At 29.5% G+C, this 112,187-nt stretch overlaps 15 protein-coding genes, 1 long non-coding RNA gene and 1 pseudogene across 30 annotated transcripts; 7 read left to right on the forward strand and 10 right to left on the reverse strand.

The window, feature by feature from the left end:
• The first annotated feature begins 1,131 nt into the window (after nt 1–1,131).
• LOC122528996 lies at nt 1,132–1,545 on the forward strand (annotated as a pseudogene).
• Nucleotides 1,546–41,086: 39,541 nt separating this feature from the next.
• On the forward strand, nt 41,087–44,314 carry LOC122528999 (anaphase-promoting complex subunit 7). Of its 2 annotated transcripts, none has more exons than XM_043654706.1 (7): nt 41,087–41,453; nt 41,554–41,686; nt 41,908–42,231; nt 42,294–42,703; nt 42,866–43,280; nt 43,394–43,668; nt 44,086–44,314. In XM_043654706.1, the coding sequence occupies exons 2-7, from the start codon at nt 41,618–41,620 to the stop codon at nt 44,306–44,308; spliced, it is 1,716 nt and encodes a 571-aa protein (XP_043510641.1). In that variant the 5' UTR covers nt 41,087–41,453; nt 41,554–41,617; the 3' UTR covers nt 44,309–44,314. The 2 variants fall into 2 exon arrangements, with proteins under 2 accessions (XP_043510641.1, XP_043510642.1); XM_043654707.1 differs by having other exon boundaries at nt 41,087–41,430.
• Nucleotides 44,315–46,877: 2,563 nt separating this feature from the next.
• Nucleotides 46,878–49,595, reverse strand: LOC122529000 (putative protein TPRXL). Its single transcript, XM_043654708.1, has 6 exons — nt 49,359–49,595; nt 48,688–49,125; nt 48,515–48,578; nt 47,967–48,367; nt 47,738–47,878; nt 46,878–47,651 (listed from the first exon to the last, which is right to left on the reverse strand). Exons 2-6 carry the CDS (start codon nt 48,801–48,803, stop codon nt 47,258–47,260), a joined length of 1,116 nt encoding a protein of 371 aa, XP_043510643.1. The 5' UTR covers nt 48,804–49,125; nt 49,359–49,595; the 3' UTR covers nt 46,878–47,257.
• A 1,059-nt stretch (nt 49,596–50,654) lies between these two features.
• On the reverse strand, nt 50,655–52,013 carry LOC122529005 (thioredoxin reductase-like selenoprotein T homolog CG3887). Its single transcript, XM_043654715.1, has 4 exons — nt 51,602–52,013; nt 51,342–51,471; nt 51,057–51,240; nt 50,655–50,962 (listed from the first exon to the last, which is right to left on the reverse strand). Exons 1-4 carry the CDS (start codon nt 51,733–51,735, stop codon nt 50,850–50,852), a joined length of 561 nt encoding a protein of 186 aa, XP_043510650.1. The 5' UTR covers nt 51,736–52,013; the 3' UTR covers nt 50,655–50,849.
• A 1,071-nt stretch (nt 52,014–53,084) lies between these two features.
• LOC122528997 (ankyrin repeat domain-containing protein 13C) lies at nt 53,085–57,533 on the reverse strand. The gene is made up of 9 exons (XM_043654704.1): nt 56,790–57,533; nt 56,672–56,713; nt 55,911–56,015; nt 55,714–55,845; nt 54,870–55,081; nt 54,657–54,788; nt 54,396–54,557; nt 53,935–54,335; nt 53,085–53,852 (listed from the first exon to the last, which is right to left on the reverse strand). Exons 1-9 carry the CDS (start codon nt 56,911–56,913, stop codon nt 53,837–53,839), a joined length of 1,326 nt encoding a protein of 441 aa, XP_043510639.1. The 5' UTR covers nt 56,914–57,533; the 3' UTR covers nt 53,085–53,836.
• A 557-nt stretch (nt 57,534–58,090) lies between these two features.
• LOC122528998 (BTB/POZ domain-containing protein 9) lies at nt 58,091–61,260 on the reverse strand. Its single transcript, XM_043654705.1, has 10 exons — nt 60,483–61,260; nt 60,272–60,424; nt 60,013–60,202; nt 59,660–59,915; nt 59,468–59,600; nt 59,252–59,389; nt 59,047–59,177; nt 58,856–58,984; nt 58,598–58,787; nt 58,091–58,469 (listed from the first exon to the last, which is right to left on the reverse strand). Exons 1-10 carry the CDS (start codon nt 60,810–60,812, stop codon nt 58,272–58,274), a joined length of 1,848 nt encoding a protein of 615 aa, XP_043510640.1. The 5' UTR covers nt 60,813–61,260; the 3' UTR covers nt 58,091–58,271.
• A 1,342-nt stretch (nt 61,261–62,602) lies between these two features.
• On the forward strand, nt 62,603–66,879 carry LOC122529027 (cyclin-dependent kinase 10). 2 transcript variants are annotated; one of them, XR_006306727.1, is made up of 7 exons: nt 62,603–62,769; nt 63,273–63,427; nt 63,507–64,107; nt 64,211–64,507; nt 64,592–64,725; nt 64,795–64,968; nt 66,699–66,879. XR_006306727.1 is itself a non-coding variant. In XM_043654752.1 (6 exons), the coding sequence occupies exons 1-6, from the start codon at nt 62,760–62,762 to the stop codon at nt 64,828–64,830; spliced, it is 1,233 nt and encodes a 410-aa protein (XP_043510687.1). In that variant the 5' UTR covers nt 62,603–62,759; the 3' UTR covers nt 64,831–64,980. The 2 variants fall into 2 exon arrangements, 1 of the variants encoding a protein (XP_043510687.1); XM_043654752.1 differs by lacking the exon at nt 66,699–66,879 and having other exon boundaries at nt 64,795–64,980.
• LOC122529008 (ejaculatory bulb-specific protein 3-like) lies at nt 65,358–72,326 on the reverse strand. Its single transcript, XM_043654721.1, has 4 exons — nt 72,149–72,326; nt 70,663–70,806; nt 67,541–67,732; nt 65,358–65,607 (listed from the first exon to the last, which is right to left on the reverse strand). Exons 1-4 carry the CDS (start codon nt 72,309–72,311, stop codon nt 65,414–65,416), a joined length of 693 nt encoding a protein of 230 aa, XP_043510656.1. The 5' UTR covers nt 72,312–72,326; the 3' UTR covers nt 65,358–65,413.
• Nucleotides 72,327–73,842: 1,516 nt separating this feature from the next.
• LOC122529026 (GON-4-like protein) lies at nt 73,843–80,238 on the forward strand. 9 transcript variants are annotated; one of them, XM_043654746.1, is made up of 15 exons: nt 73,843–73,898; nt 73,971–74,156; nt 74,253–74,441; nt 74,550–74,821; nt 74,922–75,097; nt 75,397–75,596; nt 75,657–75,965; nt 76,041–76,233; nt 76,310–76,435; nt 76,748–77,584; nt 77,655–77,811; nt 77,896–78,442; nt 78,512–78,740; nt 78,945–79,670; nt 79,815–80,238. In XM_043654746.1, the coding sequence occupies exons 2-15, from the start codon at nt 74,077–74,079 to the stop codon at nt 79,863–79,865; spliced, it is 4,092 nt and encodes a 1,363-aa protein (XP_043510681.1). In that variant the 5' UTR covers nt 73,843–73,898; nt 73,971–74,076; the 3' UTR covers nt 79,866–80,238. The 9 variants fall into 9 exon arrangements, 6 of the variants coding, with proteins under 6 accessions (XP_043510681.1, XP_043510683.1, XP_043510684.1 ...); XR_006306725.1 differs by having other exon boundaries at nt 73,854–74,156; nt 79,815–80,124; nt 80,213–80,238; XR_006306724.1 differs by having other exon boundaries at nt 73,854–74,156; nt 79,815–79,916; nt 80,003–80,238.
• A 1,356-nt stretch (nt 80,239–81,594) lies between these two features.
• Nucleotides 81,595–83,648, reverse strand: LOC122529028 (phosphorylated adapter RNA export protein). The gene is made up of 5 exons (XM_043654753.1): nt 83,518–83,648; nt 83,371–83,445; nt 82,517–83,132; nt 82,170–82,445; nt 81,595–82,117 (listed from the first exon to the last, which is right to left on the reverse strand). The coding sequence occupies exons 2-5, from the start codon at nt 83,419–83,421 to the stop codon at nt 81,861–81,863; spliced, it is 1,200 nt and encodes a 399-aa protein (XP_043510688.1). The 5' UTR covers nt 83,422–83,445; nt 83,518–83,648; the 3' UTR covers nt 81,595–81,860.
• Nucleotides 83,649–84,098: 450 nt separating this feature from the next.
• LOC122529029 (oligoribonuclease-like) lies at nt 84,099–88,390 on the forward strand. Of its 2 annotated transcripts, none has more exons than XM_043654754.1 (7): nt 84,099–84,237; nt 84,529–84,599; nt 84,669–84,830; nt 84,912–85,132; nt 87,508–87,775; nt 87,839–87,940; nt 88,188–88,390. In XM_043654754.1, the coding sequence occupies exons 1-7, from the start codon at nt 84,165–84,167 to the stop codon at nt 88,320–88,322; spliced, it is 1,032 nt and encodes a 343-aa protein (XP_043510689.1). In that variant the 5' UTR covers nt 84,099–84,164; the 3' UTR covers nt 88,323–88,390. The 2 variants fall into 2 exon arrangements, with proteins under 2 accessions (XP_043510689.1, XP_043510690.1); XM_043654755.1 differs by having other exon boundaries at nt 84,101–84,237; nt 84,669–84,683.
• Nucleotides 88,391–88,588: 198 nt separating this feature from the next.
• Nucleotides 88,589–90,699, reverse strand: LOC122529007 (exosome complex component RRP42). 3 transcript variants are annotated; one of them, XM_043654718.1, is made up of 6 exons: nt 90,524–90,699; nt 90,248–90,444; nt 89,839–90,004; nt 89,575–89,769; nt 89,266–89,417; nt 88,589–88,712 (listed from the first exon to the last, which is right to left on the reverse strand). In XM_043654718.1, the coding sequence occupies exons 1-6, from the start codon at nt 90,578–90,580 to the stop codon at nt 88,697–88,699; spliced, it is 783 nt and encodes a 260-aa protein (XP_043510653.1). In that variant the 5' UTR covers nt 90,581–90,699; the 3' UTR covers nt 88,589–88,696. The 3 variants fall into 3 exon arrangements, with proteins under 3 accessions (XP_043510653.1, XP_043510652.1, XP_043510654.1); XM_043654717.1 differs by having other exon boundaries at nt 89,262–89,417; nt 90,524–90,694; XM_043654719.1 differs by having other exon boundaries at nt 89,262–89,417; nt 90,248–90,440; nt 90,524–90,668.
• Nucleotides 90,700–91,877: 1,178 nt separating this feature from the next.
• Nucleotides 91,878–97,014, reverse strand: LOC122529002 (outer dynein arm-docking complex subunit 4). Of its 2 annotated transcripts, XM_043654712.1 has the most exons (3): nt 96,700–97,014; nt 95,916–96,060; nt 91,878–92,242 (listed from the first exon to the last, which is right to left on the reverse strand). In XM_043654712.1, the coding sequence occupies exons 2-3, from the start codon at nt 96,045–96,047 to the stop codon at nt 91,940–91,942; spliced, it is 435 nt and encodes a 144-aa protein (XP_043510647.1). In that variant the 5' UTR covers nt 96,048–96,060; nt 96,700–97,014; the 3' UTR covers nt 91,878–91,939. The 2 variants fall into 2 exon arrangements, with proteins under 2 accessions (XP_043510647.1, XP_043510646.1); XM_043654711.1 differs by lacking the exons at nt 95,916–96,060; nt 96,700–97,014 and adding an exon at nt 93,319–93,477.
• On the reverse strand, nt 93,550–93,944 carry LOC122529004. Its single transcript, XM_043654714.1, has one exon. The coding sequence runs from the start codon at nt 93,895–93,897 to the stop codon at nt 93,550–93,552; it is 348 nt and encodes a 115-aa protein (XP_043510649.1). The 5' UTR covers nt 93,898–93,944.
• An 883-nt stretch (nt 97,015–97,897) lies between the features above and the next one.
• LOC122529003 (probable NADH dehydrogenase [ubiquinone] 1 alpha subcomplex subunit 12) lies at nt 97,898–100,508 on the reverse strand. The gene is made up of 3 exons (XM_043654713.1): nt 100,363–100,508; nt 100,090–100,172; nt 97,898–98,219 (listed from the first exon to the last, which is right to left on the reverse strand). Exons 1-3 carry the CDS (start codon nt 100,455–100,457, stop codon nt 97,978–97,980), a joined length of 420 nt encoding a protein of 139 aa, XP_043510648.1. The 5' UTR covers nt 100,458–100,508; the 3' UTR covers nt 97,898–97,977.
• A 1,087-nt stretch (nt 100,509–101,595) lies between these two features.
• Nucleotides 101,596–102,438, forward strand: LOC122529001. The gene is made up of 2 exons (XM_043654710.1): nt 101,596–101,903; nt 102,147–102,438. Exons 1-2 carry the CDS (start codon nt 101,659–101,661, stop codon nt 102,400–102,402), a joined length of 501 nt encoding a protein of 166 aa, XP_043510645.1. The 5' UTR covers nt 101,596–101,658; the 3' UTR covers nt 102,403–102,438.
• A 4,995-nt stretch (nt 102,439–107,433) lies between these two features.
• Nucleotides 107,434–108,706, forward strand: LOC122529024. Its single transcript, XR_006306722.1, has 2 exons — nt 107,434–107,624; nt 107,736–108,706. It is a non-coding gene; the product is annotated as an uncharacterized LOC122529024 (long non-coding RNA).
• The last annotated feature ends 3,481 nt before the right edge of the window (nt 108,707–112,187 follow it).

The following is a 112,187-nucleotide window of genomic DNA, read 5'->3' on the forward strand; positions in this document are numbered from 1 at the left end:
AGATCAGAAAAGCTAAGACAGAGAAGGAAATATGGAGATATATTAATAAAGGGAGGAAACAAAGGACACCAACAGGTGAAGCAATCGGACTGAAGGAGTGGCGGAGACACTTTATGGAACTCCTAAACGGTACAGACAGAAAGGGAGAAAACAAGTGGAAGAAGGTAGTAGAAAACAAAGAAGAAACACCCGTACAGGACATTTACACGGAAACCAAAAGTAAGGTGAGAATAAAAGACGAAACATCTGAAGAATTTTGGACCCAAGAGGAAGTAAGGCAAGAGTGCCCACTGAGTCCCACCTTGTTCACAATCCTAATTGCGGACATGGAGGAGGAGATGAGAATGGGGCAAGCGGGTGGTGTGGTGATGGGCAAAAAGAAGTTCTGGACACTAGCCTATGCGGATGACATCGTCTTACTAGCGTACGAGGAAAAAGAAATGAAGGAGATAATGAAAAGAGTAGAAAAGTATCTGGACAAGAAGAAGCTGCAACTGAACGAGGAAAAGTCAAAGATAATGGTGTTTAGGAGAGGAGGGAGGAAGAGAAGGAAAACGGAGTGGAGCTGGAAAGGAAAGTAGATTGAGGAAGTGAGAGAGTTTACGTACCTAGACTATGTGCTGAAAAGCAACGGTAAGAGCAGCGAGCATATAAGACATCTCGCAAAGAAGGCGAATGTGACGATGAGGCTCACCTGGGGAATAGGGGAGAGAATTTTCAAAGACGACTTCATAAGGAGAATGAAAATTTTTGACAGCCTGGTCACAGGAGTGATGGTGTATGGTATAGAAGTCTGAGGATGGAAAGAGATCGAAGAACTCGAAAGAATACACAAAAAGTACATAAAATGGACGCTAGGACTAGACAGAGGAACACCTGATTATATAGTATTGGAAGAAGCGAACAGAACGAAAATGAAAGTAATGCAGGCAAAGAGAGCGATGGAGTATAAAAAATTGAGAGGGATAGAGAAGAAAGCATTGTCAAGGAGTGTTTGAACGAAAGAAAAACAGGGAAGGGGATTAAGGAAAACCTTAAAGACAGGCTGGACCATTTTAAAAAATGCGGCTTCAGCCAGGAAGGCGTAGATTTATTATGGAGAGAAGGAAAAAAGGCAGGCGAAGTTTTACGAAACAGAGAGATAGAAGTGGAGAAACAATGCACTGGACCAGAATTAGGAAAACCAAATACAATAGAAGATATAGATACCTGACACCCGGAACTTTGCCAAAATATTTAAGAGAGAGGAGAAAGAACGGAGAGCAGAGAATACTAGACGGCTAGAGCAAGATGCGGTTCTACCGAAAATGCCAACAAATTTTGGGCTAAGGAAGCAGAGAGGGAATGTCCACTGTGTGAAAAGGAGGAAGGAACGTTCGAGCACTGGAGACATGCAGGGAATTGGGAGAAACCGGTCTCAACATAGAAAGGATCCTAGCAGAAGAGGGTGATGCGGAAGCCGTGGCCTGGCTCAGAAAAATTGAGAAGGAAAAGGAGAGAAAAAGAAACAGAAAGCTAAATATAGAGACACAGATAAAGTAAAGTACCAAAGAGAAATATTGTAGAGGCAGTGTGCAAATATCATTCGCTATTAGTCTAATTAGTCTACGTATAGTATAAGGATAGGTTAAAGCATGCAATACTAGATGTAAGGGATTAAAACGGAAAACAAAATGTAAAGAATAATGTAAGGCACTGAGGTCTATTTCTAGGCCGAAAGGCTGAAATAAAGATTCATTCATTCATTCATATTTTGTCTCCCTGACGCATTCACGATCTTCAAAAGTATTTTTAAATACACAAGATCTCCAAAAATATTTAATCAACGCGACAATAAAATCATGGGACGAAGAATTTCTTCACGTTGACATTTAGAGCACTGGGTAAAAATCGTATTACGTCAACACCCTTGTGGGCCATCGCAATGCTTTGTTTTAATTAAACAACCCGTAGGAATGTATTTAACGTGCCAGCACCTAGCATAACACGGCCCTATCTAACACGGCTCCCATGGGCGCGGGGCTGGGATACGCCCAGCGCATTACCACGTAACTTCCAAATAGCCACAGTGTGCAAGCATCTGTGACACCCTTGGTGAGGGACGGGACCCTTCTAAAACCCTGCCGGCTCTGCCAGGCCGGCGCATAAGCTGTAATTGATGCAGCTCACCCGTCGAGATGTTGACGCCTCTAGCCCGCGATGTAGGCTGTCAACCACTGCACCCGAGAGTCCAATCTTAATGGCTGGCCGGAGGCTAAGCCTCTTGGGCTGACGCCAGCCCCCTCGGTACCGATGATTAAGGTATGACTGTCGCAGGTTACCCTGCTCCCCTTTGAGACGCTTGCACGAAACCACCAGGGTGAGGTGGACCTTTTAGTCGGCTTACGACACGCAGGTCTTATGTCTGGCGTATTCTTTCGCCTCTACCCCGAAGAGTGAGGGGCCCCCTATCAGCAGGGGCCTGTTTTAATTAAACAGTCGGATCCCCCTAGTTCGTGCTAGTTCTGAGCTGAGCGCTGAATGGCGGCCGAAGAAACAGGCAGAGCCGCCACGAAGTCCCACAGCTTAATTCTGCGCCTTAATTCTGCGTTTGGTCCACCCCACAGCGCCAATTCTGCTTACCAAATTGGCCCCCTTGTCACTTTGATCCAAAATATCATGGCTTCATGTTTCAAGCAAGCCAGAGATCTCGCCCATTTAAAGTTTGAGAATAGGTTGAGAATTTGCTCTACCAGATGAAACTCGCAGACGTTTCGCTGAGAAACGGCCGAGTGCCAGCTATACTGAGGGAAACTTCGGAGGGAACCAGTTACGATGGTTCGATTAATCTTTCGCTTCTACACCTAATTCTGACGATTGATTTGTACGTCAGAATCGCTACAAACTTCCATCAGGGTTTCGTATGGCTTCGTCCAGTTCACCTTCTTTCGGGTCCTAACATGTACGCCTCTTGAGAACGCTGAGTTACGCGACCCATCCTCCCTCGATCGGCGTGACTTTCACTTTCATTTCGCTTTTAGGTTTATGCATCCCAATGACTCGCGCATATATTAGACTTTTTAGTCCGTGTTTCAAGACAGGTCCTGAGAGTATCCGAAGCAATAGCATCGCCGACCGATTTGGCCAGTCCGAGGACACCGCCTGGTAACAGCCGGCCAGGTCCGGAGACGGCACCGGGTCCGTACCTTACCTCCGGGTAAGAACTGACCGGCCTTGCGGCGGGATGGACGTACACACATTCTAGAATGGATTGGATTGGTTGTGGCCCGATACAGTAAGTGTACTGTCGTGCAGCCGGCCGGACGACCGAAGGTTTGTTGCGTGCGCCGAAACGACGCGACAGGCGCTTACTCGGACCGTAGACCGACACACAACGGATAGCGACGTTCTACTAGGGGAGAAGTGCACGACTACGACGCCGGAACGTTCGATCCCAAGGTGGTGTGCTCTCGCTAATGGAACCACAAGGGCCCATCCGGAGCATCGCGCACCAACGGTAGCCAGTCGATGAATCTCCTCATTCGATCATTTGGGTTTCTCAAGTTTACCTCTGAACGGTTTTACGTACTCTTGAACTCTCTTTTCAAAGTTTTTTTCAACTTTCCCTCACGGTACCTGTTAGCTATCGATACGGTCTCGTGGTCGTGGTTAGCCTTAGATGGAATTTACCACCCACTCCCAAGCAACCCGATTCTAAGGAGAGATTTCCTGAAATGCGTACTGGTCGTCTGGCACACTCTGTGGGTAAATGGCCCCATTAAGATGGACTTGGACATCCTTGTAGAAGATTTAACGTGCCTGTACCTGGCATGAAGTCCTACCAGACACGGCCCTCATGAGTGCGAGACTGAGATACGCGGAACTACCAATTAGTCCCAGAGTGCAAGCTCATGGGACCAACCTTGGGTAAGGCCGGGACCTTTCTAAATCCCTGCCGGTTAAGCTGGCTGATCGCAAGCTGATTCGACGCAGCTCACTCGCCAAGATGTTGTCGCGTCTAGCCCGCGATGTAGACTATCAACCACTACTTGAGAGTTCAACTCAAATGGCTGGCAACAGAGGGTAAAATCTCCTTGGACTTAACAACACCGACTCCTTCGATACCAGTGCTTGGGCCATACTGATCGTACCCTTCGCATAATCAATCTGCTCCCCAATGAAATACTTGCACACCTCGACTTGGGTGGGGCCAACTCGGATATGTGGGGTCGTTACTCCTCAAAGGTCTCCTGGTTACAGCCCGGCAGCACTCCTGCTACCACAGGACACTCTACACACACATTCGTCTCACATTCATCCTTCTCCTCGCAAACACATTCATATTTACAAAAACACTCATACGTTTCCTTTCATTCCAATATTCACGTTCCCATCCTCAGACAAACGTACTCCGCATCCACTCAGGGCTCTCAGGTGCCCTCATACATACTGCATTCAACCAACACATGCTTCCAGTCTTCGTTTTCAACCCCACATGCACATCTCGCACTCTCAAATTTCTTTCAAACAAAAACGCATTCATACTACCATGTCCAGTCATCAAGAAACACGTATATACACTTGGATCAAACCAGGCTTTCACTAAACCGTACATTTTTTATATATTCATACGTCATTCTTCCATTAACGCTCTCATTCCACCTGGTCTGCCATCGGGTATACGCTCTTTCATTCACCAGATTCACACTCTCTTCTATGCTTCTCCCATTCAAATCGTCGTCAATCACATTTCATGTATTCACGCCACAACTCGTTCTCGCAGATTCTCCACCCATTTATGATCATACTTATCAGTCCAACCCTCATACACTTCAGGTCCTAAGACATCACACCCATCAGAACCTGCATTCCATCCGTTGACACAGTTTTACACACATTCAGACAGGCATACAACACAATCCTCTGACATCTGTTCATAACCCGATTTCATGTATTCACACCACACGCTCGAACCATACATTACACACGCAACAAACAAATCCTTGTACACCATCTTCGCACGCTTTCTCATGCCCTATTCACTCTTCAACACGCCTCATCTGCCCCACAACATTCGTTATTTTCATTCTCATTCGCTCAAAATGTACCTTAAAATACATTCACTCATACTTACTCCTATGGAACTTCACACACTCTGCGTACCTAATAAGTTTCCCATTCATTCGCACTCATGGTCTCCGACTCGCAGCCATACCACCTTTCAGCAACAATGTCACCATTTTTTTGTCTTTGGACACACACATACACCAACATTCTCTCACTATATTCATCCATTCAGTTCTCTTTCACTCAATCTCCACTCGGCTCTGTCCTTCAACAAGCAGCAACAAATCATCCTCATAAGCCACACACTTACATCCACAATCATTCAGCTTCTATAGGACCCCATCCATCATGAGGTTCCATATAAATGGACCACAGATGGACCCCTGCGTCTTGCGTCTCAAGCGTCTTGCCCAGCACAGGCAACAAACTTATCGGTCTATATGACGTGGGGTCCAACCGCGGCTTTTCTGGGAACTTTGGGAGAATAATAACTCTCGCTTTCTTCCATGCGTTCGGAAAAAAACCAGCACTCAAGCACGCATCAAACGCAGTCATCAGCCATCCCGGAATCGTTCTCCACATGCACGCAACATTTCCGCATTCATACCATCCAAGCCGGGTACCTTTCTCAGCTTCGCTCTCGCAATCGCTTCCTCAACTTCGCTCCATTCAAAACTTCTCACAGTCGTCCCTTCACATTCATCCGCAAAACATCCCTTCTCACCCAAATATGTAAGGAAGGATATGTCCAACATCACACTCGCACACTTCTTCTACGTCACATATTCAACGCCATTCACACTCAACGAAGTCAAACATTCCTTCACATTCTTACCTCTACACACTTTGTACACCACTCCCCATGGATCCACATACTCTCAAACTGTTTCCAGCTCTCCTCTTTCACCTTCCTCAGTAGAGATCCATCAGAGATACTTATATTCATTCAAAATTCTCTTGTACTCACTTAGTCTCGCATCCACATTTTCACTTCTTACCCTTCTCGCTTTCTGCCATTTCTTCCTGCTCTTTCGCACCTGACTCTTAAGGTCATTCAATTCTTTTGTCTCCCACCTCATTCTCTCCGTTCATCTTGACACGCGCTGTTTCATGTGTCTACCATTCACTTCCTGGATCCACCCTGTCACACTCTCAACCATTCTTTCAACATTCGTCTCGCGATCATTCATCAATAACATTCATACCTTTCGCACTAACCACTTCACTCAGGTTACTCTCATACACTTCTCAGCTAACATCCTTACACACCCATCGCTTCTACACACTCAGCCTTCGTCTCTCACTCGTCATCTATATAAGGATCGCGTTGTGATCACTTATACACCATTCATTCATCACCTGTCATTTAAAAAGGCACCCCGCCATGTTCCCATGCATCAACGTCACATCAATATCACTCTCTCCTCTCACTCCCGAGTAAAGTATAAAACTCAGTCGGCTCATTCAGCACAATCATTCCATTCTCTATCACCCATTCTTCCAAAATCCTTCCATGCATTTCATTCTCCCTACTGCGACCCCCATCCTTGCTGAACCGCATTAGCATCCATACCAAAAATCACTCGTTCATCTTTCACACAATCTCTCTCTGTCCATGTACGCCAAGTATGGCTCGATATCGTAGCCGATGGTACATGGATACCAGATACATCTCTCCAATATCCCCTTCCACACACACACACACACACAATACTCATCCGTACACTCATTCACACACATCGCTTCCACGCTCTCATCACACACGCCCAGACGTATGTCCGCCAAGTACTCGGCAGTTCACACACATACAATTCCTGCAATAACGCAACGTTCAGTCTTTCATCCACTAACACAAGACTCAGATCGTTCATAACCGCGCAAGATCTTTGACAGTTCAGCTGAAACATCCTTAGAGACATCCTAATCCTCACTCACTCTGGCTTTCTCACGCTCAAGCATTCTGACATAGTCCGAGCACTCAGTGGATAGAACCGTGTGGTCACATTTCCGTCCTTTCAATTTACAGTTTCTGCAAAACACACGCATTCTTATACTTATCTTTTAGATGGCCACTCTCACCACACCTCTCACACAATCTACCATCCACACTGCACTCTTTCATTGTATGTCCGAAAGCAAAACACCTGTGACACCTCAACACATAAAAAAATTTTTTACCTTGTACGCACGCCATTTTACATACACACAACCTTCACTCACCAACACGTCACGCATTCGTTTCGAAACTTCCAAAACTACATTCCCCACATACCTTTTCTATTCGTTCTGCTGATAATTCTCACTCTGTCTTTGAAATCCTACTCACTCACACCGGCAGTCTTCAGATTCTTCACATACACCTCTTTCGCTAATTCCTCGTTTGTCATCTCATTCTCCACACCAAATACCACAACCTTGGAACCCACCTTCTTTGGTGTCTCCACTTTGAAAGCTTCGAACTTTTTACATTCACGCAACTTTTGTACATCACTCTCACTAGCAGCCTCGATGGCTAGGCCGCCACTTCTTGACTGCTCTCTTCCTGACTGCTCTCACACGTATGTTTAGATCACCATTCACGTTCTTCGTAACCTTATCTTTCACTTCATCACTCGTCATTTTCACGGACTCATCCTTGGCTTTCGCCACTACAGCATATTTTTCTCTTTCACTCGCTCACACACACTCGCCTGCTTCGATCCAACCGCAACTTTAGAAACACCCATTTCGGTCACTTTTCACTGGGTTTTCAAAAACTTTTCACAGTTCTCAATCCTTCCATTCAACCTTTCGTTCTTCACAATCATCTTCGCATCATTTATTCTTCGTATTCAGACACGGAAGGCAACAGGAATTCACTCGCTACCTTCGTTATTTTATCCATAAAGATAAATTTCCACACTTTATTCCCAATCGCACTCATTAAATTCAAATCATCCACATACACACCAGCATCCGTCGCCGCATCACCCGTTTTATAGGGCTAAGAGAAGTTTTATAGGGCTTACATTCCTCGACAACCCAGACATACTACGCCCCTTAGGGGCCTTTTACATGTCGACCTCCTGCAGACTATCTTCAAAATCACTTCCGTCGTCGTCGTCGTCGCCCCTCCCCCCTCCCCAAGTATATCCCTAAGTTTAATAGATTTTTCCGCCATAACTGTTCCCACGAGTTGGGACAAACTACACGTGGCCCCCGTTTCGGGGGGAAGGCTGCTTACTCTCAGAAGGTCGTCAAGTGTCCTAACCGACGGAAAGTTCCAACAAGCAGATGAATGTGCTCTCTCTCTCTCTCTCTTTCTCTCTATTTAATTTCTTTTGAAATGTAAACGATGAAGGTAGAAAACGGAAGAAAGAATGGAAAAATTCGCCTAGCGTCTTCTGCACCGCGCCAAAGTGCCTCTTCTTCCTCTGTAAGAAGAGAAAAAACTTTTCGCATGTCATACCATGTTCGAGCCGAGACGCATACAAGACATCTAACTGTAAAATATTAACATCTGTCCTCTGTTATGTCCTCTGAATGACAAACTCTACGGTTCCTCGCGATTTTCGAGAATGGCAAGGGAGTGGGCCATTCGTTCGGGGACTGGACGACCGGCTTAGGATGCACAGTTTAGTGATAGGCAACAAAAAGAGAAGGCATGTCCGACACTTGTGCTCCTCGGAATAAAGTTGCCATGGTAATCGAGTCTCGCCAAAGAAGATCGTATTCATCCTCTTCTACACTCTTTCTTCGTAAAGTGTTTATAGTTCGATCTCCGGATGCTTTTACGGACGAACGTGCACAGCGTGGGTGCATGAAACGTTGCCACACCATTCGTCGGACACGCGCTGGTTCACATACGCTTTGCTGTAGTTTGCAGCAACGAACGTAGATTGGGATCGGACGAGCGGGAAAAGAAACACGCAGAGCGGGGTAATGATTCATCCTGACAGCAATAAACGTTTCTCTCAGATCTCTGCAGCGTTCACGATCACCAGCATTCGAAGACTTCGCGTGAGCGTTCCCAGATCGACGAACTGTCTAGACATAGTGGGCAGTCTCGATCCATCGATGTGACGATGTGATGCCAAGGGTGGTGATCTTTTTTCCATCTTTTTTCAGTCCCGCTTTCGTTTCAAACGACGTGAAGAACGCGTTTGGAAATCGTACATGAAACGTACAGTTCTAGCGCGACCGTGTACTATTCCGACGAGCGTCCAACAATTGGTCGTACGCGTATCGCTCTCTAGGCGGATCATATTCTTGTGCTCGACTCAGAAACGCTCTTCACTAACGTCGGCTTGAATTTCAAGAAGTGTGATCGAGACTTTTGAAAAGCAATGAAACGCAAACGCAAGCAGTATTTAGTTTACTTGAACAACTCTCAATTAGGCATGGTCCAGGAATCATATCCGTTGGCCTCAATGTGCGTTCGAAATATCTATGTTCATGTGTCCTACAGTTCACACGTTGACGCGCAATTAGCTTCATTGACCCACGAACCAAGTGATCCACTGTTCAGGGTAATCGTATATGTATTATTATTTGTATAAATTCCTAATTACTTAAATACTCGGTTCGAAAGGAGCCGAGACTCAACAATTTCGACCGACGGGGAAAGGAAGATGCGTTGCCACACACACACCACAGATGCGGTTGCAATTGACGGTACAATGTTCGAGACGAAATCCGACGACGGCCGGGCGTAGAGTTCATTTAAAGTAACAAAAATCGTGAAACAAAAGCGGGTAGTGGTTCATCCGATACAGATTCCTACGCACAATATCGCGAACTATTGCACCGTGATTGGCCCATGCGCCATTCATTCAGACAAAAGTTCGATCGAAGACGCATGGCCAGTCACGAAGAGGTCTTTCTAGAAATCAATTCAACACCGGACCTCTTCCTCTGAAGGAATTCCTACCAAATCTAGACTGGAAGCGACGAAACTGGCGCACATTCCACTCGGTGCAATATTGTTCTAGATTACCCGGAACTACGTATTGAACATGGTTTCGACCGTTCGAGCATTTCTATTAAGAAAGATTAAGAACACACGCCCAATGAGTAGGCAGTTATTACGCCGGCAGTTCGATTCCAAAGAGTAGATCCTCGATATCCTGTTGTTCTCGGAAAGACAAACGCATTCAGATCATATGAAAACAAAGACATTCAAGTCAGTCTTGTGGGTTTTTTCGGATGTATTCGATGTCCCAGTCTACATTTGGACGTACTTCATATTTATCTATTCGTTTGAACATATTTCATATTTATTTATTTGTTCGTTTGGACATATGCATTTTCATCCAGATCATCGATAGAGCAAGAAAAGTATACCTTATTTTCGTACTTCGATGGCTGGAAATTACTGCCCTCTCCATTTGTGGATGGAAGGTCTCGCTCTTCCACGCGTAAGCCGTCGATTCTGTGATCTTTGACTAATCGATATGTTCTACTTACTTATTTGACAATGTCCCTTTTAATTATGGACATTTTAGTTCATTAATTCGTTAATGATCCTTCTGCCTGTTCACTTACGGAAATCTTGTTATGACTTTTACTTCCTCTAAATGATCAAGTTTGGTCATCTTCCTGATTGGCAATGCCGAGACATTGGCCGCGCACCAGTCCGAAGACTTCACTAAATCATTCAATCGATAGTAGCGACGGGCGGTGTGTACACAAGGGAGGACATAATCAACGCGAGTTTATGACTCGCGCTTACTGGGAATTCCTCGTTCATGGAGAATAATCGCAAGCTCCAAAGCATGATGGTGGTTCAACGGATTATCTCGGCATTTCTGCCAGAGACTACTTCCTTTCTATATGCTGCTTCCTTCAGTGTGGCACGCGTGCGGCCCAGAATATCTAAAGGTATTACAAACCTGTTACTGCTTAATCGTGCGGCTAGAAGCCGCCTGTTCCTCTAAGAAGATTTGTCTGTACGTTGATAGTAAAATTCCACCGACCGAAGCCGTGGATCTTCGAGATACCGTATATTACGTCTATTTAGCAGGCTAAAGTCTCTTTCGTTATTAGAACCAGACAAATTGCCCACCAATTAAAAATGACCATACACCACTACCCAATGAATCAAGAAGGAGCTATCAATTTGTCAATCCTTCCGGTGTCCGAGCCTGGTGAGGTTTCCCGTGTTGAGTCAAATTAAGTCGCAGGCTCCACTTCTGATGTTGTCCGTTCGTCAATTCCATACTTCTCCCAGAACCCGAAAGCTTTGGTTTCCATGAAGCTGCTCGCCGTGTGAACTAAAGAACTTCTCCGGATCGCTGGTGAGCATCGTTTATAGTAAAACTAGGGCGGTATCTAATTGCCTTCGAATGTCTAATTTTCGTTTGAAAATTGTAATTCTAATGTAATGTAAATTGCAATTCTAATAAAAACATTTTTGGCACATGCTTTCGCTTATATTTGTCTTGCGACGATTTAAGAATTTCACCGCAATACGAATGCCCCCATTTGTCCCTAATCATTACCTCGGAGTTTCGAAAACCAACAAAATAGAAACGAGGTCCTATTCCATTATTCCATGCATACAATATTCAGGCGGACATGGCCTGCTTTAAGCACTCTAATTTGTTCAAAGTAAACGTATAGATCCACCAGGACACTCAGTGAAGAGCACCGCGATGGGAGAATAGTGGGATCGCCCACATGGAGCTAAACTCCCAGATAGGACGTATCAAATAATGCCAGTTAAACACCGCAAGTGGTGAATCGACACTGTGACACACAGATTCAACTAACTTTTTGCCGTAACAACTTTAATATACGCTATTGGAGCTGGAATTACCGCGGCTGCTAACACCAGACTTGTCCTCAAATTGGTCCAAAAGTTAAAGGATTTATAGTGAACTCATTCCGATTACGGAGCCTCAGATGTGTACGTATCTTTCGTCACTACCTCCTAGTGTCGGGAGTGGGTAATTTGCGCGCCTGCTGCCTTGGATGTAGCTGTTTCTCAGGCTCCTTCTCCGGAATTGAATCCTGATTCCCCATTAGCCGTTCCAAACATGGTAGGTAGGCACAGAACCTACCATCGACAGTTGATAAGGCAGACATTTAAAAAATGCGTTGCCGGTGTTAGATGACCATGCGATCGGCATAAAGTTATTCAGAGTCACCAAACTAGACGGACAAGCCATCCGCTACCATTACCATTATTGGTTTTGACCTAATAAAAGCATTCCTCCCATCTCTGAAACGAATTTCGTTTGCATGTATTAACTCTAGAATTACCACAGTTATTTACTTAAATGTGGGTACAATCTAAGAAATCATAACTGATTTAATGAGCCATTTGCAGTTTCACTTTAATTCAGCCTGTACTGAGATCTGCATGGCTTAATCTTTGAGACAAGCATATGACTACTGGTAGGTTAAATCAGGGATCTTTGTCACATTTTAAAGTACTTTTTCATATTTCTTCTCCGTCGTACGTGTGCCACCAAAAACAACAACGAGACAATACTTTTACAGTCTTCTCCAATGCGTTTGCTCCCAATTAAATGTCTTAAAACACAGGAGGTAATTCTGACAGCACTTTTCAATCGCCACTTATTTGTTAACATAACTTCAATTTCAATTTCAATCGGCAGACCTCGAGTTGGTAAGGCACGTATCACCTAGACAACCAATCGGTGAAGCACGTATCAGGGTGCGCGCCAGGCATACCAAACAAATGTCTGTCGTTTTACAATTTCTACCTCCGATCACATTCATGGAGCTGACAAGTTGATGCTCTGTTAGTACAAGTGCGTTGCGTTTAGAGTACATACAAGTCACCAGCTTCCCGACTCAAGAGGAAGCTTAGCCGCAATAGAGTCATTCGGTCTTATGATACCGACACGTGGTCGTCGCAATTTAGAGAAAATACAAAACGATGAAAGAACAGAATAATCGAAAAGTGTTTCTCGTGGAGCGGTGGACTGCTTTTCAACCGAGTAGAATAGCCACTGATTCGTCCGTTCGGACTGTCGTGTCTCTTATAGATACTAAACGGCCGACTGGCACGACGGCACCCAATGGCTCAGCACCCGGGCGCATACTGCCGCAACCATCTAAATAAAAGGGACGCAAGAACATAGACGAAAACGACTACACATTACTGCACGAGGGAAAATGTAAAAAGCATCGAAACTGATGCAACGGCACACTACAGGCATACATACAAGAAAAGAGAAAAGAATACAGAGGAGAAAAAATCAGACATGAAAAGGAGAAAAAAGAGAAAAGGGAATGAAGTAGAACAGAACAGTAAAAAAGACAAAAATAACAAATAAAGAAAAAATTTCAAAGTAAATGATTTAAGAAATCGGAAATAAGTGTCATGTCACTGTTGAATCCAGTCGTGTCACTCCAGGTCCATTCATGTCATTCGTTTAACTTTCGGCCAGTCGTGTCACAACTTTAAGTGTCGGCCAGTCGTGTAACTCCGGATCAAGTCGTGTCACTCTTAACTTTCAGCCAGTCGTGTCACTCTATCAAATATCGGCCACTTTTTAAGTTCCGACCAATCGTGTCTCTCCAGGTCCAGGCTTGTCACTCTTTCAATTTTCAGCCATTCGTATCACGGAATTGCTCAGTCAGGGACTAAGTCCCACTGTCGTATAAAGTTACCCAGCGACTGTGTCAGAGCAGCGAATAGAAATACTCGTGTGGCAAATCACAGGGACGTATGGAATTGTTATTTGTAAGGTGCAGCGACGCTTGGAATTACTTGCATAGAAAATTCTAGCAACGTATGAAATTGCTACTGGAAATCATAGATTCGCTTGAAATTTCTTACAATTTCAATACATGAGGCACACGTATTTCGATAGATTATAGAACGCAGCAACGTATTGAATTGCTTAATTGCTGGGTTGCAGCAAATGAGTGAAACTGCTCAGAGAATATATATAAATGGCATACGGAATTATTCAAGGACAAATTGTAAGGGGAATATGGAATCATGGAATGTGTCCAAACGGCGAATGGAAAAATTCAAAGATTAAGATTAAGAACGCCTTATACAGTTGCTTCGGTGCAAAAGTCCTTTTGTCCCAAAGTCTTTTTGTCTTAAATCACAGGCATATAAAGATTTTTTTTCTCACAGAATGAGATCCAGGCTTATGTTCCCGCACAGAGGCTCCGTCCAAGTGACATTGAATTGTTCGTGGACTAAGTGTTAACAGCACATGGAGTTGCTCAGGCTGTGTCCCTGCAGCGAACGGAATTGCTCACATAAAATGTCTCAGCGTTGGGTTTAATTGCATTGGACTAAGTCCCAACCGTGTAGGGGATTGCTAAATAATAAGACTGGGCGGCGTATGCCCGTTGGGGAAAAGCCCCTACGGCGTAAGGAATTGATTATGTTCTTAGTTCAAACGACGAATGGAATTACTTTTGTAAGTTTTCCCAGCTGCGAATGGAATTGCTTAGAGAATATGTCCCACTGCATACGTAATTGCTCAGAGAATGTGTCTCAACGACGTATGAAATTACTCAAGATCTATGTCTCAGAAGCATATGGAATTGTACGGGGACTAAGTATAATCGCAATATTAATGTGCTCAGGAAAAAAGTACCAGCGGCGTGCGAAATTGTACAGATTCTACCAGCGGTAGATTTAATTTCTTAGGTTCCAAGTACCAGAGGTAATATGAATTTCCCATGGAATGTGTTCCATTGTTGTACAGAATTGCTAAGGGAATAAGTTCTAGCGGCATATGCAATATCTCAAGTACAACCTACAGTGGCTTATGAAACTACACAAGTACTAATTTCTGGGGTGGGGAGAGGGACGAAATTGTTCACGTAACATAACCCTAGCTTCTTTATTACCACTTATAAACAACGCCAACGCTGCGTTTGTAATTTTCTCAGAGACTAATTCCTAGCGGCGTATGAAATTGCACTGGAGCTGTGTCCCAGCATGTGGAATTACGCAACTAATAAGTCCCAAAGGTATATGGAACTGATCAGGGAATAAGTTACTGCGGCTTATTGAATTGTGCAATAGCTAAATCTCTGCGATATATAGAATTGTTCGGGGAATACATCTTAGAAGCTATGACTATGCTTCTGCGGATAACAGAAAATCTCAAGTACTAAGTCACAATGCCATGTGGAATTTGTGTAAGACAATAATCTAGGGACATATGGAATTAAGTAGGAAATAAGTTAAAACGGCATATGGTATTGCATGTCCTAGTTATGTTTAAAATTACTCAGGTAATAATTCACAACTGCGAATGGAATTTCTATGAGAATATGTCGTAGGTGCGTATGTACATAATTGCTCAGCGAATAAGTTCCAGCGGCGTTTGAAATTGTCCAGACGTATTTGTAATACGTCTTAGAGGCGTGAATAATTGCTCATTGACAATGTCTCTGTCTAGTTTTCTCAGGTGCTAAGTCGGAAAACATATGGAATTTTTCTCGGAATTAGTGCATATAAAATTCGTTAGGTATTAAGCACCAGCGCCGTATGGAATTACTTACGTAAAATGTCGATATGCGACGTATGAAATATCTTGTGGTCTTAATCACAGGTGCTCATGGAATCTCTGACGGTATATGCGACTGAATCTGCTCTGATAATATTTCAAATCTGCGTAAGGAATTTCTAAGGTAATATGTCCTAGCTGCGGATGTAATTGCTTGCCGAAAAAGTTCCAGCGGCGTATGGAATATCTCAGGTATAATGTCCAGTGGCTTACAATATATGTCTAATACTAACTTCCAGAGACGTAGACAACATCCGTTGTCCATCCTGAAAAAGGTCAAACCTACATATGTAATTTCTCAAGGATTAACGCGCAGCGGCAATAGAATTGTATTGTAGGCACGAAATCCCAGCTGCAAATGGATTTGGTCAGGTTAAATCAAAGCGGCATATGGAATATTTCAGTAATTTAGTCTCAGCGGCGAAAATAGTTGCCGGTGCTATATGATAATTTTCAGAACGTAAGTCCAAGAGGCAAATGGAAAAACCAATGTAAATTGATCTGGCGTCATATGGAATTGCCTTAGTAGATATTACAGCGGCACATGGAACTGCTAACGTGAAAAAGTCACAACTGCATGTGGAATGGTACAGAGAATCTATACCAGAGATGTATGAAATTGCTCAGGATATATGTCATAGCTGAGTGTGGAATAACCCAGGCGCAATGTTTCAGGGATATATAGAACTGATCAGGGTCCCGAACTGATTAAGATCCCGCGGCACGTGGAAACAGTCAGGGTATAAGCCCCAGAAACATATAAATTTGATCAAGGACTACATCACAGAGGTGACTGCAAAAGTACAAAAATATATTAAATGGATAATAGCATAAATCTCAGCAGCATTGTATTTGCTCAGAGATTACGTCCCAGGTAATACATAATGAATAAATAGAGTATAACACAAACCATAGAAAATAATATATCATGTAATACACCATAAAATATAACATATTATATAACATATATAAGATAACATATAATATAACAAACAGTATAACATAATAATACAATATAGCATATAATATAACATATAATAGAGCATATAATATTGCATATTATATAGCATACAGCACAAATTACATACAATATGACATATAGAATAACATATAATATAAAATATAATGTAACTTAGAATATGGCATAATATGACATATATTATGACAAATAACTTAATATATAGTATAACATATAATACATAATATATGGTGACAAAGAACATACAATATATCTTATGATATAACACGCAGTATAGCACATTATATAGCACATTATATTATATTTGTCATAATATAACACATAATATAACACATTGTATAACACATAATATAACATATAGTAACACATAATATAACATAACCTGACGTCTTCCGACGTGTTGGACCAGTTCCTACGTCACTGCGTTCAAATCTCCCTACTCACTTCAATTCCATTTCAAACTCTATTCTCAAAAAAATTTCCTTCGGCCGGCAACCAGGATGAGTTTGCCTCATCTGGTGTTGAGTCCTCGCAGTATTTGTCCTTAAAATATATAAATTCCATAAGATATAAGGTCACAAACCGCTGGTGAATGTAACTTATCTACAGATTGATAGCGATCACAGCTTGAGCGCACACCGTGCGAACTAGCAATAAGATGGGTGATAGTTTCCATATCCAACCTAGAGGCCCCTAACCCGGGATTACCCACGTGGGGGTCTAGTCGCCGGGATGTACCTGCGCTAGACCCCCAGGTAGGTAATCCCGGGCTAACAATCAAGTGTCTAGTGTAGGGGTCGCCGCAATCAGTCTCACTGATAATGAGTTTGGTGGCGACTCCGATACGACGGTTTTCCTTTTTCCGTTATTACCAACACAATCCCAAAACTTCACGTTCCTAGGATGCGGAATCCGGGATAAATTTTTCGTTTTTCATTAGAAACCCACCTCTTGGACATGATAATAGCATGAAATATATAACGTAACACAAAATATAACAAATAATATAACATATAGTACAACATAAAACATGACATATGAGATAATATATATTACATCATATTATAACATAATATAAAGTATATAATATAACATTTCACATAATATAATATATATTACGACATATAAAAGCATATAAGATATCGTATAATATAACATATAGTATAACACTAATTTAATAAACAGTATTTCACATAATATAGCATACAATATGGCATGTAATACGACATATTATAATAAGGTATAATATAGACATATAGTATGACATTTAGCATAGCACATAACATTATTTATATTACAACGTATAACATAACATATAATACAACATAATATAACAAATAGTACAACATACTTCGACATATAGTATAGCATATAATATGACATATAGAATAACATATCGAATGACATATAATACAAATACTAATACATAATATATCCTATAGCAGTATAGCAAATAATATAACATACAGCACAAACAGGTAATATGACACACTGTATAACTTATAAAGCAACATATTGTATAACGTAAAATATGGCGACTATTATAACGTATAGTATATTTATAACAAACATATAACATATATTTTATCTTATAATATGGCGTAAAATGTAGTATATAATACAACAAATAATATGACATATAACATATATTATGACGTATAATGTAACATATATTATATATTATATTATATGCTATATTATATGTCATATTATATAAAATACTTTATATAATATACCATATTATATGCTACACTATGTGTTATATTATATGTTATATATGTTATATCATATATTATAGCATATTATATATTACATAATATAACGTGCAATATGATTATATAATATGCTACATTATATGTTACACTATATGTAATATTATATTACACAACATGCCATACTATATGTTATACTGTTTTTTATATTGTACGTAATTGTACGTATCGTACGGAATGTATCGTACTATGTTACATTTTTCGCCATATTGTAAGCCAAATTGTGTATTATATTAATTGCAATGTTATGTGCTATATTATATGTAGTATATATATGCTATATATGCTATGTTATATTTGGTGTCATATTATATGATATATTCCGTACTATTTAAATATGCCATATTATATGTTATACTATATTTCCCAGAATGTTGTACTGTATTTTAAATTATATGTCATATCATATGCTATATAATATACATTTTATATTATGTGTTATTCTACATGTCCTGTTAGATGCTATATGTCATATTATACGTCATACAATATGTTATAACATATGTCCTATTATATAATATATTATATGCAATTGAGACGTTTTCCAACTTCTTGGGTTAGTTCGTAAGTCATTGCATGTAATTTCGCGCGTTCAAGTTCTTCAATATCAATTCAAATTCCAATTCTGATTCTTCCGATCTTCGGCCGGCAACCAGGGTGGGGACAATGGCCTTATATGGTGTCGAGTCCCCGCTGTGAATGCTTAAAAAATACAAGATCGACACATACATAATCACCAGCAGCAAATGGACGCAGCTAATCTACGTATCAATGGGAATTATCAGGTAGCGCACACCTTACGGACCTGCCCTAGAATGGGTGACCGTTCCAAACCAAGCAAGAGACACCTAACAACTGGGGTAGAGGTCGCTGTTACCAATGATAAGTCTGCTGACGAATCCGTGAAACGCTTCTTTTTCCATTTTTACACCCACAGTACCAACATGACGCCAATCCTTCGCATTCTTGGGGTGAGGTATCTAGAAAATAAGTTTCCAGGAACGCCCTTTTTATAGGGACGCCCACGATATGTGACACTATATTATGTGCTATATTATATGTTATAATATATTTTATATTATAAATTAAATCATATGTTATAATATATTTTATATTATAAGTTAAACCATATGTTATAATATATTTTATATTACAAGATAAATCATATGTTATATTGTATACTATATTGTAATTAATATTATACGCCCTACTGTATGTTATAATATATTATATATATTATATATATACGTGTTATATTATATGTATTGTTGTATGTTTTGTAAAATGTTATATTGTATATTATTTTATATATTATGTTATATGTTATACTATATGTTATTTTATATGTCATATATTGCGTTATATTATATCCTATATTATATGATAAATTACACGTTATACAATTTGTGATATAATATGCCATATTATATGAAATATCATATGCCTTATTATATGTTATATTATATGATATACAATATGTTATATTGTATGTTATGCTATATATTACATTATATGCTGTACTATGTATTATAATATGCATCAGGTTATTTGTTATATTATATGCTATATTATATTCCATATTGTATGCTATAATATATGTCACATTATATATTGTATTATATGTTAAATTATATGTTATAGTATATATATAATTATATGTTATATTACATATATTATATAGCATTATATGTTATATTATACATATATTATTCTGTTTTATATGCATTAATTATATATTATACTATAAGTTATACTATATTTTATATTGTGTGCCATGTTATATGTTATATTATATGACATATTATATGCTATAATATATGATACACTGTTTTATATTTCTTATCAAATTTTATATTGTGTGCCATGTTATATGTTATATTATATGACACATTATATGCTATAATATATGATACACTGTATTTTATAAAATATGCTATATTATATGTTAAATTATATGAAACATTATGCCATATTTAATGCTATATATGTATGTTATGCTATATGTTACATTATACGTTATATTATATGGCATGTTATATGATATAATATATGATATAATATATGATTAATATGTGACATAATGAGTCATGTTATGATATCATATATGCTATATACTCCCCTCTTGGAGAATGGGGGCTCCCGCCACTGGCCAACCTCGCGGATGTTACCACCGTCGATGTGACCGTACCCAGGATGCTGAACGCAAATGACCCAGTAGTCGCATATATTGCGAGGTCAGCGCTGGAAAAAACGGTGCGCGAAAAAATCCGGCGATCGACAACGGAGGACGACATCGGATTACCTCTCGGGCTCGCTCGAGGAGGACCTAGCCCGCTCCTCCACTAGTCGCGTGACCTATGGGTCGAAAGTTAGATCCGCCGCGTTGAGATCTGCACGACGGCTGGGGTTCCGCTGGCGTTGGGACCCTGACCGATGCGAACTCGGACTGGAGTGCTCAGCTTGCGGCGGCCGGAGTGTGATCAATCCCCCCCCAGCCAAAGAGCGGCATGTCATCAGCCGAATGAAGGCCGCACTGGCAGAGCACTATATGACAATCGTGTTGTCCAAACGCGACCAGAGCAAGGTCATCGACGCGACTTCCTGTCATGGAGTGAGCAATCACTTCATGCGGACAGGTTGTTATATTCGCTTCGCCGACTAGTGCTTTGTTCACCGCGCGCGTCTCAACGTGCCTCCTTTAAATGGAGCGCGTCGATGAGGCGACGGTGACCGGCGTTGTCGGCGTTGCGGTGGAATCCTTGCCCCACGTGCTCTGCCACTGTGGACCCCACGCGACACAACCGTATTGTCGAGCGATTTGCCGCGGCCTCCCAAGCGATCTTCGGGTGAACCAGCATGTCCCAGGCGTGGACGAAGAGCTCGCGGCTCTGTCATCGTGACGCACAAGCCTTCGAAAACCGTCGAGGCGCTCGAGAAGGCGAGGTTGAAAAAGATATTAAAGTATCAGCCGCCCCGCCGACTCGATGCGCAGGCGCGATTACACCGTCCATGTCAACGACTTCGTTGTAAGCGCCCTGCTTGCCTGGCACCCGTATAATGATCCTGACTGCAGATCTCATCAGATTACGCTGGCCTGATGAAACGATTGATCGTCTTTGAAACCGTCGCCTAGCCCCGGGACATGTACGTCGAACATGTCACCGGAACCAGACAATACCGCGTGCCAGGAGACCAGAAAGCCACGAGGCCCTCGTCGCGCGCGAAGACCCAGTCTCGAGCGAATGCAATGACGTCGGCGTATGCGCTAGCAACGCCGAATCATTTTAACAATTCTTATTTGACTTTAGCCCATGAGGGCTAATCTTAATCAATTTTATCGTCTTTTTGTTCTTTTAATTTTAAAGTTCCAATTTTACTTAGCATTCGCTCAAGACTGGACACCTTAATAATCTTTTAGCCGCGTTTTTTTTATCGTCTTAATTTATTATTTTTTATTGTTTTATTTTATCGTTTTTCTTCTATAATAATTCACGGATGCTGGCGCCAATGTGTGCAAGTGCACCAACTCCGTGTCAGCCGTGTACTCGTTACGCCTACAGTGGCGATTGCTACTGCAACATACACACGTACAGTTTCAACTGTGCTCTTTTTCATTTATTTTATTATTAATTACTATTTTATCCTATTTATTTATTTATTTATAATTGTTTTAATCACGCGCTTGGACCGCCCTCTCCTAAATGTAAAAAATATAAAGTAGGCCAAGAAGCCTCTCTTTCGAGAAAATTGTATCATCCTGCGACAGGATTATCCCCGTGGGAAACATGGCTTGAAAGTTTAATTAATATTTGTAATTACTTTACGGTCATACATTTACCCAGCGTTGCATATTACGTCCATTATATTACGTTTTATACATAATGACATTCGCTGTAGAGCCAAGGCTAGAAAGGCCCCTCCATATATACACCCTTGCCTTAACAAGTATACATATACATAAAAAAAATATATATATATAGAATATAAATGAATGTATACAAATATATATATAAAATTATAAATAAATGTATGCAAATATATATATAATTATAAATAAATGTATATAAATATATACATACAAATATAAATAAATATACATATACAAATAAATATAACAAATATACAAAAACATAAGCATATATATGAATATAAATATATATATAAATAAATATATATATATACTAGGTTATTAATTAACAAATTAGAAAAAATTAAATATTAATATATAAATATATATTTACATACAGGTATATCAATTTAAAAATCAACATCCAATATATTTGATAATATATACATGTTATAATATACAATGGAAAACATTAAAATATATAATATCTATGAGTTAAATGTTATATATTTCATACCAAAATATATTACAGCATAGATATCAAATAATTCATATATATATACATGCATATATATATATATATATATATATATATACATATACATAATCTTATATAGAAGTATATACTAAAATATAAATAAACTTATGTATATATATATATATTTATAAATTTCTAAATAAAAAAAAAATTAAATTGTAAAATATATATTTGCTTACAAATATATTAATTTATTTGTACACATCTAGTATGTGTGATAAATATGTTCATGTTGAAATATATAATGGGAAACATAAAAATATATGATATCTATATATATAAATACAATACATATATATGATATTAAAATATATTACAATATAAATATATAATAACATACATATACAGGGTGTACCACGTAACACTTTTCACGATTTTTTAAGGACTTGCGATAATCTGACAAAAAAATGTTTTCAACAGAAATTGATCAGTTTTTGATTGGCTACAATAGTACAATAAAAAAAATTTCAAAACAATTTTTTTTCGATAATTGTCAAGGTCACTTCCATTTTTTAAATGGCGCTTTGTATTTTTGACTTATTTATAAAGTATTGTGGATTGTATCTAGACAAATTCAACGACTTAGCATACAATGATCTTCAAATGATCTTGAAGGCAAAGAAATGAAAATTTTAACAACAAATGACAATCAGCATGAATGGGTGACAATAACTTGTGTTTATTATTAAAAGTCGAAATTACATTCAATTCAAGAACCTTGAGTAATTGGACGGAAACGATTTCGTGAAAAATTCACAACAAATTTTCGAATTAAAATTTCCAACCGTCTTGTTGGAAATATGCTTGCTGCTGAATATCATCTGAATGCTCTTGCATCAATGTTTGAAGTTGCGTGGAAAGAAAATTTAAATAAGTTTGAGATGTTAAATTAAAAAAAAAATAAATAATAATAAACATAAGTTATTGTCACCCATTCATGCCGATTGTCATTTTTTGTTGAAATTTTCATTTCTTTGCCTTCAAAATCATCCGAAGGTCATAGTATGCTAGGTCGTTGAATTCATCGAAATACAAGCTACAATACTATTAAGTAAAAAATATAAAGCGCCATTTAAAAAAACAAAGGTGACCTTGACAATTATCAAAAAGAAATTTTTTGAAATTTTACACTGTATAGTCAATCGAAAACTGATCAATTTCTGTTTAAAACATTTTTTTGTCAAAAGTACTTGAAAAAAAAAAAAAATATATATATATATATTAATGAACATAAGTATATATAAATATGTAAATTTATTAATTGACAAATTTATAAAAATTAAATATTAATATATAAATGTATATTTATATACAAAGTTATTAATTTAAATATACACATCTAATACATATGATAAGTATATTCATGTTTTAATATTTAGTGAGAATCACTAAAATATATGATACCTATGTCTTTAAATACTATATATATCATATTAATATGTATAAGAATATAAATATATAATTATTTGTGTGTGCGTGCGTGCGTGCGCGTGTGTAAATATATATGTATGTATTATTTATATTTATAAGTATATATATATATATATATATATATAAGATTATATACATATATAAATATATTAATAGATAAACTTAAAATCATTAAATATTAATATATAATCACATAAATACATACAAAAATATTAATTTAAATGTACACATCTGATACATCTGATAAATATATTCATGTAATATATAATGGGAAACATGGTAATATATAATATCAATGTATTTAAATACTATATATATCACATTGAAATATATTAGCAAAAATATTAAATAGTTTATATATTTATAAATAAATATAAGTATGTATATTTATATACATGTACATATAAATATATACATTTATATAAGTATATATATAAATAAATTTGTATAAATATTTAAATTTATTAATTGATGAATTAAAAGAATTAAATATTAATATAAAGATGTATATTTACATACAAATTAATTTAAGTATAATTTAAGTATAGTACGTCTAATACATTTGATAAATATAGTCATATTGCAATATTATTGCAATATTAATGGGAAACATTTAATTATATTAAATTATATATATGTGACGATCGGGCATTCGATGTTTGCGCGTGTTTTGGATTAAAATCACCACCGCTGATTGAAAAAAAAAAAATGGAGACTTTTTGTCTGCATAAAGAATCTATTATTGTATTTTAATTTTAACGAGCTAAGGATAACGGCTCTGTCTTCATGCTGACAAGAAGTCCTAATGTCTGCCACGCGCTAATAACCGCATTGTTGTGGTTATTGTTTTCGTTCCTCGGCCGATAACCCACGAGTCTGTTCGGTGCTCTCCGGAACGGTTGGCACCTATTGCTCGGTCAAAATCTCAAAATTCATAACTAACCTATGCCAAGACAACCAACCGAATATTGGTTTGAAACGATTGACTAGCATTCGCAAACAAATAGGAATAAAACAGGCTGACATCGGCGCCATTGTTATCTTGATTATTGTTCGTTTATTGGATTGAGGCGCTACCGACAGCGTTATCTCTTCTCAAATTATCCGTCTTGAACGATTCTATCGTTATAAACGTTTCTACGTCCTATAAGCGTATTTCTCTGTCTTTTTTATCTGTATCTTATAATCATCGTTTATAAAATATACTGTCATATTTCCGTGAGTGTTTATTTCTTATAAATCGAGCTGAGTGCTGAACATTGCAAACGCGCCGCGACGAAATATCTCTGTACTAGGGGTGTGTGGGTACCCGAAATTTCGGGTTCAGGTCGGGCTCACACAAAGTTGGGCGGGCTAACCGAAATCGTCAGGCTACCCGAAATTGTCGGGCTACCCGAAATTTTCGGGCTACCCTCACGAGCCAGCCTAACTTTGTATAAGCCCGACTCGGACAGTCGGGTACCCGTAATTTCGACCCGCACACCTTTACTCTGTGCGCAATCAACAACGCAATCTTGAAGGCGCACCGGTCTGGAAGGAGCAGTAAATACCGCGGACCCAGTTAAAACCGCCGCATGCGCCGATTGGACAACAGGTTGCAGCAGATTACGCTCCTTGGCGAGCCGGGACGTAATAATATGAATTTAAATGCTATGTACATCATATCAAAATATATTATTGTGTAAATATATAATTTATATATATGTATATAGATATATATGTTTAATTATAAGTATATATGCATACACACTAGGGGTGTGCGGGTACCCGAAATCCTAGTTTAAGTGCTAATTTCAGAAGTATATTTATTAATGCGAAATACATTGGATAATATTGGGAGACAGTTGGATATGTCCTCCTTGAACTTTATCCAACCCGATCGGAAATCATCGGGCTACCCGCCCGAGCTCGCCCGACTTTGTGTGACCCCGACCCGAACCCGAAATTTCGGGTACCGGCACACCCCTACTGCATCCAATATGTTAAACAGTAAAAATTTTCTAAGACCATCTTAAATCTCATCCGTACAACAAATTACGGTGGTTGCTAGCCTTCTCTTTTATATATATATATAAATTTATTAATGGATAAGTTAAAAAAAAATTTAATATTAATATATAAATATATATTTACATACAAATATATTAATTTATATATTCACATCATTTACATTTAACAAATATGTTCATGTTGTAATATATAATGTGAAATATCAAAACATATGATATTGATATATTTATAATGCTGGATATATCAGGTTAATACATATTATAGTATAAATATATAATAATTTATATATATAATATACATATATATACATGATATATGTATAATATATATACGTATATTTATATATATAAATAAATATAAATATGTATATATATATATTTATATGTAAGTATAAATATATGTGATAAATATTCATGTCGTAATATATAATGGGAAACATTAAAATATATATCTATATATTTAAATGCTTTGTATATCATATTAAAATATATTACATTATAAATATATAATAAATTATATATATTTATATATATATGTACTATCACCAAACCGGGATAATGACCAAGATCAACATTTTGATTCAACGCGTCCGGATTGGTACGAAATGTTGGTTCAATGTACATATAGTACATTCGGTTCTAGCCGGGTGGAGTTCTCTATTTTGTGCTATTAGGATATCCGAATGAGGTAGCATAGATCGCTAGGAGTTTAAACAATAACAATAATTACTTCCACTTTAAAATGATCTTGAAAATAATTCTTTCAACTTTTAATGTAAAAGTGCAACTTAAAATAGTGCAACTTTGTCTCGAACATTTTCTTCTTAGAAACAAAAATACAGCATATATATTTTCATTTAAAAGCCGCATTCTGTATGAAATTTGAACCATTTTAAGAAATATTAATTTCTTTTTAACATTATGCTCTAATTATTTTTAGTTCAGAATGACATGTAGAAAAAATTTAATCATAGAAAAAAAATTGCATAGATCCATTAAAAAACAATACACTTTTTTGAAAAATCATACTATACGATGATAGAGCTTTTTTAAACAATTTCAACTAAATTATGATTATTGTATATACATACATATGTATGTTTGCTAGTAATAAAGTGTCATCGGATTTAATTCAATAAATAATTTTTGTTGCGCAAACGGCAACATTGTCCAACACTTAGCACAGACAAGGTATATGAATAGACCTAGCACTTTATAGATTTTCGTGGCTGCAGATCTGAAATACCGACATAGTAAAAAAATCACTGGTTGTTTAGCGCACTCTACGTTTAAAGAACGATAAATTGAGGAATTACATCAAGTAAAACGATCGAGGTTGGTTAAGTAATGAATGCGTCAGTTTGAAACCCATTACAGTGTTGTCAACTTTCAATACCGAAATGTGAAGCTAGTAACTAACCGAATTCATCTTACTATATACATATATGTCAAAAAGTGCTCTATCCATGTTTCACAGATTTATCACGACTTTTAAATATGTAGTAAATTAAAATTTTTAAATTTTAGGTATAAATGATTTATATTTTATTAAATATTCTTAAAAACAACTTTTAACTAACTAAATTTTCAAATATTTTGAATTATTATTAATATTAGATTACCAAATTTATGTTAAATTTGTAACAATTTTATTATAATTATGCAATGCAGTATGGTTGACAATAATATAATTATTATTGATTATGTTCAAATCGACTAAAGAAATATTTATATTTTTACAAATTTGGTACGAAGGGGTACATTATATGGTGCAAATTATATTTTATATTTTCGAGTGATGGAATAAATTTCAAATGAAATGGAAGTTTATATTTTTTTTCATGGCAGTTAAGACAAACTCAACGACTCACGTATGATATCATTTATTGTTGAAACATATCTGAAATTGTGTTATATATATATTATTGCGCAAGTGACGTTAATAATTAGTTAACTAAATTTAAATCTGAATTGAGTTTAACGGCTATAATATTTGTAATAGAATGACACATAATAAACTGAGATCTGATTTCTTGAAATTGAAATCCTCACGAAAAATGACAAATAAAAACGTTGTTATGTTGTAAGGATATAATTAAGAATTTATACTTTATAGTTTACAAAATTTTATTTCAACGAAATAAGATTTTTCATTCGGTGGCTTCTTGATGTAAAACTGTTATGTGTGGACTTTTTTCATTGCGGTTATATATCTTTTTCTGATTTATATTTTAGTCATAGTATAAGACTCATAGCGTGACGAATTCCAAAAAGTTTTTAAAAGGAAATAAGTTTCAAATTTCTTATTCAAAACATACTTGCTGAAGTGCATTTTAAGAGGATTTTGTCATGTCTAGTACTATTCTATTTGTCAGAAAGCGAAAATATAGAAAACATAATATTGTAGAGATATAATATAAATAATGTTTATTTAATAGGAGTAATAATAATAAAACAACAAATAATTAAACAAGATAAATAACATTCAATCAACGAATTAACAACTCAAATAAACTCTTTCAACAACACAATTAACATTTTTAACAGCTCTTTCTGAATGCTCTCTCGCGACTCTTTTGATTTCTTTCTTTCTTTTTTTAAAAGACTCTAGTCTTTTAAAAAAAGAAAGAAAAGAAAAGGTCCATGCTTACTTTTCGCATCACATTCATATTTTATCGTATTTTTATGATCAACAAATAGGCCATCTGTTATATTTAAACATAACTAAAACTATAACTAAGACAGATTAATTATTGTTACGGCGCAGTGTGACGATGAACGGTAGTTCCTACCCGCTTCGCTGGTCGTTCTCTCGTCGTGCCTTTTACAACAGCCGAAGAGATGTTTTTATGAATGTGGATATGTTATGAGTCGGGAGAGTGCACACTAGCTCTCCTCGGGACTGATGCGGTGTGACTGTTCTGACCGCTTGTGACTGACTGCTTATTGTATAATTGCTGTATGATATGAGCTGTCGTTTCTTTTTTTATTTATTTAATTAGTCAGGATGTCTTGTCTGCAGTACCTTGGGCTTGGAGTGTCCTTTAACCTGCATGAAGATTGATATTAGTTTGTGGATACTTGTGTGGTTTGTTTGCATGATGAGGTGAGGTTAGACTTGCAGGAAAAGTTTGAAATAACTTGCAGGTTCCTTGATATGGTTTGAATCTGAAGGTTTTGGTTCAGGTTGTTCATTAGGTTACTGCGTGTTTAGGTAATTTGACCTTGACTTTGAGTGGTATGTTTTCGACTTGATAGTTGCCTGTTTACCTGATGAGGGAGTTTCGATGGTTGTTGTTGTAGGCTCCAGATAGTGAGTTTTGAATATACTGCTTGATCGTGGGGATGTTGGCTAATTGATGGAGTTGTGCGGTTGTGTACCTCTGTTTATTGAGAATAATTCTAAGGAATTTGTTCTGTATGATTTATATTTTGTTGATGTGTGCTTTGACAGCAGAGGCCCAGACTTGATATCCATAAGTAATTATTGGTCTTACGCATGTTAGGTACAGTAAGATTTTGATGTTTTTCTTGAGTTTGCTATTTCGGACTATGAGAGGGTATATCCTGGATATTGCTGGGTAGGCGAGAATAGTTCTTTTTTCTATGGCTTTAGCCCATATGAGTTTATTGTCTAGTGTTATTCCTAGGTAATTGGCCGTATTGGTCCATGGGATGAAGTGTTCATCGATCAGCACTTTAGTTGTGACTTGCAGGGATCTGCGGGAGAATGTGATGGCCTGAGTCTTTTTTGGGTTAATTTCTAGTAATTTTTTCGTGTATTCAAGTATAGCGTTGATGTGGGTTTGTAAATACTTCGTTGCCTGTGTCGGGTTGCATAATGACACATATATGGCAGTATCATCCGCATATATAGCGATTTGGGTGTTAGTGGTGGTGGGAATGTCGTTAATGTATATACAGAAAAGCATTGGTCCGAGTATGGAGCCCTGCGGTACTCCGGCCTTGATGGTGCGTGTCTCTGATTTGGTTCCTTGTACTGATACATAGAATTGTCTGTCTTGTAAATAGTTTTCGATGATGTTGATGATTGGGACAGGAGTTCTGATTTTTCGTAGTTTGTACAGTAGAGCCTCATGCCAGACTGTGTCGAACGCTTTCTCGAGGTCGAGTAGTATCAGTTGTGTTATCCTATTTTTGTTTAGTTCTATTGTGGCGTACTCCGTAACTCTTTGTAGTTGATTAATACACGAGTGCTTTTTACGGAATCCAAATTGCTGTGGTATAATTATGTTGTTGTTGTTAAGATGCTTAAGGAGATGATGGTGAATGATTTTTTCTAGTATTTTACTTAGTGTGTTTAACAGGCTGATGGGCCTATAGCTGGTGGCTTCTGTGGTTGGTTTACCAGGTTTGGGGACCGGATGAATTTTGGCTAGCTTCCAAGTTTTGGGGAAGTATGATAGTTGGAGACATTCTTTGAGGATATAATATATTTGCACCATGATTTTTTTAGGAAGATTTTTTAGTTCGACGTTTGAGATCTTGTCTGGACCAGGGGCTTTACTGTTTGGTAGTTTTGTGATTATTTATTATTTTGTGTATGATGTGGGGTATTATCGTGATGTGCGTTGTGGAGAGTGGAAGTGTTTCCCTTGTGGTAGTGGTCTGTGGGGAGGGCTGGTTAATCGGATTGTTTGATCGGATTGTGTTGAGTTGTAACTCGTCGTTGTGTGTTTTGGCGAAGTATGCGGCAAGGGCATTTGCTTTATCTAGGTCCGTGTAGTGTGTGGAGTTATCTGCAGGTTCATTTAGCGGAGGCATGGGGGTTTTTTCTGTCCTGTCATCTTGTACGTCTGCCATAGTGTGTAATCTGGTTTCTCTATTTTTTCTAGGCGGTTTTGCCAGATGTTGTTTCAGGTGGTTTTAATTCTTTTTTGTATGAGTGTTATTAAGATGTTTCTCTGTAGCTTGTGTAGCAGGTGCCCTGTCTTCTGGTATTTTCTTCTGTGTCTGTTGCGATTCGTTATTAGGGTTTGCCAATGTGGATCAGTGTACCCTGTTTTGACTGTGGTTTTGGTGAGTCGAGAAGCATTGTAGTGGGCATGGTGTATGTTCTTCTGGAGCGTGTTGATCTACTTGTCTATGTCCTCTTGACTGCTGATGTGTTGGTTTAACGGAAACGTGTTGCAGATTTTTCTGTATAGTTTCCAGTCTGTGTGTTGTGTGTTCCGTTTTTTCTTCAGATTTTGATTGGTGTGAATGATTAGAATTACTGGGAGGTGATTCGAGGATAGGTCGTATTGTTTTGATGGAGTATTCTAGTTGTATGTTGGATAAGAAGATGTCTAGGTTTGAGGGTTTGCAGTTGGGTTGTCTGTATGTATAAGTGGGGGAGTGAAGGATTTGATATTGGCCTGCGAGAAGGTGATTTTTTAGAGCGACTCTGGTGTTCCTGGTAGAGTTATTCCAGTCCTGGTGTTTAGCGTTGAAGTCGCCCTCAGTGATATATCTTACATGTTTATTTTGATGAGTAACCTGCGGTGATCTTGTGTCTGGAAGGAACACTGCGGTGATAACCAGGAGAAGTATTGTTTTGGTTTTAATTGTAATGGTTTCCACAGGAGAGGTTGTGATCTGGGTATAGTCCTCGGAGTGGATGTTTTTGTGGGTGGCTATCAGGACTCCTCCTCGCCGATGCTCACCTGGGGCGGAAGTCCAATCTTTTCTTCGTACGTTGTATTGAGGAAGGTGGAGTTTGTCGTTGAGTCCAAGCCAAGTTTCGGTGATGATGGCAATGTCTAGTTTTTGTTCGAAGAGAAATCTTTGCAATTTGTGTTTTTTGTTTTGTATGCTTGTAGCATTCCATAGCATGAGGTTGAGTGTATGATTAGTAGCCAGCTTCCAATTCCTTGACAATAAGGATTGTAGCCTTGACTCTTTCGATGTTAGAGGTGCATTTGGTGTAGTGCTTTTGTATCAGTTTTAGGATTTTAAGAAAGGTGTCTAAATCTGAGTGTTTGACTTCATCAAGGGCGTTTTCTATGGGGCTTTTGAGATTTGTGTTTGTGCTTGGATGATCTTGTGGAGGTATTTGCCTCGTTAGTGCGTTAGCGTAGGAGTGTGGTCTGTTTCGTGTGTCCGGTGGCAGCGGAGTGTTTATGAGGCTGGGAGTTTTTGAGACAGTTTTGGCGGTGTTAGGTAAGGAGGAATATGATTGCGGGGGAGATTGGTTGCGGAAATAGGTATTTGGGAGTTGCTGGTTCTTGTAAGAGTTTTTCTTGGCCAAATAGGCTAGGAGTGCTGGGCATTTGGAGTAATTTGCTATATAGTTTCCTTGGCAGTTTGTGTAGGTTGGCGGGGCTTCTGGCTTTTTGGTGCATTCTTTAGTATTGTGTGGATCGGCGCACACATACAGCATTTTTGTTGCAGTTAGTGGAGGAGTGTCCGTGCGCCTGGCAGCGGTAACATTGGATTGTGGGTTTCTTGGACTCATACTTCTTCCAATAGATTTTTATGTTCCCTATGAATCGGACGTGGTTAACATTGGCTAGTGTAGTACCTGGTGCGAAGGTGATCCTGTAGACGGATATTTGGTATGTGTTGGTAATTCTGTGCAGTTTAGTGCTTTGAGCCCTTGGGCTTTCAGGTTATTTATTATTATTTTTTCATTTAACTTAATCAGGCCCTTCAGAACTACTGTTAGGATTTTTTCGGTGGAGACTATGAAGGTGTAAAACTGAATGTTTTGTTTTCGGCATACCTCTTTGAAATCGTTGTAGTCTGTTAGGTTATGGAACATGATTTTAAGTTTTTGAGAGACATATTTTATGTAGTATCTGTTGTTGTAGCTGGTTTTTAGTGCTTCTAATAATTTTGCGTGATTAATGTTTCCATGTAAGTAGATAGTTGGTAGGTTTCTGAGGAATTTCCGGTTGAGTGTTAAGATCTTCGTTTGTTTGTTCTGTGTTGGCTCGGTCGGTATCTTGCAATATGCAGTCAGCGAATATACTGAATCTATTTTGTTATGGTTTTGTTTCCATACCTATGTTTGTTATTTCGATTGGCCCTGTTTTTGATGGTGAGGGTGATCTCTTCCTTAGTGTTATGGGACGGAGCACATATTCCGTGGCCTTTCTTTTGGCCGCAGACCGTGTATCTGTTTTTTCCACGTCTGTTTTAGGTTTGTGTTTTTCTTTTTCCTCGTTATGTGTTGAAGGGAACTAGGACTGGCTCTGCAGCACTTCACTATTATCACTCACTCTGACTCTAACTCAACTGAATTCGTGATGTAACTCTTGAACTAACTCAGCTCCTGTCTGCTATACTGACTCGACTGTCTCGACTCACTCTAACTGAGCTATATCGTAACTGTGTGTCAGTGCTTATATAGGCGGCAGTACCAGACTCCCTCCATCCCTTGGGCAAAGGTGTCTCTTTGGCTCTTTTTTATGTTTTGCTCATGCCGATCCTTTCCATGTCCCAGTCCCCTCTTCAATGCAGGAGAAGGTGCAATTAGAAGGGACGACAGGGAAATTGGGAAAGTCGGCATGGTTATTGCCTTGGCCGTCAATAAAATCCCTTGCCAAATGTTGGAGTGAGTTATGGCTGTCGTAACTGTCGTCTATCTGTCCGACTAGCATGTTCTGTTATACAATTATAATAACCGATACTACAATATTTTAAATTTAAAATTAGGATTTTTAATCAATAATTATTTTTAATTCTCTTTAATTATTTTTATTATTATTTTTAATAAAACTTATTTTCTTGAAATGTACATTTATTTATTTTTTATCAAACAATATACAATATAGATAAAGTAAAATTTTCATGAATTATTATTTTAAAACTATATTAATAAAACCATATTATTCTTACTCTGTCATGAGACGTGAACAAATTTTAATAAACAGAATAGGAAAGTGATACTATATTATATTTACACGTATCATGCCTTCCTTTCATCTTAGTTCTTCTATTATTTCACAATACAGCGATAATGAATAAAATAATAAAAATAATAGCACTAACAATGAATGAAATAATAGAATTAACAGGATCACCACCGTGAAGGTGTGAAAGAAGATCTTATCCATCCCGAGGTATATTAAATATTTATTAAAACTGGTATTTTCATTGGCATCAAAATAATACATCAGCACAATTAAGCTGCTTAATAACATATTTTAGACAAAATAAATGAACATTGAATGTATTCCGAATCGTGTTAGAATACATTTAATATATATATATATTGACACTATATATTAGACTTTATATACACTATATGCACTATGTATACAATCTATACACACACATACACATTTACATTATATAATATTAATTGCAATATATTTCAAAATCATTGCTAAAAATACATATTCAAATATAACATCAAGAAAATTTTTAATTTTTTGAATAATTTTTTTTAATACTTCAATTTTTGTCCGAGCCACACTGTATCTTTATGAACTTTAACGATTAATGTAAAATTAAATTCTTGCGATGCGTAACGCATTTATCTTGAATAAACCAATTTGGATATCTTTCTTCGACAGAGCGTGAAATTATCGCAAATAGTTTATCCAATATGAATGCCTCACTACGTAATTGCGGATAATATCAAACACAAAATTAATAATTCTAAAAATATCTAAAAATTCCTGATTTGGAACATGTAAATTTCCAAATTCAACAACGCCTTTGGCACTGATATAACCTCTAAAAGACACAAAGTTGGGCATATTTTATTCGAACAACGAATAATGAATAAATCTGTCAAGTTTATTCGTAAATAACGAATAACAAAGAAAAATTATTCGTTATTTATGAATAACGATTTTATTTGAGGACAAATTCTTCGTTATTTACGAATAACAATTTTATTCGAACACACAGTTGGACATTATTCGAATAAAATTTTATTCGTAATATTTCGAATAAATTCTTCAAATAAAATTTTATTTATTTTATTTATTTATTTATTTATTTATTTATTTACTTGTGTACAGGAATACTCTATTACAAGTGACCGTGAGATTTTTCACGACCAAACTCCATACATATGACTCACAATACATGCTAGACATCTAATGTGTAATTGCACGGTGGATCTTTGGTCTCTAGTTTAGATTTGTGAGAGGGGCTGGGTCATTAGAGTCCGCACCCAAGGTTGTTGCTCACTCGCAGATTAGAAATGAACGTAATTTTAGTAAAAAGTACAATATATAGTATAATTTTTTTGCTTCTTCCGCATTAGAAATGATTAGGATCTCAGGGAAAGGAGCACTCTCAAGGTAGTGGCGCCTAATGCTCGAATACTGGGGACACTCATATAAGAGATGTTGAAGTGATTCATTCATTTGTAAGTTGTAGACTGTGCAGGTTACATTTTCCGCGATCTTGTACCCTTTGAATCCGCAGTTTATTTCCTTTCGTCCTGACAATCTTAGTTGGGCGATTACTTTTATAATGGTCATAGGTAGTGACATGGTTAGGTATTTTTCGGATTCCCGGGTCTCTAGATTTGCGATTTCCCTATATAATGGATTGTAGGTTGAATTTCCAACTCTGCGACAATCCTCCAACGTTCTATTGATAAAATAAGTCTCAATTAGAGGCATGTTGTCCCGAATTGTTTTAGGATTCTGCTGTTCCCACATATTTTCGAGATCCAATTCGTTTGTTGTCCCCCTCAGTAGGGTCACTTATATTTGTGTCCTTATGGTAGCCTCCCGTCTGCTTCCAGCAGTTTAGAGTAGAATATCCACGGGTAGCGGTCGGCTTCCATGCCTAGGATTTTAATCCAGTAGCTTATCGCTCCTTTGACTATCTCGACGTTGATTTTGCTGGTGCCAGTTTCTATTCTAATCATATATCCTGGCGTAGATATAGGGAGGCTCAGTAGTCGCTTGTAGTAGTTGGTCTGAATTTTATTTAGTTGCTCAGCGTATGAGATGCTGGTGGCATAAAGGGTGGTTGAAGCTACTATTGCGTCAAACAGTTTCCTATTTGCTTTCCAGCTATCGTTTTTTCCTTTCGACAGAACTTTCCAAACAGCACTCACGGCTGTGTTTCGCGTGATTTATTGCGAGGCCAAATATCCTTGAGGACGAGAAAGGAGATAGGTGTAATTCTTGATCACCTCGATCACCCTTCCTTGAAATCTCACAGATCTTTCGATTTTTGGTCTTCTCGACTTTTTGAACTTAATTATTTTCGTCTTATTTAAGTTGACCTTCAAACCCTTTTTTGGCAGAATCTCTCTAGCGTATCGATTTTTTCTTGAAGGTCAATTATGCTACTTGCCAGAACGATCAGATCATCCGCAAACAATAATAAATCTGTTCTAGATACGATGTCTGTAAAGCCTTCTTCCCTAAAAAAATCGATGATATCATATAGTAAGAAAGCAAATAGAATAGGGCTAAGTGAATCCCTTTGCAGGACTCTTAGAGTCACTTCAACCGGTTTAGTGATGTAATTTTTTGTATTCACTTTGACAGAAGCCTGCTGATAAAGGTTCCTCATTACTTGTATAATTTGGACACTCACTCCAGACTCGTATGCCATAGGATGTCGTGGACTACAGAGACGAAAGCTCTTTCTAAATCTATAAAAGACGCGTATAATTCGATAACGATTCTGGCATTCAGCGTGAAAAGATTGTCATAACTAGACCTTCCTGGTCTAAAACTCCACTGACATTCCGGGATAATCTTGTGCGTTTCTATCCAGCATGTGAGTATAGCCGTGAAAATTTTGGCTATAGTGTTGGCCAAGACAATGCCGCGGTAGTTTGCCGGGTCTTGGGTATCTCCTTTTTTATATAGTAGAACAATCTCAGAGTTGCACTAACTTTTTGGAACTTCGCTTGAGTTGAATACCTTGTTGAATAGTTTTAGGGTCTGCCAGTTTGCCGGCAGATTCACCAGAAACGGATTGAAAATTCCGTCTGGCCTCGGCCTTGCCTGGCTTAAGCCTCCGTAAGACCCCAAGCAGTTCGCTCAGATGGATTGGCTAATCCAGGTAGAGGTGTCTGCCATCCAGAAATGTCTCTAAGATTGTCATCCGGGGCGGATAGATAGAGTCGTAAAATTCCTCCATTTTATCACAGGGGATATCACACGTCCGAGACTTCCTCCCCTAAGCTTTCTGACCGCATTCCAGAATGTCTTGATGTCACGCGTGTTGGCCAGATCAGCTCTTAGCGAGTTCGCGTAATCCTTCTTTTTTGCTTTGATTAAGACGACATATTCTCTCCTCGTGCGAATATACTCAAGTCTTGTACCTTCATTATCAACCCTTTTCCATGATCTGCAGCATCGTTTCACGTTTTTTCTGGACTGGCGACATTCACGGTCAAACCAGGGCTTGTTGGTATCCCTCTGCCTTGCTTGTCCAGCAATTGATACCATGCCCAGGTCAATTACTGATGTTTTAATCGCTGAGGCGATTTCATTGTTTAAAATGTCTACTTCGTCACAAAAGGGTGTTAGTTTCTGCAGTAGACTTTCGTAGTACTCTTGTGCTAGTTCGCTTACCGATCGTTCCGTAGTCCGACTGGTATGAGCTACTTGCCTTCCATCAGAAGCGGTATGCTCAAGTTCGATTGCAATAGGGGGATGATCCGATGTGCCCAAGTTGAGAACTGAAAAATCGATCACCCACTTCATCGCTCCATGGTTGGCCCAGGCATAGTCGATCACGCTTGTGCCTTTGCTTCCCAAAAGGGGGAAATCTCCCCTCGCGTCCGAGGGAGATCTACCGTTCAACACAACCAGCCCCAGGAATTCCAAGTAATCAAGAATTAAATGACCCCTCTTATCTACTATGGCGTCCAAAGAGCTTCATGTAGCTAGTAGGTTGGTTTCTTCCACATACTCTCCCAATTCTACTATTGAAGTCTTCTTCTACCAAGAGGGGGATCTCCGCAGAATCCAAGATTTATTCAACCTGCCTCCCCAGCAAACTCAATCTCTCCTGGTAGTTTTCTTGCCTTAAGTATGTATTAACAATTGCGAGCTCCCTCCTATTGATTTTCCCTCTCAATGCTATAATTACTATTTATTTCAATAATATTTGCCTCCTCGACTACTTCAGGTTTATAGAAGATGAGCAGGCCTCCGCTTGCTCTGCCTAGCGACTTTTCTTTTACTGCTAAGTTCTCGATGTATTCAAACTCCGACAATAGACCAGGGATCCATGTGATGGTGCCATATTTCGCAGATACAGAAAATGACGCAGCTTTTTAGGTATTCTTCCCAGTCTTCGCCAGTTAGGTTGTACAGATTGCTGAGCCCGTACATTCCAAAATATAACTCTTGTATTGCACTTACTTGTCTCTCCGTAACTTAGGTATAGGTTTGTTCCATTACTGATTGGTATCTTCTCTACTGTTTTTCGCCTAAGTACGGTTTCTCCGGCTTTAACCACTAAGTCTTTGGGTGGTTTTTCTACGAAAGAGGGAGGGTCTCTGTCGAGCTGGAACTCTGAGTCCCTTTGCCTGTTGTCAGTTTCATGAGCCTCACCGGGGGGAGTTCTGTAATTGCTGGTTAAACATTCCTCGATCTCGTCCCAAATGTAGGGCACGCCTTCGACTATCAACTTTTTATACCGACAGTTACCCTTTTCATCTTCCGTCTTTCTTCGTGTGCTCTATTGATAATTTGTTGCTGCATGTAGCGTTCTTTGGTTGTGCGATCGTGTGGAATGTAGTACTTCGTGCTTTAAGTTTGTTCTTGTTGGTCATTATGGCAATCTTGTCTTCTTTTTCCAGCTTAGCTATGTGTGCCAGATTTTCTTTTTATGACCTTGACTTCCTTCACTTGTATTTGGGCTCCAATTTTGTTCCTTAGAAAATCCTCCTCGTTTCCTTTTTTGCAGCACCGATATTTGCATCAAGGCCGTTGATGACAATATTGTTTCATTCCACTTCCCTTTCTCTCCTATTTTCTTTGTTTTCTAGTATTTGTATTCTCTTCAATAGTGCCTTTCTCTCAACTTCCCACTTATTAATCTGCTTGTCGATTTCTTCTTTTGCTATGTCCCGCATTGTTCCCTTGATTTCTGCTAGTTCTTCGAATAAAATTTTATTCGAAATATTTACTGAAATAATGTAAAGAAAAAGAGTCAGGAATCCTTTCTTCACAATTCTGGTTTATTTAATAAATTTGCTTTTAGTACAATTTTTTGTTCGTACATTTTGTCGGTTAATTTGTTTGCTTTAGGCGAGTTTGTTATCGTTGCAAATGAAAAAAGTGTGAAAGAAAGACTCCAGACTCTTTTTATTTACATTATTTCAGTAAATATTTCGAATAAAATTTTATTCGAAGAATTTATTCGAAATGTTATACGAATAAAATTTTATTCGAAGAATTTATTCGAAATGTCATTCGAATAATGCCCAACTCTGGAAAGTTGCTCGTCTCAAGTAAAAAATTTATTACTATCTAAAAATGTATCGCAACAGCTATGACATTGCGATTTATCAATACATTTCTTAGCAACCTGTAAACTATTCTAATGCACACGCTTCTAATGAACATGGCGATGTTGGCACTTCCTCGATATTATCCATTTCTATATCATTCTTATCGAAACTGTCATCATCCTTCTCTTTCAATGAAGTATTCAATTTCAACGCAGCTGATTTTTGTGAAATATCTCCCGACACTAACAATAAGTCATTATCTGACATACAATTTCCATGATATAAACTATTTTTTAAATTTAATAACATATTTTTTCTAACTGAAAGTTGTATCACTTTTGCCGAGGGATTTCGGGGTTGTAACTGCCACCGGGCATGCGGAGAACTGAAAATGACGAATGAGACAGACTCATTTGTCAATAAAGCAATTGAGTAAATATGTAAACTGATTACTCTTTCATTAATTTCGATGATTTTTGAATATGTTGTGGAAATCGACATGTAAATAATATTTAGGAATCGTCGAAATCGATGATTAATCTCAATGGTAATGAAACAATTAGAAGAAAATACGAATGAGCAATGTTTTGAACTTGTAAAATCTTATTCCTACATATCATTAAGTCATTTATATTTTGTATCATTTTTATTAACTATTTATGACAAATGATATAAATAATGTAATAATAAATAATTTCGGTTGTTCCAAATGCAACTCAGTAAATTCGTCTTAATAAATAACATCGTACTATATAAAAGAAAATATGTGTATCGTTTAAGAAAATAAATTTGAACTCGAAATTTCGAAACGAACGATTTATAAAAAGTAATTTATAGTACACAATATGTATTTTTATTCCAAACAATATTTGTAAAAACATTTTGATAAGTCCAATCTTTTACAAAATCAAGTTTGCGAAATAAAGACAAAATTAATTTAGACTGTGAATTTACATATTTTTAAATAAAAATCTAACTATGTTATTCATAAAAATATCATATTTCAATCAATTTTTTGTAATTTTCTACATTTAATCTTCTATTTATAGTAGGTATAAATATCTTAATCTTACATCTTAATCTATATCTTAATAATAATCTTCTATTTTTAATAAATACAAATAATTTTTTAAATAAATATAAATAATCAGATATATAATTTAAATAAATAAATATAAATTTTTTATTCCAATTTTCATCAGTCGTTGTTTATATTCCTTCATTGATGAAGGAATGCATCGCCACGTTCAATTCAATAAATAAATAATTCTCGAAGCAGATGTGGCAATACTGTCCATATTTTTTAATTTTAATTTTCACTAGTAGTCCTGCAGTGCAAAACTTGCCTGAATCGATACGATAGGATGTGACACGAAAATGGTAAAGGGGTTTTGAAACTCCTCCATCGTGGACCGAAAGAATACATTATATGCAAGGTTTATTTATATCTGTGGCATTGGATGTCCAGTCTATCCTATTGGCCAATGCTGACACTATCCTATCAGTTAATGCTAGTAGTCAATAATATTAAAAAAGTATTCTAACTTTTAAAAAATCTTCGCCAAAAATCTTTCTCACAAAATTTATTTTTATTTAAAATATTATTACATATTTTTAAAATTTCATCTGATTCAAAACTTGGAGTTTTTCAGAAATTTAGCCTTTAATTTACCAATGATTCAATGATAATCGTATTTATTGTCTTAGATAATGGAGAACATTGAATGGAACAGAATATTCACCTATCCGTATAAATCACCCACCAGTTGTATCACACTTTGCACATGTCTGTTTTCGTTGCAACAAATTAGATATTAAATATCCTTACATCTAAGTTCGTTGTTTTTGTTCAATTTTAAAGCGATACATGTGCACTTGTAGATTTTGTATTTAAATGTCACCTGCTGAGTCGAGGATTTGTGTGTAAAAATTTTACATAGAGGCAATTTTTATGCATTTTATAACTTGTGCCAAGTTTAATTATATTATATTTAGTATATTATTAATTGTATCATTTCTTGATTATATCATATCTTTTATAGGTTAAGAGCAATCTGATGACAGAAAACTTTAACTACTTATAATTTAGAAGAATATTTTAGAGAAATGTCAACTTTGTACGATCAAATAAAACTACTTTATGAACAGTCTTTATATTCAAATGTTATTTCACTTGTAAGTAAATTTAATAAATGATTGAAAACATGTTTTTTTTTAAATTAAATGAAATTATTAAATTACACTGTAAGAATTTTGTAAAAAATACAATTGACGTTACTATTATAATTTAATATAATTTTTAATTTATTTAAATTTAAATATAATTTATGTTAATATTTTATAAAATAATAAATTAATATTAATAACTAATAAATTCGTATTTGTCCATATTACAGGCAAATTTAGTGTTATCACTAAGTGAACATAATTCAGATTTATTGCCAATACATGGAAAATTCCATATCTACGTTTATTATGCAGATGCTCATTTTCATTTAGGAAAGTATAAAAGGGCAGAAGCATTGTATAAAAAGTCGTTGCAATTTCGTAAATGCTTATTGAAATCTAAAGGTGCTACGAAACCTTTAGAAGGACAAAAGGATTTACCAACTGACGTTGATATAAAATTTCAAATTCATTTATGTTTAATAAAATTGAAAAATCCTCAAGAAGCACTTCAAGTGTTGCAAAGCATTCCTGGCAAACAAAGAACTCCGAAGGTAATTTAAATGACATGAGTTTTAATGTTATCAATGAGTATACATAATTTTTTATCTTGAAGGTAAACATGGTCCTTGCAAAAATGTTTCAAGAACAAGGGATGGAACGTTCTGCAATTACTACTTATAAAGAAGTTTTAAGAGAATGTCCATTAGCGTTAGAAGCTGCAGAAGGTCTTCTTTCCCTTGGAGTGAAAGGAATTGAAGTGAATTCACTAATTGTAGGTTGTGCATCCAATCTGTCAAACTTAGACTGGTTGAATACATGGATAAAAGCTCATGCACATATACATAATAGAGAATATACACCTGCAATATCAACGTTAAGATCATTAGATAATGTTACTCTATTAAGAGATAATTTTAATTTATTGACAACAATGGGAGAATGTTATTATTATGCTGGAGATGATAAAAATGCTTTATTGTGCTTGCGAAGAGCCAGAATTATAGAACCAGATATCATAAAAGGGTAATAAGATCTATATAAGTATATCCTGTCCATTATAATTTATATTTTAGAAAATTTTATAACTAATTACATTTATTTAAATACTAATTACATTTATCTAATTACGTTTATAATATTAAAAATAAATAAATTTTCTTTTGTATTTTCGTTGTTTATAAATAGGGTTGATATTTATGCAGCTGTATTACATAAAACACACAGTATTAAAGAACTTGAAAGACTGATTCCAATAATAACAACAAGCAACGAGTGCAGTGGAGAAATATATGTTGCTATGGCATATTCTCTTTATGCTACTAGAAAATTTGGTAGAGCAAACTCATTTACAGCACTAGCTTTAAATTTAAATCCAAATGATATAGAAGCTACAATTCTCCGAGGAAACATTTTCGTAGAACAGAAAAAATACCAAGATGCATTGTTCTTCTTCAGGCATGCAGTACAATTGAAACCATATCGTTATGAACCACATAAGGGTTTGGTAGATTGTCTTGTAGGAATGCACAGATTACGGGAAGCTATCAATATCGCTAGTGGATCTTGTAAACAACTTGGACATACTACGAGAGTTCTCACGGTAATTATATTAATCACGTCGATTTAATTTGTTAATATGTAACATTTGAAATTAGAAATAATATTTGGTTTAATGTATCAAATAACTAAATTTTAAAAACTCAATTTGTTTAGCTTTATGCCTCTGTACTCATGAAAGATCCAGTTTCTGTTGGAAAAGCAAAGAATCTTTTGGAAAAGGCATTATATCAAGATGAAGCTTATCTACCTGCTGTATATTTGTTAGCCGAAATATATGAACAAGAAATGAATTTGGAAGCTGCAATTGCATTACTTGAAAAACAGGTAGAAATACAAACAGCTTGTAAATTACATCAGATGCTTGGGGATTTATGGGCGAGAGTTCACAATGAAGAGAAAGCTTTGGATCATTATGCAATTGCTATAAAGTAGGTCCTTTATATTTATTTATTTATAATATATATAATGCAGGGTGTTAGATTTAAATGCGAATAATAAAATATCTTTCGAAAGATGTAAGTTTAAAATTATCAAAAAAATGTTTCTACAAAAATTGTTTGTTGTAAAAGACATTATACGACATAAGTATTTTGTATTGTATCATTCAAGCAAGGAACATTTTAAGGTCAAGTTAATTTTTTAAACGAGATTATTTTTTTATTCATATTGCAGCAGTTATTGAGACGAATTTAACAATCTGTTGTATCTTATCAGTTCATGCATTACAGTCAGAAATATATTTATTATACTTAACTATATACAAATGTATGAGAAATAATTCTATTTGAAAATTTCTAGTATATATATTTGTAGTAAATATTAATTAACATAATGTTCAAAATTAGTCTAGATCCAAATAATCGAAGAGCATTGGAAGGCATGCACAGATTAGATAACTCTTCAAATAAATTGGATTCAGCTTATTACATGACTGTAGGTGAAGAACAAACAGATACAACCTATGATGTTGGTGATGGTTTACCAGATACTGATAATGATGAAGCACCTGATGAAAGTGAGACTGAAGCTGTATGGTCAGATATGGATCTTGAAGCAAATAGCCAATAACAAAAAGAAACTTATTATAAAATTAAATGCATTCAGTATAATTAAGTTAAGAGCTGTAACTAGCTTACTATTACTATTAAATTTCCTTAATTTACTTCCTTGTAAATAAGTTCATAATCATTTATGTAATTTTTTGTTTTTAATTTCTAATTCATCAACTGTCTGAATGATTAAAATATACAAAAATATTATTTTCATTACAAGAATTTTATATATAAATTATTCCTATTCCTTTCCAGTACAAAAAGTTTATTACAAATTATTTCTTAAATTTTGTTTTCAAGAAGTAATACTAATGTTTTTATAACTTTTATTCATCTTGTATCAATATAAAATTTTATATCGAAAATGTTATCAATGTTTTCAACTCATAATATCATTTAATTCGGAATAACAATAACATACATTTAATAAAAATTTGTTATCTCTTTACAAATACGTAAAGGGGCAAAAAATTGAAAAAAGTATTCTTTTTATAAATATACAATGTTTATAATATACAAAGATATTGAAAATAATGTACAAATGCATAATTATGTTAAAATATATTATAGTTGATGTGTTAAATAAATATATTTTATTAATATATTTAATTGTTTGCAACAACTACCACCTGTTTTAGAATCAAAATAATTAGTAGTAAATGAATAAAACCGTTTACAACCATGTAAATGAAAATGAATTATTGAAAAGATGTTTAAGGAGGAAATAATATTTTAAATAGTAATGAGAGTTTAAATTCTTAAAATTTTAAAAATTGCTTCAAAGACTATTTTAAAGAATGAAAATTATGTAAATTGTGCTGCTATTTCGGAAAATATAAAAAATTTATAATATTTATGTTCCTATCAATGATTTTCATGTTAGGCGTGAAAATAAAAAAATATGATTACTTAACGTATGTAAAAAATCATAAAAAAGAAGCAAAAATGAAAATAATTAAACATTAATAAATTGTCCTCAGAAAGCAATAATAAAAGCAGCAAGTAGCAAATTATAATTTTAAATACATTTTCCTCAAAGTAGAATTTTCTAAAACTGTAAAATGTATATTGTAATTATAAAGCAATTTATTCGATTAATTTTAGGTTGAATACAAATATCTTGTAATATTTTGTTGCACATCATGGAAGATTTTTAAAACTTTTAGTTATATTTATTTAATAAAATAACCAATTGATTTAACGGAATTAAATTTTAAATTATTAATTTATTATTTTTAAATAAGACACAAAGTGGCTGCATAAAATGAGAATTGAGATCAATATCAGTTTCATACAGCATTTTAGATAAGAGCAACAATATCAATGAAAATATATATATGAATAGAGCAGTATTAATTTTTAATATTTATAAACATATGAATGCGACCAACAGTACATGCAAATATTCATTTAATATTATTCAATATAAATTATTATTTACAAATAAAATTATTTTACAGTTTGCAATTTAAATATTTCAAAAATGACCATGTTCATATTCCTTTAAATTTTAGGTCACTGAATATTTATTACATATTCTTTTGTAAAAACCTTGCAAATCATATTTCCTAAAAGCAACTACAAATATAAATAAAAATATTTTATTTTAAAGTACAGTATTGAATGTAATATTTAAATATTTCTGCTTAATTATCTTTCAATAATCAATTACAAATTATTGAAAATAATCTTAAGGAAACACTAATCATGTTTGTTTTTATTATTTTTATATTTTTCTTATATTTTTATTTGATCTTTCGCATTTATTTGTCTAAAAAGTATTATTTAGTCTTGTACATCATTAATTCTCAGAAATATTGTATACACAGAATAAAAGTACATACTATAGGTAGTTTATTTACACACTATACAGAATTGGAGATTCATAGAATCAATAATAATATTAATGCGCGTATTAATCAATCGATGTACATCATATTATTTTTGTTGACTTATTCTGAAAAGGAGAATCACACAAAGGATATATTAGCGCGAAAGTCGCAATGTAGTGATGTATGCTTAATTATCATATAAAATTAGAATAGCCAATGTCACATATATGTATCTTCCCTAAGCAAAAGAGAATTCGATTCGATGTATTTAAAAAACGCAGAATTCAGTCTTAAAGATAGGAAGCACGCATATTTCACTAAATAATTCACTTTGGTCTTAGAACTGCGTTCATAGTACATATATACAGGGTATTCTGTAACATGTGGAAAGTAAAAATTCCTCATGAAATGATAAAGCGGAAACATAGAATAAAATTTTTTCATTTAAGATCTCGTTTTCGAAAATTTATCAATTAGTTATAGCTAATTAGCAAAAGATGCAGAATAATATTTTTTCATTTAAAGCTATTTTCAAAAAAATAAACTGAATGTTTCGCTACAAATTGCCTTGGTACACGTACACTTGATAAATTTTTAAATTCAATTTTCTCCAAAAAACAAGAAGTATCTTACAAAAAAACTTATTTTTTTAACTTATTATTTCATATAGAATAATTTTCTGTTAATTATTTTCTTCTCTCACATCCAGAATCAGCTAAATTCAAATATACTTGACAAATTTTCGAACTCGATTTTCTCGGAAACAAAGATCTGGATGAAGAAATTTCAACATTTTCAACTTACTTTTTTTTACAAAAAATTATTCCTTGCTCTACATTCCACATACTACAAAACATCCTGTATATGTATGTATTTCACTGTTTCAACTTCGTCTGACGATATGATAACATTAATAAGCATCTTAAGAAAAATGAAAGCATCGTTTGCGATGCAATTAATATACATTTGAACAATTTGCACGGCGTGAAAATAAATAGATATGACCAGAATATAGATACACATCAATTAAAAGAATGATCTATAAATAAATTTAGTACATGAAACTGGTCGCAAAAATAAATTTGTCGCAATGATGCATTTTCTTCATTCAGAATGTTTTCAAATGCTTCCTTTTATTCATTATTTTCTCGTGTAATCTGTTTATGTTGTATTTCTTTAAAGGTTTTGATCTGTACGCACGATCTTTCTGATAAAGTAGTGGTAGAAGAAGAGGTAATGGAAGAAGATGAGGAAGACGAAGAAGATGAAGATGTAGAAGAAGAAGACGAAGAAGAAGATGAAGAAAAAGATGAAGAAGAAGACGAAGATGAAGATGAAGATGAAGACGAAGACGAAGACGAAGACGAAGACGGATCGTCGTTAACAATTGAAGGAGCACCTAGACCAGGAGATGGACTATGCACAGGTCGAAAAGAAAAGCCAAGGGTATCAAGACTGGAACAAGATTCTGGAGTTCCAATTGAACTAATAGTTCCTGGATGTAGACTAGATATTGCCACATCCAATCTGCATTGAAAGAAAAAGACAAAGCATTGTAACGATTCTGTAGCATCAATTTAATATTTTTGTAATATTAGAAGTAATAAAATTACCTAGATGCGGCTGAAGTTAGTAAACCAGAAATACGTTTTGCAGGAGGTTGTAACTGATCCATTCCAGAGTCATCTAATTCAAATTTTCTCTTAACTGATGTTAAACAACTTGGTCGTATCGCAATAGGACTTAGGCTCCGTCTAAATACACAAATTGTTAATTAATAAAACTGTATTAATAAACTGCATCTTGCCATATAAAAATATAATAGACATGACAAGAAATAACCTTGTTGCAAATGCTTTTCTAGTAGGACTAGGTGATAAATTACTTTTCCATGTAGCTGGATGAACACCAGGTGAATAACACTGTCTCTGACCAAAACCAGTTCTTGTTGGTGATGGTGAGGAATATGTAGTTGGGCCACTTACAGATAAGTTAATATTTAGTGGATCAAGAATTCGTTTAGCAATTGGCTGTGATTCTATTTTAAACTGCAATGAAGTTGATTCTGAGTCTTTAAAGGACAATCCTTCTGCTTCTATTGTGAGGTCTTCCCAAGATTGAGAGATCTGCATGGCACTGTGTATTTCTTTTTCATGTGCTGCTTCACGACCAGCAACATCAATACATTCTTCTTGCCTCAATTGACTTACACGTGGTGTTAGCCTAGGAACAGTTCCAGAATTCTAAAACAAAAGATATTTCATAATTGAAGCTAGAGTCAATAGTGTAAAATTCTAATTATTATACAATCACTACATTTATGTTTAATTTTGAGTATAGCATGCAATAGACATTGCTACTGCATATTTATAAAAGAAATTTGTTCTTACACTTGTGCTGAAGCGTCTTGTACAAGGTGAATTTGAGAATATGTTAAAATTTGATGGAACATCCCTGCAAATAATTGAATTATTAGTTTGTAACAATACAATTACACCAATTAATTGAGTATAACTAAACTTAACATTTAGATTACATTAATTATAAACTTAACATAAAATACCTGGGCGCAGAAGCCGAAGGTGATGTTACAGACATTGTTGCAGTGATCTTATTGATCATGGGTGCACTATTAGATCGTTTCAAACTGACTACAGTGTAGTCAACATCCATGATCATTCAGACTAAGTAGTTCTTGATACATCTGTCTAAAGACAGATTCTCTTCAGAAACTCGAGATACATTGAAAATATATAATAATGTAATTCATGAAGTAAATCAACAAACGATTCTTAGTACAAAACAAACGTATATTGCACTTTCCTCTGTCGCTGTTATTCGATAGTTTAGTAGTAGCAAACTATGTTTTTTAGCACAAGAACTGAGAAGATGCCGCATTTGAGCTTTCATTTAAACTCTGCCGCTCCGATTTTCGTTTCACGTTTTATCGCGCTGTTAGCGCAAAATATTTATAATCGACTTCTTGATTCGTAAAGATGAACTGGTAGAATAAAAAAACTATTAAAATACAGGCTTTGTTCAATTGAAAATACAGATAACAAAAGTATAAGGTATTGAGGTACAGGGATGAATTCGGATATCTCCGACTTTTCGTTTTTACTTGCACCACCGTGTCGAAACCGAGTTACGAATTATACTCTGATTCAATTTCGTAAGCCTCGATTTTTCAACAATATCACTAACAATAAATAAATTGCAATTTCTTCGACTGACCATCGGACACCTATCGTTTCTTATCATGAAGCACGCGTATGTCAGACTTGGCTATGATCCCTTTGTTTCCTTATGAAAAATCTTTCGTGATTGAGAAGTATACTGAATTTGTTAATAGCCTTGGGTTTTTGTTAAATCTACAAGTCTAAGAATACATGATCGTATTATAAAACTAACTGCTATATAAATTATTAGTAAGGGGAAAAAGGAAGGAGGATTATGCTATCTTTAATGATCCTTCTCTAAAATCTCTTTCTCTCTCTTTCTTTCAAAAGAGCGCAACATTTAAGTATTTTCAATACTTAAATAACTTTCAATAACACCTACATGTTGAAACGATTTTAAATTTTTATTGCAAATAAGAATGAAATAATTCGAATGTAATAATATATATTTCTTAAATAATTTCGAACAATTACTGTATGTACAATCGTATCTTAAGTATATAATTTTCCTGTTAGTATGAATTTATGTATGAAACAAAAGGATTGTTCAATTCTTTCGAAAGAAAGAACTGTTCAAAATTTATATATTAGTTGTAATATTTTTTACAAAATGATAGATTTATTACGAACATATTTTAAATATTTTTATAATTTCTATGATAAAATAACCTTTCTCAAAAATGTAAAATTTTTGAAAATTTTAGTTAATTTTACTTAATGATATAACATTATATAATTATATCATTGTAAAATAATTTATAATATTATAAATATAATATTATAATTATTAATAGTTGTCAACTATTTTGTTTATGTTGGTTTAAATAATTGATTGGTCGAAATATTATGAATAAAATTAGTAACATATTTTGTTATATCTGTAATATATTATTATATTATACATATACATAAACCATAATCTAATACAATCTTTCTATTTATATGTATTATATTTATTTTCATTAATGAAATAATAATTACGTTTTTATACATTTGTTTTATTTCAATTTATACTATCAATATATGGTTTTCCAAGAATGTAAATTCCACGATTTAATAAAAATTTAATATTATTTATAAAAACAAAAATATTTAATTGCTACAAATTCTACACTTGGTAATCGAAGTTTATTATCTTTGTTTCAAAAGAACAATTTTTTCTTTATTTCTAATTGTAACAGAGTATGAACAATAATGACAACTAAACAAATTTAAAATAATTTTTTTATATAAAAAAATAAATAATTTTAAATAAAAATTTTAAATATATCACAATTAACAGAATTTTTAAATATTAATGAATAGCATTTATTTTTCTAATTTCTAAATTAAGATGGAAAATGAAAAATTGTTTTGAGCAATATTAAAAGGATTTATTTTTGCTCCCCTCATGCAAACTTTATCTGTTTTGAATGTATTGTCTCACAACTGAGATAGCAATTGTTCTTAATAATTATGGGGTTGCAGAAACGGAAGCTCCATAACTTCATTCTTAACATTTGGTACAAATAAAAAATGCCACATTAGATTTTTTATTAAAATTAATCTATTCTATATCTACATCTGCATATTGCATATTTAAATGATTATCTATTATTTGAAATAGTTCTAATGGTTGGGGTATTCTGCCAGTTTCCAGTTTGGACCATACAGGAACATCTAGAACATAAATAAATAATATAAAAACCTAAAAACATACTTAAAAGCACTATATACTTATATATATAAATATAATTTATAAAATATTGTTTACCATTGAAATGAATTTCAAAAGCTCCTGATGATATGAAATGTCCTTCTATGGCATTAAAAATAAAAAATATCATTATACAAGAATAAAATCGATTATCTAAACACCATTGCCACAGTGATGTTGGTGGTTGTCCGAAATCAAGTCCACTTACTATTAAAACTATTAGTGAAATTTTTGCAAAACTCTAAATAAAAGAAAAAAGTGTTACATTAATGAATAATAATTATTACTATAAAAAGAAAATAATTATTAATATAAAATTACTATAAAAAGAATATTAATTACCAATAATTTAGCGATGAGCATCTTATTATGAGAGGGAATATAGTTTTCTCCATTAATTTGTAATTCTGGATATTTTTGCTGAAGAATACTGACATATTCCTCAAAAACTTTCCTATATCCACATGAATAGCTGAAAAAAAGAACAGACAAGAAATTATTCTACTGATAGAATTATAAGCAAACAAATAATAAAAATTGTATATATTAAGATATGTCAAATTAAAAAAATAAAAAAATAAAGTTAATTTTATAAATCTCACCAATAGAAAAATTTTAAAGTCGGTCCTGTTTTTGTACCAAGTTTGGTTAATGAAACTTGATTGTCATCAGCTTTATTGTCTAATGCGCACAAAAGGACGCAAAAACACACAACTAATTTCATACGACGCAGCATTCTTTAAGTCATTGAAAACGTATCGATTATTTAAATTTTTATTGAAACGAATATATTTTTATCTTGTAAAAGACTCCAACTAATTCTAGTAAGTAATACTCTTCTACACCCGTCTATACTGATTAGTCACTCTGTTATTAAGCTGTGCACTCCCGAATCAAACCGAGTTAAACCGAATCGAAAAAAACTCAATTTATAATTACTCCTCGCACTTTTTCGCATTCATTGAATTCAGTTAATCGAAATAACACCAAATTATAAACTTAATTTAAATATCATCACGCATTTCTATGATTTTCTTTGTTAGACCATTATAACAAAAATAAAAATATTTATTTACTTTCTGTTCAAATTACTTTTACATAAATTTATTTAGCGTATCGATATATTAGATTTCAAGAAGAGAGTAAAAAATATAATAATTAAATAATTTCTAACAATAAATTTATGATTAAATTTATTTATTTGGTGATTTTGATAAATTTCTAGTTTAACTGCTTTTAGCTACATATTTCGCTACACTCTTCCTTTTTTTTCCGTTTTCTTTCAGATGCATATGTGTTCTTCCGATTTCTTATATTGAGGAATACGAAATCTAGCATTTCTATATTTTATTAAAAAACATAAAATATTAAAAGCCAAAATTGGAAGAAGTGTGTAAATTAAAAATTTACAATAATTTTTAGTGAATGATATTCTTATAAGTTATTTAATAATACATGTACATATATAAATATTGGGTTCTAAATTCATATACTTGAAAATAGATTCAAAAGCTTGAAATAATAGGAAAATCAAAATTACGTGAAAGATTTCATTTAAAATCTTATCAATTTTGTATAGGAATCTATTTAATTTCTAATAATAGTAAACTATTAAAAAAAAGCAAAAATACTGAAGATATAGAAAGATTTTTTTTACTTATTTTAGATAAAATAAAATTTAAATAAGTGAAATTGGTCTGGTATATGTATATCTTTTTAAATTCGATTTTCTTAAATACAAAACAAGAGAATTTTATTCCAAATTTTCAACTAATTTTCTCATATAAGTTTCAAATCTCAGATTTGTTTTTCTTGAAAGAGGATTGTTCAATATAATTTTAGTTAATAATTTTTTAATTATTTTAATTTATAATTTTAACTGATTCTTGATTTTTATCTTCAATTGGCCAGTATATAAAATAAAATAAAATCTCTCAGTAAATTTCTATTAGTAATAAGAAATTTATTATTTTTTTTTTTCAGAAATTTCCATTGTCCAGTAATATTAATATATTAATGATAAATTAAATTTAAAATAACTATTTTCAATGAAAATAATTCAAAATTAAAATAACATATACAATATTATGATTTACTAGAATCTTTATTTAAAAATTTTTGAACTCAACACATGTACTATATAGTATTACAATTCTAGATTAATGGCAAAATACTAAGTGTGTGCAGAATGCCCCATTTAAAGTAATACCACTAAATTCCTTTGTTTCATTTTAGCAGGGATTAGTGGTAATGACAAAGTAGTCCATGTAAAGAAATGAAATTAGAGGCATCGTTTGGCCGTCATATTTAGAAAGAATTTATTCGCTTCAAATATATTTTACTAATTAAAAATACAAGAGAGAGATAAAAATTCTCTCTGTAAATAAATACTGTGTACTGTTTCATGAATAAAATATTCTTCTAAATATTAATTGCTAAATATGGAAAAAGGTTCAAAACTGAAGCTAAGAAAAAGCGAGATGTATAAGTTGTTTTTTATGCACTTTGTGATGTATAGTGTATATCTTAGTAATGTGCATAAGTTTATTATGTTGTTTCCATGTTGTAGCATACAAATTTGTGAATAAAGTATGCTATCTTTCAAATTTACTATGCAGTTTTATCAACAAAAATACTCATTGTATCTCATATTCAAAAGAACAATCTTTCTTTAAAGTGTATTTTATAACTTTTTAGGAGGCCTTTCTGGCAGCAATATGTTTGACAAAATTTTTGTTTAATAAACAAATAATTCTCTTCAAATTGCTCTTTGAAAAAAAAAAGATTTCTTCTTTAATATGATAATTGACTTGAGTTATCTTCAATATGCAGAGCTGTCATAAATCTGGAAATCTAATTAAATTAATAAAATTTATTAATAAATATTTCTTATAAATAAATATAATAATAATAACATTAAAATTTTGAAATTTACCTCATAGGATCTTCAAGGTAATCTGGTGGTATTTGAAATAGCTTTGGATCTATATCATTCCGAAAGGCAAATTCTTGAAAAGTGATTTTTGCTGTTACCGTAGGTAAAATAGGTATATCAATTTTTACGGGGAAACCAGGTGGTAATTTCATTAGGACAAATTCCCGTAATTTACTAAAATGTTTGAATGGTGCTATTACTTCCAAAACATTGAGTAACATATCAACAGTTAGTGGGAAATCTGGACTCATGGCAACTGTTGCTTTAAATGATTTACTACTTTCCTTGTAAACAAGATTTCTTCCAAGAAGTGGACATTGACCAGGTGGAGCCGTAACATATTCTTCCCAAGTAATATTTGACTTTGGTGGTGGGTTTAAAGAAGCTCTTCGAACTTGAGGCTAAAAATTGTGAAGTTAACATGTTTAAGTAAACTAAAATGATTCTATTACTTCTTTTACCTTTCCATTAGCAAATCCTTGTGAACTTCCTTTTGTTAATGATTCCATAATAGCCTTATTCTTTTGTAAGTCTTCCTCGCTTAAATGTTCTCGTCGTTTTCTACTTTCCAAAACCATTCCGTTGATTTGGTAAAAGTCCGCGTGGAAAGGCCCTACCATCTCCTTTATTAAATATTTGAGATATATCTCAAAAAAATTTTAAGAAAAGAGCAGGAGAAGGAGGAGAAGAATCATAGGTAAAACCAACAATGCTGGCCTTACCCTTTTGTCTTCACGAAATATCCAGCCTGTCTGAGCTTTTGAAAGTGTAATACTTTTTGTGGACATTTGTGCTGCCATGATATCACTTGACATAAGAATATCAACTTCATCTTGTATCTCTAATTCTGTTTCCTAAAAAATGAATTGGCAATAATAAATTTATTATTACAATAGATAATGAAAAATATTAATTATATTAATGAGAAATTTCACCTCATATCCAACTCTCTGATAACGTTTAGCTTTATTATCAAGTACTGCCAATGATTCACTTGGCTTTTGATCACCATTAAAAATAAATGATATGTCACCTCTTTCCCATCTCATATCATTGAAATCTACCAAAGTAGTATCCATTCTAATGGATGCTCCACTTTTATGTATTTTACAAACATCAGAAGGAAGCACTCGAGACACAAGTGGTACTGAAAAAGATATTTATAAATTGATACAATTACAATAGAACCTCTAATTTCCAAAGATTTAGTATTCTAGTATCTGGACTTTCCACTATTTAAACATTATATTTTCTTATTTGTCCTCTACTATCTCATTAATGATGTAGCACGACTCAATCTGACCAAAATATCGTAAGTTTCATAGCTAATAACACTATCAGTACTGTTTTAAATTCTTACGATATAAGCAACGATAAAAATAATATGCCTTTACATTTATGGTATTAGAGAAATAATTGAAATGTTTTGAGAAATAAATAGAATGTAATTTAACACAATTCAATAATTTATGTAATCTTAAATGGTCTTAAATGAAAAAAAATTTTGTTTCAACTTATTTTTTCATGTAGAATCATTCCACTGTCAGTTCAGAAACTAGTAAAAAAATTGAGAAAAGACAATTATTCAAGTCCTTTAATCAAAGTTATGTCTCTCTGTTATTTTGGATATTAGAGATTAATCAAAAATGTTTATGTGTTTATGTAGGAAATATTTTCATCTATTTCTTTAACATATCCATAAAAACACGAATTTGCATAAACATTTTCAATTTGATTATAAAACTTTAAATAACCTAGTTTAAACATAAAATTAAATACCCCAACTTTGAAAATCCCATTTTAATTCCATATAAAAGTCTCCCATTTGACGTAATGTTGCAACTAAATTTGGTCTTCTTTCTTCCATCTGTTCTCTAGCTTGTTGTTTTAATTTTCTCACTAACGACGATACTGTAAAGAATTTACAGTTTTTAATGTCAAAAATAGATGAGTAATCTGTTATTATTTTTACTAACTGGTTTGTCTGTCTCCATAACTAATTGCTTCTGCAAGTGGACTCCATCCAGCTAAGTTCTTCACTTTTACAGGTGCACCATGTGCAAGTAATAGTTGAACTGATCCTGAAATTTTATTTAAAACTTTATATAGAATGTTTCAAACTTCATCTGCTAAACTTTGCCAACATGTTTGAGAGCCAAAAATATTGTATGTACCATGGTATATGTCTTTGTTTTTGAGATATGAAAGAAAATATAGTATAACCCATAAATAGTCAGATATACTAAAGCTATTTAACTTTTAATGATTATCATTTATTGTCATATCTTATCATGTCATATTTATTATCATATCTTATCATTTATTATTTTAAATTAATCTAAATTATTATCTTAATTTAGATTAATTTATACAAACTATTCCAATTTTTTAAATCTTTTATCCCTAGTTAAGCATGCTTACATGGGATGCATTCAGAACATAGCAAAACCATTATTGATACTACTAACAGCCTCTTTGATTTTTTCTATTAAATTTTGCACTGAGGTACTCCTTAATTATTAAAAATTAAATAGCTTCAATATATCTGATTATTTATGGCTTGTACTACATTTTCATTCATATCTCAAAAACAAAGACTTATTGATTCATGGTATTGAAATGATACTCAAAATGATTTCCCAAATATGCTGGCAAAATTTGATGATTAAGATTTGCATCATTATGTATATATTAATAATATACATTGTTAATAAATATAAATACATAATACAAATACCTTTTCTTCCTAACATAACAGCTAAATGTAAAGGAGTATTTCCTGTAGAAAAAAATGAAATTATTCTATAAACTATACTCAAATATAATTAATTATTAATAAATCTATTTATGTTAACCTTGTTTGTCTTTCTCAGCAATATTATAAGTTCTGATTAAAGAACTTAAAGTTTTAACATCACCTTGAAATATGCATTTGTGTAAAGGGTACTTTTCATTTTCTGAATTCTCAGCCATGGCCATTTGCTAGGAAAACGATAGCCAGAATAACAATAATTCTTTTCTTTATCTAATCGAATCCCTTTTGATATAATAATAATTTCCTTGTATTCCATTTCCAAAATATGGCATACTATATTGAATAATCATATCAAAACATTCATTATATTATATGGGAATTATGAACAAAAGTTCACTATTTGACGTTGTATGTTTAATAATTAATAAAAATCAATGAATGATTTGTATATTCAATTGAATATCTTTGCAGTTTACATTTAAACATCGATACTTTTATATGCTTTTTATGGCACGGTATCTAAGATATTTATGTGTATATTTTTAAAGAACTTTAAAATCACGTTGTATTATCGTTGTTTTTACCGATGTTATTACTTTACCGCTGTTTTTAATTATCTGTGTTGTTCGTTTATTATGCTAGGTGATCGTGCTTGTAATCAAAGTAAATCAATCACCTCGTTACTTTTATTATTTAATATCTCTTTTACAATAACCGTTAAAAAGTGTTTGTTATCAAAATGAATTTTATCAAAATTCAATGTGTTTTACTACTACTTATTCTAACTTGTACAAATACACTGTGTTAATATCACCACTATATTAAAAAACTCACACGTTACTCACACTAATACTATTTATATACTATACCGTGTATGTATCTAGTTATATGTTAATCATGTACGAATGTAAACTTAGGTTTACGAAAATATAATTGATAAATCGAGATTTAAAAATTAGCAATTAAGAATCACAAAATTGTATTTTGTAATTTATATAGTGCTGTATAAATATTATACTGTAAAGTAATAAAGACGAGATTGCTAGGGACATTTTCAAAATTTTAATATAATAATCGAATACATGTTTCAATTATACAATTTATATAAGTTAATTATGTAAAAATAAATTCCAATTTCTGTATGTATTCATCTGTTTTTTTTCCTATTCTTATCTATCAATTTCATGGAAGTATCTATGTATCATTATGTAAATTAGTAATTATTCAAATAAATCGTTTATCCTATATCTATTCATTACTTGTATTCTTCTAATTTTTATTATCACTTTGGATAAATTTCAATAAATATCAAACATCTTTCGTTTTCTTTTATTTATTTATTTATTTATTTTTTTTTTTTTTTTTTTTTTGGTTATACGCAAATGAATTGAGACTAATGAATTCATTAAATTAAGAATTTATTTTACAATTATGTCATTATATATGTAAATTTATATTCCTATACTATACAAGCATTTAAATTCCTAAATTAGAAAATTACAATGAAAAAACAGAAATAAAATACTTAAATCATAATATTAATGAAATTTTGCACAATGATTTGTTCCTAAATGGTTGTATCCTAAAAAATATTGCTATCTGTAGAATTTATTTCTTCTTGATCAATATTCACTGTTTCTGTAGCTGTTTCCGGAGGCAATGACACTGACCAGAGTATAGAATCATGATTGTTTGATTGCTTTTCTTTGTGTATTAAAGACTTACTTACAACTTTATCATCTATTTGAGCAGGACATTCAAAATGAACACAATGAAAAACCTGGAAAGCGAAGTTTGAATAATTTTTATATATATACAATAATTATTTTGTCTAATATTACTACATAAAATGAACATATACATAGAAGGTATTTATAAATATTTGTATTTTTTATACAAAATGATTACCTCATTTGCTGTATTGTGTGTTCCAACAATACGTATAAAGACAACAGGACGAGCAGGTTCAAAGTGTATTGTTTGCCATGAGCGACAAGCTTCCCTGGTTTTATCAGCAACTAGAACCCAACTCCAAGAATTACCAGACACTTCTATATAGTAAGAATACGAACGATCATCGCAATCCCAAAGTAATAATCTAAACGTAAATCAATATTTATTAGAACATATATATTTTCTTATTTGTTACATATATAATAATAATACCGCATAGAGTCTATAATATATGGTTGTCCAAGTTGTACTAATATAGAACCAGATCCAACTTGATGACATGTGTAACCACTATCCCAATCATAGTTTGATGTATCTCCATTTAATAGAGCATTCCGAGATCTGAATTTAAATAATTTGTTACAACTGAATATATAAAACATAATACATAATAACTTACATACCTACAAACACCTTCTGTAACAGTTGCACTTTGATCCATAGTAGCAACATTCCGTGTTGGAATAACAAAACCATTATAGAGTTTTTCTGTATGATTTGTATAATATGCTTCAAAGCTCACAAGATGAAAAACCTTTAAAAATTAAAGTTATAAAATACGAACGTGAAAGAGAAAGATATTTAATGTAACTTTAATAATGATTTTACTTTGTTTACAGTATTATTTGTTCCAACAATACGAATATACAGAACTATTCTTGGTTCAAAATATAAGTATTGCCAACTGCGACAGAAGTATTCTGTATAATCAATAACTCGAACCCAATTTTTTTGATCCATAGATACCTATAAAGAAATGAGAAACAATTTATTATAAAAAATCAAACATAAATATTAATTATCCAATCTTTATTTTGATCTTACTTCTAAATAGTAAGAATATGAACGCATATCTTTATCCCAAAGCAGCATTTTAACATGATTGATGATGCACTGAGTTCCTAATTTAACTAAAATACCATGTTCTCGTGATTCGGTAATGGTGTGCCTGGTATACCTGATAAAAGAATAATATTATTTAAACGAATAACTTGCAAAATGAATTTAACAATTTACCCTCGTTCCATGTCGTAATTAATTGTATCACCATCTAAGAGATAGCTACGCATTTCGCCCTGTAAAACTTGAGCACCATACATAGGATGGGCAACATTTACATCGATAAGTAATCGACCGCGATAATTGAGATCTGAATCACGTATTTGTGTTCTTGCAGCTATTGCATCTAAGATTGCTTCTGGAGAAATTAATCCAGTTGGTCGAACAACATTTAAAAGATCCGTAATTGAAACTAAGTTTAATCGTACCTTATCTACAAAATTTGTCTAATCAATCGATAGTATTATATAAATATTATTTTGAAAATATATTCAAAATAGGTTTTTTACTTCTAATGCATTTATATGTACCTAAAACACTTTTACCCTCTGCATCAGGATTTGCGTTCACCCAAGCTCGTACAGCTAAAAAGATGTCAATTTCTGGTGCGTAAAAAGAATCTCTTGACACAAGTTCATTCAAAGCATCTGTGCTTAATTGCAAAAAGCTCTCATGTTGAATTACTTCGCACGCATGTTCATCCATGTATTCATGACAAACCTAGAATAGATTAATTTTACTGGATATTTTCAAATATATTTTTAGATGTTTTTGATGTGATAATCATACTTTAGTAAGAAATTCTAATCGATAAAGAAGTGCTGCACCAAATATAAGGCAAACATTTTTTATGTTTAATATTTCTCTAAGATAATCTGATATAGACGTTTCTAATTCCGAAAATCCATAAAGATGTGCTAGTCCAAGAATATCCAATACTACCTAAAAACAATAAATTTATCAAATAAAGAAAATAATGAAAGTATTTCAGAATCAATACCTCCTCGCGTCGGTCTGTAAGACACATTCGTCCTGTATATATATATTCAAGCAAGCCTTTAAATCCAGTCAGATTAGCATCTTTCAATTCAATTTCATGTTGCGTAGATTCTTTCAAACCTCCGAACAAAAGAGCTCTGAAATACTGACTACGTGCAGCTAAAATAATTTTATGGCTGTTGAATCTTTGTCCACCAACAATTAAAGTTACATCTGAATAATCATCTGAGAGATAAAGAGCACCAATATCCTCAGAAAGTGTGCTAATGTGATCTATATCACCAGAAGTTGGATGTTCAATTGATATGTTCAATTCATGGTGAGAACTCATTTTAAATACAAAATTGTAATTCTTTTTCACTTCAGTTATTTTTCTTCTTTTTCTAGAAACTTTTTCTTACTGGTAAATACAATGTTCAAAAGATACTGACAGCATAATACTCCAGTATATTTAATATTTTTTTCAATATTCATTCATAAACTAATCAAAAGACAGAAAGTAAAATTAATTTTACAAAAACTTTGTAATCACTAGATACATGTAATAAAGGTAAGATTAATGTCCAACTTTTAACTTTTATTTGTATTTACATGCTTGAAATATACTAAGATCTCACGTTAAAATTGTGCACTTAATTTTATGGGCAAATAATTTATACATATGTAAATAAATCTCTATAACGTAAAAATAAAGCCAGGTACATCTCACAAATGTATATTATATTTTACATTGAATTTTGTACTATTTGTTTCTCATTAACAGTACACATCATAATATAAATATCATAAACTTACAAATATTAAAGATAGACAAATACTATAGTTAGAATGCAATACACAATATATATGAAGGTGATATATAAATACATCAAAAGACTAAAAATTTTTAAAATTAATAACTAATAATAAAGATAATGACATAAAATATGTACATAATATAATATAAGATATATATATGTTATGTATTTTTAGATTAAAGGTTATTAAAAATTATCGAGTTTATCTAAGAATACTTAGAAAACGCTAATCGCTTTGTTTGATGAAATGCGCGAAAATTGAATTTGAAAATATTTTTTTACAAAACACTTTACTTGAAAATATGTACAAATATTCAAGGTACAAAAAGTTAATAAATTGAAAATTTTTTTAAATAGTTTGTACTTGATTCTTGAATTTTTTTCTTAATTTTGAAATTATTCTTTTAGATTTCCATGATCTAACAGTAGTTAGATTTTACTTCACGTTGAAGATAAAAAAATTTGGTCATCATACTCAACAACGGAACTACATGCAAAGAAAAAATGCACAGAATTCAAAAGAAAATGCTTTTAACAAAATTTATAATTATTTAAATGGAGGGAATCTAGAATAAATTTTTAATCATTAAAATTTTTTTCCCAATTTTGACTATTTCGCTCTGGTTTATAATTTTTTTAATGTAATGTTTTTTTTAAAATAACAAAAACTATCATCACTTTTTCGTTCTCATTTGATTTCTTCTTTTAGTAATAAAATAAATCTATTATTGAAGAAATGCCAGCAAAATAGCCGAAATTAGAAAAAGCTATCAAATTAAAAATTTACCTTATCTAGAATCAAGTATCCTTTAAAAGAAACAAATCATCTTTTAAAGATCGTGTACGATCAAAACTTTTAACTTACTACAATTTTTTACAACTAAATTTAGAGTTTTCTAATTTCCTTGAATTTAATTCTTTAATTCTACATTGAGAATGTTCTACATTGTTTTTGAATAACATATGTAAATGTGTTTTGCATTTCCAATATAAAGCCATGTTCACGCAGTAGCATATTACATGTTAAATATAAATTATAATATGCATAAACAAATTATGTCCTAATATATAAGATATATTTTAAAATATTATAGTATTTGTAAATTTATCGTAAGAAAATTAAGAACATCATATGATTATAAATGTTCTAATGGAAAAATTATTATTAGTATTGTTTTTATTTAGCATTGTTTAGTATTGTTTCTATTCCTGTATATTTCTGATAATATAAATATTAATTTTTAATTTATTCTGTTTCGAAGATATAATATAAGATAACGCATATGATTAGGTTTAGGTTAGGTCTTAATAATATTTATGCACTCGTCGAATCTGTAGTTTATATTTCTAATGGTGTAAACGAATTACATAAAAATTACCCGGTCAAGCAATTGTTGGGGATTGATAGTTTTTGTAAAACACGAATGCTAAAAAGAAAAACAGATATAGTTACAAAAATATTCTTTTAAGAAAATTCCATAATGACAAAAGGTAGCATCTTATTCGATTACAAGTATTATATAAACATTATTTCGCTAGGTTAAGCAATTTAATTGTTTATGTTATTATATATTAATTGAAATTATCTAATATTTATATATTAAATTAATTGTATCTTTTAGCGATTTTTATAATGATACGATTGAATCTGGCATAATGTTATTTAAATATTAGATTGAAATGAAATATTTATAAAATAAATAATGCAACTCAAATTTAGAATGTTTTAAATATAAATTTGTTCATGAAAATAGCAACTTTTGAGCACCAAAATGTCTCAAAGTAATCAAAGTAATTTTTTTATTAATTTATAATATAATATAATTTTAATTTATTTTAATATTTTAAGTGATATTAATAAATATATAGATATGTATTGTTATAAAAGTATGAATGTAATGTATATTTGATAAAACTTGGTTTGATTAATTTTATATCAAATAGTAAATAAAAACTATTATGTCCAATCAAGTGAAACTTTGATCATTTTTTAGACGAAACATTGGAGAAAAAATCAGTAGAAAATAATGATACTGATAAAAAGACTGCATCTGACTCTGGTCCTGATCCATCAGCACCAATAACTAGAAGAGGAGTGTTAACGTCATTCTTGACTGGCAAGCCGATGGAAATACCAGAACAAGATATTGTAACGATTTAATTTATGATTTTCATATTTGTTATATTCATTAGAGTATAATACATTATTCTATTGTTTTTTTTGATAGTTGGGTAAATGCAGATTTGTGTCAGAATTTGAAAAATTAAATCGTATAGGAGAAGGTACCTATGGTATTGTTTATAGAGCAAGAGATACTAAAAATGATAAAGTTGTAGCTTTGAAAAAGGTCCGAATGGAACATGAGAAGGATGGCCTCCCGGTCAGTGGTTTAAGAGAAATATCTGTTCTTTTGTCTTGTCGTCATGAAAATATTGTACATTTGAGGGAAGTGGTAGTAGGAAGAAGTTTAGAAAGCATATTTCTTGCCATGGAATATTGCGAACAAGATTTAGCAAGTTTATTAGATAATATGCAAGCACCATTTTCAGAAAGTCAAGTCAAATGTATTGTATTACAAGTATTAAAGGGTTTACGTTATTTGCATCATAATTTTATTGTACATAGAGATTTGAAAGTTTCAAATCTTCTTATGACGGATAAAGGATGCGTAAAAATTGCTGATTTTGGATTGGCAAGATGGTTTGGTTTGCCTTTAAAACCAATGACACCAAGAGTAGTAACATTATGGTATAGAGCACCAGAGTTGTTATTACAGGCAAAAACTCAAACAACTTCTGTTGATATGTGGGCTGCAGGTTGCATTTTAGGTATAGTGTTTTCGCATGTTTTTATTTATAAGTGTATTAATTTATATAAATACAAAATAGTAATATAATAATTTAAGTTTCATCACATACATGTTTTTATTAGGGGAACTTCTTGGACATCGGCCTTTATTGCCTGGACGATCAGAAATTGCGCAGTTAGAATTAATTGTTGACTTATTAGGCACACCAAGTGAAGCAATTTGGCCAGAGTTTAATACACTTCCGGCATTGCAAAATTTTACATTAAAACAGCAACCATATAATAATTTAAAACAAAGATTTCCATGGTTGAGTGCTGCTGGTTTGAGATTATTAAATTTTTTATTCATGTATGATCCAAAAAAAAGAGCCACTGCAGAAGAATGTTTACAAAGTAGCTATTTTAAAGAAGCTCCTTTACGTAAGTAATAGAAATAATATACGTATTATTCTAAAATAAATAATATTTAAATTACCAATTATCATTGAGTTTAATCTTTTTTAGCATGCGATCCCAAACTTATGCCTACTTTTCCACAACATAGAAATATGAAAAAAACTGCACCTCCAAAGGAGACTAGAGAACCAGAGACAAATGTTACAGACCAAACTAATAATTTGCCTGCAATTTCAGATCTTGTAAGATTATTATACATTTCATCATGTTTAAAAAAATCGTCTTAAAATTAAAATTAATATTTTTTTCAGCTTGGTTCACTTGTTAAGAAAAGGCGAGTAGAATAAGCAAGATTTTACTTATTCTCAGAATTTTTATATCTTTCATTCTCAATGTATGAATTCATTCATAAACTTTCAAATAAAACAACTTTATTAATAAATACGAGAAAAATAGTTCAAAGAACATGTTTTTGTTAATGAAAAGTGAGTATATATTTTTATTTTAAATTCATTTAATAATATTTGTAATACGAAATATTTTATGAATATCATAACTTATTAGCATTTTGTGGTCGTCAGTATGGTATTGTCATATTTATATTGGTAGTTCGATCTGTCGATGGCACAGTGTTATCAATCGTTTGGCAATATTGAAAAAGTTGAATTTTATTGTAATAAATGTTCGAATGTTTTAGCTTGAGTTCTTTTAAATATCAAAAATTGTATAATCAAGAACGTATTGTGCTACGGATCGCAAAATGTTAACATAAAATAATAACAAAATTATTATCAACTATACATATACATATATACATATATATATATATATATATATATATATATATATATATATATATGTTTACGTTTATTATTTTTATTATATTTTTATTATAAACTTTATAAATTTATTCTTTACGTATATAGAAATTCAATTGTTTTTGGTAGGATGTAATACATTTTCGTAACGTTTTTTGTATTCACCACTTGAATCATATTTTGCGGAAAGTCGTTCCCAATCTTTCGGTCTTTTAGTTCTCAGATAATTTACTACTTTATTCGCTGTGCGTTTCTGTTTTTCATTGCATTTACTGCAATCTGTAGACAAAGCGTCGGGTAAAATTTCTGAAACAATAAACAAATGAATCATTTATTAATCATATTTCATTCATGAATCATATTTTTGCAATTCCATCATGAAATTTTGATATAATACTATAATGCTATAATAAATTTTAATTTAATTTGATATAATACTATAATACTATAATAAATTTTAATTTAATACACAACATAATTTTTTATAGCATAATACATAATCTTTTATTGTTTATTGATAATTGATAATTTATTATAAATATTAATTATTTCTTATATGAAAATTAATAGTCAATGCCACAAATTATTAAAATAGATCGTGGCTGGAAAGTAATTCTAATTTTGAAAAAAAAAAACGTTTTTTATTTGAAACTAGACTTATTTTTCAAACTTGGTTTTCTCGAAAATGAAGTCTTAAATAAAAAAGTATTTCTTTTTTCTTCTGACTTATTTCTGCATCATAGTTTTTATATCGATCACACCACGATTTTACAGACACTCTGTGCATATATAAATTTATATATTGAAAAAAATTTTTTTGCTGTTGTCTCTATTTGAAATCAATATGAAGTAAGTTATAGAAACTTTTTTATGTTCTTCTAGTGTTTTTCAATATTATTTTTATGATATTTAAAAAATACAAATGTATACAATTATAATATATGTAAAATCATTTTTTTATATCATTTTTTACTTGAACACATATTTACAGTATATTAAGTACATGAGCATTACTATTTCTCTAATTATTGAAGATTCGAAAAAATATTTTAAAGTAAATTAAAATTATAATAAATTAAAATAAATTTAACAGTAAATTAATGTTATTATATAAATATTTTTATTATATTGTTAAATTCGTATTGACATGTGTAATAAAATGATAAAAAAAATTTCACCAATCTTATATAATCTCTGTAAATAACAGGTCAAATTAAGTTTTGCATTAAATATTAAATTAAATTGCATTAAGTTTTCTCTGTGAAATAAAAAAAAAAACTTATGTAAAATATTTTTTCATATTTTCAATAGTTGCAAACAGAATATATACAATATGTCCGCATTTAACCGGACATATTGTATATATGTATAATAACAACTTTGACGTTGCTTAACAGAATTCGATGTAATCCAAACGAGAAAGTTCAAAGCAACTTACGTAATAAAGAGAGGGAGAGCGAAAATTGAATTCTGTCGTAATCGTTTCAGATATACGTAGAAACTTCGAAAAGAAATCGGTGTAACTTTTGGTCATATTGAATAAAAAAATAAAATTGCTTCCTCAGTTATAAAAATAAATATCTATTCATAAATGTATTTTAATTTATATATTTTTCTTTTTATTTCTAGAAGAAACCAATTATGAAAGTTAAAAAAGATAAAAAATAATAAAATATTAAAAAAAAAGATACATATTATATTTTAAATCAAATTCCAGATAAATATTTTTTTGCCAATGTTAAGATAATTATATTTAAAACATAAAAATATTAAAAATAATATATTGTTTCTTCTTTAATAATATATTTTGTTTCTCCTACTTTTATACAGTAATATTTACATGAATTAACATCATATATGTGTTTCTTATTAATAATTCATCTGTTTAACAGAACTTGAACATTTATCAAGTAATTTATCAATATTTTTAAGTAACATTTTTACTTACAAACAAGTACTTATAACAAGTATTCTGGGTGCAATAAATTATATTCCAATATAAACAATTGTACGCATACTTTTATATTGCTTATATTTTTTTTAATTCATCGACAAATTTTGAAAACTATTCATGCATATTTATGCTTTATATTATATATTTTAAATGTGCGATCTGTTATAAAAGTTATCCTAAATTATTTAAAAACATTAGCGAAGTTATATTATCAAGCAAATTAGAAACAAGTGGAAAAATTAAATTTGAATAATTAAATGTTAATTTTATAAAAATAACACTTACTTTTTAATTCTCTGCCTTCGTTAGTACAGGGTCCTTCATCCAGCATACATTTAATATAATTGGTGAGGATGCGACCATTTTGTAGAATTCTATCTACATCTACATCGTCGTATTTGGTAGTATAATCTTCTGCTATTACACAAACGATCGCGGTTAAGGCGAATAATAGAAGATAAATCTTCATATTGTAATTTTAAAAAGTAAAATTTTATGATGATTATACCAATAGAAATAACACTAAAATGAACGAAATAATACAAATTACGTTATTTAGTTTAACGAATAAAGTCAGTAATAGATGGTAATTTAAAAAGAAACATTTGAATTTGAAAGCTACCCTATGCGGCTGAAAGTAAAACGCTCTTTGTAACAGGTGAAGCCAGCTGTCGAATTATATAGCTGAAGACAGAGGACAATGGAGGGAGTGGATAAACGCGTTAGTCGAGTATTTTACATGCACCTTCATCAGATGTATACTATTGTACAGCATTAATCGAATATATATATATATATATACATACGAGGAGTAGACAATAATTTATCAAAAATAAATAAAATTATATTTATGCGAATTATTAAATATTATTCTGATTGTCATACGTTCTGCGTCTATTTAAATTTTTCAAATTAATTATTAATTTCATATATATATATATATATTTATATATTTATATATATTTATATATTTATATATATTTATATATTATTTAAAATTGTACGAAATACAACTAGTGCTGTAAAAATACATACATAGTCAACATATGTAGCTACAACTGCGTGCTATCTAGAATAATGAAGAGATCCTTCGGCGTGTTTAGAGAATAATCATCAGATATTTACGTTGCATACCTTGTCAAGGACGATTCAACAATAATACGATATTGAAGTTACATCTGAAAACTTCTGCAATTATTTTTTTCAAAGGTCCTCAGAAAATTGGATAGGTATTTGCATATTCATCATCAAATATTATACATTAATAAAATGGTAAAAAAGATAAAATCGTTCAATTTAATCAATTAATATTAGAATTGTAAAAGTGGTGGCTCCTAATTTTTTATAAAAATTTTATAATAATGAATTTTTTGAGATTCGACTCGTTTTTTCGTAAAATACATAAATAAAGATTTGTATCCTCTATTATATTATTATTTTTCCTTATACTTTAATTTTTTTTATGTAAGTTTTATATTCAAATTGTCGATAGTTCTAGTTTTAATATGATTTTGTGTGATATGACAATATATTTAAAAAAATAAAAAAATAAAATTTTACGAATAAAATTCAATATTAATTATAAATTATAAATTTTACTATAAATTATAATTAATTATAAATTTTATTAAACAAGTTTTATTAAACAAAATTGAAATTGTTTAAAAATATCAGTTATATAAGTTTGAAAAGTAATTTATTCTTTTAAATATACATATATATGTATGTTTTTATTATCAAACTCAAAACTAGCTGAAATTGTATCGTGTATTATTATTATTATTATTATTATTATTATTATTATTATGTTCTTATTATTTTCTTTATCTAGCGTTTTTAGTTCGTGGAATTTTCTATTACTGTTTATACGTTTCGACATTACAATCATCATATTAATTAAAATGCAGATCGTATCATAATTTCAACACATTTTATCATTTGATTGTATTGTAGCTGACTGCATAAACTTTCTATTTCATTTTTTAGATTTTGTTTTACGTAAATATACCTTTTACTTTAATAAAATACGTGCACAATTATTTTACGGTCATTATTAACATATACTTGTGTTTTTTAATAACACAATATTTATTTATCTTTTAAATAAATCTGAAATATCATACGAAAATCTTTAGACAACAAGAAATTCACTATATTGAATATATGTAATATTTATACAGAAGGTAATGAAAGGAGATGATGTTACATTAAAAAGTAAGTAAAAAAGAAATTGTTTTATTTGAGGCTCTATTTTCGAGAAAATCAAATCATTGCGAATTTATGAAGTATAATTAAATTTAGTTAATTTTGGACCGGTCAAAAATGAATAATGAGTAGAAGATTATTTTATTTGTGAAAATTAGTTAAAAGGATAAAACACAATTTTTCATAATATTCTCCATTTTCAAGAAAATTCAATTTCAAATATAAGTCAATTCTTAGCTAAACATGTTCGAAGTCTATCTTCTTGAAGATAAAATTTTAAAAGGAAAAATATTGTTTTGCATTTTTGATTTACTTTCGCAGGTAGAATAACTAAATTCAAATATACTTAATAAATTTTTAAACTTGATGTTTTTTAAAAATGAACTCTTAAACGAAAAAATTTTATTATTTCTTTTCAACATATTTTTTTCATATAGAATCACCTTCTTTCCGATTGTATTATCGAATCGGAAACACACATATTATATTTGTCATATATGCAAAAGTCTGTTGACCATTTATAAGAAACAATAATATAACGTGTTGCATTATACAATTTTAAATTTTACTTACAATTAATACATTAATTTTTCTTAATTTACTTACTTAATTTTTAATTCATATTATTGTAAGAACATGCATTACTAATTGTATCTTTATACATTGAATTTTATAAGATTGTCAAAATTATACTAATTTGATACGAAAATTTAGTAACGAATCAGAATAGATGTGAAATATAACATGTATATGATTATTCATAATTTATCAATAAATACTAATACTAAAAATATAATATATTTTGACATTAGCGGGTAAAGAATAAGCGGGTAATCCAATATTACAAATAGAATATAATAAAAGTTGTATTCAAATTTAATATAAAATGTTACAATAAAAGTTATATATTCAAAGTTTTTAATAGTAATATTATTAAGATTAATAATATTCAAAGTTTTTAATATTGAAGATATTAAAATTAATATTAAGATTATTAATATTGAAAGTTAGTTATTGTTATGAAAAATTTCTTCAACAATTTCTTTAAAAATTTCTCCAGTCTTTTTAGAATTTTCTCAGGAATATCCTCTTAATTGTTCCATTGTCAAATATTGTTTTCCTCCAGTCTTTTTAAAATTTTCTCAGGAATCCCTTCTTTGTTGTTCCATTGTCAAATATTGTTTTTCTATGGTATCTTTATTATTTCGTCGTTTTATAACGTTGTAGAATCAATTGCCATTCATTGGGATAATTTTGTTCCATAAAGATTATCAACTTGATTGCAAGTGCAGCTTGTCGAGATGTACACTGTCTACAATGATTGTTCACTGCTTCTGGCAACAATGCTGCAACAATTGTAATGATATTTTATATATAACATGAACGAATTATTAAATGTAAATACGACCTTCTAAATTTGCATGCTAAGAAGAAAAATTGTTGATTTTGCTCAATTTATCTTTTACCTGATAAACATTATTGATTAATCATAACAATACAGATTGTAATAAGATATACTTGTTGTGACGACAAAGCAAAACTCCCGAAAGTAAACCTTGATGATTCTTATTTACATTTCTTGATTTGTTTATTATACTTTTCAAAAGTATAAACGTTACATATTTTCAACATAGAATTATTTGATATTTATTCTTTAATTAATAAATTATTACACAAGGAAAATATTGTTAATGAATCAATATTCTTCTTTTAACGTATATTTATTATTTGTTATAATATATGTACATATGTTGATTAAATGTTTACTGTTTACATACATAAATTTTTAACGAAATAGTTATAGTAAATTATAAGATAAGAAATAATTACAGAATGCGGAAAAGATTAGAAATAATTATAGTAAACCATGCTAAATTACTTAAAGATATTACCTATATCTATAGAGACAATCACGAAATTATGTTAATTTTTTCGAATTTTCAATAATCTAAAATTTATTGATTTTAAAATCGCGGGATAACTTTTCATGAATTCGTTTTGATCCATTGTTGATGAATTTGTGATTTGTATTTGTACTGTGAAACAAATATGTATATATACGTAGAAAGAACATTTTCTTTTTGACTGTTATTTTTTTCTAATATTGTATACTATATAACAAAGATTAATTAATTTGACCTATTTAATTTATTGAGTTTCAGTATATGTATAAAATTAGGTACATATGTATATATGTATGTATGTATGTATGTATAGTAAAATGAAACAAGGACAAAAAATAATATTTTTTATTTATTGAATATATTTAACTATTAGTGTGTATTTAACTTTTTCATTAAACTGATTTTTATAATCAATGATTCTGTGATAATGATATAAATATAGTAATACATATGATATAAGTACATTCGCTGTTACTCTCCATTATTCGTTTGAATTGATAAAACCGAATTTGAACTCTGTTTCAAGAGAGTATGTTAAACAGTTTAAGAATTTTTCAATTCGAATTCATCCAAAAATTTAAAAATATTATACAATTTATGATAAATATAAATATATGATACACTTATTATAAATATAAGTACTGAACGCAATTGACATGAATTATTTTCACTATGTTTTTACTGTGACGTTTCATTATTTTCCTTACTCGAATTAAACAAAAAAATGTACAAACAAAGTACGCCGAAAGTTTAATAAACAACATAAACATATTTCGTATCTTACCTATAATTTTTTTCCCAATCGCGTCACATTCTTTTATGTTTAAGATACAATTCACTTGTTTTAGTATGTATGATCTGTCCATTAATAAATTTGGAGTTGTATCTTTATGCGCTTCAGTAAAGCTCGTCAATATGAAAATGATGAAAAGAAGAAGTACTTTCATTCTTAATCTGAATATTAAAATAGATTAGAAAGAACGGAACAAATAGATTATTACTCTGATTCGTCGTGTTTGTCGTGTATTATTGAAGACAAAACAGATTATATGTATTAATATATGTATTTCAAACATCAAAATTTGACCTTATATTCTATTCTATGTTTGAGGGTGATAATTGTATGTAAACAAATAAAGAGAAAATTCGAGTTTATAAACTGCTTTTTAAATATAAATACAACGGGTAAGGAATGATTTCTCGTGAAAAATAAGTCGGAAATGTAGAATAAAATTTAAAATTTTGTTTTCGAGAAAACCCAGTGAAAATTTGAAAATTTATCAAGGATTCTTGAATTTCTAAACGTAACAGAGAATAATTAAATTATTCTACACAAATAGGTCAAAAACGTATAATAAAATTTATTTAATTTAGGTATTTAATATTTATTTATTTATTTATATCAAAACAGCAGGCTTTTAATATGTTTCGTTAAAAATTGCCACGTATACTTGATAAATTTTCAAATTTGATTTTCTCAAAAATGGAACCTTAAGTAAAAAAAATTTAGTCTTTTTTTTGGAATTATTTTTTTGTATAGGATCATCCTCTCCTCGATTGTATATATTGTATAAGATACTCTATATATTTATAGAAACAATTTTGAAAATGCTCTATATTAATATTTATGCAATTTTGTAATTCTAAATATCAAATATTACATATATATTACTGAGTATCTTTTTGGATCGACAAACATGTATACCTCCATTCAAATCTTAGATCACTTTTACTTTTAATATTTAATACACTTATCGCCGATTATTGTGTATACATATTTTATAATACATTTTGCAATACTATAATAATGATATATAATATAATATATTAATACATTAACAGAGTCTTCATCATATAAAGTATGTTTTACATTTATTGTATTTAATTATGTATTATATATTATAGTTATATTTTAATTATATTTTAATTATATATTATATTTATTGTAAATACAACAATTTATATTGTATATTGCATATTGTGTATATAATTTATATTTTTATACTGCGTAATTTATATTGTAAATATTGTATTTATTGTAATTTATAATTTATATTTAATGCATTATTTTCATTATACAAATGTAGTACTAACTTGTCCTAAGATTTCAGAGATGCATAATAAGATATGTACAAACTGTGATGTAAAAAAATAATAAATTTGTTAATTGTGTTATAATTAAAGACTGCAGATTTTTATGTATTTATGCGAAATTTAAAATGGACAAAATACATATGATATATATATAATATGAAAAATATATAAAGTATCCAAATATATAAAGTTGTTAAAATATCTAATGAATGAAATATAATTCTTGTTTCTTCAATATTAATTTTAAGAATTTTAATTTTAATATCCGCTATGTAATTATAATGTTACTTCATATAATAATTGTTATTTCTATAAAAGAAACGAAAATCATATTTTCATATCATCTACTGTAACGTCATTTGAATTTTCCGCGGAAATTGGCGGAGAAAGAGAAAGTAGCCATAGTTGACGCTTCAAGCGAAATTTAGCAATCCAGATATGTATGTACATCAAATAAAGACTGTAATTGATAATTCTGTTATAAACTTGTACAAAGAAAGAATGTATTTTAGAACGCAGTAGAAATATAAATTAAAAGGACAGATAAGAAATAGTTCTCTATTGAAACGAAATTGTCAATCGTTTTACATATATTTATAGAAACATAACAAAGATATAATGGCAATGACTAAAAATCGTCTCCATAATACAGAAGATGATATATCTTTCGAACCAAAACTAACAAGAGCAAAGGCCAAGTATAGTTTGATAAAATATATTATACATTTATACAATAATAGTGCGATAATTGTACAATAATTTCATCGAATAAAAATATTGTATAATTAATGTAGGGAATTAGCAGCAGCTCAAGTTAATATACCATGGCCAATTACTCCGGTGAAGAAGACTTCATCAGAAGTACAAGTGTTAATCGAAGAAGAATTACCAGAAGATTCATCTGATGAAGAATATAATCCAGAGCAAGAATCACCTGACCCTCAGGATCAGACTGATCCTGAAGGAATTTTTAAGATTCCTGGGTAGATTAACATACTTAAGAAATTTTTAAATAATATATATAATATTTATATATACTCATATAAATTATATTGATAGAATCCTAATTTCTTTAATATAATTTTTTTTAGGATTCCTTATGTTCCAACAGAGGAAGAAAGTATTGGTCAAAGAACTCGTTCAAAAGTTTGTTTAAGTGAAACACCTTTGGAACAAATTGAACAAGCATTCATACCACCAGATATAACCACTGACATGTATGACTTGGATTGCGAACTAGATGAAGATTGGGACAATTTCTTAAAAGAATTTACTCAACCATTAACTCAAGAAACAATAGTGGAAGATGATTCGGAAGCAGATCCAGAATATAATATTTTAGAAGATGAGGAAACAGAGTTTTGTATGTATAATAAAAAAAGATATGATTGCATACTATAAATTTCTTCAATAGACCATTATATTTAAATTATTATATTTATATAATTTAAATATATTTACAGTGGATAAAGAAGAATTGAGAGCTGACAAAGCTGTAAAAATTACTCGTAAAGAATTAAATAACTTGATTGCAGAATTATTTGAGTTTACAGACATGTTTTCAAAACAAGAGCAAGAGATTTCAAAAAAAAGAAAATCTCCAGAAAATACAAATTTTTCAAGCGAAAACAATATTATGGTAAGATGATAGCGTAATTACTATATTTAACATTCGGACGGTGTCCAGGTTCATTCGCACTCCGCTCTAGACATATGATATTTGAGAATCGGTGCGAATCATTGTTTATTTATGTTAAAACGATAACAAAGTTACTATTTCTTAAAAGATGTATTTTTAATTAAGTCAAAAATGAAAAAAAAGCATATATTGGATTCGAACGGACTCGAGCACCGTCACTTACATAGTTGCTCGATGGATTTCCGTCCGAGTGTTAATTAAAAATACAATTTTATTACAATTTTAATTGTGGAATTTAGAATTGTTCTGTAACAGATTTATTACTTACTTACAAAGAACCCGAACTTCCCAATTTAATGAATCCAAATCAACAAGAATTGTTGGCAGTTCAATTTCGACAACATGTACAATTAATGGTGCAACATTTTGCTATGACATATATGCATCCGGACTTACATTCGCAGTCAAAAACTTGCAAACAAAATCTGAATAGTATAAAGTAAGTTTACAACCAATTTGTAAATAAATATGTATTAAATATATATTGAATTTGTACTAGATACTTGAGCAATGGACCTAATTCTGCATTCAATGTGGCAAATTTATCAGATGCTTTAACATTAGTATCTGATTGGGAAAATAAATTTTTGGATAATAAATTTTCTGAGGATTTCAAAAAAACTATGACAGATGAAGAAGTAGTAAAGAAAATAAATAAATGTAAATATATTCCTAAATTTCATCCAGAATTAAAAAAAATATTTATGGAAAGTAAAGCTTTGATGTATCCACAACTCTTGCCTGAAATGCCATTCAGAAGTGAACTGAATAAGTTTATGCGTTCTCCATATTTAAGATCAGAAGAAAAGTAAGTGAATAGTATATAATGTAAAAAAAAGAAATACTTGGGGTATAGGTATAATATAATGGTTTGCTTTTTTAGTTTAATTGCATTGGGTTTGGAACAGTTTCTTCCTTTTGTTGCATCTAAATCAAGAAAATTTAAGGGTAAAAATATTCAATTAGCAGATGCAGTAAAACTAATTATTCAGTATTTAGTGCCATGTAGAGAACCTGAAGGATTATTGTATCACATCAAAAAATGTCGAAGTGCAAAAGATGCAAATCCGATAAAAGTAAATAATATATTTATAAGCAATATAATATATATTTTCAGTTTAATAAAATTTGATTAAACAAATGTTTCCACAGCATTATTTTGAAAAGAATTGTGCTCCTAGAACAATACATTATATAACATTGGAATGTGATCTGAAGGCACCCAAGGATCAATCAATAAATCTGTTACCTTTAATTTGGCAAACTTATCTTAATAATGTAAGTAATTAATATGATTAATTTATAAATGTTTATATACATATTCGATGTTTTATATCACATTTTCTTTTTATTTAATATTTTAGTTATTTTAGTTATTTTTTATATAAGATGTGGCATTTAATTATCTTGATTTCCATCATTATTATTATGAAAGAAACTCAAAGTTCAAAGATAAATATTCTATAAAACATCGAATGTATCTCCTTGAAAATATTTTTTGCTACAGTAATATTGATATAAATTACGACAATATCAAGTGTCTCATCTTATAGTTACGTGTTGTTTGTAATGTTATATTTGTTTGTATAGACAAAACAGAAAATTGATATGATGAAGCGAAAACATAATCTTAATTTGTACAATGATATAAATAAAGATTGTCTTACAAATGGAAATGGAAATAGAAACCAAATTACTATTTCTAAAGCTCACTTTCTTTGTGCACAAAACCAGCCTGTTAATACATTACCAAAAATATTACCTGCAAATAATACATTACCAAAAATATTACCTGCAAATAATACATTACCAAAAATATTACCTGCAAATAATACATTACCAAAAATATTACCTGCAAATAATACATTACCAAAAATATTACCTGCAAATAATACATTACCAAAAATATTACCTGCAAATAATACATTACCAAAAATATTACCTGCAAATAATCAGAAAACAACTAGAAATACATCAAAAGATAATTTGTGCACAAATGCAAATGCTAATTTTGAAGTCTTTAGAAATATATCAAACAATGGAGATAATATTAAATCACATAATATATATACATTAAATAAAGAATGTTCATTGCATCATAGCAATTCTTTAAAAATTATAACTACACAAGAAGAAAAAGGGAAGCAAAAAGATACGAATGAATTAAAAGAAGTTGAAAATGATATATCCACAAATTCAATTACCTTAAAACATTCGAAATTTTCAAAAAAATCTGAAATAGTACAAGAATTACCTCAATTACGAAAGACTACTCCTAGATTAGCAAAAACAAAAAGTGCTCAAAATATGAAATTAATGGCTCAAGTATTAGGACCAAAAGGTTTATCCAATTGTAATGCCTTAAAATCCAGAGAAAAAAATGATGTAAATAAAAATGTAGAAAAATCAGCAGATTCGTCTATGCTTGTAAGTAAAATTATCATTGATTTCAAGATTAATGTTTAATAAAATTAACATTTTTAATATTTTATCATAGGACAATGAAGATGAAATAGCAGAACTAATGTTAGCTAGCACAACTATTAAAAAAGATTCTATTAGTAGAAAGAAAGCTAAAGAAGCTAGAGAATTAGAAAACATTAAAAGACTTTTAGAATCAGAAAATCCATTAAATGAAGAAGAAAGAGGTTCAAGTACGTGCTTATTCAATAACTTTAATACATTTTATTTAACTTATTTTAGTTTAATGTAACATTAATTTGTATTATTTCATGTAGAGTTTGCAGCATCATACTTTCAGAAATTGCACTTGACATTAGAATCTAATAATCCAGCAATATTACGGTCCGTAATAAAATTATATTTAGATTATTATGAAAAATTAGATAATATTAATCAGATCGATGAATTATCATTTTCGAACTCAGCAAATTCTTTGCATACTGAACGAATTATGGGAAAAGCTGCAAAAGATACAATAACTATTAATTTGTATCATGATATATGTAAAAAATTATGGGAATATCCTGAGCTTTGTACAGATTTTTTATTGTTTTTGAAACCACATCAAGCTGCAATGCTGGATAAATCAGTAGAGTATATAATGCTTCAAAAAATGAATGAATTTGTTAATGTAGCTCAAATATATTTTGCTAAACAACCTTCTCGGATAGCAAAAATGATGCAAGCTATTACACAACTTTCATCCAATCCACAAACAACATTAGAGCATATTCATGCAACTATGAGTTCTATACTCAAAGGACATCCTTTGATTATGGATTTATTTTTACAAATATTACCAACTGCTAAACCTCCAGAAAGGTAATACAAGTAATAATATTATTATATATATTAATGAGAAGAAAATTGTAGATATTTATTACGTTATAGTTTGTTTGCATCGCACATGTTTGAAAACTTAACATGTCCAGTGGGTCCATATGATAAAAGTAAAATTTATTCTGAAGATGCACCTGAATTATATGAAAATATAGAACTGTCTGTATTATCATTTCAAGAAGATCCTTATGGTGGAGAAAACTGCAAATGCAGTTGTCACAGTAGTGATGAATCCACTTATAAAAATATTTCTGAACATTGTGTGTCTTGTGGCACAAGGGTACGTAAAATTTTTTATTATTTATTTGTTAATAGTTTTTAGAACAATTTGAAATCTGCAAGTAAAGCGGAATATAAGAGTGAATTATAATTAATTATAATAAATGTACATTAAATGTTTATTAATAATTTTTTTAAATAAAAATTAATGTTTCATGTTTTATTATTTAAAACTGTTTAACACATTTTTAATAAAAAAATACAGTTCCTCAACGGGAAAATTTACCTTCAAACATCTGAAGGTTTAAGACCTGCAAAAATTATTTTTCCTGGAGCTGAAGAAGAAAAATTGGAAAATATTGCACGTGTATCTTTAAAAACTACTGATAAATTTGCTTTATCCATTTCATCCAAACAAAGAAAGAAGTCTTCGAAGAATGAATTTCATGCTGATGAACAATATCAAAAATCTTGCATAGCAAAAAATTCACCTGTCAAAGAAAATGAAGAAGGGGAAAAATTAATTATAAAAACTAAAAAGACTATAAAATCGCCGTCAAAAGATCAGAAAAAAGACTTAAAAAGATCTAGGAATGAATTGAATTATTTAAATAGAAATACGAAAAAAATGCGTATATCTCAGTGTAAAACTAAAAGTGAAAAAAAAATTGACAAACACGAAGTAAAATTGGAATGTGTAGATTCAAATGTCAGTCCTGATGGGAAATCGGATGAATGTTTGTTTATCAATTATAAAAACTCTAAAGAAATAATGGTAAATAATATGTCAGATGTGAAAATGTCGAATAATAATGTAAGCAAGATCTCATCTCATGAAATAAACAATGCTACTGATTTAAATACCAATGTAAACACTAAATCGTGGACACGACAGGAAGATATGATTCTATTGCAAACTATTAAAAAGGAATATTCTGAAAATTCACTTGTCCTGGTCAGTAAAACATTAGGAAATCGTACAATTGATCAAGTAAGTATATATTCTTTTTGAATATATTATATTCTTGAATATGTATATTATATATATTCTTTATTTTGAATATATTATATTTTATATATTTAATATCTTAATAATGTAAATTATATATATTATGTATTTAATATCTTTCTATAGGTTAAAGAAAGATGCGAAATGCTACTCTCTTTATTAAAAAAAATGATGTAATTATTTGAAAAAGATGTAATATTATTAAATCTTACTTCAAAATTTCACTGAGTAAGTATATGCCAAATAAATATGTAATGTTAAACTATTAAAATGTCACGATCTAAAAAATCATCAGCTTTTATTTTAAATTATAGACTTGTTTTCATCAATTATATAAATGACTTTATGTTACAAAACTATCTCATAATAAGAAATCCAATATGTAAATAGAAATAAGCAAGTGCGAAGCAATATTCAACTAAAAATAGCAGTACATGTGTGTATGGAAATAGGATATGAAATTAGATTATTTATAGTTCTTATAACTTATTCTAAAAATTAACAATATATTTAAATTTTTGCAGCACGAAAAAGCAGTAATTGAATATTAGAAAATATAAAGGAAATATATTTCATTATTTATTTGATTGTAATTTTAAAACATGTTACAAGAAGAATAATTATAAATTATGAAAAGTATATGCTATAAGAAAAAAGATCATAAATTATATATTATGTATAAAAATATGCATTATATTCCTTTCAATTGTATAAAATCTTATAGAAATAAATAAAATGAGTTTATGGAAAAAACTACGTTTTTAAAATATTAAATTTATTTGATGTGTATTTCATAAAACATTTATATAATATATTATATATCCATTCTATTTCACAAATTATACTCATACAAATTATAATCACACATTGTATATTTATGTATATAACATACAGACACAGCATAAATATGTATATAAAATTTATTTACAAAATGCTATGACTTACAAGTTTTTTAATTGTATTTATTAATGTATAAAATATTACTTCAATATAAAACAAAATAAATATTCATTAAATAAAATCAAAAATTATTTTTTTATACGTATATTATGATATTTATCATATATTTAAAAATATATAAAAGAATAAATATATTAAATAATATTAATGTTTTATTTTGTATAATTATATATAAAACTATTATTTATGAGTTTTTGTTTCAAGAAACAAAAATTTGAAAAGTTATTTGAATAAATTCATTTATTTATCTCCCCAAAGTTAAATATAAGTTTATAATTTATATAAATTTTCGTTTTCCTTATGCTGTATGATACATAAGGAAATTAAATTTTCATATTAATCCATAAAATTCCACAAGATTAGCATGTTTAAAATTATGACTTTTATGCTAAATTTAATACAAATTGGAATTTTAAAAATTCAACTACATAAAAATTTAAAATAATTCAGTCTTATTTTATTCAATTTTAAGAATTATAAGAGTATAAGAGTTATTTATTTTTGTAATAAAATAATTAAATAGCTATTTATTTTAAGTATATAATTATGTTAATACATTTAAGAAACTTAACCAAAATCAAAATATTTTAATTGAATCTAAAATTTATGTCATATAACATTGTTAATTAAAAACTAAATTGTACTTTTACATAAGTAAAAGTTATATACTTTTACATAAAAAGTAAAATCTTATATATGAGACATTGTTCAATATATTATACAAAGTACAAATAGTCCAGTATTTATTATCATAATGACTTTTATATACATGAAACAATCTTCAACAACGAAAATTTCATAAAAATGACGTAACACAAATTATAATTATTTATGTTACGTTATTAATTTTCATGAAACTTCATTTTTGTCTCTTACATTTTTTTTTTACATCTATCTTAATAATAAATATAAATGTGTTAAATGAAACATAAAAAAAAGAGTATACAAATATTTTTTTGCTTTCCAAAGTCTGAGAAAATTACAATATTACCATATGTACATTTGATAAATTATTTTATCACAATGTGGAACGTCGTTGCAATAGATTTGATCTATAATTTTTATTTGTATATATTGTAGGCAAACGTACAAATTACGTAGACTGTATTCACATAATATATGTGTATAGATATTTTGTAAAGATTAAAATTTTTTTTGAGTTTTGTACAAATTATTTTCGCAATACATCTATTAAAAAGAAATTATAATATTTTAAAGAACTTCCATACTGTCTATGTCTATTCCAATGTCAAGGAAATCGTCTTCATAACTTTGAACATGCCTCTGATGTTCTGAATGATCTGGATCATCAGTTACAGGACTAGGAGGCGGATTAGTCATTGTCCGATCAGAATCGACTGGCATTCTATCCATTCCCTCTCCACGTCTTAATCTTGCTTCTTCTGCTATTTCTCTTGTAGAAAGTTCTGCCTTTGTTAATAAGGCGGGAAGATCTTTTTCTGAACCATCTAAAATTATTTTTATTAAGAAAAAATTCTTATCATGTAACAGATGACTTACTTTCGAGACCCTTTATCAGTTCTTGTGATTTCTGTCTTTTTGCAGCAGCATTGGCTTTCCTCTGTTCGGCGTGTTCTTTTTTGTCATAATCAAAAATCTCTCTTATTTTTTCTCGTGGTATATGTTCGTCGTTTTTCACTAACCACAAATATACACCTCCTGCAGTTCTTCTTCTAGATCCGTTCATTATTAACATGCCACCTCCTTCTTCAATCTTTTTGGTTTTTTGAAAAAATTCAATTGCTTTCTCTCTACCAATAATATCTACAATTCTCCCTACAAAATACACAAGTTTAAATAACTATACATGGGTATCATTTAGTTCAAGATAACAATAAATTCCTTACTTATAAGAAGATCTTTTTTCTCATTAAGTTTTGACGTTATATCAGTTGCCACATCTGCGTCAGTTGATTCAATCGTTGTATTTAAATCTGCTATCTTTCGTGCAGTTCCCTTTTGGTTATCTATCTCCATTAGATTACGTTTTTTTCCTAATCTCAACCTAACATTATTTCTGTCTGAATTTGTTCTTTTATTTGTTAGCCTTTTGTCCCCATCTTTTTCATCTTCTGAACTATTATTGTTACGATGCTCTGTATTCCATTTACCTTTGAAAGAATAACGATGCGGAATGTTATAACTTTCAACGCTGCGTTCTTGATTCTGTTTTTTCGTTACACCACATAATATTAAATTTTCTGTTAAAGATTCCTCTTGCAACTGCGTACACCATATTTTATATTTGTCACTTTTGTCCATGCAATTTTTTGTCATACTTCGAGATCTTTTTAGTTTTAATTTAGGTCTTTTGCTTCTGATATGTTCAGAATCTGAATCAGAATCACTTTCAGAATCCGCAGAATCATCAGATTCGTCGCTATAGCCCATTTTTATAAACTCTTCTTTATTCGGAATTGCATGAGGTCTCTTCAAAACATTATATGTTTCAATATCGCTTGCCTAAATAAAAATATATTATAACAATTAACAAATATACTTTATCATTGTAAAAATAATATTTACATTTAGCATCTAAAAACATGGTTTTAATAAATGCAATGTTACAACTGCAAAGTACAGAAAAATTGAATAAATTCGAATGATTTTAATTCAACTATGAATTTTAACGTTGGAATACAGTCTTTGTGGTTACAATAGGTTAGATTTTTGTAAAATGTAAAATTGTACGATATTTCACCTCATCATCTATAACTTCACCATCTTCGAGTTCTAAAGGTTCTGCTTCCATATTTCTCTCCTCAAGGATTATAACCTATTTAATAAAATAAAATTGTGATCATCCAATAACTGCAGATTTTTTTTTTATATGCAATCTTAGTGATACTTTTTTCACAAGTCTGTCATTGTTGCCACCACCGCTGTGTATATTCTCTGCTTTTCTGTTGAATGGTTTCTACGGTTTAATATAATTCTTCTTTGCAGTTCAAAATGTTCTAATAAGAGAATATATTTAAATGACTGAAAATCTGTATTCAGCAATGTAGAATTTTGAAAATTTATATCTTGTTACTACAAATTTTGTACATTGTTGAAATAATTAAGTAATGGGTTAGGTTAAGAAAAATAATTTAGTAATATTTATTTTTAGAAGCATTGTTAAAAAATAAATCATAAATATATAGTTATATAAATTATGGTTGTTAATAAATGAGATATTTTCATAATTTTTCAAAAAACTATTCGAATATTTCATATTTAAATTTTTTTATACTATGAATTTATAAATATTTTGTTTTATATTTTCAATTGAAAAGGTAAGTCGAAGATAAATAATTATAATAAGTAACAACTAATATTATTTTATTATGTACGATTAATAGCAATTGTATTTCGCTTTATCGGACGCTTTTAGTTACTTTTTGATAGTAAATTTTACTTAACATCTAGTTGAATGTTACGCACTGCATTCCATTCATTTCTAAATATATAAATATATTGTATAAAATTAAAACAGATTAAAATATTATAAAGATGATTTTTGCATACTGTATAAAATGGACGAAGAATTGTCTTCAATTAACTGTATCTCGTTATTTCCAAATTGGTAATTTAAATATACCGTAATTATATTCTAATAATTTATTATTAGTGCGTTAACTGTGCAACGAATAACTTCGTAAAATTTGTAATAAAAATTTTAAAAATGTAATATAATGTAACAATGTTTAACAATAACAAATTTGTCGATTTTTAATAGTTTTACAATTATATTTCAATAATAAAAGAAGCATTTACAATGTTATAACGAACATTCAATGAATATTATGCTTATCATTAAAAACAAAAGTAATATTTTGTATATATTTTAAAACTAATGAAAAAATTCTTTAAACAGCTAAGTCGTCTATATTCTATATAAGTACAAGCACAAAGAAAAATAACTACATTGTTTGGTTAGATATGGAAGTAAATATTATTAAATAATTTTTCACATAAGAATACATTTTTTAGCATTACTAATCAAATATACTTTAGATGAGTGGACTTGATGTAAGTACATCCCAGATTCTAGAAATAGCATGCTTAATCACTGATAAAAATTTAAAACTTGTAAGCAAAGATTTCAATGTTGTTGTACATCAGCCAGATGAAATACTTAATAATATGAATGACTGGTGTTTAAAGATTCATCAAAAAGTAAAGATTTATAATAAATTTATAATAAAAATTTAATAATAATTATAAATTTTTATAAAAATAGTTTTATTACACTTTCAGACAGGATTAATTAACGAATCACGTTTAAGTAAAACCACAATACAAGATGCTGAACAAATTTTATTAAAATATCTAAAAACATATATAAAAGAAATGACATGCCCATTAGCAGGAAATTCAGTTTACATGGATCGTATGTTTTTATATAAACATATGCCATTAATTAATAATTATTTACATTATAGAACTATTGATATTTCTACCATTAAAGAATTAGTTAAGTAGGTATTAGAAGTGTTTCTTTATCTATTACATTTGATATATCTAATAGAATGTTAATGTTTATATTACTTTTAGGAGATGGAATATAAATATACCTACCTTAGAAAAAAAACATGTTCATAGAGCATTACCTGATATAAAAGAAACTATAAAAGAATTGCAACATTATAAAAATTATATATTTGATTCATGTATTAATAGTTAGATCACAAATTTTGTTTTATATTGTAAGACATGTTTAATGTTTTTCAGAATAAAAAATTCTATATTGTAATGTAAAATATTTTAACTGTCAAATATTTCCATTTAATTATTTAAATGCACATTTGATGGCTTAATAAGAATTATATAATATATGCCAAATTTATCTTTAAAATTACGAACTGTTTTTATTTAAATATATATACACAGTGTTCCAGGTCTCAAACTTTGCCAACATGTTTAAGAGATCATTTTGAATTAAAAATATTATACACTATGCATCAATATATCTTTGTTTTCGATGCATAAAAGAAAATTTAGTACAAGCCATAAGCAATCAGATATATATACTGAAGCTACTTAACTTTTATGATTATCAATGATGTACTTCAGTACAAATATTTGTAATGAATTGATAGAAAAGATCGAAGAGGCTGCTAGTACCATTAATAACAACTTTTCTAATATGCAGTGATTGCGGTCTATAAAAAACATGGTTACTTATGTGTATACTAAAAACAGAAAATTATCATTTGTATAAACTAGTCTGAACCAGTATTAATTAATGTAAAAAAAATGATAATTATTAAAAGTTAAGTACTTCTTAAATGTTGGCAAAGTTTAACGACTGAGATCTGGAATATTCTGTATACATACATAGATACACACATAAGTTACAAAACTTATTAATTGCTATATAAATTCTTACTAAATCATGAAAACTTGATGATTAATAAAGATTACTCATAATTTATAAAGATTAATCATAATATTGGATGACCAACCCAGTCTGACAATATTGGCTCACAATCAGTGTTAACAATGAGTTAGTAATTCCTTTTAAAAGTGACTCTTTAAAAGTGAGTCCTTTTAAAAATGACCTGCAATAGTTAGTTATAAGGGTAAAATTTAGTAGTTGATCATCTATGTTTTCCCTTCCTTTTGGTCATGATAACCAAAAATGTAAAAAGACGTTCTGAGAAGAAGCTTGAGCATTCTTTTCATTAAGTCTTGAAGATTTTGTATACGTCCCTTAACCACGATTGCAACGTTGAATAAAACTCTTCAGAATTATAAGTGTTATTCTATTACGCGGAATCCAACAATTATCCTTATATTTATATTTATAATATAATATAATATATTATATCCTTATATTTATATTTATGTTTTTATGTCTATAATCCTTAATAAAAAAATGCTAATAAATATTAATAAGGAATTTAGGAAAAATTAAAAATTTTATAAAATGTTTTTTTACTAGATTCCTTTAATTTAAAAACATGAAAAATGATGATTAAACATTTCAAAAACGATCTGTATTTTTCATTTTTTGAAATTAAATTATTCAATCAATTCAAAATAAAACAAGTAACTAGGTTACAATATATTTCTAAAGTTAAATTTGAAGTAATTGTACAGGAAATGGGATATACTGCTAAAATATGTCTATACTTATATGATAAAATATAAGAAAAGAATAAGTCAAAGTAAAAGATATTAACAGAATTCAAATCTGTATCAAACATCAGAAATATAATAATAATAACTATTTTTTCTCTTTCTTTATATTTTCAAAAAGAGAAAATAAAATATGAAATAAAGAATTTAATATTAAAAATGTAAATTATTACTATTTATTCACAAAACTGTATATGAATATTATATCGATTACAAGTGTGCAAAATCTTATTTAAAGTCATGTTTACATTTCGAAATCGTTCCTAGTAAATTGTGTATTATAGTGATTGTAATACGTAATGCGCATGTCCATTACATAAATTAAAGGTTATGTTCAATTGTATGTCTTGTGCAATATAATCCTTGTGTGTAAAATATAAAGGTTGTTTTTAATATATTGTGTATTAATATTTCCATAAATTCAATCGATTATTTCATCGTGCATTGTAATAAATTTTATGTACGTAATTTATTATACATTACACACATATTTTTATATAAGACAAATTTATTTTGTGTATTTATTATATAATTTATTTTATTATATTCTGCATATAAAAACTAAAATTTTAAATTATGTTAATTTCGTTTACATCCATTATTACTTATTTTATATAATTGACTTAAATGACAAACACTCCTAATTTTTATGTTGTTATGTTGTTATGTTGTATGTAGTTATTTAGCTATTGTATCATTATAATTTTTTTAGTTTTAGTAATCCATTTACAATGGCATCTTCTAATAGTGGTGGTGTAAAAGTCATGAATATTGGTGGGCGTGTCATGAACGAAAGAGAACGTTTAATTGGTATGTTAGATGAAGAACGTGCATGGAGAGCTCGGTTTCTTAAAAGTCAGCATCTTGCACCAGATGAGCCATTAATGTCAAAGGAGTATTATAAACATTACTATAACCCATTTCGAAGATTCTATAGAGTACCACTAAATGCATTTGAAAGACTATTAACTCCTGTTGTGGTAAGAAAATAAAATTTTCATATAGAACAAATAATTTTTATCTGACATTACATTTGATTACAGGGTGCTCAAAATGCATTAATTTTACGTTATTGTACAGCAAAAATTTTGATGGGAATGTGTGCAGTTTATGGTGGATGGTACTACTATAATTATAATACAGCTGTAAGAAAACTTTTTCAGTATTTGTGGCAAATAGAATATTTAAATATTAAACATGTTAAAATATTTGTGAATTTGTTGAGATTATTTCTTTATAAATTTTGATCAGATTTTTTTTTTAAATCATAGCCAACTTTTTTTTAATTATTTTTTTCGTATGTCATAATAAAGTTATAACTTTAAAAAAAGGCTCAAATCCATAAGGAAGTAATGTTTTAATAGTAATCGTTTACCATGTTTGTTTTTATAGACTTGGATGAGACAATCTGGTTGGAGAAAGATACAAACACGCTGCGTAAAAATTCCAGGAACTAAAGATTACAAAGGTCTGGAAAAGCCTCCAAAACCTTTTGCTACATTTGGTTTTGAAAATTCTGCCATATAAAAATTACTGTCTAGTATATATATTATTATCTAGTATTTAAATATAATAAAATAGTAATTTAAAATGTATTGTATGTTTATAATTCTATAATTTGAGTAAATGGTTTTAAAAATCAAATTCTATTTTTGCTTTTTCCAAGTAAAATACTTATTTTATTTTATTTGCACATTGTTTAATTATGCAGATTTAAAGATACAAAGAAAAAAAGAGCTATCTAAAAAATATGAAAGATAAGAATGATACAATTTTTGGAATTAAAAATGTAGTTATATTTGTTAGAGATATTTATTTAAGAAATCCAAATATCCGTCTTTGTCGTCCAAATTGAGTTTCTTCTTTCAGTACATCCATGAGAGTTTTATTCAATTTTAATCCTATAATTTCACCCATCTAAAAATATGGTACTTTTAATATACACATACACACAAGGGGTAAAATGGTGCATGACACAATTGAGTGAATTTATTTAACATGCAAAAGTGTATCGAAAAATTTTTCAAAACTATCAAATTTGAATACATATATCAATCGTACAAATTCATATATCATTTTTCAGTTGTCAAATTTATATGTACTTAATAAATTTTTAAACTGGATCTTCTCAAAAGCAAGGCCTTAATTGAGAAAATTTTCTACACTTTTTATTTATTTTAACATGTAGGATAATTTTTTGTCTATTTGTACTATACATCCTATTCAATCCTGCATGTAAGGTGCACGCAATTATTGTCACGATTTTTCAGACAGTTTTGATAAAAAAAAGATTAATCAATTTTCAGTCGGTTACATGTTGAAATATGCAAAATTTACAAAAACCTTATTTTCCAATAAAAAGTTAAAATCACCTTGTTTTGTTAGACCTATTTATCAGAAATCGACCTGAAAAACCGTGGCCATATTACGTAAGATACATTGTATAATGTATAATAATATTATTACTTGCAACATTTTGGTAAATGTGTTAAATTGAATGCTTCCATAACCCAATTTAACTACTGATGAAATTTTACCATTTGGTAGTATAGACATAACAATACTACTTGTACTACACACTTCTTCTTCCAAGGTTGGATCTACAATATAATTATCGCCAATCTATAGAAAAAAGTAAATAATAATTTAATCCATGTGTGTGTGTGTGTATGCATATATAAATTACATATATTTCATATTTTAAATATAGTACAAAATTTCTTTCTTTAGATATATCTACAATAAAAATTGTAAAAAATATAAATTAACAGAAACATACTTTACACAGTGTTATAATAATCGGATAATTACTCGTATCCAATTGTATGCAGTCATATGAATCATCTGATAACTCAATATCTGGTTCTCCACCATCAAGAGTTGCAGCTGTAATTTTTGGTATTTCTGTGCTATTTAATGCAGCTTTAACTGCAATTCCTACTGCGTCAAAAAGATTGCCACCACATTGAAGAATCTGTGTATATGCATTGTGTCCTTAAAATTACTATCCTTGTAATAATTATTCAAGTGTGTAAATATTTACCAAAACATCAACATATATTTTCCAGCATTTTTTATGAGGTAAAATACATAGTGTTTTTAAATCAAAAGCATTACGTGTTTGGTAAGCAGCTGTTAAAACATTGCTTATTTCAGTCGCTAAATCATCACCACCTTTTCCTTCAAATGCAGGAGTTGCAGTAGCAGAACTAAAATATAATGAAAAATGTAAAACAACTAATAAATATTTTACTTTTTTAATTATTATAAGATCATTTATCAAAATTAAGTAAATATAATTAAGATAATTTTTAGACATAATACATAAAATATTTTTTAGATATTATTCAGAATTATGAGGGATTTTATTTTACAAAATAATTATTTGAAAATTAATAAAGAATACCAAACATTCAATAACTACTATAATTACCATAAGGAGTATGACATACCAATCAACAAAAAATTCTAATTTTCCTTCATTTGGTTTATCAGCGTGAGGTATATCAAGTTCTACTTTAATGCCAACAAGTATATCTGTATTTCCTATGTGTAATCTTGCTGATCCATGCGTTTGTGGCATTAATTTAGTTTCAATCTCCATTGATCGATATTCACATCGTCGTCTACCATCATTTCTAAAGTCTGCCTTATAATTACAAAATTGTAAAAATGATAAAATAGCCTTTAATTTATAAATATATACAGATTCTCTTATATTAACTTACATCTATTCCATGAAGTATGAATATTTTTTCACCAGAACTTAAAACAGTTTCTGCCATTATGAAATATTTTAATTTTATAAATAAATTTTAATTTTTACACTGTTATATTAATGTTCAAAGAAATTTCTTGCCGTATATTGTATTTTATTGTTATTATTTATTATTTATATAACGAAGGTTATGTAACCTAAGAGTGAATTAAAAATAATTTTTTACTTTAATTGAAATATTAATAAATATTATAAATATATTATATTATTTAATAAAACTATAAAATATCTAATGTTTATTTAATTATCATTAAGATTAACTCGTTCATATATCGAAATAAATGTTTTAATGCTGTCTTGAATGTTGAATATATAGGGTGTTTCAGAGTATCTAATCATTTATACTATATTTTTTTTCATATCTCAAAATTGAAGATGTATCGATTCATAATGTACATAATACTTTTTGCTTAAAATAATCTGCGTTAGCAAAATTCAATGGTTAAAATTTGAAATACACTATGTATATGTATATATATATTTACCAAAACATCATATATATATGTAAAAATAATATATATATGTATATTAAAAATCATATATATATGTAAAAATGTATTTTTGCATTATGAAGAGAGCAATTGCTTACTATATTCAGTACAAATATATTTGTTTATTGTGTATATTTACAATTAGTCATACAACATGTACTGAATACTCATATAAATATTATTATATTTGTAAAATTTTAAATAGTAAAAGGAAATTAGTCATACAAGATGTACTGAATACTCATATAAATATAACTATATTTGTAAAATTTTAAATAGTAAAAGGAAAGCAAGAATTTTAAATGTTTTATATGTATGTTAAATTTATTTATTAATTCAAGTTATATAGATTCCGAGGAAAAAATAACAATATAAAATATATACATACAAATATATATGTGCAATATATTTTCTATATATTTTACTGGAAGACAAAAAAATGAGAATAAAAAATTGCAAAATTTTCTTTATAATTGCCATGGGTATATTAAAGCGTGCAAAATGTGTTTTATTCTTATTATTATTTTTATTATTATTATAAGATTGATTTTTTTGATTTGATTATATGTTTTTTTAAACAAGTATTATTATCAACAATTCAGAATTAATATAATTTTAAGTAATAAGTTAATTAAAATCCGTAAAATGTCCCTTTTTATAAAAATCCTCTTTTTTTCTCTATTTTAAATATTTAAAACTAATAAAAAAATGAAGATTCTTCTGTGATTAAATATACTTACGCAGATAATTTTCTAAATTTTTACGTTAAAATATTTTAAAACTGTTTATAATTAAAAGATAGTTTATAATTAATAAAAATTCTTATAATCATATCAAGTCCTTTATTTTGTATAATTACGTTGTTATGAAACCATTTAATTTTTACGCAGTATATTTTGTATAGCATTTTTCGCTTTTTGAACACCAAGACGAAATTGTCCGTATTCTGGACGTATTCTCATGCCACGGTAATAATAAACGAGACTCATCTCGAAATTGTTAAGATAATATAAAGCTTCTGCTTTACAGTATACTGCGTTAGCCATACTGACATTTTTCATTTTAAATTGTAATGCATTCTCAGCATCTTGCAGTGCTTTTTGAGGCTCTCCTAATAAAAGATGACATTTACTTCGTGCTATTAATGCGTTGTTATCATTTGGTTCAAGATCCAGTGCCTGACGGAAAACAACAATAATAATTATATGATATACTTATATTGTATCAAAATATAGAAAGTCAAAAACATATATGTATAAATTGGTTGGTATTATACACATACAGACACATGCATGCATGCATACACACATATATAAAATATGAAAAATATTTTGTGTGTATAATAAATTTAATTTTTAAGATTTTTTCGTAATTTTTTCATACGTTTCGCAATTTTTTAAACACTTTTAACAAATTGTAAATGATAATGGTGTGAATTAAAATGGTAATATCAGATTACCATCTTTATAATAACCCTGTAAATGAATATATATTTTTGCAAATGAATATATATTTTTGCTCAAAAATCTTAAGACAATTTTTTATTCAGTACTTATTATCGTGTATAATCATGTATATATATTTTATAATATAATATAATACAATATTAACAATTAATATATTAACAAGATCTTTATTGTACAAAGTATGATTTACATTTATCATACTTAATTATATTACATGTATTAATTATATTACATGTATTTATTGTAAATATAACAGTTTATATTATATATTGCATATTGTGTATATAATTTATACTTTTATATTGTATATTGAAATTTATATGCATTTATTGCATATAATTTCTAGTTTATATTTATTATATTATTTTCATTATACAAATATAGTATTTGTCCTAAGATTTCTGAGGGGAAATTAAAAAAAAGGAATATATAAAATAATTATAATAAATTATAATATTTTACTGAATATTTTAGTTTTAGTATAGAAAAAAATTTTCATTTACTTTTTCAAAGATTAATTAAATTGATACTGTAATATTATAAGACAAAAAAATTAAAATAAGGTACCTTCTAAAATTAATTTCAACTTAAATTTCAAACAGACATTACGAATTGACGTAATTTAATTATTTTTTTCAATTTATATAGACTATAAATATTATGCAAAAGTTATATATAATATCTATAACAAATATTAAACATTTAAAAATAATAAGTATTATACATACTAATATGAATGGAAATAAAATAACAAAAGAATGTTCGATTCAAAAAGAATAAACGAGAACCTTATTAATACAATTCATTGCGACTTTAACATCACCAATTCGCATTTCGCGCAATCCTAAAGCCAACATAGCCGTTGGTTCAGTGTCTTCGGGTAATTGTAAATTACGGTCCTGTTTCTGCTTCATTTTTAACGACTGTTTAATATCTTTGGTACCCATATTTACCGCGGCAGCGCGATCCTTATCAGTATATACTTCTTCCTGGCAGTGGGTACCATTGTTTTGTCGGTGTCATTTCTTTTTCTTTTGGATGTTCATTTCTGATTCGACTGATAATTTATGGATGGATTTACTCTCTCGTTGCTTATTTTTCTTATCTTTTTTGTCACTGCCAATGCGACTTTCTTTACTATCGTCATCGTTTAGCTCTTTGTCAAAATAGATTCCCAAAGAAGATGGAATCTTTTCGAAATTTTCCGATTCTTCCAATTGCCTTGAACCTGAAGCGCTTTCTACTGGGGCTCGTACGTAACTTTGTAATAGATCATGATGATGTATTGTTGAATTTAGAATACCCATTATTTTCGAATCGATAGCGTTTTGAGTATTCACAGATTCTGATACAGTTATTTCACTCATCGTTCATTATTTTTTTTATGAATATTTGATCTTGAATTGATTTCTCCTTCTTTTTTTAAAGATAAAATAGTGTTGAAAATAGAAAGGAAATAATAATAGATAGGAGAAAAGAATTGTTGTTCTTCATATTTCTCCTTTGTATACTACTCTATATCTTAAAAATTATTTTAGATTAAGTATTTATTTTATATTTCATTTTAAGTATATTATATTTTATATTTTATTACAAATATAATTTATTTTATTTTAAATACATTATTTTATGTAAAGTTTTTTTTTTAATTATTTTATATTAAGAACTAATTGTAAGAGAAGCACTAATGGTTTTTTGTCTGGATTTTGTAAATAGAAATCAATATAACAGATACACTCAGCACGTTTCATTCACGAGAATAGTTTAAAGTGTAACGAAAATAAGCATGTACTACCGCTACTTTCGTGTGATTGCGTGTGGAATAGACGTGTGATTATCGACACCTTAGTCAGATGTCTTGTTTCCTTAGAAACAGTCAACAATGCGGACAAATGAAAATTTCTGATTGTACATGTGCTCTTTCAGCTTGTATTCTCAGGAAGTATCTAGTTCAGCTTGCAATCATTTAACTTTTGCATATATATAAAATACGGGGAATGTGAAACATAGAGATTCATCTTCTTAGTTCGCAATTACACCAGTTTGTAGTTCAAAGGTACTTTAGAAAATCAATTTTTTAGTTTTGTTTTTTTATTTACAATTAGAATAATTATAATATTTATATTTTTATATATTTTTTATTATGTAAAAATTTTTTATTACATTATAAAAGAATTATATATATCTTATAAAATAATATAGTAAAAATATCTTTTTTTAACGATTTTCAATTCAGTAATAAATTTTATACAATTATTAAACTTTAAATTACTACATACTAATGTTAATAATTGTAGTTTATAAATTCTAAAACTTATCAATACGCTACAAATTTTTTCATTATGTGTTACTAATTTATGTGTGCTAATTGAAAATTTTTTTTCATATATTTAGTTACATAAAACATTATATATTAATTACATAAAAATTGTCATTAACAAAGAAATTGAATTATTATTAAAAATTTTTACATTTTTTAATTTTAATTTTTACTTAATACATGTATATAGATTTAATCGTTACTAACAATTTTATTCTTAATATTTTAATTTTTTATTAATTTTGAGATTTTAAAGAATAAACGTGTTTATTATTATATTTTTTATTATTTGTATAACTTTTACTATTAAAATTCTCGTTAAAATATCAATAAAATTTCAATATAATAATTTATAGTAAAATTTAAAGAAGAAACTATGATCATATTATATTGTATGTATGTACATATTTGCTTATAATAGTATATACAAAGTTATGTTCTTATCGTAATTCTCACATTACAATAATAAGAATTAGTTCTTTTTATTGTTAACAACAATATAAGTATACAATAAATAACTATTTTTATAAATATTCGTATTAAAATTATAAAAATAGTAAAAAACTAGATTAAAAGATATTGTTTGTTTTAATAAGGTTCGAAAAAATCAATGATTACATAATAATATTCATTGTAAATTTAATTGTTGTTACATTTGTTTATAATTCATATGTATGTATTTTTTAGTAGTTACTTTCGACAAAATAATCCAAATGATAAATTGACAAATAATGTTATTTTATAATAGAATGTGTAACACACACACACACACGTGCATTAACTCATAAAATATATCTAAAGAAAAGATAAATGATCGTGATTAAAAAAATATTGGTAAATAAAAATAAATTATTATTTTGTTTAATATATTTCAATATTTTTTACTAATTTTTCATTACTAGCAACGTAAAAAAGTTTAAAAATTAGAATTACAAATTGTTATACAATTAAAAGTATTGTAAATAACTTGATAATTTTATCAATATTTATTTTATTATTATATTTTGATATTAATGATAATTTATCATGAATTATTCATATTTTGAATGAAACTCGAAAACTTACTTTATTGTATAGGCCTAGAGCTTTATAGTAATTTTCATTCTTTACATGGACCATTGCTTCATTTACCAACAATTTTTTTTCTATTGATGCGAGATGTTTTATTTGTGATATCGATTTTCGATGATTTGTCATATTAATTCAATACCTGTAATACATTGCATATTAATGTTTAATTGCATGTTATGCATAGGTAAAAATAAATACAATCAATTATATACAAATATACTTTTTAGCAAACGATATATAATTAATTTTTAATTAATTATAAAAACAGTTTTTTAAGTATAAATTTAATTCTATCTATAATTTGTAATTACGTAATTTGTTATATTTTGAGATTAATCAATGTCATGAAAACAAATTATAGTTTTATTTTATGTAGTCATTCAAACAATCAAACATTTTTTTCAGTATGAAATATCCAAAAAATTGCTTTTATTATATTAAAAAGAAACAAAAGACTAAATTTTATTAACTAATTTATTAATTAATTTTATTTATTATTTATAAATTGCGGATGATCAATAGTTTTTTAAATATTATAGTGTATATTAATAAATAATTTCAATTTTTTTCCTTAAAAATCAATTACGTAGGACACAGAGAATATAATTGTTAAACTTAAAACATTTATTTAAATTTACCTAATGAATATTTTTTTTAATTACTTACATAGGTTATTACAAATAATAAATTATTCATTGAAATAGTAGAATATACATATGTATTTTAATTGGAAAAATAGTCAACATCGATATATTAATACGTATATAATATCACTTACCTCTAAATTTCAATCTTTGCGTTTCAGAACAGCTTTTCTAATTAATTAGAATTTATATTCAAACATATTTTTATATTTAATTGTGAAATTCATAGCAAGTAAATCCTTATTCAAGTAAATGATGTTTAAGGCTATTTCTAAAGGTTATTTTTAATTCTAAATTTACGATCGGAATTTTTCCGTCTATACTTTTTGTACTGTCTCCTTGCTCTTAATAATCTGGACTAATCAATATGACAATAACAAAGAATAAGGATGACTAGAAAAGTCTTTTAAGACTTTATTCTTCAGAAATTATAACAGAAACATATGTATATAAACGAATAAACGAATTGCAAGTACTATCTTTGTTATTTTTAAATTATGTCCTCTATTAAAAGTTAATAGAAATCGTTTAAATAAAGTTAATTCAAATTAATTTAGTACTACAATAAAATATTTTTTGCAAATGTAAATAGATATTAATATACATATTTCAAATTAAAAATTTATTGAATTTAAAATAGATCTTTTTCTTTTTTTGGATTCTGAGAAACTTAGTTTAGGTATTCGCTAAAGTATTTATTACTTTATAATATTGTTATTACGTATTTACTTAAAAAATATGTAATAAAAAAATGCTTAATTATTATTCTCGAATAATATTTTAAATGAAAATAAAATAGCAATTACAAAAATATGAACTATTGAGGTTAGGTTATTCTATAAAATTTTAAATTATCTTTTTTAATTTAAATGATAACATATTCAAAATATCATGACTTTTTAATTAAAAATATAAAGATTATTAGATCTCAATAGCGAAGTATAAGATATTCTGTTTCATATTAAATGTTTTAATTATAAGATATAATGCTTTATATTAAACCTCTAGTGGGCACGTATACGAGAATACAAGTCACATTGCTATAAAATTCAATTTCCAAAAATATATATACGTTATCAAAATTTAATACTTGCTCTAACGTTGCATTTTAAATTTAAATATAAATGCTTTATTGCGAAATTAATAATTCTTTTTTACTTACATAATAGACTTTACCAGAAAAATATAATAGAAGTGATAATGGAGAATTGTTTAAGATTTGATTATCAATTATATCTTGAAACAGTAATTATTGATAAAATAGTTAATATATTAAATTTATGAAATAATTATATGACTAAGTTTCATAATAAATATTTTTTATAAGACTAATTTAATTACACTTAATTACATGTTATCTTTATTATAATTATTCTACACAACTATATATAATACAATGTACTAAAAGTATATTATTGTGGTGGTTTCCATGGTATAATTTTTGGTTTTGTAGTAGTATAAGGTATGTAAGCTTCATTAGTACCACTTAAATTTGGTTTGTGATCTGCTATCCACTTGTGTTTTGGTCGACTGGGATCCTTGGTAGGGATTAAATCTGTTTTATAATGTAACCATCCATACCATTCTGCTGGGACTTGAGAACCATCGTAATCCAAATAAACTTTTTCAGAATATATTACCCACCTATTACGACCTGTTATAACGATAATAAAATTTTCTAATTAGAAACAACTTTATTGTTTAGTTTAGTTTAATAGTAACTCTTAATTATTTATACTTCTAAATTACATTTAGTTATTATATTATTAATATAAAATTATACTTATTTCTTTTAAATATGTATAGCTGTTTAAATTGAATATTTTGATGATATGAAAATTTTGAATGTGTAAGCTTTTCCTATGTGAACACAGAATGCACATGAAGATCAACTTCATTTTTTTTAATGAAATTATATATTTTCTAAATTAATAGATCAATCAATGCAGCTTGACATTTCCCACAAAAAGTTATTAATTCATGTATATTAAAAAAATATTAGGAGAAGATGGAGTAATAAGAATCAGAGTTAATAAGACACATTTCTTTTTTATGGCTTGTTTATGGGTCTAAAATCTACTAAACGTCTATTAAATTAAACATCTACTAAATGTTTACTGATCAAATGTTGCAATTTTCAATATATAAAATTTTTTCTTAATTTTGGTAACATACTTTGTTAAGAACTTTTTAATTGAATTTATAGACTATTAAAAGAATTTTTAATTAAAATTATTTATTTTATTTTTTGTCCATAAAAAAGAAATTTCCAAGGATCATAAAAAGCATTATTTTTTATTTCTTAAAGATTGATTTAAACACTTTACAATAATAAGTATTTTGTTTACTTATTTATTAAAATAAAACTTCTATTTCAAAGAAAAATCAATGAAGTTTTGTTTTGTCATTTTGTTTGTGAAAACAATTTTGCTTGTTTTTCTTCTACACGTTATAATTGTCAATTTTTCAAACTTTCTAATTGCTTAATTATATATATTTTTACAAAGTGCTATGTGAAATTACACTGTCAATTTATAAGGAAAATAGTTTGCTAAAATTATGAATGATCTTTCTTTTCTTAGAATATTTTTTTACTAAGAAATATGATTTTGATCTGTTTGATATTTATTACATTGTCCAAAAAACATTTTGAACAAAATTAAATTAATTTTAAAGAGATAAATTTGTGCTAAAATTTTTTATTATCATTGTCATCACCCTATAAAAAAAAATTAACTAAGATAAAAATATAAAAAGAATTTGGGTAATAGTGTACATTTTAATTATGTTTCTTATAATTCTTTAAGAATTTTTTTTATTATTTTAAAAACTTGTTTCTTATTATCCCTGATGGGATATTAGAATATGCTGAGATAATAAGAAATAATATTTATTTCCTCTATGAACTAAAATGATGTAATTTCTTTTTGCACTTGAAATGTTTATTAGAAAACTTAAAACAAACTCAAAAACATTTGCTATACTAATTCTGTGCCAATTCTTCCCTAGTTTAGAAGATATTTTAATTTTAATTTTATATGAAATTAGGTGTATGAAAAATGAAAAAGAGCAGAAGTAATATTTTTACGCTCATCTTATTTTTGTCTCTTATACGATAAATTTTATAAAATTAAAATTGGAAATTCTCCCAAATTAATAGTTTTTGACATACACTGACTAATACCTTTTTATGCAGAATATCAACTAGCATTGATTAGTCTATTAAAAAATATAATTTCATTTAAGAAAATAAATTTGCTCTTTTCATATCCTCTACGTATCCATATAGAAAATGCTTACTAACATCAGATAATGTGGTCCCTGAAATTTATTTAACTTTGCTTCTGATATATTTTTTAATGTTGTCAATTTGTTTTGAAGTTCAAGTGAATTGATTTAAATAGGCCATTCTCTATAAGAGATAAATTTATTTAGTTATACTGCTCATCTGTTAATAATATTTTTATAAACATTTTACACTTGCAAAACGAAAAATAAACGAAATGTTTATTCTTAGAACTTACTAAAAATGTATTCATTATTCTCATAATATTTGTTTCCATATTTATCTACGCCAACTAAGGTACCATCTCTTAGTTCATCCACTCTGTAATTTAACATTAATGTTAAATTGTTTTTATATGTTTATGTCAAAATTACGATAGAAAATAAATATTTATAATTATAGAATAATAAATATCTAAGCTAAATTAGGTTAGTACAAACGAAATTTTCAATTGAAATAGTAATTATATATTGATATAAATATTCAAATAAATATTAATTGTTATAATAACCTGAATGTAAGACGCAAAGAATTTAAAATACCACCGCTTGCTTTTATTGTACGCCAAAAATTATAAATTCTATCTATTCCCAGATACTTCGCCATGTTTATTACACAACCTTAACTATACAAATTTCATGGATGGGTTACTTTAAGGTTAATTATAGTATTACATACGTGTATGATATGTATATATTATATATAACAGTAACATAAATATTTCCTAAAAGATTATGGTTAAAATTATTCAGATATAAAAGATTGATATTTTTTATATATAAAATTTTTATTTGTAATTTCATATTTTTATATAATAAAAATATCGAATATTGAATATTATTTTTGAAAAATATCGAATATTGAATATTATTTTTGAAATGGATGACAAATATTTTGTATAAAACATACAAATCGTATACTTATGCTACTAAAAAATCGATTAATAATAAAATCGAGTATCATAGTATAAGCGCGGGAATATTTAATTATTCAAATTTATTGAATTTAGTTTTTAAAAATTGATTTAAAATACATATTCTAATTTATTATTTTATCAAGATTTTGTTGATTAATAAATATATTTGAATATTATAATGAAAATATTATAACATTTTTAAAAGATTATTGTATTTAAAATTGATTACATTCTTTATATTCGATTTATACTTTATTTCTATAATAAATATTTTCAGTAATTTATGTATATAAATCTAATATAACGTGATTATATATAAATTATTATTTATTTATATATAAATTTATTATTTATTATTTAATAACATTTATATAATGTTATGACAATATTTATAATATTATAATTTATTATTTATTATTAACATTTAATCTGATTAAGATGTAGCATTTTTAATATTTTATTTCATCTCAAGTTAATAATATAAAAGTTAATGGTATAATATGAAATAATTGATTTTAAAAAATTTTAATATATTAAGGTGAATTTTTATTTTTGATCATAAATATCTTTCAATTTTTATTATTTATTTTCAATTATTCTCCATATAATGTCTCTCTGTTAAACATTTTTTTCACTTAAAACAAAAGAACAAAATTTTTATTTTAATTTATGAACTTGAATATTAGACTTTAAAAGGATTTAAATCTTTGAAATTGCAGCTTTGAATACATTTGTTTTTTCTGAAAATTTATTATATTCATTTGTAAAATTTTAGTTCAATCATACTAACGTTAATATAACAAAAAACGTTTTAAACCAACGAGAGAACATAATATTATGTTCAACATAATATAACGAAAACCAAAATAGAAAGAGTTTGCATACTTCAGTATGCAAACCTCATTATTAGAGAAAAAACGAACTAAATATAAGAAAAAAGTTAACCGTGAACAAAAAAAAAAATACAGAAGTAAAATTATCGATAAAAATGAAAAGGATAATCTTCATAAAAAAAAAATGGAAGCATCAAGACAGCCTAAGAAGATAACCAAAGATCTACAAACAATAATTATTTCTGCCATAGATCCTTATGATGCTCCTTTGCAATGGTGGGAATCAGAACACGTAAGATATGCGTAAGTTAAAATTTTTACTGTTTATATTGAGTAATTTTTTGTTTCTATCTGATTTTTAAAAGGTATAGAAATAGACAAATAAAAAGTATAGCGTTTTTAACAGCTATCAGTATCAAATATCAAAAAATATGAAAAAATATTAGAAACAAAAAATATACATTTATATTTAATTATTAAAAATTGTGTTTTATGTGATCTTTATGTTGTTTTCTAGATCTTATTTATTAATCTACTTTTTTGTAGAATAAATTATCCACCGGTAAAATTTCGATTAGAAAAAGTAATGGGAACTCATATTGTGCGATTAACTGATCGCAAATATATGTTACTTTTCGCAGCTAAGCTCTTGGAGAATCATTTAGAGCAACAAGAAATTCGCATTGAGAATAGAAAACTGTCATTACCCTCGATTACGTCTTGCTTATTAAAAGTGTCTTATAAAATGCTTTCTGAAAAAATTCATTATCCTAGATATCGTAAGTTAAAATTTTTTATGTAAAAAGCATTTGTAATTATCATAAATTTATATAACGGGAAACATATAATGTGGTAAAATTAAATATAATGTATAAAACATAAACATAATAGAATTTTATTTAATTTTTATTTTTGTATTAAATCTTTATCACATTTTTAAATATATTTTAATAATGCATTGAAAAATATTATATCATGTTATACCTTATATATTAGACAATAGTATAATTTAAAAGTTAAACAATATAAAAATAAAAAATTGATAATAGATACTATTTATGCACAAGTAACAATGTTAGGAACATTATCATTTCTACATTATGAAAAGGAAATGAGAATTCTTATTTTTTGAGCCAACCTTTAATTTTAATTGCCAACACAATGTTGATTTTGTATATTTACATTTAATATAAATTAATAAAGTCACCAATTTAATAAATTTTTAATCAATTTTACACATTTATTGGTATTGATTATCAAAGAAAATAAAATTAAAAAATAGAAATTTTTAAGTAAACTAATTTTTATTTGTTAGTAATAAATTTTTAAATAAGTCAATAGATTTTTATGTCAACATAAAAAATTAATATAGAAATAAAACAATATACAAATTAATATGGAAATATTAAGAATTTATTATTCACGGAATATTAATTGGTTGGTTAAATAAAATGAAATCCATTGCAATGTTGTCAATATATCTCCAGATTTTGAAACAATCATTATCTAATTGTAAGAGTACTCCGTTTTATATTATGTATTTATGTATGTATCAAAAATGTATGTATCCGTGTTTTAATATTAATACATATTTTAATATATAATTATTCGTATGTCATTGTTTATAAATATAATTTTTAACTAACTAAATTATTTCTTAAAATTATTTTAATTGGCCATTAGCAATTGGTCACCACGTATTTATTTAATTCTGAATAGTCACTGATTGAAATGAAATTTGGAGGGATATGAAAAGATTCCAAAAATCTTGGCTTCAAGAAATCATCTGCTTGGAGATAGATTCTTCAATTTCACAAAATCTACTACATGTAAAATAAGAATAAACAGCTAATGGTGCTAATTAGGCCCGATGCAGACGAGTGATTTGTGACAAATTATCGCAACGATTCTTTTGAAAGAACAGAGATATAATATTCTCTTATCCTTCTTTTTATGAAACAAAAGAACTTTTGTATCTCCAAAGCATCACCGCTTTCAGATCATTCGTTTGGATTGGGTCTAATTCGAGCATCTAGAGTAAAGAAAATCACGTTGTCTTTTATCCGAAAAGTTAAATTTCTAAGTTTTTCAAACATCTCAGTGTAGCGACCTATAGTTCCTCGAGTACGAGTTTCGAACACCAACTTGCACAAGCCGCAAGTGGCTGTGCGCCTAGCGTCGAAGTCAATNAACAACAAGCGTCTGGGGTAAGGAGTCGCTGCCATCAACCCCACTGATGAGTCTAGGCAGCGACTCTGAGACGAAACGCACAACCTTTCCTCACCTTACCCACATCATCACTTCCTACATTATCCTCGCATTATCATCGCCATTTCAATCCCTTCATCAACAGTGTAGCGACCTATGGTTCCTCGAGTACGAGTTTCGAACACCAACTTGCACAAGCCGCAAGTGGCTGTGCGCCTAGCGTTGAAGTCAACCGATATTCGATGTTAAGCAAACAGAGTGCGGAACCGCTAGGATGGGTGACCATCCAGCCTAGCGAATAGTTACAACAACAAGCGTCTGGGGTAAGGAGTCGCTGCCATCAGCCCCACTCACTGATGAGTCTAGGCAGCGACTCTGAGACGAAACGCATATAACCTTTCCTCACCTTACCCACATCATCACTTCCTACATTATCCTCGCATTATCATCGCCATTTCAATCCCTTCAGCAGTAGGGAGGGGGGGGCCATCTATTGAGTTATAGTTCCAAAAAATTCAGTGACGGATCGTGTGAAATTTAAAGGGATTGAAAAGCGACAAAATTTCAAAAATTTTAATTTTGGTTAGTTTTTGAGATATTAGAAAATTAAAAAATACATTAAATTAAAAAATACATTAAATTCGTGTATAAACACTAATGTAGATACATATTACTAATGTAATGATAAAAATTCGAGAAATCCTGACATTTTATCCTGACAGTTCAAATAAAATGGCGAAAAATATTGTATAGCAAGTTTTGATGTCATTGGTAAAGAAGAGAATTTAAATTTTCTAGACCACAGTGGATTCAGTTACGAAAAAAATTCTCTTTTTTACAAATTTAGAGAATACAAGTTTCTTTAGTTTCTTATTTGCTATTTAAAGTAAAAATATTTAAAAAAAAACAAATTTATTTAAAAAAAAAGTCAAAATAAAGTGTTATATTTTTTTACAAAGTTTATCATATAACTCGTAGTATATGAATAGATGATGTGAATAGATATTGCCACAGACGAGGTATGTATATGAATAGACATTGCATACAATCGTAACCTCATTACCATTTTTGTGTCACATCCTGTTGTACCGATTCAGGCAGATTTTGCACCGCAGCACTACTAGTGATAAGAATTAAAATAAAAAAATATAGACAGTGTTGCCAAGTCTGTTTCGAGAATTATTTAGTGAATTGAACGTGGTGATACTTCATCATCGAAAGAATACAACGATTTAAAACAGATGAAAGTTGAGATGAAAAATTTATAGTATATATTCGACTATTAACATCTATTTAAAAGTATTAGAAAAAATTGATTGAAATACGATATTTTTATGAATAATATAATTATATATAATGTTGTTTTATTTACAAATATGTAAATTCACAGCTTGAATGAATTACTTTTATCTCGTAAATTCGATTTTATGGACTTATCAAAAAAATATTTCTACAAATATTGTTTGGAATAAAGAAGCACATTGTACGTTGTAAATTATTTCTTGCAAATTATCGGAATTTCGAAGTCCAATTAATTTTCTTAAACGATACCATACGCATATTTTTTATTTTATAGTATGATGTTACTTGTTAAGATGAATTCACCAAGTTGCATTTTCAATTACCGGAATCATTTAGTGTTATAAATTGATAATAAAAATGATATAGAGTATGAATGACTTAATGATATATATGTTAGTATTAACATTTTATGAATTTAGAACATTCCTCATTCGTATTTTCCTTCATTTTGATTGCCAATGAACTTGTAGATTCATCAACCACTCTTTCACTGATTTCGATAATCCCTAAATAATATCATTTAGAAATCGATACTCCGAATGATCCTTTCTTCTAACAAATAAAGTCCGATATATTAAAGGAAAAAACTGCTGAAAATATTTTCACAATATATTCAAAAATCACTGAAATCGATGTGGAAGTCTACACTTTCACTCAACTGCCTTCGTTATTGTGCATAATGACAAAAGAAAAGCAAGTTAAAGGGACACAGGCAAGTTTCGATTTTCCTGACGAAAGTAGTTGCCAAAATTTAAAAGTCTCACATGGTTGCCACATTACTGTTCTGTCCATCGATTTAATGAAATGGTTAAACTAGCGAAATAGGCAACTTAGACGATTTTTTGATAATTTTTATTTAAATAAAAATCATTTGAATAATATCAAAAATAATTTAATACACTCTTCTGATTTTCAATAATACGTTTATTTTATATTTAATATTAAATAAAAGAAAAATAATTTTTTATAATATTTGTCTCATATCCGTTATATTGAATATGAAAAAACAAAATGAATCACGCAAATAATATCGTTGTTTTTCATAAATATAATTTGTTGAATGTTAATTTTCTTTTCGACAAATTTTCGTGATAGAAATATAAATATTACATTTAAAAACAAAAGTTACAAAAGTACAATAATAAATATTAAAGCCAATGGGACGCGTTATTGATGACATGGACATGTTATTCTATTATTTCATTCATTGTCAGTATTATTGTTTCTATTTTTTCATTCATTATGAAATACTACGTTATTAAATAATAGAAAAATTAAGAAGAAAGAAAAGCACGTTGCGTATAAATATAACATAGTATCACTTTTACTATTTCTTTTGTTAAAATTCGTTCAAATTTCACGATACTGTTTCAGAAAAATTAGTCATAATTCATGAAAATTTGGCTTTATCAATGTTTACAGCGGAAAATGAGTTATTTTTTAATCAATCAAGAGTTGAATTGTTTTCAAATATTTAATAAATACTCAAAATGAAAAAGAAAATATTTTAAAAATAAGAAAATTTGTATTATTTATTTATTTGTTATACTGTATAAAAAATAAATAAATTTATATTTCAAGAAATAAGAAATTTTGTTAAAAATAATAATAAAAGAAATTAAAAAGAATTAAAAATAATTGTTTATTAAAAATCTCTTTCCTGACTTTAAATTTAAAATATTATGTTTTTTATATTTTTGTTTCTTGACGAATAAAACAGCATTAGACAAAATTCTCTTATGCACTTCAGGAAGTATGCTTTGAATAGGAATTCGGAAACCAATGTCCCTTCAAATACTTTGTTAAGAATTCGTCGTGGTATGAGCCGTCTTCAGGTTCGGTCAAGGACCAAAGTACAAATCAGAGAAAGATATATTTTTACGTCAAGAAGCTACCGCGTAAAAAANATATATATATTTGTTCGGATATCCGTGTTAATTATTTGTGTAAGGACTCGTAGTAGGAATCTACATTATCTACTACGTGTACCCCTACATCCTACAATAATGTAGCGACCTCTACTTCGAAGAATTTAGATCAACGACATCTATGTTCCGTCGAGATGCGTATTTAATATAAATAATAGAATATTTAAAAATAGCTATTAATTTTATTATCACTATGGAAATGTTTACTGACACTTATATATATTGTAGTCGTAGTAGAAATTCTTCATTCGTTATTTAATTTTTATTCGTAGAAATTATTCGTCATTTAACTTCCATTATGTAATCTTAATCCAATAAATTATTAGTAATTATATATTTTGTGATATTGATAATATGTTTATATAAACAACTAAAATTAATTACGGAGTTCTTATTTATTTGTAGTATTATCATTATAATCACTACAAATGAAAAAAAATTTGACTACTTGAAACTAATTGAAAAGAACCCTAATTATGAGGAATAATCGAATATTAAATTTATATTTAGAATTTCTCAAGGCTGAGTTTGTTTATACTAGGATAATAAGGACAGGGCTGACAGGTTAACTGATAATCATACGGAAGTAAACATTAAATCTCACTTCTTGGGAATTTGATGAATCGTTTTTAAATCTAAATGCATAATATCTTCCATGTGTCTTATTTTGCATAGTCTTATTAGAATCGTTTTTCAGATCATCTTCATTAGAGCTGACCTAAATGATCCAGGACACACATATCTTAAGCTTTCGTTGCCAGATTGGATATATCTATTAGCAGAAAAAGTAGCCTCCTCCTTATGTAGAGAAGAAAATCATGTGGTTGTATTCTGTAAAAACTTTGACCTCCAGCCATTATTTTTACACAATTGTAGCTCATATTACAACGAAATAATGATCCAGTAGTCCAAGAACAATCTTTTTCTTAGTTACCTTCATTTCAGATTTCTGCTACATCATTATCTTTGATACATAAATTACAAGCTGAAAATGTTAGAAACTATGCCCTTGCCACCACCAAGATGCATCAAGAAACAGCTTATTGTCTTCAGCTCTTCCAACAACTCTTTTAGTGATTTGAATGCTCAAAAATGATAATAGACATAAAGCAGTTGTTTTTACCAAAAAAAACGTAAAGTAGCTAACAGAGCAGACTTCCCTAGAAGATATCTCCTTGCTACTGCTGCCTGTCAAAGATTAAATCTAGGATCCTATTCAAAATCATCCAGTGTATTTTCAAAATGAATTTAGTTCCTATTAAACACATACGATAATTCCAAAGTCCTAGAAGCACCAACTCTAATAAAGATGTTTTCCTCTTCTTCACAGAACTTTTTAGATAAAAATCCGCATCACAAGAATTGTGAAATGCCTCAACAGTTCCTGTCCAAAAGATGTTATGAGCGAGGATTTCTCTGTTTTAAAAGAAGACTAATTAGATTAAAATTATTTATATTTTCAACATTTTATTGTTACGAGTTGTCTTCTAGAACTGAAGAAGTCTTCACTCTAAGCGCCTGGAAAGTCAATTCAATTATAAATTATAACATTCTTATCTTTGTTGAAACGTGACTGACTCACAAGGCCAATTTTAGCTTCTCACGATTCATAGAGTTCAGAAAGGACAGAACTAATTTAAAAGGTGGTGAAATTCTAATTCTCATCTATAAAAACGTGATTTTCAGGCAAATTACTAACATCAAATCTCCTGACATCTTAATTGAGCTATCCGAATTTGAACATATTATTTGAACTATATCTCTTTGTGTAAATAATGTAAAGCCAGAATTGGATATATTTGTCTGCTATAGAGCTCCTGGCTTCACTCTTAGACAAGATCAGTGGAATCTAATTGTTTAAAATATGGACACTAAATGCAACTGCATTCTAGCAGATGATTTTAACGCTTATCATTCTAATTGAAATTTCACATACAGATAGCAGTGGTTGAACATTTTATAATGCCATGAAAATTGTTGATTTTCTACTACACAATGACAACTTTTATACGTATATTAAGGTACACAAAACTTTTAATTGCAATATTGTTCTCTCATTCCCTATTATGAATATTTGTGACAAAATTGATACTGTTGTGTACGATAAATGATTACTTCCCTATTTATTTTAACATTAAGATACATAAGAACTATTTCGAGAAAAATTAGACAATATATACATAAACAAATGTATAATTTATTGGATCGAATACAGTGATGCTTCATCAGTAAAAGAATATAAATATAATAAGAATATGAAATATAAAATAAGAATATAAAAAGAATATAACGATTCAGAGATTGATGGTAATTGGNTACGAAAAATTTATTATACATTTAATTATTTACATTTGTTTAAAAATATTAGAAAGAATTGATTAAAATAATTTTTATTTGATTTATATAAAGGAATGGACGTATCAAATAAATATTTCTATAAATATTGTTACTTTTTAGCCTGAGTTAGTTTCTTGCGAAATGCGCGAGTATTGGGTTTAGATTAGTTAACGAATTACAGCGCCTTTGCACGGTGAAATACGCAATACACTTCCTACGATTCTCGAACTCGAAATCAATATTGCTCATGATCGATTTTTAAACGATAAGTATGGCGGAATCAAGCAGATCGCATCTGTAAAGAAGAAAATGCCATCCAGAAGTAAGTATCATCCAAAAGCCCTTAGGCAAAAATTTTATTCAATAGCTATTAGATTTATGTTTGCGTTGTGAATTTTTAAATTAAAAGTTGCATTTTTGACTTCATTTCATCGAGATCTGCCAGATTACTGAAGTGTATAATTTTTGCAAATAATTATTATTACGTATAATTTTCAAGAATTAAAAATAATAGCATACAAATATTCAAACAGAACACACTGTGCCAAAAGTTATTTATAATTTTGTACCTAAATTTAGTTTTAATCCTAATTACAGCAAATGTTGTGATCTTATAACGTTGACTAACTCAATCAATGTTCTGGCACACTATCATTAAATTCACCATGATCTTGAAAATTTGAATCTTCTCTTTGTAACAAGCCCGTAAAACTTGTTGTAGAATTTATTTTCCTCATTTCATTTGTTATTTTATTAGGACTAAACAATGAAATGTTAGGATTTCTTGAATTTTTGATATTCAACTCCAATATTTGAAGTTCAACAAATGAACGAAAAGTAATCATACAGGTAGTTTTAAAACCTCATTGTAAAGGAAAAGTTTTATTATTCAACATCATGATTAATCGGTTACGACAAAAATTTTTCAGTGATAAAAAGAAAACTTCTCTTTGGGGAGAAGTTTGTATTCTTATAATTTTCGAGGAAAAAAAATATTCTTACTTTTACGGTTGTTGTATAGTGTAAAAATAAATATGTATCTTTGAACGAAACAAGCAGAAGACTGTTAAAGATGAAACTTCACTATTTAAAATAAAGGCAAGTTTATTATTCTACAATTTCTTTTTCAGGAAATTATAACAGTTTAAAACATTAACAATTTTTCATCTAGTGTATGAATATTTTCGTTCTTTTTTAAGAATTTCTCATGAATTTTGTGTATTTGAGTCAAACCAGAGTTTTTTATTTTTTATTCCAAGTTACTATTTCGTTCGAAATGCGCGCGCATGGAGTTCAAATTGATTACAGCGCCAACGGTGGAATACGCAACATACTTCCTACGATTCTCGAACTCGAAATCGATATTTCTCATGATCGAAATGTAACTGGAAAGTGGCGGTTAAAGATGGCGGAGAATGAAGACGAAAGTATTATCCAGAAAAATCAACCAGAAAGAAGTATCGTGCAGAAATTCTCAAGTAAGAATTTAAATCAGTAACTGTTAGATATGCGTTTGTGTTGTGTAGAGAAGATGAAACATACGTTTTTGGCTTCAGTTCAAAGTAAGATTTAACCAATTAATTACTACATATAATTTTCAACAATTAAAGAAATAATAGCATATGAATATTTTATTTCCATATATACCTCATTTATAGTATCATTTAATTATTACGCGCGTGTTTAATCATTCATTGAGCATTACGATAAAGAAATCGTGTAGTGCTTTGGAAATTTTCGAGCAGATTTTTCTTCAATTATCGATTTCAATTGTAAGGTTATTGACAGATCATCTCGTATGTCTTTTTAATAGACTTTGAAGTTGTTATCGTTTCATTTTCCCACGTTTGCGTTTATTTGACATATTTGTTCTGACTTTCGATTTCTCTTTGTGCAGGTGCTTGATTGCAGATAGCATAGAACACAGATGCCACGATCATTAATGGACAATTTGATGAACTTTCACGGAAATTTGGCAATATTTTATTCATTTTGGGTAACATGTGGTATACAATTCATATCTATTTGAGATACAATTCACAATACATAATTTCGTAATTATTTGGAATACAAAGATGATAATGGAAAAGATTGAATTAATTAATATTTTATTTGGATATATACCAGCTTAACGGTATACATATGCTATCAAATGGATGTATATTCTTGTATTAAATTATCAAATTCTAAGTTTCCATACTTTGCTGTATTATATGTATTTGCTTTTTTCATACGTTGCTTGTTTCATAGTGTTTTTATTATACTGTACTTGCTTTTTTCATACGTTGACTTGAAATTGAAACGATTCAAAACAAGATTTCACTCGCGTTTTTTGTGGTATTGCTTCTTAAATATATTTAGCTAAGTTTGAATTAGAAATTATGATTTGTACAACATTTTCGAATATTTATAACACGACACATGATATACTACTAATATAATATATTATTAAGTGTGCACTTCCTACTCTAATAACAGACATTCAGAATACAATAATTGTCTTTCATTATCTTTACAGTATTCAATATTGAGAAAAACCTTGTAATTTACAGTTAACATCTTTAATATATATTCAAGTTTCTTTATAATCATGTTCTACAAAAATAGTGATATTTTATAAATGAACGTATTCCCTCTCCCTTCCCTCTTAATCAGCTTTATTTTCAGAAAGTTTTTGTGACCACGTGCAATGCGGTCGGTAGAGCCAGTGTTTATTGCGAAGTATTTTCATATGGCCCTTGTTAAATTAAATAATTCATTTAAATTATAATTCGCGAAATTAGAGTCAGTGAGTTCGCCGATGTTACTTAAA

Source organism: Frieseomelitta varia, unplaced genomic scaffold, assembly GCF_011392965.1.
Source record: "Frieseomelitta varia isolate USP_RPSP 00005682 unplaced genomic scaffold, Fvar_1.2 scaffold_275, whole genome shotgun sequence".
Lineage (NCBI taxonomy): Eukaryota > Metazoa > Arthropoda > Insecta > Hymenoptera > Apidae > Frieseomelitta > Frieseomelitta varia.

Bases quoted from the DNA above. Each gene is read 5' to 3' on its own strand.
- LOC122529001 (XM_043654710.1), top strand. From the start codon at position 101,659: ATGCAAACCTCATTATTAGAGAAAAAACGAACTAAATATAAGAAAAAA. The intron at 101,904-102,146 runs GTAAGTTAAAAT...ACTTTTTTGTAG, and splicing joins TCAGAACACGTAAGATATGC to AATAAATTATCCACCGGTAA.
- LOC122529008 (XM_043654721.1), bottom strand. From the start codon at position 72,311: ATGAAAGTACTTCTTCTTTTCATCATTTTCATATTGACGAGCTTTACT. The intron at 67,733-70,662 runs AATAAAGATACC...TTACTTTTTAAA, and splicing joins ACGTTATAAAACGACGAAAT to ATTACAATATGAAGATTTAT. The intron at 65,608-67,540 runs GTAAGTGTTATT...TTATTGTTTCAG, and splicing joins CGAAGGCAGAGAATTAAAAA to AAATTTTACCCGACGCTTTG.
- LOC122529002 (XM_043654711.1), bottom strand. From the start codon at position 93,477: ATGGGTACCAAAGATATTAAACAGTCGTTAAAAATGAAGCAGAAACAG. The intron at 92,243-93,318 runs GTTCTCGTTTAT...GTTTTCCGTCAG, and splicing joins CAATGAATTGTATTAATAAG to GCACTGGATCTTGAACCAAA.
- LOC122529007 (XM_043654717.1), bottom strand. From the start codon at position 90,580: ATGGCAGAAACTGTTTTAAGTTCTGGTGAAAAAATATTCATACTTCAT. The intron at 90,445-90,523 runs GTAAGTTAATAT...TGTAATTATAAG, and splicing joins TCATACTTCATGGAATAGAT to GCAGACTTTAGAAATGATGG. The intron at 89,770-89,838 runs GTAAATATTTAC...GCATATACACAG, and splicing joins AAATATATGTTGATGTTTTG to ATTCTTCAATGTGGTGGCAA.
- LOC122528998 (XM_043654705.1), bottom strand. From the start codon at position 60,812: ATGAGTTCTCACCATGAATTGAACATATCAATTGAACATCCAACTTCT. The intron at 60,203-60,271 runs GTATGATTATCA...AATCTATTCTAG, and splicing joins GATTAGAATTTCTTACTAAA to GTTTGTCATGAATACATGGA. The intron at 58,470-58,597 runs GTAATCATTTTG...TTCGCTTTCCAG, and splicing joins CACACAATACAGCAAATGAG to GTTTTTCATTGTGTTCATTT.
- LOC122529027 (XM_043654752.1), top strand. The intron at 64,108-64,210 runs GTATAGTGTTTT...TGTTTTTATTAG, and splicing joins GGCTGCAGGTTGCATTTTAG to GGGAACTTCTTGGACATCGG. The intron at 64,508-64,591 runs GTAAGTAATAGA...AATCTTTTTTAG, and splicing joins TTTTAAAGAAGCTCCTTTAC to CATGCGATCCCAAACTTATG.
- LOC122529029 (XM_043654754.1), top strand. From the start codon at position 84,165: ATGATTTTTGCATACTGTATAAAATGGACGAAGAATTGTCTTCAATTA. The intron at 84,238-84,528 runs GTAATTTAAATA...TTCTTTAAACAG, and splicing joins ATCTCGTTATTTCCAAATTG to CTAAGTCGTCTATATTCTAT. The intron at 84,831-84,911 runs GTAAAGATTTAT...TTACACTTTCAG, and splicing joins GTTTAAAGATTCATCAAAAA to ACAGGATTAATTAACGAATC.
- LOC122529028 (XM_043654753.1), bottom strand. From the start codon at position 83,421: ATGGAAGCAGAACCTTTAGAACTCGAAGATGGTGAAGTTATAGATGAT. The intron at 82,446-82,516 runs GTAAGGAATTTA...TGTATTTTGTAG, and splicing joins GAAAAAAGATCTTCTTATAA to GGAGAATTGTAGATATTATT. The intron at 82,118-82,169 runs GTAAGTCATCTG...AAATAATTTTAG, and splicing joins ACTGATAAAGGGTCTCGAAA to ATGGTTCAGAAAAAGATCTT.
- LOC122529026 (XM_043654746.1), top strand. From the start codon at position 74,077: ATGGCAATGACTAAAAATCGTCTCCATAATACAGAAGATGATATATCT. The intron at 74,442-74,549 runs GTAGATTAACAT...AATTTTTTTTAG, and splicing joins GGAATTTTTAAGATTCCTGG to GATTCCTTATGTTCCAACAG. The intron at 75,966-76,040 runs GTAAGTGAATAG...TTGCTTTTTTAG, and splicing joins TATTTAAGATCAGAAGAAAA to TTTAATTGCATTGGGTTTGG.
- LOC122529003 (XM_043654713.1), bottom strand. From the start codon at position 100,457: ATGGCGAAGTATCTGGGAATAGATAGAATTTATAATTTTTGGCGTACA. The intron at 100,173-100,362 runs GTTATTATAACA...GTTAAATTACAG, and splicing joins TCTTTGCGTCTTACATTCAG to AGTGGATGAACTAAGAGATG. The intron at 98,220-100,089 runs GTAAGTTCTAAG...TCGTTATAACAG, and splicing joins GAATAATGAATACATTTTTA to GTCGTAATAGGTGGGTAATA.
- LOC122529000 (XM_043654708.1), bottom strand. From the start codon at position 48,803: ATGATCATGGATGTTGACTACACTGTAGTCAGTTTGAAACGATCTAAT. The intron at 47,879-47,966 runs GTTATTTCTTGT...TTGTGTATTTAG, and splicing joins AGAAAAGCATTTGCAACAAG to ACGGAGCCTAAGTCCTATTG. The intron at 47,652-47,737 runs GTAATTTTATTA...CTTTCAATGCAG, and splicing joins CTAACTTCAGCCGCATCTAG to ATTGGATGTGGCAATATCTA.
- LOC122529004 (XM_043654714.1), bottom strand. From the start codon at position 93,897: ATGAGTGAAATAACTGTATCAGAATCTGTGAATACTCAAAACGCTATC.
- LOC122529005 (XM_043654715.1), bottom strand. From the start codon at position 51,735: ATGCTGCGTCGTATGAAATTAGTTGTGTGTTTTTGCGTCCTTTTGTGC. The intron at 51,472-51,601 runs GTGAGATTTATA...TCTTTTTTTCAG, and splicing joins ACTTTAAAATTTTTCTATTG to CTATTCATGTGGATATAGGA. The intron at 51,241-51,341 runs GTAATTAATATT...TCTTTTATTTAG, and splicing joins TGCTCATCGCTAAATTATTG to AGTTTTGCAAAAATTTCACT.
- LOC122528997 (XM_043654704.1), bottom strand. From the start codon at position 56,913: ATGGCCATGGCTGAGAATTCAGAAAATGAAAAGTACCCTTTACACAAA. The intron at 55,082-55,713 runs GTATTTAATTTT...TATCTTTTTCAG, and splicing joins ATGGGATTTTCAAAGTTGGG to TACCACTTGTGTCTCGAGTG. The intron at 54,558-54,656 runs GTAAGGCCAGCA...TATTTAATAAAG, and splicing joins TATTTCGTGAAGACAAAAGG to GAGATGGTAGGGCCTTTCCA.
- LOC122528999 (XM_043654706.1), top strand. From the start codon at position 41,618: ATGTCAACTTTGTACGATCAAATAAAACTACTTTATGAACAGTCTTTA. The intron at 42,232-42,293 runs GTAATTTAAATG...TTTATCTTGAAG, and splicing joins GCAAACAAAGAACTCCGAAG to GTAAACATGGTCCTTGCAAA. The intron at 43,669-44,085 runs GTAGGTCCTTTA...GTTCAAAATTAG, and splicing joins CATTATGCAATTGCTATAAA to TCTAGATCCAAATAATCGAA.